At 35.3% G+C, this 144,179-nt stretch overlaps 8 protein-coding genes, 2 long non-coding RNA genes, 1 other non-coding gene and 1 pseudogene across 12 annotated transcripts; 6 read left to right on the top strand and 6 right to left on the bottom strand.

The window, feature by feature from the left end:
- Positions 1-11,681: 11,681 nt before the first annotated feature.
- LOC123718240 lies at positions 11,682-13,140 on the top strand. The gene is made up of 3 exons (XR_006754942.1): positions 11,682-11,777; positions 12,651-12,775; positions 13,113-13,140. It is a non-coding gene; the product is annotated as an uncharacterized LOC123718240 (long non-coding RNA).
- A 4,831-nt stretch (positions 13,141-17,971) lies between these two features.
- On the top strand, positions 17,972-32,607 carry LOC123718034 (transferrin-like). The gene is made up of 16 exons (XM_045674386.1): positions 17,972-18,041; positions 20,807-20,897; positions 21,216-21,355; positions 22,168-22,316; positions 22,506-22,650; positions 22,973-23,166; positions 24,023-24,165; positions 24,742-24,908; positions 25,455-25,695; positions 26,424-26,581; positions 27,934-28,073; positions 28,775-28,835; positions 30,407-30,523; positions 31,294-31,435; positions 31,928-32,040; positions 32,234-32,607. Exons 1-16 carry the CDS (start codon positions 17,981-17,983, stop codon positions 32,359-32,361), a joined length of 2,190 nt encoding a protein of 729 aa, XP_045530342.1. The 5' UTR covers positions 17,972-17,980; the 3' UTR covers positions 32,362-32,607.
- A 2,936-nt stretch (positions 32,608-35,543) lies between these two features.
- LOC123717994 lies at positions 35,544-47,086 on the bottom strand. The gene is made up of 16 exons (XM_045674328.1): positions 46,398-47,086; positions 45,507-45,688; positions 45,021-45,136; positions 44,514-44,629; positions 43,906-44,022; positions 43,329-43,448; positions 42,701-42,816; positions 41,554-41,736; positions 40,892-41,011; positions 40,462-40,599; positions 39,762-39,874; positions 39,184-39,304; positions 38,742-38,832; positions 38,409-38,485; positions 37,356-37,415; positions 35,544-36,848 (listed from the first exon to the last, which is right to left on the bottom strand). Exons 1-16 carry the CDS (start codon positions 46,636-46,638, stop codon positions 36,735-36,737), a joined length of 2,025 nt encoding a protein of 674 aa, XP_045530284.1. The 5' UTR covers positions 46,639-47,086; the 3' UTR covers positions 35,544-36,734.
- A 275-nt stretch (positions 47,087-47,361) lies between these two features.
- Positions 47,362-48,595, top strand: LOC123717995 (dioxygenase tasH-like). Its single transcript, XM_045674329.1, has one exon. It carries the CDS (start codon positions 47,594-47,596, stop codon positions 48,512-48,514), a length of 921 nt encoding a protein of 306 aa, XP_045530285.1. The 5' UTR covers positions 47,362-47,593; the 3' UTR covers positions 48,515-48,595.
- A 1,186-nt stretch (positions 48,596-49,781) lies between these two features.
- LOC123718039 (dioxygenase tasH-like) lies at positions 49,782-50,725 on the top strand. Its single transcript, XM_045674393.1, has one exon. The coding sequence runs from the start codon at positions 49,823-49,825 to the stop codon at positions 50,630-50,632; it is 810 nt and encodes a 269-aa protein (XP_045530349.1). The 5' UTR covers positions 49,782-49,822; the 3' UTR covers positions 50,633-50,725.
- A 47-nt stretch (positions 50,726-50,772) lies between these two features.
- Positions 50,773-55,751, bottom strand: LOC123718093. Its single transcript, XR_006754920.1, has 6 exons — positions 55,641-55,751; positions 55,023-55,097; positions 54,944-54,955; positions 52,724-52,861; positions 51,353-51,455; positions 50,773-51,064 (listed from the first exon to the last, which is right to left on the bottom strand). It is a non-coding gene; the product is annotated as an uncharacterized LOC123718093 (long non-coding RNA).
- Positions 55,752-57,056: 1,305 nt separating this feature from the next.
- Positions 57,057-63,216, bottom strand: LOC123718207 (tetratricopeptide repeat protein 1). 2 transcript variants are annotated; one of them, XM_045674651.1, is made up of 5 exons: positions 62,927-63,216; positions 62,482-62,709; positions 61,576-61,732; positions 57,746-57,927; positions 57,057-57,167 (listed from the first exon to the last, which is right to left on the bottom strand). In XM_045674651.1, the coding sequence occupies exons 1-5, from the start codon at positions 63,096-63,098 to the stop codon at positions 57,070-57,072; spliced, it is 837 nt and encodes a 278-aa protein (XP_045530607.1). In that variant the 5' UTR covers positions 63,099-63,216; the 3' UTR covers positions 57,057-57,069. The 2 variants fall into 2 exon arrangements, with proteins under 2 accessions (XP_045530607.1, XP_045530605.1); XM_045674649.1 differs by having other exon boundaries at positions 62,482-62,712.
- A 486-nt stretch (positions 63,217-63,702) lies between these two features.
- LOC123717965 (serine hydrolase-like protein) lies at positions 63,703-68,874 on the top strand. The gene is made up of 7 exons (XM_045674254.1): positions 63,703-63,899; positions 64,423-64,539; positions 65,043-65,195; positions 65,469-65,568; positions 65,970-66,057; positions 66,576-66,673; positions 67,699-68,874. Exons 1-7 carry the CDS (start codon positions 63,845-63,847, stop codon positions 67,991-67,993), a joined length of 906 nt encoding a protein of 301 aa, XP_045530210.1. The 5' UTR covers positions 63,703-63,844; the 3' UTR covers positions 67,994-68,874.
- Trnai-aau lies at positions 67,284-67,357 on the bottom strand. Its single transcript has one exon. It is a non-coding gene; the product is annotated as a tRNA-Ile (tRNA).
- A 1,611-nt stretch (positions 68,875-70,485) lies between the features above and the next one.
- LOC123717964 lies at positions 70,486-76,116 on the top strand. Its single transcript, XM_045674253.1, has 6 exons — positions 70,486-70,759; positions 71,013-71,093; positions 71,562-71,770; positions 72,450-72,635; positions 73,027-73,186; positions 73,679-76,116. The coding sequence occupies exons 2-6, from the start codon at positions 71,013-71,015 to the stop codon at positions 75,122-75,124; spliced, it is 2,082 nt and encodes a 693-aa protein (XP_045530209.1). The 5' UTR covers positions 70,486-70,759; the 3' UTR covers positions 75,125-76,116.
- A 7,759-nt stretch (positions 76,117-83,875) lies between these two features.
- On the bottom strand, positions 83,876-86,481 carry LOC123718120. The gene is made up of 5 exons (XM_045674514.1): positions 86,354-86,481; positions 86,171-86,239; positions 85,261-85,868; positions 84,478-84,859; positions 83,876-84,119 (listed from the first exon to the last, which is right to left on the bottom strand). The coding sequence occupies exons 2-5, from the start codon at positions 86,229-86,231 to the stop codon at positions 83,884-83,886; spliced, it is 1,287 nt and encodes a 428-aa protein (XP_045530470.1). The 5' UTR covers positions 86,232-86,239; positions 86,354-86,481; the 3' UTR covers positions 83,876-83,883.
- A 16,920-nt stretch (positions 86,482-103,401) lies between these two features.
- Positions 103,402-103,998, bottom strand: LOC123718190 (annotated as a pseudogene).
- Between the last annotated feature and the right edge of the window lie 40,181 nt (positions 103,999-144,179).

Genomic DNA, 144,179 nt, shown 5'->3' on the forward strand with positions numbered 1-144,179 from the left:
TCAAGTTTTTCCTTCACATATTAATGTATAGATATAGCCAGCGGACTGAAATCTGTATTTAAATGTATATGTAAAATGTCAGGAGTATCTGTATAGTATATGTAGTGTATGTATTGCAAGCTGCACTAGACAACTGAATATAGGACAGGGTGAGACCTAAAAACCTAACAATACTAAACCCTACAGATGTACGCTAACACCTGCGCACGGCCTAAGATAACAGACCGAGCCCTACGTGTAGGATCTAAGTATCAAGGTGGTGGGGGTTATCTCAAAGCTACTACCACGATAATAAAGGGCTTTGAGAGGAAGCGAGAAATCAATAAGAAAAACACTTTTTGAACGGATATACATGCTGTTCTTAATGTGTAAAAGCTATGGTTAACAAAAGACGATACTAAAGACAGAACAATGTTCAAATCTGATCTATTATAAAACAATATCTTAAATATTACTTACACCTATTCACACATACATAATATAATTCTTGTGACATGTTGGTGTATCGTATCTTCAGCTGTTTGGAATTGAAAAATTTGGAACTCCCACATGAACCGTGTCAGTTCAATATTAAAATGTAATCTAAACAGATATTTTTAGATAACATTAATTTTGTATAATATAATAGTGCTTTAATGAAAGTTCCACACGAATAGAGATTAACACGACTATTGCATTATGAAACATTAATATTGACACGCACTATGAGTGAAACATACATTTGTGTGATGTTTTTGTGGTGGGTAATTGGTGCCTATAGCTTAAATTATATTGTTTACTGTAATTTAAAAGGATTAAAAGGAGGTAATTAAGGAAATATTAAGGAGAGTGGCACAGTGAAGACGGGAATGACGGGATTTGGAGGTGGACTTTGTCAAACAAATAATATAAGTGTTAAAGTATTATTATTAGAAAATTTCTTGTAATTTAGGTAAACAATTCTTTCATTGTTTGTCACAAATGTAACTTACCAAATGAAATAACATTGGCATGAACTAAACTATATTTTAATAAGTGTTTTTATCTGATATGAAAATTAACAGAAAACATAGTCGTACTAAAAGAATCGTTAAAAAACTAATAAAATGCGGGAGACATTTCTGTCTACTCACAAGTGTACATGGGCTGAATCATGTGGCCATGCCGCATCGTCATTGGTGTGAGCGGTAAGATTTGCTTTTTAATATTCTTTGGAACTAAATGTACGATAACTACAAACGTTTGGGGCCTAGGATTTCTGTATCAGTGCCGTGATAATTTTAAGTTAGTAGGTGATCAGCCTTCTGTGACACATGCCATCGATATTGGATCTCTACGAAAGCCCATTGATGCACGACCTCAAGGATGAGTCTGAGCCGATACAGCTCTTAAAAAAATGCATAAAACTAAGGCTAAACTTAATCTGAAAATAAAATAATCCTAAAATAAATGCAAAATGTTCCGGAAGAACCAACGATCTCTGTGGCACCTTGCAACTTTAATAATGGCAGCATTTCTTTGCGATACTTATATGTAGAGAGAAAGGACCATCTCTGGGATGACCAACTGTCTTTCAGACGCTAATCAAAGCATCGATTAGCGCCTGGTGTAAGGAGACGGCTATGGCAAATTTGGCGTTTTGTATGGGAGGAACAAAAAGTCGAATATTTTTAAATATAATATAATTAATTAATCAAAGTATGAACCATTGTTTTCTATGCATTATTTCCATCTCATAGGTAGTTCATTGATCCCTTTACTAAAAAAAAACAGTCGGACGGGTATCAATAAAATCTGTGAAGGCGATTTGGGCTGCCCCATCAGAGTTATTTTTTTTTCCCTTGCAAGTTGTCCAAATTTCGAAAAAAAATGGTAATCTGTTTGGAGCATGGGATGGCAAAAGTGCATAGAAAACAATAGTTCATACTTTGATTAATTAAATATATTATATTTAAAAATATTCGACTTTTTGTTCCTCCCATACAAAACGCCAATTTCATATGTAAGGACCTAATAATTAGTATAGTAATATATAAACAAGTAAGTATTGGTATTGGGAAAATCAACTGGCAGCCGATCACGTTTTCATGTATATTTTTAGTTTGATTCAAATGATTAACGCTGTTCCTTTCTTTTAATATACTATGTTACTTAAGAAGAGTTATTAGTCCTTGGCCATTCTTTCGATTGGTAACATAAAAATAGGTATATTTTTTTTATATTTAAGTCAGTTCGATTCTCAGACAAGGCAAGTAATTTTAAGAAAGTCTTCGAATGCAGAATGACTAACTTTTAAAAATATCTTAAAGTCAGTTCAGTAAAACACTTAACAACTATCTACGATGTTTCAGGTACTTTCCCTTCATGTCCCATAACTTTGGGACGCCCTGTATATATTAAACTAACAAAAATTAGTCATTTTTTTAATCGGTAATAAAAGTCTAACTTTTAGATTATCTTGACATGTAATTTGCGTTCGTATATCAGCAATCTCTCTTCAATCGGCAGCTCATTTCTGAGCGTCTTGCTCAGCAAGGAAGCATCTGGACTATCTGGTTGGTGAACAGCCACGTGGTCTTTTGCCAGTTTCTCATCGTCACATTATACCGCTGTCGGCGTATTATGGCATTATCAGCAAGAAGCATAATAAAATTACTGTAGAAACATGTATCATGACGAATCACTTATTATTTGATATTTTCAGTTTGCTTTGGACCGCTATAACTATAGGCGCAGTGTGGGCAGCTTTAAGCGTTTCCCTCGGGCAATTGCAACGTTATAATGACAACCCCACGGTGGTGACACTGGAAAAGGATTACCGAGGATGGCAATACAGCTTACCAGCCATCACTCTTTGCCCTGGGGTAATATATTCGTACTCGGATATGACTAAGAATACATTAAATAAAGTTTTCTTAACGTAGTTACTTTCTTTAGATTACGTACTGATTTATGACCAATTACAGATTTTTACTGTAAAATTTTGTACATGGTACAGTTTTCTTTAATATTGTGGCTGCGTGAGGGAATGTTATAATTATGAGGTTAGGGGCTCATGTGTGTGTCAGTCTGTGAACTATTCAACTCTTCTAATATGTAATTGTTTAGCTTGTTCGTCTGTAATTTTTGAAGGGTAACTTCTTTGGGCATATGTCACGAACATGTGCAGCGTTTTTATCGAAGAAAAGGGAGAGAGAGATTGACACCGATTGAGAGAGAGTGAGAAAGGGAGAACGAGAAAAAATATACGCTATTAGTTGATGTATTACGTTTAGTAGTTACATATTAGAACTTTAGATGGCCATTCTGTCGCATTACGTCTTGGTATATATTTATATTATCATTAGCACGTATACAGTGTGTAAATAGGGTGGATATAGATATACAAATAACATTCCCTTATAATCTATAGCCAAGGACACATATGATTCAATGTATAACTTTAGTTAACGAATGACCTTTTTTATTGCCCGTTGAGTATACTAACAAAAGTTCTATTATCTGTTAGATAGTTAGTTATTTTTTTATCAACTTAAATTTGGATTTATTACGATTAAAAAACTTCAAAAACTGCTCAGAATCATCAATTCGTTGTTGTTTACGTCGATTGTGAGCTCGTGCGGCGCCCACTTTAAACACAGCTTTCGCATATCGCAAATGTTTTTGTAAATAAATAAAAATCCCTGAGTTTGCGTCTTCAAATCACACCAATGGAATTTACTCTCTCGTGAGGAAACCTGCATCTCTGCTCTTGTCTTGTCAACCCAAAGATTTTGTTTCTAAGGCCAATTGTAGTGCCATTGGTTTATTAGGTTGGATACCTTAGTAGGCTAATAGAAAATAATAAAAAAATATTGAAAAGATTGTCACCAAAATTAACAGTCTAATTCTTTAAACTCCTACTCATAACATTGAATCATATCATTCTACTGTTATTGTGCAAAGCCCTGCTTTGGAACTCCTTACCTCCTGAAATCAAACGACCTGTCTTTAAATTTATTTAACAATTTTCTTTTTAACATATCTCTTCCGCTATTAGCAACTTATATATATAATTTAAGGCTATTAAGATTAGCTTTAATTTTTAAAGCTGTATTATCATGAATAGTATTGTCAATTTGCTTTCCCGCCCGTTGTGTAAAAAAATCAGGCACATAAGGCTGTTCGCGTTATGTCTCTTTATTTTCGGTAGCTCATGTCTGAACATCGTGGTCAGCAAGGAGACATCCGGAGTGGACAATCTGTTTGCACCGGTTTAGGTCCAGCTCCATTTCCATTCAGTCATTCTGGTTGGCGTCTCTTTTGTCTTCTGTGTTACCAACCATCATCAGTTTCTCCGTGTTTTCTTCGCCTCTGCCCATCCACCTTATAGACTATAACGTCACTCGATTGTTTTACAATCTTATTATATATTAAAATTCAACAAATTTGTAGTTAATATAGATAATACAAAACTCGCAACTTAACTGAACTCCAGCTTCCGATTCGCAAATTCGTTCAATTTGGAAGTTAATTTATAATTTTCATTTTCAGAATCGAACTGATCCAATAAAAATGATAAAAGCAATTAAAAAACGATGGAATCTGTGTCCAGGTGACGAAAGATATACCTATTATGCTAACTTCGTTTTAGCCGTGGCCAATTCGGACCTGTTCCATCTCCAGGACTATGACAAGTACAAAGATGATGATAGTCTTGATGTAGACCTTTTTGGATTGGCTGTTGAGGTAATTAAGTACATATTCGGCTGTACCAAGGTCCTGAAGGAAGAAGAGAGAGGGCATTGCGAGCGCCCAGCTACGGGAGTTCATGTTTTAGGTGAAAGTTATGCACATGTGCAAGTGCTGTATTTCGGACCCACGAACATAGTGTCAACATATTATAGAACACTAAGACAAATATTGAAGATTACTATAATATTAAATTTTTAGCCAGAATTACTATATTCATTCACTCGAACTCTTTCCTGAATTTTATTGGAAAAAAAAAAACTTTTACTAAATGTTAAATACATACAAACATTTGAAATGTTAATCTTCAGGTGATGCCAGAGTTACTGATGAAGATCTCATCATCACAGCCAGTAACCTTCCAATGGGTACCGGTGATGACAGAGAGTGGAACGTGTTATGTAACCAACTCCGTGGCAACCGCGGACTTAGCGCTTATGTTAGTATTAAAAATCATACAACACGTTGAATATTGATTATTTTTATAATCCCTGTACCCTTTTGGGTTTTTATAAATCTGTTAATTACGACTCGTCATTCTTACGAACAATATCTATATACAGTAATATATGTGTTTTACAAACATTGTATAGTTAACAATAAAGTCAAAAACAAACGCTTGGTGTCCAATCATATTATCCAACTTCTTTTTTGAAGTCAGTTAATAGTGAATGAGTTCAATCATCATCTCGCCTCTCACGGACAACACAAAAGCTGTCGCGGCAGCAGCGTAAAATATTAACGGCTTAAATATAAAAGTCTTTCCGCCAACTTTGAATATGTTTCCTTTGGAGGTTCAAGTGCACAGGGGCTGACTAAACATTTTACTAGGTGCCAATATGATATTTCGGATGACCACAGAGCTGGTGCTCTCCTCGCTCAACGAATAAGTGTACGTTACAGCGAGGAAATGCTTCCAGCGTTAAAAGTACACTGCCACAGGAACCAGACTTTTTAAATTTTAGATCTATTTATCCATTTTTAATAATTATTATTTCTATGTAGGTATAATATATAATACTGTATTTTAATGATTAATATCGATTATTTAATTAACTTTTAACTGACAAAATAACAAACGTATGAAGGTTACCAACGATGTTTCCTGTATGTCAAAAAGCATAAGATTTCTTCAAACTCTGCCCTAAGTCCCGACTGGACCTCAGCCCCAAAAAGGCGTCTGTCAGTCACAACAGGACTGATTTATAACTGTGACTCATTTTCAGAAAATTGCAAGGAAATTCAACAAATACGCCCATCACCTGTCACTACACAGATACAGTTTGTTATGTTATATTTGAAGTGACGAAAACATCATATGTGAGTAATAACTTATTCGTTATCAAAGAGACTAGAATAAAAAACAAGCCCAGTAAAATTTACGATAATAATAAACCCAGTTTATTTCGAATCATTACATATGTTAAATATACATTTTACATTTGTTATATCCCTTTTCTTTTGTTACTCATTATCCTAACTTCCTGTACCATTAATCGGAACCCCGTTATGGGTAAAGGCGTTTTCCAGCTTTCTGCTGACGCTTCTATTTCTTCTATCCACCTGTTCATGTTCCCCTCTTCTCCATACCTTGGTCCTTTCAATATCTGTCCTTAAAGTCTTTTCATGTTGCTATATGCCCGCCCATTGTCTATATGTTTTCGTTTTTTTTTGGACAAAAGAATATACTAAATAAATCCTTTGAATACTAAGGGTTCAGTCATATTAAACTAGCATGCAAATGATTATTCTCACCGGGCCCTACCGGAGACGCCAAGTTCACCAGACCTAGTTTCATCTAATAAAGTTTTTAAAGGTCCCAGACACTCCCCCACTGGCTACAGATCGTGAGCCTGATAGCCTACGTAAAAAAATCTTATTAGGTGTGCTGAAAGTGTGCTAACAACATAGAATAATCTTTGTTTTATAGAATTACATTTGATTACTAGATGCTTTCGAGAGCGAAACATCTATATGTACTATTTTTTTGCCAAAAAGCATGCTTTATTAACACACGAAATTCCTTTTTATCCATTAAAACAAACAAAAGTTCCTCCATTCAAAGTATCTTACAAACTACTTAACTTAATGCGACAGTTCTCGAATTTATGCACGTGTCTTTGAAGGTTAGGCTAGACTAAAAATCAGATTAAATTAACTTCTACTGGTAGCGACATCTGTGTGTCAGCCTACGATCTTTTCAGCGTTAAAGGGCTTGTTATCGTCAGCTAATTGACAACATGAACTGCAACTGTGTCATGACTATATCTTTCAAAACTCCACATGCACGACTCTTCATATCCATCCATGTAATGTAATTCAAGTAGTTTCTTATCTATTTTGATTGTAGTTGCTGGCAATAACACCATGAAATAAAATAAATCAGCGGTGCTACATTACAGATTACTGTATCATAATAATTTTTCAATCTATGTAGGTGATCAGCCTCATGTGCCTGACACACGCCGTCGAGTTTTTGGGTCAAAAGCAAGCCGGTTTTCTCACGAAGAACGAATGTTAAATGCGCAGATATAAAGTCCATTGGCGCACAGCCGGGCATAGAACCTACGACCTCAGAGATGAGAGACGCACTCTGAAGCCACTGGGCCAACACTGCTCTTTGCTCAGCAGTAACATCTGTGCTCCAGATCTTGAGTTATGATTTCAGTACTACATTCACTCACCATACGACGTGGCAAAGACGTCAGACAGGACCGGCAAAGTGTATCCGTCTCTAAACCGTTTCATAGAGCTGACCGTGACAGAAACTCGCACTGGTCATGGTGTAAGAGAACTGTCTTCAAGACGTAGATCCTGTCTTTATCATGATGAGAGCGAGGAAGGAAGACAGGTATATACCGGAATATTCCTTTAATGTTCAATACTTTGTATGACAAAATTTAACAATAACGAACTTTGTTCATGCCATACTATCTGTAAGGCTTTTGGTCCTCTTTCTTCGTATTTCCTGTCCTTAACGCATACATTTTCTAAACACTACGTAGGAGGAGGGGACCGTTATTCATGCTCCCGCGCAGGACAGAAGATTTGCAACCACACGCGCGACGCGGGATCACACTACAAACTTGAATGATTTACACAGAAAGAATAAAACTTTTAGTTACTGTATACTAACATAAAATTCATGTGCACTTTTTACTTTTTGTTTTTCATTTTTATTAGTTTAGTTTGTTTTTTTTGTTCAAGTTTAGTTTTGTCTTAATGTGTAAGTTTTTAACCTTCCGGATCACAGTTGCGAAAAACCAAAAATGGTTACATTGGGTTCCGCGAGCCTGGTGAGTTCTGCTTTAGATTCTGTGGATAACATCGACCCTTTTCGCACTCCTCTACTGCTTCATTTAAAAATAATTTAAAACAAGAGCTAATGTCATAATCCTTGTATCTTTCTTCTTTATTACAGCTACAGGTATGTTTGTCGTTTTACGATTTTATAAATTGTGTGGTGTCATGTTTTGTTTTGTTTTGCTTTTTTTTTATAAAATAGGGGGCAAACGGGCAGGAGGATCACCTAATGTTAAGTGATATTGCCGCCCATGGACATTCTCAATGCCAGAGGACTCACGAGTGCGTTGCCAGCCTTTTAAGAACTTGTGCGCTCTTTTCTTGAAGGACCCTAAGTCGAATTGGTTCGGAAATACTTTTCTCTGTATCACATTGTTTATTAGTGAAACTTTTTGTGGATACATGCAATGTGTTTATTTTAACTTTTTTATTGTACCTATAGATTTGTTTCCAAATAAATAAATATGTATTTTTGCACTTCTTGTCTACCTTATCTAATTTAATACGTTTTTTTTCTCTTCACACAATGTTTGCCTGGAAGAGATTGCTCGAAAGCAATAAGGCCGCCAGTTGCCCTCCATTTGATTTAATTATGTTTTATTTTTATATTATGTACAATGAAGTGTTAATAAATAAAATATAAGTTATAGTTTTAGGAGCAACCCCCTCCATTAAAATATTTTTTTCATTTCACAACCCAGGCTACAAGTGGCTTGTGTGGTGCAGCAATTGGAATGGTCCTTCCATCATATTTGGGGTCGCCGTTAGCCTTTTGGTCCTTTCTATGACGTGACTCATTTTGTCCATATTGATCATCTAGCCATATAATCTCCCAAGGGTAATTTTCCATTATATAAGTCACCATGAGCCGGTTTGATCTGTAGGTCACATAGACCGTTAGAGACTCTTAGTGCAGACCCTAATTAAAGATTTAAGTTGGCGCCTGGTAGCACCGGTGACGCCAGAGCTGGTGCTTTCCTCAACGAATAAGTATCTCAAAGCATTGAGAGTACACTGCCACAGGGACCATAATTTTAAAATTTGTTTTTATTTTCTATTTATTAATTTCTAATGAGTTTGTAGTTTAGGTAAAACGTATTTGCCATGTTTTTCATTAATGTTGTGTTATATTCACTTCTATATAAAATAAAGTATGTTTTCCAGGTGTATAGTACACAAATGTGTCGTCTGTCGTGTCGCAGCCGCCTCGCATTGGAACTGTGTGGTTGTCGGCCATTTTACTATTTTTACGAAGGTAAAAATTAACGCCTGCAAATTTTTCATAGGCAATGTGTATTTTTATAGTTTATTTTATTTATGTTCATCCAAATGTTTCGTTGGTAATTTTTTTATCTAAGATCAGTTTGATATTCTTTTCCTTCAGTGCTTCAGCTATTTTACTCGTTAACAAACTTAAATAGAACCTTTACGAGAAATATATAAACAAACAATTATTTAATGAAGCGCTTACCTTTTCAATTATTCGCGATTTTAACGGATTAAACAGTACTTATCCCGAGGTAGATATATTAATCAGTGGGCTGAGCGGTTTCAAAGAAAAGAATTGGTGCCTATATCGAACCTAATGCGCTATTTTGTTGGTAATATTTTTTTCTGCGTATCAAACATTTTCTGGTATTTTTATTTACCTAAATTATCACATATTTTGGATTTTGTAACTAATACCGTAGATTTAGTACTATGTATGATGTGGTAAACTTTAATAATTGCAATTTATTCCAGACAAACGAAAATCTTAAAGTCACACAGAGTTCTTATAAAGATTTATTGAAATTTTCACAACGTAATTTATTGATTTTAGTTGAGGTGGCGGCCTGTTTTTGGAGAAGGATCTTTAGAATTTAGTAGTTGAATTTATTAAGTACTTTTAGCTACTGTTCCTGTTGCGTCTATAACTGTCTGTGATTGTCTCCTTTGGGTATTCCACAAACGTGTGAGTTCCTTTTTAAGAGGATACTATCATAATGATAAAAATCACCTCGACGTCTGCCGTTCCACAACCCAGCATTATTCAAGGTAGTTTTTGCCACGCACCACCGCTACCAGCTGCCCACAGAAGTGTTTCCGAACCAATTCGACTTAGGGTCCTTCAAGTAAGGAGTGTAGCAAGGAGCGCAACGCACTCGCGAGTCCTTAGGCATTGAGATTGTCCATGGTGGTATCACTTAGTTCTGTATAAACAAGCCAGAATACGATCATCAGGGTATGACGCAGTGATTTGTAAGCGCAGATTTGTAGATATCGCTACATGATGATATTGAGGAAGTTAAGAAAATTCCACAACTTGAAAGATATTCTTGAAACAAACTGCAACAAGGAAGGATATTTTAAAATATCACGAAAATGATTCATAGCATAGCGATAAAAAAAATTAAGACATATTTTGAATAAGTTTAAATTCAGTATTGTCGACAGCTGGTCCGTTCTGCAACCCCGCGGGAATGTGGTGTTTGTCGAAGTACAGCAAGAGACTGGCTAACTTCGGAGGCATCAAATGCAACTGCCAGGCCTCCTGCCTCCACGCCGAGTTCAAGGAGAAATTCGTGGAGGATAAGATATGGTATGACATCTCTATTTTACGGGTAATTGAGGTTTTTATTTCAGATACCTTTTCACTTAAACACTTTCTTATGTTTCACCTCCAAAACCCGCCGTTTCGGTCTGCACAGTGTTACTCTCCGCCATATATCAGCTGTTTCCATAACCTGGTCTAATCCTAATCCTTCTAAATTCTCCTCCTCTTTTTTGGTTATTTTGCCTTAGGAACCAAATTTAGTACTTTCCTGTTCCATTTTTCTGGTCCTCTTGCCATGTGCCTGCCAGCTGTAACTAGTATTTTTATTTTATTAGTAGTTTACCAAAAAATTTAATGTATTTTGAAAATGATAGCTATGTTACATATATACAGCCTTATGTATTATTATTAAGCCTTTATTGCTGATACCCAGTATGATATATTAACACTTATTTAAGTTACATAAAAAACCTTAATTCTAATACATAAATAAAACTTTTTGGGTAATGAGCGTGTCCTGTGACACATGGGCCTCTTCCAGCTGCTTCCAATCTTTTCTGATGTTAGCTTTTCTTGTCCAAGTTGTACCTCCTGTTCTCTTTATATCGTCTGCCCATCTCTTGTTCTGTCTTCCTCTTTTCCTTTTTCCATCGCGTGGTTGCCATTCTGTAATTATTTTTGTCCATTTCAACCTGCTATCTCTCAGCATGTGCCCGGTCATCCGGCCGCGGCAGCGCCATTACAATTTCCTTATTTTCTTTCCTGTCCTGTACTTTGGTCGCCGATCTCATCTTCTGCTCTTCTTCGATGTCTAAGTGTTACACCCATCGTGCATCTTTCCATTCCTCTTTGGCATGTTCTCAACTTTAGAAGATGTTTCTGGGATAACGCAGTATTATGTATGATGTGTTACGTTTTCGTCAGTCGTCAGAGTCAGTCAAAGTCGAAACAGAAAAAAGGAAAAAATGTCTTTAGTCGAGCACTTTTTCGAGATGACAAAAAAACCAATTGAGCATCTAATATTTCTATTAATATATTGATACAAGCGGTTTTCGAATGCACCATGAAAACCTTGTATTATTCTGGAAAAATAAATTAAAAAAAAATATTTTTGGTCATTTTAGGGGCAAAGGGCCGTTTCAAGACAGAGGTGCCTTAAGACTATCAGTTGAGGCTCCAAGGACGCGCTACACACGCGAAATTGTCTTTCACTTCGAAGATTTAGTTGGTATGTCTTGGTTTTTTTTGCAAACGATATTTAGATTATAGTTTTACACGCGTAGTTGACTTTTTGGGACGGTTTCCTCACGATGTTTTTTTTTTCAACGAACGAAAGAGGATTAAATGTGATCACAGAAAGTCCAGTAACATTCCAAGTCTATAATTTTTACAGGTTGACATAATATGCATGAATGATGAGCTCTTTAAATAAACTGGTGGCGGTACCATAATTTCCCTTAATAGACAAGTAGGTACAGCTTGCCAGCCAGCGGACTGTGAAATATGTATTTAAACTAGATTATAAATGTCTGGAGTATCTGTATAGTATGTACATATATGTAGTGTATGTATTGCATGCTTCACTAGACAAATCAATATATGAATATCTGAGAACCTAACAAACGCTAAGCCCTACAGATGTACGCTAACACCTCCGCCAAGCGGACGAAGATAACAGACGGAGGCCTACGTTTAGGATCAAAGTTTCAAGGTGGTGGGATTATCTCAAAGCTATCGGGTATCACCACGATAATAAAGGGCTTGAAGACGTCTTCGCCACTTTGAGAGGAAGCTAGAAATGAATAAGACAGAACAATATTCAAACTGATTTATTGTTATAAAACAACATCTTAAATATTACTTACACCTATTCACGCATACATAATATTATTCTTGTCGAGTATCGTACATCTGCAGCTGCTAAAATTTGCAACAACCACGTGATGCTTGTTAGTCAGTTGTTCTGTTGTTGGTCAACGTTCATCAGAAGATAGGTGATCCTTCCGTGCCCTACGTGTTTTTAGATCTAAGGCATGCTTTCTCCACCATGTTTTCCTTCAAAATTATTTGTGATGAATTTAAAAAATTTCGTAACTTACAGTATCATTTGGAGGCGCAGCTGGCCTATTTCTTGGAGCAAGTTTCATAAGTTTCGTAGAAATTATATACTTTGCTATGGAGAAATCATTCAAGTTTTTCTCGAGGGAAGCGGAAATCCAACCAGTGGTAATCATTATTTAAATATCGTAAAACACAAGTACATAATACAGAGGGCAATATATAGTAGCTCCATCTGAGGATGAGTGAAACAGTCACACGGCAAGGAGGCTCGTTTCTGGAAGGTTTATTTTTTTTAATGAAAGAAGATATTTTACGAATTGAGCAAGCATTTCTTCGGATATCGAGGCAGTATACGAAATTGTACCCGTATTGGTAACCTTTTTTAAGGCCATCAGGTGACTCTCCCATCAATCTATTATGATTATCGAACACATGTCGAACGCTTGATCTCAGTATAGGCCTAATACTAATACTGTGATGTTAATATTTTATGTGGTTACAGACAAAACAGAAACGACCGTACCAGGAACGATTAGATGAAATAGGAATCATGCTAAAATCCCTTAATACACGGCAAATACCTTAGCTACGAAACATAACGCGAAGTGATTTTTTCATTGCTTAATGCAACCAATGATTAGATTATAATTAATGGATTAGTTCAGTTCAAAATTACACAATAAGATAATGAATAACAAAATAAAATGCCTTTTCGTTCGTTCGCAATCAACTTTCAATTCAAGTACACAAATAAAATAAAATAAATTAACTAATATGAAATAAGTTCACAAATAGACCTCTTTTTGCGTGGAACAGCAATGGCCAATTCTAGTAGGCCTTAGACTTGAGGTTGAAGGTTGGAACCCCAGCTGTGCTGTGTGCTTCCTGTGTACCATTTAACTGTCCCTCGTAATATAGAAAAACTTCGTAAGTAAATGCATATCTTAAAACTACAAAGTCGACGACGTATGTACACAGAGCTGATCTACTTGCCTATTAGAAAAATTGTTACCAAATAGATGCAGAATTTTGAGGCACAGACACATAATTTTTTGACGGGACAACGTCCTATAAATCGATGAACGCAGGATGCACGCACGAAACAGCATAACTCATTGTCCCGCTAATAATATTTGAATTAATGAGCGCAAATAAATGTACATTTATCAATAAATCTTAAATTTTATTTTACTCCTTTGTATTCATGCAAAATAGTGATAATTCAATTTTATTCATAAAAGTATGCAAACGTTCTTTTGTTATGACATTGTCACGTTAAACTTTCAACCGTAAACCGACTTTACAGACAATCTTTTTTTTTATTAATGGCTGTTTTATTTTTCAAAAGACTTTTCTACATTGACCATGTCATCTTAAGTCACGGCGTCCATACCTATCACTGTAAATAACCATAACTTTACAAAAAAACTGTTTTTGATGATAATAAAGTGACAACTGTTTTTCTTTGAAATACTTACGTTTCTGTGTATTTCAAAATTGAATAAATAAATTTTCTCCTTCGAATTTAGAACTACATTATCTTTAAGTAACAAATGCTATATTTGTGTCCAACAATAAAAAACGACTGCTTGGCCGACGGTTTAACACCTTTATTCGATTTAAATAATTATTTTATTATACACCGAATAAATACTTGTAAAAAATAGCGTTATTGTCTTTTCGTTTTCAACATTTTGGTCACAAAATCTACAATTATGATACAAAAACCTGTGGTGAAAGGTAGATGCTGTGCATCCTCGACCAGCCAAACCAACAAATTGACCCAAGGCCCCAAGGTAACTAAGGTTGGGAAAAAGAAGGATTTTAGGTATTTTTAGCGCGTTTCAATAGACGATACTACAAAGCAGATAGAACAGTAGAAGTAATAATAGGCGGCTACACAAACGAGGACGAAAACTAAGACGCAAGACCTGAAATACCAATATATCAATAATTTTATAATTGTCGTACATTTAAGAAAAGGTTGTAAATATATCATGTCACCTCATTTTTTTATCGTGTGGATGTAATAAACACACAATAATCTCAAAAGGTATGGAGGAATGTTTCTATTACGAGTGTTTTTAAAATTCGAAAACATTAAATTTACACGTTCAGACCCGTACATTCTCCATTAATAAATGATATAAATGAGTTTGTCGCCCTGAATCGGCCTCAGGATTATTATTAAACTCTTAAAATCACAGCTTGATTAAAATTGTCTAAATTAGATCATCGATATTTACGTTTTTCAATCGTTATTTGATGAGGTATCAACTCGATCTCTATTAAAATATTATTAACAACGTAACATATTAAATTAAGCCGGACGGGCGCGTCTACAGACATACATAAGAACAGAAGTAATCAATAATTTAGTTATTAAACCGATAACAAACAGAGGTTTAAGTTTAATTCCTATCTAACTGCAACTGGCGGCCATCGAATGATCTCTTTAGACAAACACTGCGAGGAAAAAACTTGATAAAGAGCGCAAAGCAAAGAAAGTCTGTCTCCTGAAAGCGCGCTTCCGCTGGATCAGCCTTTGCACGTAGGGGTGAGGTTGCTTTAAACATTTAAAGCTTGACCTTATAACTAACATAAGGGGTAATGGAGTTGTGACGCTGACAAAAAACTAACTTGGCTTGTTTAAGGGTTCTAATTAAATTAAATCTAAATGATAGATACCTCTGTAACGAATAACATTCTGTGTAGTCGAACTATTGGAGATTACCGGAGATCATATTACAATTTATGGATAAAACTAGACTCATTTTGGTTCGGTTGTATTTCCCTTCGAATTATTAACTAAAATATGCATATGTAACTTAACTTATGTAAGGTTACATTAATAGGTTAGTTTGAAATATTTATATTATTATAAATATACAATTGTTTGTATAAACCTTAAACTAAAAACACTCGCCGTACTACACATTACTTTATCAACATTTAGACATTCAACAAGATTTAGTTTCCGCACTTAGACGCCCATTCAGTCCGTTGTGTGTATAGGCCTGGCTAATAAAGCCTATTTACTTCCAGAAGCTCAGAAGTCACTTCGCAGGCCTCCCGGAGCGACCTCACTGCTTCCACTTGTTACAGCAGAAGAAGTGAGCTCTGAGACTTGATATTTACGATTCATAGATAAACGTAGGTGTAAAGTACTCAAAATTTGTTATATATTAACATACACATATAAACTAAATAGGCTGCTTAACATCTACCCGCTTACCGTCTACAATCTAAAAGCACGACTAAAGGACTGGCTCATGAACATACCCTACGCAGAGTTGGAGCTTCTTCTGAGGCCTAGTATGTAGTTACAAACATTATTCATTCACTCACTGACTCACTCACACACTCACTTATGCACTCAAGCGTGTTGATAACAGTTAAAAATAAATAACAAAAATAAATTAATAAAAGATGTAACTGAATTATATATAAATTAAATATTTTAAGGAATGTATAATAAAGTTTGTTATGAAAGAGCTGGAAACCCTGGCCCCCAAATCTTACACATTGTATTGCAATTTTACTTAAATTAATAAACACATATTAACGTCTAAATTGTCAAATAATATGTGTAAACCTTAGTCTTCCAATCATCAAAGTAATAATACTCATAGCAATCGAAATTATGAACGAAACTCGCAAATTTACAGGCCAGATTTCTAGGCACAGGCACATCCATCAAAACGGTGTCCTTTTGTTGTGTTGCATGTGTATGCACGAGTGCAAATAACTCGACTGGCGAGATTTAAAAAAAAACTTTATTTAAAAATTACACTTTTATTTATAGATTATACAAAAGTATTTAAAATTAGCTAGAGCTTAGTGCTATATAGTGATGTGAAACCTTCCTCTTATATAATCGCGAGTGCTCCTCCTGCTTATATACTGAGGATGCGACGTCTGCAGAGTAAAATACCGGTGGTCACTGGTGTCAATGCAATAATGCTTCAATGCTCCATGATACTGTAACATTCCAAGGTGTCATTACCCGAAGTTGTTTATCTTTATGACAGTATACGGGTTTCTCAAGAATAAGATCATTATTGTTTATGTTAATAGAACTCTTGTGACTTGGGTGGCATCACACACGTATGCCGGTGTCGCTCGCTAGGGCGTCCCCTCTGGCGTGGCAATTCTCAGCACGCCAGACAAGTGCCGCCGCGTCGTGTACTTTTTTAGTATTAAAATCTTTATTGTTATAATTAGGACCGATAACTTTGTCATCCTATCTAAATATATATAGGATTGGGTACAAAAAACCCCGAATGGGTATTGCCAAATGTGTTTCCTTAATTACACTAAACACTAATTGTCTTTTAAAATTGAATCTTCTATGTTTGCTAGAAAATATTATAAATACCCAAAGGCATCGTCTTAGATGATCGGTCAGTCAGTGAATGACAATTTTTTTTTTACTAGTTATAATTCGTAAACACCTGGTTCAAATTAAAAATGCCGTGTTTATACAATGCCTGCTTGGTAAATGAAAGGCTGTAAGCAGGCTTCAAATTATAACCACTGTGATGTTATAGGCAGTCAGTAGTGGTCTATACTGTTTGAAAAAAGGTATGTACGTGCTGATTCCTTACTCGACTTGGTGGGCGGATTTCCAGCACAGTGTCTTCTGCATATTAATGATAAGTAAATGCAAACACTGAAGTCAATTGCGTAATAAACCGGCCTCTGAAATCAAAAAAGTTAAGGCTTCGCACTAGGTTGTCATCTAGTACAATTTAACTCCAACAAGTCATCAGAAAAGTCCTTATGCAACCAATACTGCTTTGTAGTCATCCTCTTGATTATTTTTTTGGTTTGTGGGTATGAGATCCTTCCTTAGTACAAAAACCCCAAGGCGCTACCAACAATCGTCCTTCCCATCACGCGATAGGACGGTTCCGTCAGCCTCCACGCCCATTGTTAGTTTGTGAGCTTGGATTTAGTCAAACTCGAAAAACTTGGTCTCTAAGTTGCAGCAGAGTGTGATGGAGAGACTATTATTACCTTGGAGAATCGTCCAAAACAAGCTTTTTGCGTGACTTAATTGTTTGGTTCTTAGTTGCCGAGTCTTTCTACGTGTTCCATCACATTTGTCATGTCATTCAGAGGGACTGCAGCTGAGTTTTTATAGATATCGCGGTTTCACAACAAAGCTCTGTCAACATACATAACCACCCAACATCGGTTGAGACTCTTGCTTCTTTTCCCTTAATTAAGCTATAATAAAATATTATCAGCGATTTTTTTATCACATCAGAACATGAATGTCGATGATAAGAATCTCGCTAACGCTTTCTGGGTATATATACGTTTGCCAAGGTATCGTTCATTGTTCAACGAGCATCGTCGAGAATAATGGGGGTTAATTTCTTATTAATATTAACTGTCATCGGAGCCACATCAGCACAGTTTGCCTGTAAGTATTGCTTTTTTATAATATTTTCTTTTTTACTATCAACAAAGATTTATTTCCAACACACAAATTTACCGTATTGCCAATATTCTTAACCTACGTAGGTTAATGATTATAAAAAATTGGTCCCAGTGGCAGTGTACCATTAGTGCTGCCAGCATTTCCTCACTGTATTGCGATGCTTCATCGATGAGCAAAGAAAACACCAGTTTTGGGGTCACCCGTAATATCTACCAGGCGTCAACTTAAATATTAAATTAGCTGAGCACTTTAACCTTACGGCCCAAGAGCCTCAGTAGAGGCCCGTTACAGTAGTAAAGGGAACAAAAAATTTATTACTTTCTCCAGCTTTTCTGGTTTGAAAATTGAATTTATTGATTGTTAATATTTTCGTAAAAATTTGAAAAATGTTACGAAAGGCCGATTCAAAAGGAAAAATATTAACAGTTTTTACTCAGTTAATTAAGTGTATATGTAGGCGTGGCGTATATATTAATTTAGGTACAATTCCCCTCCCGTATATGCATAGTAGATTTTGATATATGAGTTATATTACCAAAGAATTGAAATTATGTAATCAATTGGCGTTACCTAAAAATGCCGCATCAACCACAAATAATGTTCAGAGTCGTTCGGATTAATAACTGAGTTTTAGGATCGAACTTTGAGGCAGAAACTGGAATTCCACCCGTATATACAGACTTAGAAATGACGGACATCGAGGTGTCCGTCATTTCTAAGTCTGTATTTGCTATATTTTACGGATCGATATCACTCCAAGTTTACAATGAATGAAATGAAACTGACTGAGTTGCTTGCTATGTTGTTGTGATTTTTATTGAGGATAATCGCTGTGCATATTAGTTTGACGTTCGGTCGAATTAGAAGAACTGTTTAGGTAGAATAATTACGTGTAAATAAAAATACTTACAAAAGATCTTTCCATAAATATCATATACAGGTAAAAAAACCCAATTGTTTTATATGACAAAGTGCCTTTGCTAGCATTACTGATGTAGAAGTATATACGAAAGAAAATTCGTGTTTTTCTCTCAACGTGCGCCTGACGACTCATTTATTTTATTACCTATTAGTTACTGTGTGCTGTATTAGCATGCGAAACTTATCGCTGAGGTCGTAGGTTCGATCTCCGGCTGTGCAACAATAGACTTCCTTCCGCATTTAACATTTCATCGAATTAAAACATCGTGAGGAAACCGGCTTGCCTTAGACCCAAAAAGTCGACGGCGTGCGTCAGGCACAGAAGGCTGATCACCTACTTGCCTATTAGATTGACAAAATGATCATGAAACAGATATAGAAATCTGAGGCCCAGACCTAAGTTGGTTGTAGCGCGAATGTTTTTTTATAATTATGTATGTAGATTGCACATAATTTTTGACAGAGAAAACGAATCTATGTTCTAACTAGCGCCTCCATACTCCGTCCCCAACAACAACTAGACAACTTAATATACAACTCAAGCACTTTTTAGTTCATTCGCCAATAACCAAAGCGATTTTTTACCACTCCTTACCATTTCATAGGTAGAATTTCCTATGTAAATAATTTGCTATCAATATTTGTAACACGCTCGATGCGTCAGGATTTTTAGTGATCTTTCAAGTGGTGAGTCATATCATGATATGACATGATAGCATTGACTCATAATATTTGCTAAGAATAGTAGTAAGAATTACATACAACATACAGATTTATTATTTTACCACGATCAGCCATATACAAAAATGTTATATTAATTATCACGATGTCACAATAATAAGAACAGTACGAAATCTATTTATATTATGCTTCAAAAAGAATTACCGTATAGAAATAATCCATAAAAAATTGGACAATTGGACACTTGGCACCTTTATTTTTTCTGGTTTGAAATATATATATATATATAATCTTGGGCTATGTATTTATACATATGTCGGAGAAATGTCGTCACTCCATCGATATTGGCATCGTCATTAGCAGGTTTAGTAAGCGTCATGTAGTTAAAGTGCGAGCACAAAAGACAGGAATTATCATACAATATGAAATTTAGATTTCCTTATAACACTTTGGGCTTAGATTATAACGAGCAGAGCGAACGATCTCACTTTCCATCTCAATACCCAACTCGATCCAACCTTTCATCATCATTGCTCCTCTGAATACTCAATCAGTACTGTCCTGCGTTCCCTGAAGGCTCTGCCCAAAGTCAAGATGGCGTCCACTCGAGGCATTTGCTCGGCTCTGATTGGTTGTAACAATATTCGTGCTTTTTATTTTCATTAATGATTCCACACTATGAAATAATTCAATGATAACAAAACAACCATTTTAGTGTTTTTTTTTTGTTCGTATGTTTTTATTTTAGTGTTAATTTTTTAGTATTTTAAGCAGCGATGCATGAATTCATGATAATAACTTCTTTATCGGCGTAGGAAAAAAAATTACCGTCACATTTTTCAGTTAAGCGCCATCTTTTTCTTGTCCCTACCACGGTTGATTCGAAGTGATTACGATTACGATAACTATGTTAGTAATAATTGTATTAAAATTAAAGAAATTCTTTAATAATCTTAATAGTAACAAGGTAAAATGAAATAATTGTATTATTTGTATTCATGTCTATGTATATGTCTATTTATCTAATTTAACTTCATTTAACCAATTTCTGTAAAGTTACATATCGTAGATAATTTTTCGAAAAATAAGGTCATAAAGAAGTTTCACTTCTTATGTGTGTACGCACACAATTTATTATTTTCTAGACCGAGTATGCATCCCGAATTCTGAAAAACATTTATGCCACAGCCTTGAAGTCCAATGGAGTGGGGTGAAATGCGAGCTGGTGGAGTCCAAGTGAGTCAAGGCACAATAAATCTAGATAATAACGTAATTTTGAAACAGCTAGTTGTTATAGAAACAATTATTGCAAGGAACAAACCCAGTGCCAATTCTCTTAACAGCGATTCAAAAAAAGTTTCAACGGAGCCCAAACTCGACACGCTTGACAATGTTTTTCAAATAAGTTTCATTTTCAAAATGCTGTTACACATAAGTTGTCAACTCTGAATGCCCTCGATCCGGCTGTGGAGTCGTATTTCTGTGCACCCACCATCCCTTGAACTAATGACAATAATTACTACGAATTATTCCGTAAAATGTGATAATTTTTAGAATCGACTGCGTCCTTAAACTATCTCGCGGTGAGGCTGATCTCGGTGTATTATCTGAAGAGGAGGTGGCCCTAATCCCGCAGCATGCTTCCGGTAAAGACTTCAGGATCGTGGGATCCATCAGAAACGTGTCAAGGAGCGGTAGGTTATTTATTTATTTATAAAAGCTTGTCCACGCTCGGCACTGAAAATAAAATACAATATGGTCTCTGGCAGAATGACCAGTGCTGAACACGTCTGCTCCACAGCATAATGTTGAGCCAGGGCTGAATACAACCACAAAACACACATTACATTCTTAAGACGTACCTTATTCCTGTTTTACTCAATAATTTTTTGTTATTTTTCTTTTTCTGATTATTATTATATATTATTATTTTGTGTTTCATTAGTAATAATTGCTATGATGTATAATACAATCACGTACTCATAACAAACACGAGGAGAAAAAGAATCCATTAATTAATTATAAAAACTAAAGAAAAATTTACTTCAAAGTGTGAAGTGTGAATATGGACATGGGAGACCTGGCTCGATTAGCAGAAAGTTTAATCTGGATTACGGTGAGTTTTGGCACGCGTTCTTCTGAATGAGACAAATGGGATGGAGGGAAGCCTAGGGTATATAGAGCGTACACGAAATTTCAATTTAGTTTAAAGGTTGGTGTAATCTGGCTGTAAATATCATAAATGCGAAGATATTAATATCGAAACAAGTTTATTGCAAACGATTTTACTAATTTTACAATACAGTTTAATATTACTGATTATTCACGAGTCATGTAACGCTCACAACATTTACTTTTGGGCCCGTACGAGATTTACTTTATTGAAAGATTATATAGCCATCCCGTTGTCAAACATAACAAAAATAGATTAAAATATAGACTGAGTTCGAAACTACATAATCTTTTGATTATTGACAATTGAGATTTAAGTTTTATATAATTCCAGAACCCTTCGCCTTCGAATCCGTGGCAGTGGTACCATCGAGCCACACTGGTGGACTGAAAGGTCTACGTGGAGGTCGCTACTGCCACCCAGGTCTGGATGAACGAGAATTACACTGGTCACCCAGGGTTTCAAAGTTCTTGGAGAAGAAGGTATGTTATGGCTGTAGATTGAGGCAATGCCTGAAAGTCAGATATATTATCGTTATACATTAAAAAATGAACTACCGCTACAGATGTCTTTCTGTATTTACGCGATAGGTTCTAAAACATCTGATAATTTTTCACCAATAAATAGTGAGATTACAAATTAATAATTAAATACTACATGATAACACGTAGATTGCTGAAACTGATCGCTGTCCCGATGCAAACACAGACGGAAAGACAGCAGAAGAGTTGGAGGTGGAAGCGCTCTCACAGTTCTTTAACAGCGCCTGTAGACCTGGACCCTGGAGTGCTAATAGCTCCATAGATGCGGATTTGAGTATGTATCATCATTTTTATGAGGCATATTTCTGGATCTCTTCTATTCATTTTAAACCCTTCAACCCTACGATGGCGCTACACCCTGAATCGCGCCAACACAGTATATATAATAATTCTCGACCTCCACTGGGGTCTTGGGGACAGTCTGTGGTAAGAAAGGTCAAGGATCCTCCCTTAGGTTGGACGAAACGTAACGCAATCCATTTACATCTTAAAAAGGATGGATGACAAATTCAATTGTCATCTTCTAGAAAGGTATAGAAACTTTATAATTCTGTTTACATAATATTCGTGCTCAAAGAACTTGAAAAAACTTTCAGAAAACCGCTACCAATCCCTCTGCTCACTCTGTGGTGTCAACTCGAACTGTGCCAGCTATACCAGAGACATGGGAGTAACAGTTGCCCGAGTTCGAAATGGCAATAGACACAGACAAGCATTGCAATGTCTCACAGGTGGTAATAATCCAGGAGTAGCGTACGTATCCTGGCAACACGTTCGCGAGTACTTTAATGTGAGTGAAATTTATTTTTAATCGATATAAGGCATAGAACAGTGTTGGCCAAGTGGCACCAGCGTGTAACTCTGAGGGCGTAGTCGCATGTGTATAAGATATATCATAAAAATCTCAACAGTGAATCAGGCAAATTGCACCGTTTTAGCTAACTTTATTAAAAGTTCTCAAATAATATCTGCAGCTGAGTTTCATTGTCGGACGTCCAAGTCGATGCGAAACTCTACCCGTATCACCGCGACGTCCGTTCTTCTTTAAGGCAGTTTTTGCACTACCACTATTAGTACATTATTATTATTACACTGAAGTTTTTCCGAACCGTTTCGACTCAGGATCCTTCAAGAAAAGATTATACCAATTCATAAAAGGCGCTCTGGCAATATGAGTCTCTATGGGCGGCGGTATCAATTAACATCAGATGAACTTCCTGACCGTTTGCGTAAAAAATATTCAGACGGACGAGAACTGACAAGAAACTCAAGCTTTTGATTGCTGTTTGATATACTCCTTATTGCTCAGAACTTCACCTTCAAAAAATTCAACAAATAAAATCTAAATTTTATTTTATTGATAGGCTTGCCAACGCTCGGCACATTGGTAAAATAAGCCCAAAGTACATTTTTAATGTGTACAAATATTAATCAAAACAAAAATTGTAAACTATGGATCCAGACCTAGCTCGTTTATCAGAATGCTTAATCAGAAAATCAGTGATCTTTGACCAAAACGCGTTGTACGGAAAGGAGGGATTCCTTGAATAAATGGAATAATGGGATGGATCGAGAGGGTACACAAAATTCAAATTTAGATATAATGTTTTGCAATCAATTTGATTTTTTATAGTTATATTTTCTAGCTCTGGAACCCACAAGAGGCAACATCCTATTCCCTCTTATGTCCTGACGAATCCCTTGTAGTACTGGACAGCAAAGTCTTGGCTCAGCGCGTCGCTCCTTGCTCTTTTGTTAAGCAACCATTGAGGGCCCTTATTGCACCAACGTGAGTATTCATATTATTAATACATAAGGAAAAATTTGGACGTCGATGTTTGGCTTCAATGAAGCAATTTATAGAATTCTTGACAAGACCAATATCGTAAAATTCATAATGCAACAGGCTCAAGTGCTAGTTAGTTGGTATAAATACCTGAAGATGAGTTTAAGCTGAGTGACGTTCAGATACCATAGACACCTCGTCCGTGACAACTAAGCGTTTTTTAAGTCAGTTTTTGCCGCGCACCACCACTATGTGAAACCAGCTGCCCAGTGAAGTATTTCCCAACCAATTCGACTTAGGCCCTTCAAGAAAAGAGAGTACCAATTCTTAAAAGGCCATCAACGCACTTGCGAGCCAATAACATGCAGCTATTTTGAACTCAGCCAGTGTACAAACAGATAGGTCTACCACGATAGAAATCTTATTTATTAAGCGTATCGCTCTCGCGGCGCTTCGCTAACCAAGTTACTACGTGCGTTATACGTAAAAGATTTTTTATATTTGAAGACTTAATTATTTCTTTACACTATAACGAGTAGCTTATTAGAAATTCGATTTAAATACCGTTTCTATATTCAGATACCAAGCGAAAGGAATCCAGACAAACCTACAAAAGTGGTGGAAAAATGGTGCCCCTCCTGCTGCCAATTCCTGGCAAGCGGTACTCTTTGAGGCCATTGTTGGGGGATCCAATTCGAGAGTTTCTTTCGATAAATCTCTGCCAAATTTGTCTTATTCTGCTAACTGCAAGTATTAGGATTTTCCTAACTCGGACGCTGAATTAACGTGGAAAATATTGATTAATTTATAAAAGTTTGCTCCGCACACTGATAAACAAGAAAAACAAAATCAAACACATCGTTTCATCACCGGACGTGAAGGCAGAAAACCATTCGTATCACCTCTACGTCCGTCGTTCCACGATTGGGTGTTGTTTGAGGCAGTTCCGGGCACCACCGCTATGTGGAAACAGCTGCCCACTGAAGTTAGTACAATAATGTGTTCAGGATGATGATGAGCCTCCCTATGTGTCTACAATATTTGGTTGTGCAGGTGTGGACAGTACGCCACGATGCGGAAGCGAGCTGCATATCTTGATAATATGCAAGCTTGATGGCGGTAATAGGTACTTCACCTTTACATGGGTCATTGCAATGTGTTTTTAATTTTATGATTATAATATTTAGGACTAAATTTTAAAACAATAACCAAATTAATCTAATTTGTTTTTACTGTTATTCCAATATAAACCTTTTAACATCAAAATACCCATCAATCAACATTATTTTTAGTGCGAAACATCCCACCAATCGATGCGTCTCCAAGCTGTATTCCAGCTCGTCGCTGGTGCACCATTTCTGAATCTGAACACTCCAAATGTCTCTGGGTGCAATTAGCTGCGCATACCCTGGGAATCGAACCGGCGATTTCCTGCCAACAAAGGAAATCCATCTTCGAATGCTTCGCTGCTATCAAGGATAACACTGCTGATTTTATCGCTGCACCAGCAAACTACGGATTTTTGGCCAGACAGTGAGTAAAATTTATTGACACAGATTTAAAAGAAAAACAAAAACCTTTTTAGTTCGGATCTGTATGGCCTCAAATTTCTGTAAGTGTTTCATGATCATTTGTTAATCTAATAGGCAAGTAAGTGATCAGCCTCCGGTGCCTGAACGCCGTCGACTTCTTGGACATGGCGGTTTCCTTGCGATCTTCTCCTTCACCATTCGAGCGAATGTTAAATGCGCACATAGAAAGAAATTGCATTGGTGCATAGCTAGAGATTTTATAATAGTTCCTTACATCGTAGTCAATGCTGAAAATTGAGCGTGCCCAACCCGCCATTCTTAAAATATGGTGCTTTTCTCCCTCAAGGAATACTTATCGCAATATGGCGATGAAATGCTTCCAGCGTTAAAGATACACTGCCACAGGGACCAAACTTTCAAAAATTTGTTTTTTTTTCCATTTATCAATTTCTAATTATTGTTATTATATAGGTTAAGAATATTGTAAATACTGTACAACTGTACAATTTGTGGGTTGTAGCGCTGAGGCAATATTAGATTAAATATTATTAAACACCGTGTCAAGTTAAAACAAACAGCGTTCTTGATATTTAAAGCGAAAACTAATATTTCAATCGTAAATCGTTTAGAATAATTACTGAGTTACGCTCACTACTTTAACGTTATAGGAATAATATTGAGTTCGAAGACACCTAATATATAACATTTATACATACATTTCCATATCAGATACTATGGTCTCTCACCTGTGAAGCTAGTTCAAAACTTACGCAACGATGCACGCGCTTTCTCCCGCGTCGCGACTCTTCTACAGGCTTCCAGTTCAATATCTAGCTTTGAAAACCTTCGCGGGAAAAATGCTTGCTTCCCCGAGTTCGGTGGCATCTGTAAGTATACATTTCTTCACCTGAGTCACCTGCTAACCGCCACCCATGGAGCAAACCTTAGTGAAAATAAATCAGTATATATATATAAAGCTAATTTCATACTTTATATTCCTCGATATCATTTCCGGTGGGAGTGCTGTTTTTGATGCGAGTGACCCAGACGGGGCCTTAAATGCTGTTTATAGTATTTTCAATGAGGTTATCAATAATTGGTTATGCAAGGATCACATTTTGAGCATTTAATTTACAAATCATACCCACTTAATTGACTACGGGAGTTTCATGTATGTTTTTAGTTGGATTCAAATGATTAACGCTGTTCCTTTCCTTTAAAAAGAGTTATTAGTCTTTGGCCATTCTTTCGATTGGCAACATTTTTTATTTATTTCGAGGCACTGCCAGCAATTGCGATCGCTTACCCCGCCGAGAGTGGTTATTTGGCACATGCAGCCCCAGTCTCCAACATTTTCGCATTATATATTTTACCTCTAAGGACCTTAAAAAATATAAAGTCATGGTTAAGTCAAACCATATCTCTCACTTGTTGTATCCTATCATACCCAAGACAAACAAAGTTGGATACATAACTGGGTAAAATGGGTACACTCCATACAACCTCATGTGAATCTATATTTCTTTTCTTGTGGGGCCCAAATCACAGAGTAACATTCCAAGTGGCTCCTAACAAGTGCATTATACAATGCCATTACCGCTTTTATATTAAAAAAAAACATGCACAAAATAAACCCTAAATTCCTATAAGCTTTTTTACAAATTATTTTTATATTATCCCGAAAATTAAATTCTTCGTTTAAATGACATACATAAAAGTAGGGATATTTTTTTTATATTTAAGTCAGTTCGATTCCCAGACGAGGCAAATAATTTTTAGGAAGTCTTTGAATAATGAATTATTTACTTTTAAAAATAACATAGTCTTCTTTTAGTAAAACAGCCATAACTTTGGGACGCCCTGTATAGTATCCGACTTGTTCTAGTTTGGGTCCTAACTCTCAAATCGCTAGCCGCTTCGCTTACCAACGCCGGTTTCCTGGGCTCTTCTTATTGAGATGTGTGTGGGTAGTTTTCTCGTTATCCTTTTTTTAAATTAATACAACTTCTTCTTTTTTACCTGTGATGTGCATCGCAAAGTGTTGATATTTATATTTACAGATATGTTCACGCTCTAGACGTGATACTGCGGTGTTCTGCACTCTTTTTTCTTGAAGCTCAAGATTTGCATTTTGAGTTCATTTAACTCCGTTTGTGTGGACAGACAAACTTCTTGCATATGCTTAACTACATTATCTATTTGCTCGAATTGAGTTAATAAATTTATAACGCATTTCCAGCATACGTAGCATTCATCAGAGCCGCACAAGAAAACCGTGTGATCTCTCGCTCAGAATGCGACTACGCACGTGCAGTTGGGGAGTTCTTTGGCGACGCGTGCGCACCTGGAGCTCTCAACGCGTCCGAAATCTCAACATCCGTAAGCTTTAGTCCAGATTCTAGTATGTAGATTTCTTCAACTATAACCACGTGGCAGAAGTGCCTCTATCATGAGTAAAGTAGTTGTTCGATTTCAGTTCTGCGGCTTCACCAGGATCGCTGTAACTATGCAATCCTTAGCCTTTGAAATTTACTCATTTTTTTATGAAACAAAACCTTAATAAACAGCAGTCTCATCTGATGTTAAGTGATACCGCCGTTCAACACTATGACACGATGGAAAGGTCAATTGAGGGTTAAGAGTCGCCCACTCTAGCCACTAGGCCAACACTGCTCTAGATAATTAATCGCCTGAAGATAAGAAAACCAGTCGACCACTAACCTTCCGAGCGGCTTGTTCCCATGGCGTTGGGTTAGAGATGTGAGGTCTCTTAGCATCCTCCTATACCATTTACCATGGAGAGTGTTCAGAGGAATTGTTCGTAATACCTGTACTTGAGTTTCATCATCGGACGTCGAGGCATAACACGAAATTCCACCCGTATCACATCGACGTCCGTCGTTCCACCACTGAGCGTGTCTTAAGGCAGTGTATTATATTAAAAACTTATTAACTAGTTTAAAAATATAAGAAAACAAATGAAAATAATGTTGAAGAAATTGATCACAACAAAAATATAAAAAAACAACTGTTTACTATTCAAAGTACTACTGTTCTGAACGAATTTACAATTTTTCCAGAACTACGATGTCAAGAGCCTATGTTCCTTGTGTAAGCCGTCGGATTCCGTAGCCCCAAAGGGTAAGTTGCAAAAACGCAACATTTGACAACCTTTTTAAATAAATAAATCTCTGTCCCTAAGTTCCCAGCTCTTTCATAACAAACATAATAGTTAATTCCATAACATCTTTTGTATGTTGTAAAGCTTTATCGAATTATTATGTCTGACACTAAAAGCGTAACGCTGTAACGCGTGAGTGCATCAGTGTGTGTATGTGTGCATGTGAGTTAATGAGTGTGTGGGTTGAGGAATAAGTAACTTATGTTAGTAACACGATAATCGTATACTAAACTAATACTTTTTTACTAGTACAGGGGGAAAACGGGCAGGAGGCTCCCCTAATGTTAAGTGATACCGCCGCCCATAGACACAATGCCAGAGGGCTCGCGAGTACGTTACCGACCTTTGATCTCTCTACAACCTCTTGGTTGATAATTTTGCCTGGCATTATAATAATTTATTAGGTGGTACAATAGTAAGTTCGCATATCCTGCCAAACACAATGGCGCGCAAATTTGTCTTTGAAGGAGTTTAACATTTTACATTATTAGTCTTATGAATTGGTCAATTCTTATATAATTTGTATCGTACATATCATATGAAACGTTATTAAATTTATATCAACTACAGTGTCTCACGCAAATAATCATTTATTGAATAATATCTTTTTCTTAAAGTTTGTCGATTAAGTCGATTTTGAAAGACTCGGAAAGATCTTTTAATTATTTTGGTAAATTATTATAAACCTTAGCCTTACAAAAGGTGTTTTTCCTAAACAGTTTTAGGTTAATTTTTGGCACAGCCAATTTCACCCCATGTCTACTTCTTACTTCGACTTCTACATTCGACTTAAAAATATGTCTATTTCTGTGCAAGAATAAGGATATTCCTAAACTATAAATACAGGGAAGAGATAAAATTTTGAGCTTCTTAAATAAATGTACGCAACTATCAAGACAGTTTGCTCCACAAATTGCTCTAATACATTTATTTTGAGCCTTTAATACCCCATTTACTTCGACTGAATCTCCCCAAACTATAATTCCATATCTAAGTATAGATGAACCATACGTATGATAAGCAGCCAATACCGTAACATGGCTAACAGTTTCCCTTAGTCGTTTTGACACAAAATCCATTACCAATGCATTTTCTATGAGCGCGGTTAACATCTATTCTAAAATACGGACAATTATAATGTATCAACAAACACATTATATCTAATAAAGGATTCCAGAGCTTTTATACCATTTTTTAAGCATTTCTAGTTACACTTATTATATATATTTGCTGGTAATTTGTAGGGATATGTTACATGAGTAACGTGAATAGTTTGTATTAGACTGAGATGTTTGGAATAGTTGGGTTTGCGTTGTATTCTGTGAACAAGGGGTGTGAAATAGTAAAAGCGTCAAGGCAGTAAGAAACGCATCATATTTTCATTATATTTTTGTCACTGAAGTAGTATTTTTACTTAAATTAAGTTAATCCCACGACAGAGGCAATCCTAGTGCGTTTAATTGTATATACTTGTGTTTATCTTTTAATGGAAAAAATGAATGCTTATTTGAAATAAACTACTTATATACAGGATCGAATGTCTGTTCATATGACTCCAACAACAAATACTATGGCAACGCAGGTGCAGTGGCCTGTTTAGCTGATCCAGACAGTGATGTAGCGTTCGTGGATTTGGAGAATATCGATGGTGAGTGACATTTAATCACTTGCAAGACACTTAAATAACTTTTTGAACAAACGGCGCACCTGAATAAATAAATTACGTAATAACTATTATGGTATTTACAATATTCCTCACCTGCATACTAATAATTATAATGTTTGGTTGTGTGTGAGGACGAGTGGAAAGTAAGCTAAGCTAAGTAAGCAAGCTCTGGGGTCGAATCTACCAGGCTAGCAAATAATAATAAAAAAATTTTAATTAGCGCCTGTGCACTTCAACCCAAGATTATCTACTTTATAGGGGCTCTAAAGAAAATCAAAGTTGGGGACATCATATCATTTTCCGCCTACTCTGTGACCGCGGCAGCTTTTTGTGTTTGAATTAAGTTTATTACGACAGTTATTCCGCCAGTCTGAATCTGTAAACAATAACTTGTTTGTCTCACGTGAGATTTCACCAGGTGTACTCTCTGTTAAAGCAACAGCTCATTCATGCTCCAATTGACATTAGCGACATGGTGACCCTTTTAAATGGACTTTAGAACACAAAGATAAAATCGTTACTAACTGTTCCAGAGTTAACAAAATCTTTAACTTTCTTACACACTCAACAGCTCTCACTTTCATAATCTGTTATAATAAATTGTGTGTTTAGTGTTATGTACGCTTTATTATCTTTTATCTGTGTTGCAATCCTCAATTATAATTCGTATTTCTTTTATATATCCTACTTTGTGATGTTATGTTTTATTATCTTCATGCTCTGTGAGTATTCCAGAATATAAATGTTTCTAGCTAATCTAAAAGCAGCGGGTCTTGATGCATCACAAATTCGAGTTCTTTGTCGTAACAATACCTTGGCGTTGTCGACTGGTGTTTCGGTCGACTCGAACTGTCTTCTCGCTGATGTTGTCGACTCCGAGGTTTTGTCACGAAGGTGAGTTTTCAATTTTACTTATTTTACTACAGAGTAAACGCATTCTGATTGAATCCAAAGCAATTTTTTTTTAATCTATAAAAGCTTACTGAGAATTGCTGCATTTATATTAACTTAAGTAAGCCTACAGATTGTTAAGTGCAATCCAATTGAAAAGTTCTTTTGAGTTTTTCTAATTAAATGCTAAATTTAAGATTTATATTTTCCAGCCATTTCTAGGTTGATATCGAGAATTATCAATTCAGTTTCTCCAAATATTTATCCCTTTACAAAAGAAATCTCTAATCTGTATTATTATTATTATAAACTTATAATTAATTACATCATTTTAAATTTAAAATTTTCCGACGTTTCGCGTGCTTACCAGCGTGCGTGGTCACAGTCACCGTGAAAAAAATTAATTTAAAATTATGTAAATATTTATAAGTTTATAATAATAATACATAGCTTCAATCCGTTTAAACGTGTTTTCTTAATATAATTTTGTTTCAGAAATGATCCACTGCATAACAGCTTGAACGCTCTATTGGACACACTTGACGTACACTTTGGATACTTCACGGACACTCAACTCATCAATTTGCCGATTTACTCACCGTTCGATGGTAAAAACTCTAATTAATTACTTCGATTCCGCTACAAGTCATTCATGAACAAATTAAACAAAACGGGTCTGAGTTATCTACCTAGGTGTACCCCGTAACTTTAATAGCGACTTCGGTATTCATTCGTAACTCCACCAATTAACATCATCATTATTCCAGTATTACAATAAAATTAACTAAATCTTTTGACCAGGTGTGAAGGACCTTCTATTCAAAAACACAGTAGTTGGTTTAACAGAGCCTTCTAGCAGCATAGTGAATGAAGCGGCCCGGAATTACCATGAGCTCTTCCAACATCTCGACTCCTGCGTCAGGAAATAGAGTGACTATTGTAATTGTGGCTAAAATTCTCTAAATGATTCAATAAAAGTAATTTCAGTTAAATATTTTGATGAAATGTCAGTCATACATAATCACAGTGCCCATTAAATCGTTGAAATTTGACATCTGTCAGTTCGGTATACATATATCAAATACATAGGTACAATTGAGTAAAAGTAAAGTTCACTTGAAAACCAAATGAAAACTATTTTAAGAAAACACATTTTGAACGGATTGAAGCTATGTATTATTATTATAAACTTATAATTATTTACATAATTTTAAATATTAATTTTTCCGACGTTTCGCGTGCTTTACAGCGTGCGTGGTCACGGTGCCATGTTAACAAAAGACAATACTATAAAACTGTTTTATAAGAAAAGCCACACTTACTTTTTTTTTATTTGCTTTGAAATAAATGTAGTTCAGTTTAGCAGTTTAAATCAATTTTTTCTGATTTTATATTAAAAATAAATTTTACAACATATGTTTTATTTTTATACCTGTGTAATAAACATTTTTATCCTTCAGCTTTGTTGGTTTAGTCTTAGATTTTAATACCATGCGGTCAAAAGAGCGGTTTTGGCCTAAAGGCATTAACGGGGGACTCTCAAAGTTCTGCGTTCGCTGGCGAAACTTTTCTTAGTTAACTATTTATATTTCTAATAGCTTCCGTGTAACTGTTGTGTATGTATAAAACTTTAATTTTTTGTATTCTCCAATAATACTTAATACTTAATAAAAACATCGTGAGAAAACCATGCAAGTTGAACAGTCAGAACAGTTTTTAACAGTGCAAGTACGGAAGGTCCGCGGGCTTTTCAACATGTTTCTGCTTCTGTTCCCGCTACTTTATATTCGATTTTAAGATGAACGCCTTTGAATATGTCTGGAGGCTGATCTCCTACTTAAAATTATCTATAAGTAATCAGCTACATATATCCTAATTACAAAAGAAAACACATGGACAATATACAAAGCCAAAACAGATTACATTGTTAAAATACTCGAAATAGATAACATAAAACACCTTAATAGATAAATAAAGTGCGTTCGTACAAAGTTCACATGTTAGAAGTGAAACTTCTTATTATTAGTAAGATAAAAGCCCCAATATATGATCATGTACCAGTATATGATCACTCCATGTGTTTGTATATCTATATTCACACTGTTTACACACTGTATACGTTTGTTACGTAGCCCTATACCATGGAATCTGCATTTCGCAATATATCAAGAATAACACGTCCCTAATGTTACATGGTGTCAGCGGAATTCGTATGTCGCAACTTACACGAGTTACACGAGCCTCACGTTGCATAGTGTCAGCAATTGGTGCCTCTTCGAGCCTTATTATTTCCATATGTTATGCGCATTCAATTTCCTCACTTCGGGTTGTTTAGCCGTATTTTAATTCTAGTTTGAATTGTAATTTTATTTTTAAAATAAATTAGTTTAAAACATTTGGGTTTTTTTTGAAACCTTCGGCTGTGGCCTTCGTAATTCGTGCTCATGATAATATAAATAATAACAAGACTTTAAGCGACAGAATTGTCTAATCTAAAGTTCTAATATGTAACTACTAAACGAGTACATCAACTAATAGAGTGTATTTTTTCTTGAACTTCCTTTCTCTCGATCTTTCTCACTTGCTTGCTCCCTGATCTCGCTCCGTGACTTGTTCTATGCTACGTTCACCCTTTCTCACTCTCTCTCAATCGGTCTCAATCACTCTCTCCCTATTCTTCGACAAAAACGCTGCACATCTTCGTGACGCTAATTAGTCCGGTCAATATAGACATTTGAAATAACAAAAAATTCCTAGAAAGCTGAATTTTAGTGGAGAGCTGGGGTTTACCATTACAAAGAAAGATTTAAAAATCCCCATCGATCCTTTGTGTGCTACAAAAGTTATTCGGGGTCAAAGGTCAAAAAAGGTTTTTTTTTCGAATAACTTTTGTAGCGCACAAAGGATCGATGGGAATTTTTAAATCTTTCTTTGTAATAATTTGTAATCACAATTTTTATGTCTAAATTGACCGGACTATTGTAAACAAGTTTCACTTCAAAAAGAAAACTAAAATTACATTAAATAAAAGACAACTTAAAATTTAAAAAAAATCTAAATTGTTACTACCTTCAAAAAAATCCAAGTTTTCCCGCCTCTCTAAATATTTCCTCACACACTCTTTAGTAAGGTGAAAAATGTCAACATATTCATAATTTGCGTAATAGTTAGATAAAACCTGAAAAAACAGCGAATTACGGAGATAATTCGTGTTCGTTCGATGCTCCTCGAATAATTGCGAATATATTGTCGCATAATATATTAAGCGAATGATCAGATACCTGAGGCCAAGACCTAAAGGTCGAAGCGCTACCTTTTTAAGGGTAAGAACCTAAGTATGACTACCGCGTGTCAAATACATCAAAAAAATGCTTTTAACAACTCAATTCCTTCCAATAACAAAACGCCCGTTTTGTATATAAGTTCGCAAGTATAAGAGTTCACAATATCCGTAGCGCTGCAACGCAACCACAGAATCGTAAATGACACACCTGATGTTAAGTGATAACGCCGTCAAGAACACTAAATGTCCAAGGGCTCGCGAGTGCGTTGCCGACCATTTGGTGCGCTCTTTTCTTGAAGGACCCTAAGTCGATTGGTTCGAAAATACTTTAATAATAACAGGTTGTTGAAGAGTCTTCTTAAAACTCTCTTGAGAACTCTTTAAAAAATTATAGGCCAAGGGTTAGTTGACTTTGTGTAAAATCATAAATTCAATTACGCGTAGGCGTCAGATTGTTGACAGTATTTTCTATAGTAAACTCTCAAATTCATGAACTACAGATAATAAATAGTTATCTAGACCAGAGACAACACAATGTTACTGGCAGATAAAAACCGTAATGTTCCAAATGACATATGACCTGCTTTGTAGTTGTTAATTTTTTGAAGTCTCTCACATTAACATGTATTTTTGCACTACTTGCCTATCTTATGTAATTTAATACATTTTTATTTTTTCTTTACTCACAGTGGTTGCCTGGAAGAGATCGCTGGAAAGCGATAAGGCCGCCAGTTGCCCTGCATTTGATTTAATTATGTTCAATTTTTTTTTATTTTCTGTGGTGTAACGAAGTGTTAATAAATAAATAAAAAATAATCTTAGAAATAAAATAACTTTTATTTTAAACACATTTTATTATTACATTGTCTATTTTATAACAAAATTACAACTTTTCGTGCTTTACAGCAGTTAACTATAATACCAGAACATTGCATTGATCCAGGAGGACCCCCAGGAGTCGCAGACCCGACGAGCGTCACGATAGTGTCCACGAAAATGAATAAATACAACGCAACAAAATATTTTTAATTAAAATAAGTGATCATTAATTTATTAGTTGTAAAATTAAAGTTCATTTTTGACGTGACAACGTCTAATAATAGATTCCCGTTGCGCTTGTTGTCCCGTTGCGATTATTGTCCCGTTGCGATTATTGTCCCGTTACGCTTATTGTACGCTTGCGCCGCTTGTATCTCTCTTCTGTTCGAAGACAATAATTTCATCAATGTTTTCTTATGACGTTGTCATGTTAAACTATCGTACGTAAACCGTGTTTAAAAAAATTTATTTATTAATTAATTAACTTAGTTATTTCATTTTAATTGGTGTTAAACAAAATGGTAAATTTATCAAACTTGAATATGATAGAAATGTAGGGGGTCCACCGGAACCGGAAAAAATATGGTATATGAGAAACGAAATAGATTTTAATTGATTTAAGTTTGGACATACGTTGCCGGCCTTTCCTTTTTCTATTTCTTACAACTAATAGAAAATATAAATAATAATCTAGGTAATATTTACACCTTATAACCTGTTTAATTTATTTATCAAGAACACAATTTAACTAAAACGATATTATTTATACATTTAAAAAATATTACAGATCTAAGTAGATAAACATTTATATACAATGGGTACACCAATTATTAATAATACGACGTCAGTTGTTTGTGTACGGCGACGTCAGCGTACTTGTGTGTACGTCGACGTCACAACGTACTCGTACGTCGAGGTATTCTTATGACGTAATGTTACTTTACCGTCTCCGTACATTTACAATGTATGACGTAAGAGACGGTCCAACCAACATTTAAACAAACGCAACCGCTCGCAATATCAACTAAATTCATAACTATGGGTACACCACTAACATGGCTGTCGTATTGTTACGTCATTTACGACAACGTTAGTAAGGCAAACGACGATGACGTCATTTAGCGTTGTGACGTCACCCAACGAAGCATCTCGACTCGTCCGACGTCATTTAGTGACGTGACATTCCTAGTTGTGACGTCATCATTGGTGTATAGCGTGGTGTGGTGTGAGCACAGCGCCCCCCGCCGGGAGGACTGACGTGATCACCGGAGCGGCTCCACCCACGTTGTTGACCCCACCACCGCAGAATATCACCTGTAATAACATATATTTAGTTAATAACTAATACACATTAATGATGAAATCGTCACTATAATGATAATAATTATTATTTATTTAAACAGACAATCATATCATACGACATTGTCTTAAATATTATATACGCAATACACCAACAGCTCACAAGGATAATGGTATGTATGTGGTAGGTGTAAGTAATATTTAAGATAAGTCTCACGTCAGTAAGTAGTTCGTAAGAAAGTTAGGGATACGATGTGAACAGGTAATGTTTGTACAGAAGAAATTTAAACGAAGATAGAGAAGGAGCTAAGAGAATAGGGACGAGAAGTGAATTCCATAACTGCAGAGACCTTAAAGGAATCGCCAAAATAGGAGGAGTTATGAGATGAGATTTCAAGGATTTAGTTAGCGGATCCGACAGACGTCCTGTACACACGTACACAAATTTAATCAAAATCTGTCCAGCCGTTTAGGAGTTTAATAACGAACACACGCACAAAAGATTTATATATATATATTCACCTGTGAGACTGGCGTGGCCGCTTGTCCGGGCGTGGCTAACACATATTGTTGTTGTCTGACCTGAAATTATTTAAATTCGACTTTTAAAACCATCTTGATAAATGGGCAAATACTGAAAATAGAAAATATTAATGATTAAATCAGATCATCGAGTGATTCTCCAATCATCAGCTATGAGGTGCCAAATGCGTGGGCCATACGCTCCGGAGGAATCCAAATCACATTGCCAAGCAAGCCCTCGACAACCTGACAACGAAGCATCATCATCAGCATCATCATACAACCCACGGCTTTGGAAGGTTTCAAAAATACAATATACAACAATTGAGCTGCCATGGAGTAAAATACTTGCTGATACTGCAAAGTGAGGCAAATCGTCAAGTGAAATTAAAGCTGCCGAGGAAGGATCAGACTGGTTTTCTACGCTGGATGTCCTCTTTCCCACTTTGGGGACATAGTGAGTCAAATAGATCATCAAATGCCAAAATCTTAATATGAGTCTATTTACAGTATGTCAAGAAGGTATAAGGTAAAGTCTCTGTAGTAGAAACACTGTGCCCGAATCATTCGAGTTATTGTTACAGACTTAGATATTATTTATTAATGTATTAATTTCAGTAAATAATCTTGATTTATATAACGAAAAATATTTTTATTACGTACTCGACTTGACGTTTTGATGACGTAAACGTACTTTTGTCAGATTTTTACAAGGCAAAATTATTCAAATTCCTTAAAAAAATTAAGTTTAACGATTTTTAAGTAAGTATAAGTTTAAGAATAAAATCATTTTTATTGAATTATCACTATTTTCCATGAGCACAAAGGAGTGAATCTTCGGACGCATTGGCCAATCAAGTGGAAGCGAGATATATGTAGCGCAAGTGTACTGAGCCTAACAGGACAGTAATCGTCACGGGACAGTGAGCGTATCGGGACAATCAGCGTAACAGGACAATAAGCCTTGGAGACACACGGGGCATTATTTTCAATAGCTATTTAAGGTATATTTTAAATATACTTTAAGATAAAAAATATTAGCTTCAAACTTACGGGATGTATTTGTTGATGCTGCGTCGTCCGCGTTGAATCACTCTCAACAACCACTTGTTCCATATATGTCCCACTCGCTGTAAATTTTTTTCAGTAACAACGTATGATATACATAATTTACAATTGTACGACATATACACAATATAAGCAATACATAAAAAAAATTAATTTAATAAAAAAAAAAATTATTAATTTTTTTTTTTACCATTTTTGACTTTACAATTTTTAGTATAAACTCTAGTTTGTGGTCAGAGCCATTTCTAAAAAAGCACTGGATTCAAAAGATCTTTATAAAAATATACTATTTAGTCGAACACTGATAAAAATGCTTACCTGTGGTAGTAGGTGTGTTGTTGGCACTATCGCATCCGAATAGACAATGCTGGACCGTCCAACGCGGTTCGAACGGTATATGGGTTTTCACCTAGAACAAAAAATATTATTAAAAAAAAAATCCTTTAATATTGGCTGTAGACTTATGCCTGAGGTCATAGGTTCGAACCCCGGCCAATTAGAAAAATCGGGACTACCTACCTTGTTACTGGATTTCGGCTTGTCAATTATTTATGGGACCCTGAATATTATTTAAGTTGCAGAAAATTATTTCTTTTTATTTATATTGAGGAAAAATAACGCTAATTCAAATGGTTTTGTGCTGAAAAGGATAAAATGACCATGGTGTCAAGTTCAATAGCCGAGAAGGTCACGTCCTTATAGCCGATAGCCTTTGCTCGTGGGCAAAACAACAGCTCAAAAATGAATAATTAAAAATTACCTTGAGTTCGGTCGTGAGCATGAGAATATGTCTGCACGGGAGACGAAAGACCTTGCTGAAGAGACAGGAACACTCCTGGGTCGAGGTTCCGTATTTGCAAATGGCGGCATTACTGTGGCGTCTGTGGATAATTGTATTTTTTTTATTCGATTGACATACAATGTCGATGAAATTTACAGAAATTTAATTTAAATTTTTAGTATTGTTTTAAATATGTCATGAACCTATGAGCTATAACCAATTTTTTTAAAAATAAATTGATATAAGCTGTTCCTTAGAAACATGATTGCATTGTCATTTGAAATTAACCATAACTATAGCTAGGTTAAATTAGTTTAGGGTGCATGGTCATCGTAAACTATTCAATTGCAGTGTCACTCAAAATTAATTATAAAAGTCGCCTAATTCACAAATGCATAGTTGTTTTTTTCATTTTCGAGACTGATCACTGTATACTTCCCGCAAGTCAAATCCAAAAATCGTTCTTAGCGCTGCTTATTCTGAGTGCATTAAAATACAAAAACTACTACTGAATTATAATAATCGTGTTTTAATCCGGTAGATAATGTATGGCTCACCTGCCACCCCTCTCATCCAGACACTTTTGGGCGAGCTTCGTCTGATGGCTCATCAAATTGTACGCATATTGCGTTATCGTATCCGTCGGCGATTGCTTCAATGTTTCTGTATCCTGAAATTTTTTAAAATCAATATAAATTTCGCGCTTTCCTCACTTCTTCATTTCGCTTTGTCTGTGGTTTGTTCTCGCCCTCTACTCTGTGGCATTTCGATTTACAAATATTATCTTCTATATTATTTATAGCAAATTACATTTATAAGTGAATTTTATGTATTTTTTTAAATTAACTAAAATAAACGTATGTGTGAGAATTAGACTGATCAAACATTTAAAGAAAACACTTTTTTGACGAATTTAAACGGTATAATTATAAACTTATAATTATTTTACATAATTTTAAATTTTCCCGACGTTTCGCGTGCTTTAGTCTTCAGTCAGCGTGCGAGGTCACGGTGACTGAAGACAAAAGGTGTACAAAGGAAAATTGTATTATCTGTATTTATTTACCCGGAATTGTATCAACTGAAAGATGAAGGGTTTTTGCAGAAATGACTCATCTGACTGTAGATATATGGACATCCTCGCATTTCTGGACATGTTTAATAGTTATATGATAATGAAAATTTTGAAATAAAAACTAAAAAATAAATGTTTTAAAGTGACCATGCATTATTTTTCAATGACATTTAACAACTCACCCGCAACCTATTAAGCGCGAACGTCCTCCTCTCTTCCTCCAGTTGGTTAGCGACATTAAAGAAGAGAGATACAAAATCATCTGGCTGCATGAAGCTTCGTATGAGACTGCTAAATTTACCAACGAGACGTTCTAAGCCCTGAAATATACCAATATGAATAGTTATTGCCTGCTGCATCGACCCAACACTCATGTATCCTCCATCCTTCAAGGGATATGGATCAAGCGAATGTTAAATGCGCATAGAAACTCCAATGGTCAACAGGCGGGGATCGAACACACAATCTCAGAGTTGAGAGTCGCAGGGCCACTGATAAATTTAAGTATATTTAGGGTATATGCCTATGTTCAATATTTTTCCACGGCTTTTTAAATTCGTTTTAATATTGTAATCATTAAATACAAAAAATCCAACATAATAAAAGAATTACCTTATGCAATATATTAGTGTAGTTATCCTGTTCCAGCCAAGCGTCCAATTTGGTGATGGGTTCACCGGGTCGGTTGAAGAGCTCACCGGCATTGGTGCCAATTATTCCTCGCTTTAGGACCTGGAACATTAATTTATAATGATGAGACTTGATAACTATTGAGGTTAAACTTTAACTTTAGCTTTTAGACGTCAGGCAATCGTTGCATACATTTACAAACATTTAAAAAAATATATTTATCAAAATTAGATAAATTTACATTTCCATGTCCATATGTTTACATTGTATATTTGGGACAAATGGAGTTCTCCAATTCACTTAGCCCCCAAATGACATTTGCCAGCAGCGGCCCAGAGACGACTGCTGTACTCCTTAAGCTTGATAATGGTTAAGAAGCTGTTCTGGTGTGCCGAATTGTTGGACTTTTGCCATAATACCAAGTAAATTTCCTGCATCCTGGGTATAGATGCCGGCGAACAGGATGATCAGCTATAACATAAGCTATTTCCAAAGAAACACCCCGGAAGGTTGGATTGAATCCGAAAACATAATTTATCAATTTGTTACACCAGTGTCTGGTAGTGCATAATTGTTATTTGTATTGACTCACCCATGTGTATCATAACTATTGATTAATCAAAACATTTGCGAAAACACCTCACCTGAAGCTGCGCTGGAGTGTGTTCCCCTCGCAGCAAAGCCAGGGCATATATCTTACACCTAGCCGCCACATCCTCAGCCGCCAGCTGAATCTCATCCGAAGCTGACACCAGCTTCCCAAGGGCTCTGGACGCTTGCCAGACAGAACACGACACATGGGATGATGGAAAAGCAGCGCGAACCGACTGGAATAAATGAAATACTATTTGCAGCATTATAATAATAAAAAAAATTAAAATTTATTTTTACTTTTTAATTTCATTTTTTTTCTTTCGTCACGGCATTACACCGGAGTGGCTGCACCGATATCGTTAATAATTTTTTGTTGTGTTTGTCAGGAAAAGGTTCTTGTGAAAGAAAAAAAATAAGAAAATTGCGCGAAAATTTTGAAAATTTAAGTAAACTTAACTACCATATTAAGTAATCCTGACTTTTGTTACGATAGCAATTTTTTTTTTCATTCAAACTTTTTTGATGTCTAACCTTATGGCGTTTGACATAACATTGACAGAATGCGCGCTGCAAATATCGTCAAAAAGGATGTAAGAAAAATGAATATCGTTTACAATAAATGCTTTGATATTCTACATATAAAAGAAATTCCAGTGCATTAATCTTGAAAATCCATGTGGGAATACCAACAAAACTATTTATATACGCGCCAGAAAAACAAACAAAGAAGGTTGTATATCATTAAGACGGGACAATGTCTGACGGGCTAGTTATTTATAATATTTGAAAAGATTTTAAGAATTTTTATTAAATTATTATAAAAGAATCAATACAAATTATTTAATTTTGTAAACTGGCTTTAAAAATTGAAATTAATTTTACAATTTCAAAAACCCGCCAGTCCCTGTGACTTACCACAGGGTTGTTCAAGTATTACATAACCACTATAGGGATTTGAAGGGGAGGAGGAGGTCTTTGGTTTTTTATTTGGTGATTACGTCACCAGTTATTAGGTACTTTTTTTTAATTGTCTATGCTTAATGCTCTATAATAATTGAATACGTGTATGTTCTATTATTATTGAGAGCTTTGCTGACAAGAGGGGGGGGGGGATTAATTGCAGTAAATCTGCTTACGTCATACTTGAACGGCCCTTGCTTGTCAACAAATTTAATTTTTTTTATTTAATTTTTTTACCTGTTGGTTCTTAGTAGGGTCACATACGACACACCTCACTTGCCTCCAGGCGGGATTACAGGACTTGAAAGTTTCCAACAGCCAGGTTAGGTCTTCACCAATTAATGTTGATATACCTGAAAGTCCTTTTTTGGTTACAAAAGATAAATATAGCCAAGAATCTAGAGACTATAGACCTGTACTGTATAATCTGTGCAGGTGTTCACCAAGTCGTACAGGTCTTTATATCTTACACATATTTAAGTCTTGCAGGTCTTATAGGTCTTTGGCAGTTTCAAGGATCCTCCCTTTGACTGGCATGCTGTATAATTTGCTTATTAGTATATTCCTGTCTAACTGGAAGTATGGTGAACAGTTCCTCCAATCTAAAGGAAGGATGGTGAACAGTCAAAACACTGCCTGGACCGTTTTTTTTTTGGATGGGAGCTCGGGAGTGTCTTAGCGAGCGTAACTCGACCAGAATGGTCCCGATGGACCTGACCTAACCGCCGGCTTTCATCTGATTAGCTCCGCGGGCTTTTAGGTTAGTGTCTCTAAGGTCGAGAAGGTATATATATATATGCTCAGCTGGAAATACTTCACTAGCGCGTTATACGGTATGACGTCATCGCAGTGATTTGTTACTTACCACCACTGACAATGACGGATTTGCCATTTCCATCTTCAGCCAAGAATAATGTCACATTATGCCGAATACTGGGATTCCCCGTCCCACCAACCATTGGTATTGCCGTGTTGAATTCGATTCCTGAAAATATTTAACAAACTTTATTAATTATTAAAATGTCAGCATCTCCAAACAAGCCATAGTTGTATTTTAAGAGTACATATCAGTCAGGTAACTAAGCTGGACTTAAAAAATATAGTAAATATAGAATGAATTAGTGACTTGAAGTGTAAATAAATGATGAACGAAAGAAGAATAATGGAATGAATTAGTGAGTTAATTAATTAGTGACTTAACGAATGATGAACGAAACAAGAATAATGGAATGAATTAGTGAGTGAATTAATTAGTGACTTAACGAATGATGAACGAAAGAAGAATAATGGAATGAATTAGTGAGTGAATTAATTAGTGACTTAACGAATGATGAACGAAACAAGAATAATGGAATGAATTAGTGAGTGAATTTATAAGTGAATAAACGAATGATGAACGAAACAAGAACAAAGGATGAATGAAGAATAAATGATTAACTCACCTGTCTCGATGCATAGAAATTGCGGCACCGCATTGAATGCCAATTGCATATTGGGCGTCGTGAAGTACACACATTGAATGCAACCCGATTGCGAATGGAGGAGTTTCACACCCGCATCTGTATTATTTAGTCATTCATCATAACATATAAATTTAATTTAAAAAAAAACTTCAATACAAGTCAATATTTATCTGCTATATCATATATATATATATATATCTCATAAACTACTGAACCAAATTTGATGAAACTTGGACTAAATAATTTGATTCATGTCAATATCAATAAGTTTCCAAGAAGTTTGCGGATAAACGTAAATGCATTACGAACTTTAGCACACATGCATGGAGACCTTTAGTATAGTCAAATACTACTTTCTTGAAGTCAGTTAAAATAATTTTGAATAGTGTTATTTAAAATAATAATCTAGGGTTGTGTATGTTTATCAAATTACTAGCTGTAAATTATTTTTAAATATAGGTCAAATACTCAGAGACAACATAGCAGTCTATAGTTTTGAAATTTTTGAGCTTATTCATTACATACATACATACAGACAAATAAATTTATATTAATCATATTAACATTTTTTTATCAAAATCAATTACCATAATTTAGTTGAAGCTTCCGAACAACAAAGTCATATTTCTGGTTTAACCAGCGTACTGCACCGCTGCCTGTTGCTATTAATTGTGACTCTGTTGTTATCACTTGTGAGTCTGACCTGAAAATATCATTCAATACTTTAAATATTATTTATACTAGTCCAAAACCAGTACAAGCTTTTTTGAAAAGACGAAAAAGATGTCAATGCTGAGAGTTGGTTACAAAGGCATATATATTTTTTCTTAATTTTGTAACCAAATAGTTTCAATTAGTATGCAATGACACTGGCTACTTATTATAAATACATTTTTTGAAATTGTATTTCAAAGAGATTTCATTGCTATCCTTGAACATTAGTATAACAAACAATGTTTCATTTTGATGAAGTGATTTCAACCACTAAACCCTTCATCGGTCACTTTCTTCTCTTGACCTATTTAAATGAAACAACCCCTTACAGTCAATAGTATGTGTATTTGTGTCGCAAATATCTTACTAGCAATACATACCTCTCAGCAACTTCTGGATTTTCAATAATGGCAACTTCATACTCATGGTTCTCCACTTGGTTATTGCTATTCATCTCAAACTGTTGGAATGTGTTGCTTGATTCTTCCACATGTGCCTGAAACACCAATTATTAAATTGAATACTTGAAAACAAATATTAAAAGACAGTCACCAAAAAAATAACTGTTGATAAAATCTTTGGTTTCATAATGTGGTCTCCAAACAATACTATAACCAACTTTCAATTGTTGTCCAGGTAAGATCAAATAGGAATTTTAAAAATTTGAAAGATAAGACATATTAAACAATCAAAGAAATATGTAGTCATTTTAAAAATAATTACTGTAGACATTTATTCAGCAGATCACATAATAGTTTATTAATATAATAGTTCTGTAAATATTAACTTTATGGCTCCATACATTAAAAGCTACTTTATTTTTGAACAGGTATAAAAACAGTTACCAAGATAAGAAATGTACTCACATTATTAACCTCTGCTGCATTTTGAACAAATGAGGTACCCCCTTCCTCTTCTGGCTCTCCCTTTACATCATAAATGGTCTCCGCCATAACAATACGACCAGATGAATCCACTGTCCACATTCCGCCAAAGGAGAAATTAGATGGATTTCCATTCTGCTCATACAGTATAACTGTATTTGGGCCTGAAGAATATTGATTATAAAAATAATAATTTGTTCTCCATAGATTGGATTAGAGGTTTAAAGGATAGATAGATATAAAGTCATATACTTCCTTAAATCAGATTAGCTCCATGTTACAATGTAGCAGGTTTCATAAACTACTGGTAGATTTAAGTAGTTAAGGTTAAAAATTATAGGTATATAATTATTAAGGTACAATCAATGTTTATTTAGGTTTTTTTGCTATATACTGTAATTAATAAACACTTTAAATATCAATTTCATCATACTGATATTCTAATATGTCCATAAGATGGTAAGGAGAACTGCAATTAGTTGAAAGCAACTAGTAGTTAGAGAATACCTTAGGGAAGTAATATTTTTTGCTAGGTATTTTTTATTGTTCCTAAACAATATTAAATTAAAATTTTACCATTATAATACCAAAAAGTATATATAATATAAGTGTGACATCCTATTTATTTAATGTGTGTGTATTTTAAGTGAACAAAACAAATTCAGTTAATTGGTTTTCTTATACCTCTAATCTTAAACAACCAAAAATAAAATATTGATTTTAATATCCAGTGGTATAGTTACACCAAAGACCATCATTTATTGCAATCAAATTAGGAAAATTTACTAATTAATTAAATACGAAATTGGAATAATAAATTTAGTAACAAACAGTACAGTAAAGAAATATGATATTCGAACATTAAATACATACCAAGCTGCACTGGCTCTCCCTTCATGTTGACGAAAACTGGTTGTTCAAAGTTGCCTTCTACTAACTGCCCAGTATGCACTATCTGCTGCCCTTGCTCTACAGGAACCTCCACGACCTGATTAACCACTTCTACCTTTTTATCATCTTCAGCTTTGACCAAAACTTTACTCTTCTTTTCACCCTCCACCGGCTCATCACTTTTTCTCTTGATAACAGTTTTTTTCTTATTTTTCTTGTCCATTTTAAGTTGTTCACTATTACACTGACACAAACACGATACTGTAAGTTTTTATCTAGTAAAATAAGTATTAAAGATTACGCCTCGCCCTATTTCCGTCATTGTACATTTTACTTGAGAAAAAAGCAAGTTAACTTATTTTAAAATACTATTTATTTTATTTAAAACAAAAAAACACAAAATTTCGTTGAGTCCGTTAATTACTATTTATTGTTTTGATAACGATAAAATGAGAAAATCCTGTGCGAAAAGGACAACTCACAAAGACGCCATTTGTAATTTGCCGAATAGCTTCGTGAAATCAGAGAAAGGGTCCCGAATGCGGTGGCCGCAATATTGTGTTGACAAAAGATTAAAATATGAACATTTTCTTCATACAATTTATTAACTTAATTAGACAATAGAGAAACATTTACTTCCATATGAAGTGGTAATTCATAAAACTATATTTAAGAAATCTGTCTCGTTTCATCATAACGTAAGCAACAGTTGGACAGAAAGAGACAAACGAATACTTTATTCAAAACAATTTAACGTAACATCAGTTTTTTTTAAGTAATACTCCCAATCATTATTCGCAAAAAAAACTAGCTTTACCGATTATTACAATTACATGTAACAGCAATTTTGGTTGGTATTAATCTGTTTAATCTTTTAGATAAACATCTGTATGTACATAGTCGGTAGTCAAATATTATCAATATAAAGTGTCATATGTCAATGATCAAAGCTTGTCAAAAGTGAAAACTAAATTAATTTAGTCAGCTGATTTCATACAAAAACTTAATTATTCCTTGTGGATAGTACTTATGTTTCCATAGAATTATAACATTAATTCGTAGATTGTAATATTGAAACAAAAAAATGTTTTACAACTAGTACATGATTCATCAAGAACCAAGGCCGTCGGCTCATGACGTTACATTTAATTATGAAATAAGTTGATTGAGATGACCTAATGCTTATACTTAACACGCTCACGATCCTTATCCAAGTGGTGTTTATTGTGTTTATGTCAATAATATCTATGAATATAATCCGACACTTTACAAGTGTGAAAAGAATGGTTTTTATAGCTCCGGCGCTCTTTGTGAATCATGGAGGTGGTCCACTACCATTATTAGGTGACAAGGACCATATGGGACTGACGAATTTCCTACGTGATGAAGTAAAAAAGCATGTAAATTTTAAGGATTTAAAAGCTATCATATTGGTAACAGCTCATTGGCAGGAGAAACATGTAAGTATATCATCCAGCAGCCATCATGATCTTTATTTTGATTACTATGGCTTTCCCCCAGAATCTTACGAGTACACCTACGACGCACCTGGACATCCCGAATTAGCAAAGCAGGTGTACTCAGCCCTATCGGATGCCGGGATTGAAGCAAAATTAGACTCCTCCCGAGGCTGGGATCATGGTGTATTTGTACCAATGATGTTAATGAATCCAGAAGCAAACATTCCAATAGTACAACTTTCAGTTCTATCGAATCAAGATGCGGAACAGCATTATCGACTTGGTGAGGTATTGCACAAATTTAGAAAAGATGGAATTGCTATAATAGGGTCAGGTATGTCGTATCACAATATGAGAGAATTTATGTATGGAAGGAGTGGCCACAAGGTTGTAAATGAGGACTTTGATTCCTTCTTGAATGAAGCATGTACAGCTAATAATGATAAGAGAAAAGAAATGCTAATGATTTGGGACAAACAACCAGGAGCAAGAGAAGCACATCCACCTCGTGCAGCAGAACACTTCATGCCATTGGTAGTGATTGCAGGTGCTGGTGGAAAGGCACCAGGAGAGAGGATCTTCAACTGGGATCTAAGTGATAGCTTTAGATTAAGTGGATTTATATGGAAAGATGAATAAATATTTATTTATTTTTGTATTGAGGGTCCAAAAATAGTAACATAAAATAACTATTCTTCTATTTGAAATATTTTATAAATAAACTATTATTTTATTATAAGTGAATGATTTTTATTTATCATAAATACACAATGGGCTTTTGCATCTCTCATCAATAGGGTTCTTTAAACACTAGGCAGCATATCAACAAATTTCATCTGTTACAAAAATCCTTTTAAGACTTGTGTCTTCCCCTTTTTAGGTATCACACCCCATAGTTGAGTTTATTATACCAACAATTTTCGTTACAAAAATAAATATTCCAAAAATGCTGAGTAGTGTGATGGCACCACTGATTAGATGGAATCCTTGATAACATTATTTAGGGAAAAGATCAAGATTCAATTATTGTGATGTTTTGCTAAAAACTCACTGAATAAAAGATTTTGTAAATCATCAATAGCATCAAAACAAATCAAACAATATTTTTATTTTAGTTTAATTGTCTTTGATAACACCTAGACTATAAAGAAAAATGAGAACTGTTTACACAACCTTAATAATATTAAGAGAACAAAATTAGATTTTTTGTTTGTAATGGACAAAGTCAAAGCTAACTAACGGTTTTCTCCAATATGAAGTTTCATTATAAGGAAGTAACTTGTATAAAAAAATATCCTTAATGAAAATTCCTTTTGAAATAATTCATCATTTGCAAAATATATTTATTGATGCTTAAACGAAGTTACCTGTAAGTGAAGTTCTATCATTATAATTATACGAAGAGCTTTGTCCTATATATAACTACGCAGTTCGGAACAAATTTTACTTTTTTTTCCAAATTTTCCCTCTGCCAATTTAATTTCTATGAAACTTTGTAGACAAAATGATGGTCTAATAACAGAAAGAAAAGAGCTAAATTAATATTTATTTTTGCCGAGATTTGAACCCGCTTTAAACTTAAGATTAAGATTTTTTTAATCTAAACGAAAATATTTAATTGTTATGATTGAAACGCGTTAAATAATTTTTAAATTCTAAATTCAAAACTTGAACCGGTCTTCTTGCTGAAATATTAGCCATAAGAAATATTTTGCGTAATTGTGCCGATCAAACGCGTTTAAATCAGTAAAGGGTTTTAAATTGTTATACTCGTGAAAATAAAAGAACAAAGATCGTAATAAATCGTGAGTACCAATTATTAAACAAATAGGTATATAAACATTGTTATCACTTATCATAATGTATATAATTCATGAAGCATACTAATTACTAGCAGTTCTATTATTGTATCTTAAGCAGTTAAACGCATCGTAGGTCATCTGTTAAATGGAAGCATATGCGCCATCCTTGTTTATAAACCATGGCGGAGGACCTTTGCCTGTATTAGGTGAGAAACATAACATAGAAATAGCACATTCATTGCGTAATATATCTTCTTTTGTGGATTTTAAACGTATAAAGGCAATAATATTAGTCACAGCACATCGTGAAGAGGATATTGTTACGATATCATCCGGGAAAAATATCGATTTAATTTATGATTATTCCAATTTCCCGCCAGAAAGCTATGAATTTAAATATGCAGCGGTCGGTGACCCCATTTTGGCGGGAAGACTGCACAGAGCATTAAAAAACGCGAATATACCATCGAGTTTGGATGAAAAAAGAGGCTGGGACCATGGAGTGTTCATACCAATGATGCTAATTAACCCAAAAGCTGATATACCCATCGTCCAAGTGTCCGTTTTAAAAAATCAAAATGCCCGTGATCATTTCAACGTTGGAAAAGTGTTATATGAATTCAGGAAGGAAGGGATCGCTATTATTGGTTCGGGGATGTCGTACCACAATATGAAAGAATTCAAAAAGGCAGGACAGCTGTACAACGATGAAGTTGTTGTTAATGAGGAGTTTGACAAATTCCTTAATGATATTTGCTTGGGTGTGTTGAGCCCGGAAGCCATTTTTGATTGGGATAAGACACCGCAAGGGTACGAATGTCATCCTTTAGGAGAAGCAGATCATTTGATGCCTTTGATCGTATGTTTGGGTGCGGCTGGAAATAATACTGGGAAAAATATATTTTCGTCAGTGTTTTATAATAAATTTAAGCTATGTTCGTTTATTTGGAACTAATTTTAAAAACAAAAAAATGGATTGTATTTTGAACAAAAATAAAATGATAATTTTTGTATTTTTAGATCTCGGAATCATTTTGATTACCTTATGGACCACATCAATTATTTTTACTAGTTGTAAATAAAACAAATTTTTATTCTTTTTATAAAATAAAAATGAAAAATATTATTTATAAAAAATAAATTAAACATAACTGAACAATAATACTGAGATAACAATTTATTTCATACTGCAAAAATACTATAACGATTGTAAAACAAAACGCCCATGGGTGCCACTATTAAAACGAAAGATGAAACGTTTCCTTTGATTTTCATTCATCAAACGGGAAGACGGATCACGTGTAAATTGGACTAAAGAAGCTTTGAGTCATTACTAATATGACCAACCACTCAGAGCTTCTTTAATCTAGTCCCAATTTACTCCAACCTGAAAGATTAAAAAAAACGTTACAATTTAATTTAAATATATTCACATAAAACAAACAGAATAATACATAATTAAAAAACGAAGCTAGCCAGATTAATTAAAAACTAAAAAATGGCATAGACTATAGAATTCGCCGGCCAACCAAATAACCAAAGTTAAATATTTGTACACAGAGATTCAGTGTAATGAAACGTGATGTTCTATTGTAATTTGAATATTTGGCCTATAATTTGTATCGCAATTCAAATATATAAGATTAGATACTGGAGTCGTAAGCTTTACTCTTACCACAAGAATTTAAGAAGTCGACCTCTTCCTTAGGCGGTATCTTCGATCACAACGTTTGCATCTTTTAAATCTCCCCGAGCGGGATCGGCATCTCCAATTGTACCTGAAAAATATATTTTTTTTTTAAATGTTATATGTCTCTCGACAACAGAGGTATTTATCGTAGATAAGTATTTTTTTTATCTCTATGTGGTTTTACTCTCAATCTGTGAGATAAACAAATTGTTCAAAAGCTGGAGATCGAGACAAGAAGACTAGCTTGATAATATTTCCGTTTAGAGCTACGCCCATTCTCCAGAGTTGCGTCAGGGTCCTGCACTCCAGGACGGATCTACAGTATATAACCCACTTGATAGACTTCCTCGTCCTAGGCTAGAACTTTCTGGTAAATTCAATCACTGACCGAGCCGTCTTCCATTCGGGTAGGACACTTCATCCTTTGCGCTTGAATGCCCTGAGTTTCCAGCTCGTTCCGTTATGAAATTGAGATTGACTTGTGTGAAAAGCGAGCTTATATACTGGGCAAAAATAATTTTATTTGTAATTTAAAAATGGTATTCCATGATTGACATACTGCCGTTCGTAATATAAACATAATATATTCCATATCTTCTTCCACCTACAGATTCACCCATGTTGAGACCTCTTTAAACGTCACTTTATTTTCATTTTATATAAATCAATTATACAAATTAAACTTCCTCATAACACTAGGTGAGCTAGCTACCGCGATCGAGTAATGTTTAAAGAACAGGGGATAATTAGGCAGGCTTATCTGACGTTAAGAGAAAGCGTATGGACTCCCAATGCTAGACCGCTCGCCAGTGCGTTGTCGTTTTAAGAATTGATACGCTCTTCTTTATTTGAAATAATTCAAGAACAGCTTTTTCCACATAGTGGAGGTGCGCGTCAAAACCGACTTAAAAACCCTCAGTTGTGGAACGAGAGACAAGGAGATACGGGCGTATTTATCACAGAATTACGACATTTCTAGTGCTTTACAGAGAGAGTTTTTATAGCTTCATATATGCATTAAAAAAAAAACACTCCTAGTGTTAGCCAGTGAACCTATGATTCTCATTCCTCATCATACACTGATGTAATCCGCAAATCCGCAAAGTGCATGACTTATCCTCATGATGCACTTCGCGGATTTAATATTCGATCATACGAAAATATCGTGAGGAAACCGGGCGGACTCAAATATCAACTGCGTCTCAGAAGCCTGACTGAAAAATTGTAGAAGAAGCGTTGTAGCGATGATTGATTTTTCCTTCATAAAATAAATGTCTGGATCCTGGATAATATTTTCAAATAATAAAAACATCTTTAATGTATCATTACAACGTTTGTAACCGCTATATTTCTTACCGTCCCCGGCTTCGGCAAGAACGTGATCTGCGCCGTCGCGACCGTGATCTTCGTCGACAACGACTTTTTGGTCGTATTGAATAACGGCGATCACCACACCGACATCGTTTAAACCGGCCCGACTTTGACCGGCAGCGTCTATAACAGAATAATCTTTATTTTTAAAAGTAGTAATATATAGGAGAGACGCTAGTCCCCTCACAAAGAAACCTGTTGTGATGACGACTTTTCACAGAAATAATAAATATAATAACAAAAATAAATGTGTAGCGACACTTATAATCTACGACGAAAATCACCGTGATGACATCATACCCTAAAACGCGCTTGCGATGTATTCCCGCTAATAATATATACAACTTCTGGACACGCACGATTCTGTACAATTTATATTAAGCCTAGAACCCAACTAACAAACTAAACCAAATACATATTGGAGTGTCAAGCGTGGCTTAACTGAAATCTCAAAAAATATAATAACCTGTACAACAAAAACTTTAGCGGGGTTTCTAATCTATATTAGGGTGTATTTGAAGTTGATTCTAGGGAGAATTTTTAGGAGAAGTTGGCAACATCCTGGCCTTACGGCCAGTTATTGGTCTTGAGGTTAAGGAGACTGGTCGAGGATTTAAGTTTATAAAAAGGGCACAACAGTCTTTCTCCACTAATGTATAGTAATTAAGATTTTTCAAAACTGAATATGAATCTAACATTTTCACGTAAGAGTTGTGACTAATGCTATACCACAGTTTATTTAATCTATAAGGAAATAATAGACAAATATAGGATATAGATAAATAGAGAAACGTTATTGCTTCCAAGATTTTTAGGGGAGTGTCGTTTGCTTCACAGATTAAAAATGTAAGAATTGTAAACATAACAAAAACAGAAACAGAAACTTATACGTAATACCAACACAGAAATTAATACATGAAGACAATTTTTTTTTTATGGCGAATGAATGAAAGCACGAAGAAGATAAATTATGGAAATATAACTTCTACATAAACCAAACGAAAATTATTTTTCCTACATTACTCATTTAAACGTTACTACTATTTTTTTGTAAATTCTTCTACAACACAAAAAAATAATTATTATATTTCGCTTTAAGCCGAAAATGAACCCACTCAATTACAGTAAACCGCGTAGAAATCGCGCTATACTAGTAATATAGTCATTCATCAAACCGTGTTGAATAATTCAGAAACTAGGAGCAAATTTAATAAAGTTTTTTAGTTTAATTTTATAACAACACAACTGAAACAGGAGCAAATGTACGCACAACTAATTATCGACTTGACAAACGATTATAAATTTCACACTACAGAAATATAACTGTTGAGAAAATACGAAACGCGTTATAAGGGTATCCCGTTGTATGGGTTTACTGTACTATTAAACAGCTTCTGTACCAACTTCATGCAGGTGATAAGCCTTTTTAACGCCGGTTTCCTGACGACACTGTACGAGCGATTGTTAGGGCACATCTAGCAATCGATCGACAAAAGATAAAGTCCATAGGGGCACAGCCGGTGATCGAACCTACGACCGCAGGGATGTGAGTCACACGCTGAAGCCACAAGTGTCAGGTACACAGTTACGTCAAAACGTAAAATATTTCCTAAACTTAGACAAACAATACTAAAAATATAAATGTTTTGCTGACTAACCCTTTGTTATATTTGAGTTTTCAAATTTAGATGCAGGTAGGGAGCACCTAAGTGTTCCAACTCGGGTTCTTAGTATCTAGAGGTTATGTGTAGGCCAAGGTTGTTTGCGATACCAAAGGCCAAAATCAGTCTGTTGCACAGATCCCCGTTAACAAAGACGTTGCCCACTCAATGCTGTATCCGACACTATCGACATCTTAATATGTTCGGAGAGTAAGTTGACAATAGCGGTATTGTGTATATTATGTATATTTTAACATTGTTTTTTATTTTATTTATTTTTCTCAACATTATCGTATTGGTTTAGTAATAGGAGCGTATGTATTTGTTGTGAATAAATAAATTAAAACAATTTTGTTTGATAAAAAGCGTTACAATATATGCCAAATGGTAGCGTTTTCCAGATGACAGACTATTTGACAGTTTTAAAATTGTTGACTGTCACAAATGACATCGACATGTAGTATCTAACGGTATTCACACTTTGACATTCCAGACAACTAGAAATCTTACTCATTTGTAGTTTCTACCTTATAATCCAACTTACGTTTTGCGCATCCTGAAAGAGGTAAACTCATTAAATTAAATATATTTCTAATAGTAATTAAAGTTTACAGACATCATACTTTCGCCTAGGAGTACACTTCCCCATTTTTGACTTCAATAGAACCCGAAAGAGGTTTGACAATTTAATTGCAAATCTGAAAGAACAAATTATTATTTACGTTTATATATCACATAACAACAAGAGAAGCTGGGATATTAAAATTTTATAATATTTACTTTCTAAGAGTAAAAGATAAACTTTTACGCGCCAAAAGTTACGTGAAGTTTGCTAAAAGTATTCACAGACTATAAAATAATAAACGCGCGAAAGAACTCCTCCGTCAACGAAAATTATAAAACAATATGAAAGAATTTAGAACTTAGAGCACACTTAACCAAGTTTAGATAAAGATAAATCTTTACTACGATAGCGCGATAAACGAACCAAAACATATTCATTTCGATTTTTATAAATCAGCGCAAAACGAGATCTCTGGTGGAGTTTTGCCTGTTCAAACATAAGTACTGAGTGCTAATTAATTTTTTTGAGCGCTGTCTATCAGCGAAAGCGGAAAGTTCGTCAGGTCCACTTGAAATCTCGATTTATAGAATTTTATTTTCCCTACATACTTCATTTTTCAACTGATTATATAAGGATAAAATAAACTACATAGAGATAAAAAAATTGGCTTACTTACCTTGCTTTGTCCGAATAATCTTGAAATCACTAACAGAGAATTTTAAAAATAAAAAATAAATGTAAAAAATTACCAAATGCTATTCATCGAAGACATGATGTTAAATTCTTTTTTCAAATACTCTGTCAAAGTCTCATTAATCTGTCATAGATATTTTGTATAAAAAAGGTTGTATAATGTATAGCACATTTTGAACTTACTTAACTCTGTAAACTCGGCAGAGTTAAATTTAAAACAACCTCCTGATCTTGTACCTACTTTCAGTCCCTGTTGGATTTATTTTATTATTTTAGTAATAGTTATATATAAAGTTATAAAACTATAGGACATAGCTCTATTATAGTTGACACAGCGTACCATATGGGGATGTTAATTGGTATTTAACAATTTGAAAATAATCTATAGTCCATGTTCATCAGTTACAATTTAGTATACAAATAGTGAAAGAATATAAAAAAAGTCGTTTACGCTAACGCTAGACCCTCCCCTTAGAGCTTGAACATTATCACAAATTATTACACAGACACTGTATAAAAACGAATCCGTTAATATTACTAGAACTATTATATAAACTAGCCGACTCAGCGAAAGTTTTCTTTTGCAATATAAATTATAAAACGTTGACTTCAGTAGGAACTCATAAATCATAAATCTCTCACCCTTAAGCAGCGTTCGTAAGAAACGATTTCGTTCGACCGTTCTCTTGAAAATACGACCACAGAGTCTTTACATTTGAATATAGGCTATCACACGTAGCTTTCTAGTGGTAGAATGGTTTTCAAAATTGGTTCAGTAAATCCAGAGATTATAACCTCAAAAAAAGTTATACGTACACACTACTGCATATAGACTGTATATGTATATCGTATATATTGTTACAATAATTATTATTATTGTAACAATTAACAAACAAATTTATTGTGAAACAGTCATTATTGATACTTATAATTTACGATTTTAGTAATATCTTGAAATAACTAGCTAAGATTCTTGAGTTTACTAATATATTGAAGCCAATTAAAATTTACTAATGTTATGTCCAATACTTTTGTAACGTACTTCAGTTACCATCGACCAATTGTCACAGTAATACCGTCCTCAGAGGCAACATCGAATATAACTATTACCGAAGTCACTGATTAAACGAATTAAGTAGTCACGATTTGAAATAAAATCGTAATATTTTTGTATTTAATGAAAATAAATATTTATTCAATAAAAAGATTAATATCTGGAAAAAAATCGTAATATTTTATTTTATCATTATGACATATTTAGTTCCTATCACAATATGTTCTTTTCTGCATATAACTTTTACAAAATAATGTCGATGTTTCACATCTGCCAGGCGTCCCGTGAACGCTCACATTTTTTTTATTTTACTACTGTGGTCGTATTTATAAATAAAACACCTCATACAATATACAATTTATTGCTTAAAATTAATTTTATATCCTTTAGATTCGGGATCCTGCTCTAGCTTGAAGTTTTCCGTGGATAAGCCGAAAGGTCGCAATATCATATTACCTGTGAACAAAGTTAATATTATCTATCTAGATATTTACTATATATATATAAAATAATGGATTTTAAGGAACTTTTTGACGCGTACCACACTTGTGTTGAACTATTTGATGAACCAATTCGACTTAAGGTCTTTCATGAAAAGAGAATCTTTAAATCGAATTCATAAAACCGACCATGCACTTTTTATCGGTAGGTTAGGTTAGGTTAGGTTAGGTATTATCTAACATCAGATGAGCCTACTATCAGTTTGCCCTCAGTGTGATGAATGGTTTTTTATAAAATAATTTACTTTTTCAGGAAGTTTTTTATCGGACAGAATGAAAACGAACAGGCACCTAGAACAGCCCCTACTCTGCAACTTCCAATATCAATTTGTAATAAGGAACCAACAGACCGCGTTTCCAGTAGTGAAATTTTGTTTCGCGCCATTCCAGGATTTGCAGCACTACGGAAACTTGCATATAAAAGCGTCTAGATCGGAAACACTGTCGCTATTGTAAGTTACAGCCGCAGCAAGTGCGTTGCCAGCCTTTAAACACAGACGAACCCGCTAACTTCACCGCGTATCGCATACTCACCCAAGTCCTTTAGTTTTCCCATCACCTCTGTTTTCAATTCCTCATTCCTCTTTTCTATCTTGGGCGGTAATCGAACCAACGCGCTTTTAGCATTCGCATTTGATGGTTCCAATTCTAACACCTTCTTGTAATCCTCCAGACTTTCGTCAAATTTGTCCGTGGCTTCATATGATATGGCTCGTCTAAAATATAGTAGAAACACTTCAATAAGCCATTTGCTGTAAACTATAATATATATTTACGATTGTAGTTTGAAAGAAAACACGTTTTTATCGGATTGAAGCTATGTAATATTATAAACTTATAATTATTTTACATAATTTTAATTTTTTCCGACGTTTCGCATTAAATTATTTAAAGCCCCAAGACAAACAATCCGTGAAAATAGAGGATACCGAGAGTAATTTCTTCAAAAACCCTTTCATCTTTTAGTCGATATCAACTCCGGGGAAATAAATACAGATAACACAACATTCTCTACAGCTGTGATACTTTTGACATTCAACACCTTTTGTCTTCAGACTGAAGACGCTGTAAAGCTCTCGAAACGTCGGAAAATTTTTAAATTATGTAAAATAATTATAAGTTTATAATATAATTAATACATAGCTTCCATCCGGTAAAAAGTGTTTTCTTTCAATGTGTAAAAGCTATGTTAACAAAAGACAATACTATGATTGTAGCTTTCCAACTCTAGTCTGTGTCATACTTGTGTATGGGGGAAAACGAAGACAGACGCGCCAAAATACGCGCGAAATGACTCGTTATGTCAATACTACCGGCGCCATTTTGAATTGAAATGTCAGACTAACATTGTCAGTTTACTTGGTGCGTACAATAAATAATTTTACTATCTACCAACATCTTAATATATAATAATATATAATCCTTGCATTATTAATAACAATGGCAAAGTTCTGATTGCTAGGTACCTTAAAAGATATTATATATATATGTCGCAATAAAGTAGTTAAATCACAGAGTTAATTGAATCTCTAGACAGTTAATTAAATGTCGATATTCAATCAAGTCGCTAAAGTTCCGTCAGGGAAGTGAGTGAACAAAACGTTTAACGAGTTTCCTAAACGTTCGTAGCCAGCAAGACTAACTTAACCTAACCATTTACAATAAAGCAAAACACGGAATTTCCCAGTTCTCAGTTCTTCATGATCATACCTAAATAACAATAACAAATGAAATAATCATGGTGGAGTCTTGTTCTACCATCTTGTTTTACATTGTTAATCAACAAGCTGGCTTTCGGTCAGGCAGATAGTTAAAATTTCGACTCTGCTTTATTTAAATCAAAATACTAGCGACTTGATTGAATATCGACATTTAATTAACTGTCTAGAGATTCAATTAACTCTCTGATTTAACTACTTTACTGGGACATATATACTAGCTGACCCGGCAAACGTCGTTTTGCCATGTATATTATTTCCAGGAAATATTTTTTTTGTTTAATAAAAATAACCTATTTACTATATCTAAAATAGGGGTTGATCGTAGAGGGTCGACAATTAAGGGTTGTATGTATTTTTGTATAAAAAATAAAAATATTGTTTTTGCTGTGGACACTCCTTATCTCTTAGGGGTTTGAACGATAGATAGTAGCCGATTCTCAGACTTACTGATTATGCATAAAAAATCACAAGCAGCGGTCGATCCGTTTCGGAGGAGTATGGGAACGAACATTGTGACACGAGAATTATATATATATAACAGTAAGAAAACCTATAATATCAGTTCCTAAGTTTGTGTCACTTATTATTATTATTTAAGCCTAGAACTTTATTTTCTAGATTCTAGTATACATTTATGGAGACATTTCTATAAATTTCATTCAGTTAGCCTGCATGACTTCACGTTATCACAGTTAATTTTTACTGGTAATACTGATATGCATGACAGCAAAGCTCGTATCGGCGATATATGAGGAACATGTTGACGTATTTCCTGTAAAGCATATATAGCTGATCCCTAGGCTATGGCCTCCGCATGAAGCTTCCTACCATAGCCTAATGACTTCCTACATAGCCACGATGAAGTGGGAGTACACACATGACTTTGACAAGGCTATAAACCATACGCAAAAGCATCAAGGAGGAGGTGGTACCCTTAGGAGGTCCCGTCTAATCCTAACGAAGCTGGAAGATCAGAGAGAGTGGAGGAAGTTGTGCGGCGCCACTAACAAGACCTTTAGAAATGAAGAGTGCGACTGAAGAGGGAAAAAAAACCTCATACACCGGGCAAAACGGAGTTGAACACCGCGCGCCGGTTCAATCTCGGAAAAAGCTAATTTCAGCCGAGCTACGCTCGTCAAAACCGCCCGAGCTGAGCTGTCAAGGCCCTTGAGGCTTGAAGGCCCTAATAAAATCTAAAGATCTAAATATACATTTACTACCAGTTCGCAAATCAAAGGCCGAAACTGACAAGAAACTCCACCATCCTATTTGGTTTGGTTCCCAGGTTTATACAACTCGGGACTCCACACAAACTCTGAATATAGCAGTTAACTACATTATGTAGCCGTTTCCATTCTGGGACACGTATGTAAGGTAGAGACGCGAAGACCACTTAAAGAACACTTTTAGCCAAAAACAATAATATTAGCGTCACGTTATGCGGCGTTTTTGACGAAGAAGAAGGGAGAAAGTGGTTGAGAGAGAGTGAGAGAGAATGAGAAAAGGCGAACGTAGCATGAAACAAATAGCCATGGAGCGAGAGTAGAACGACAATAGATGATATTTTTACAAGATATTTAGATAGACTTATATTGCATAGTTTACTTATCATAATGGTTTAGTCACAACAATACCAATAGAAAAATGTCGAATAATGTAAATATCGAAGAAATAGCTTTAAAAAAATAATTATAATATTGTTACGAAGACGGGCCGACTGCAACGTTTCTAGATTTTTCCACTTCTTAGAGAACTTTTCAGCAGGCTGTAATATGATTTCTGACCGTTTCAGGAGAGGGTCAATCACATATTAGAAAATTATAATTTCCATAATGTTACCCTAGTTTTCAGGAAACCTTTTTTCAGTCAGTTTCAGAACATGTGTAGTCGAGTGGTGCAGTTTTCAGGAGACCCGTTTTCAGGCGTTTTCAGGCCTAGTTATACCCCTTTGATGAAGGAATATTCTAGACCGAACTTTCTAGGTGTGAGACAAGGACGAAATGATACGCGAGAGAGAGAGAGAGAGAAGATCAGAACTTTCTCGAAACCAGACTGAGCACTCTAGAAGCGATAAAGTGCGAATAAAGTGATTACAAGTGATAAAGTACTGTGTGTAGTGTGCATAAGTGAAGTAATAAGTGATTGTTTATGTGTGCTATAAGTGCATTTCTGCAATTAATTTGTGCTCATAAATTTTTCAAGAAATAAATCCACGGCATTTCCTATCCGATCCCCTAGCTCGTAACAATATGTATTAAGTTTCGCCATTTTTAATATATTAATCAATTAAATTCCTAACAAACCTTCCTTTATCCCTCCCTCTAAGTCTCAGAAATCTAAAGTTTTAGTTGTATTTGTATAAATATGAAGAAAACTTAAAAAGAGGTTTCACTTCTGATATGACAGGTGCACTTTTTTTTTAATATCTCTTTCCGGCGTGTGGAAATGTTTGGGGGTGATAACACTACCCCTCCTCCACCCCACACTCGCAACCTGTATTTTTAAATTTTTACCTATACTATGACCAGCTCCATACAATAATACAAACTGTTCTTTTAATAAATAAATACAAAGATGAAAACAGTGATAAAGAAAATCTAAATATAGAAATCTAAATCAAGACTTGTAACACAATTAACTTACCTTAAATATGCCTTCAAGTAATTTTCTTTTAACTCAATCGCTTTGGTACAGTCTTTTATTGCCTTTTTGTGATTTTCCATTTTCATTTTGGCCGCACTCCTATTACAGTACAATATTCCACGTGTTTCTGGGAACTTTAATGGACAAATCCGTAAACCTGAAAAATATAAAATTGGGTAGAAAAAAAGGGCCATTCGACAAAATTTTAAAATTCAGGTATGTATGCACATTACAATTTAAAATATACATTCATTATTATAAGAACCAACCAAACATACAGAAATATTATTTTTCAATCCGAAACAGTCCTACCAAATGAAACTTCAAGGTATTATTTACTGGTAATGTCATCATTGATTCGATTTATCTGTGGACTTTCTGAGTTGTGTGACTTATTAATTATTATTAACAAGTATTTAATTAACATAATTACATTAATTTTACCCACTAATGCTTTACAAAGCAATATAGAACTCAATAGAACTTTATTCTGTCAAATAACCTTTATAATACCATGATACACTGTATTTGAAGTCCACACATAATATGTTGGATTATTTCATTAAGAGCCTGTATAACATCTTTTAACTTAGGCTTTCAAGACAACGATTTTTTTTTACTAACTTTAATGTCCATGTGAAGAGTTATTCTTACATTCTTCATAAATTTAATGGTATCAATATTTCGATTATTTACTTATATAGACACCATTGATCATGACTAAAGCTTAGAATGGAATACAATAGTTTAGTTATTAACAAGCAATGTTTATCACCTGTAAAAACTAAAATAACTTACTTCGAAATGCTATGACTATAGTTTAACATTACATAGACTACGATTTGTATGTATCTCTTGCCCCGAACAATGCATTACACTTAGAACAAAAGTATCTCACAAATTTACCTTCAGTATATTTCTCTATACTCCTGTCATAGTCTCCAACTTTGTAAGCATCATTGCCCACAACCTTCAGCTCTTCAGCAATAACTCTCCGCTCTTCCTTTTGGTCATCTGTAAGATCCATTTCTGCATCTTTTAACGAGAGTTCATCAACATCTGTGTCACTGTCTTCATCTTCACTTTGAATGTTTTTAGAATTTTCAGGCTCATCTAATGGAATATCTGTGAAATCTGCTGAAGAGAAGTTTTATATTTAGACATTTTTTAAGATTAAGGATATTATGTTGGTGCTGTCTTTGTTTTCCTGGACTAAAGGACTTTTATTCCGTGAAAAACCAATTTTTGAAAACATCACTAGCAACTTTTGTTTAGGTAGATAGATAGCACTTTTAAAAATTAATTGCCCAACACAATGAGTCTGTTTTTTGTGTGAAAGCGTTTCTTTTACCTTCATTAGTTTCATTTCTGTCACCTTTTGCATTATGATCATCGTTTTTAATTTCTGGATTTATAATATTATTATCGTCAACATCATTAGGTCGTAGCGAAAAATCTAAATTCTTTGTTAAATCTTCAATCACTTCTTCATTTGATAAGTCGCTTTTTAACCTTTCAGACATTGCAAATAAAAACGTGTAATTAATTTAAAAGTACTGATTTTTATTAAAATATTTTTCTTTTCAAATTCAAATAAAATCACAATACAAATTTAAGTTTAATCACAAATTTTTATGATGATATTATGAGCAATATTTTTTTTTTTATAAAAGCACAGACTAATGTGACCATAGACAATTCATGATATGTAAATCATTAATCAATTGTCAAAATAATTATACAAATACATATTTCTTAATCTGTTACTTCTGTTACCGCTACATAGACTATAGGGATGTTAGGTCGATTCGATTTTGTAATCGTAATGTAATTTATCGTAAGCAATCACAAAATCTAATTTATTTGCCAATTATAATATTAATACATGATGAAAAAATGTTCTCACTATTTATAAAAGGCCGAATTCTTCAAGGACCTTAATACGAATTCGTTCGAAAAAAATTCGTCCGTATTTGTTATTTAAATTTATATGCCTAAAGCCTTCAACCGACTATACAAATATAGTGATTCATGTTTTATTGGATATATACCGATCCACTTCAAATCTGACCGGAAACCGATAAACCTTTGAATTGAATGGTCTCAACTCTACAGTCTACACAGCATACTACTTTAGTTTGCTATCTGTAGCATACAAGTTTTTCAATTTTTTATTGTGTATTATAATTTAAATGATAAATTTTACTAAATAATAGAGTATTACAATATATAATGAAAACGTACATATTAATAATTTGAAACGAATATTATGGCATTGTTGGAAAAAGAATGGTTTATTGAATCTCCGTGGGGAAGAATAAGCAGTAAGTACACGTATAATATTTCAGTTTATCATTTTATTTTCCTGGTACAAAGTCCATAAAGTTACATTTATTTTAATATTTTATCGCACACTAAGTATATATAATATAAACTCTAATCTGGTGCGCTTTTATTCATATTTGTACTTAAGTAAAATGCAAAATTTTATTTTTAAGAAAATGTTTCGCATTCACATGATTTAGGTGTCCTATATGTACGAGATTAAACGCCAAAAACATATTTAATTTTGATCGTTTCGAACATTTCGTTTCTGTATCACCCTAAGAACGGCTTTCCACTTCTAATCATCTGTATGGCTTATTAGGAAACAGATACAGAAATTTACTGTCGAGATCAAAGGTGATAGGGCCATTGGTAGCTAAGAATAAAATATTTCTACATCTATTTCAATGTTAATTTAATTAAGCCAAGGAGGAGCACCTAGATGCTCTGTGACCCAAAACCTATATAGTGATTTAAACACAAATCTATGGAATCTGCATATAAAACACACTATTTTTTCAGTTATTGCATGGGGAAATTGCTATGATCCACCTGTACTGTTGTGCCATGGTACAATGGACTCTGCTGCATGTTTTAGGCCACTCATCAGACTGTTACCACAGAAGTTTTATTATATAGGTAAATAATATTTTTTATGGTGTTTCCGTATAGTAAACACCTATCACTTCAATCAACAATCATTTTAAAAAAGGTAATAGCAAATGTCAGACAAAGAATTAAGGAATATCATTTTTTAAAGAAACAAAACTACATTTATTGTTTTTGTAAATATGCTTGCAAATAAAAATCTAACTAGATAAAATTCAAATTGGAAAACATATATGTATATTATAGGAGCAAACTAGCCTATAGCAGCTATTTCAGCCCAGTAACCTAACCTATTTTGTGTGTGTGATGACAACTTGGAAGGTACTTCTAGTTGGTTATGGCATTAAAAAAGCCTAACAAGTAAATTTTCTGCATCTCTCATGGCTTGTATTGACATTTTAAGGGGTCTGTGAGCTTATTTAGAATAAATTCAAGTACAACTATCACAAGTCATTAAAGAATACAATATACAAATACAGATATAATATATATATATATATATAGATAATAGTGTAGATTTATATATCTTCCAGCTATAGAGTTGCCAGGTAATGGCAAATCGGACCCATTCCCACGGGGCATGGTACTAACACTATATGACTTTGTGTATGCTGTTCATGTTGTAGTGAACCACTTCAGATGGGAAAAATTTATTAGTATAGCTCATTCATTTGGTACATCTGTTGGTAAGTTTACAGAAGTAATTAAAGGAAATTCATATACCTATCAACATTATTTACCTAGTTCCCTTGTGTTGCCTCCAGATATCCGTGGATACTCTATCTCAAGAACCACTGATCGGAATTTAATTATAATTGATTCTTTAGCAGAATATGTATCACTTATTAACTTTTAACTTTTTTCTTAGTTTGCTAATGATTAAATTTATTGTGTTAGTCGAGGTCAGCGTGGACTACAAAGATGACAATATGTTGACATATAAAACCATTTTCTTTCAGTGAAAATATACAACTTATGTTATCCTGGCAAATTAACAAAGATTATAGAATTCGATCCAGCATTACATAGGATGGTGACCCCGGGAGATTTTCACAGCTGGTAACAAAATTCACTGACTATATTAGACTTTAGTTATGGGGTTTTACTAATATTTAGAAACAACTGGAACAATTTGAAATTTCTTTGTCAATATTTCTGGATCCCAGAGTTTTTATGGGATTGAGTTTCAAATTGTTACTTAGGTATTTCTTTTATAAAAACTGACATGCGGAAATCAAACTTAGTGGTAAGTATGACTTCCGTATGTCACGTCCGCGTGTCACCTTTGGTATTTTAGCGTATGCCAATTATAATTAACTTGTTGTCTTGACTCCGAATTCTACCTGGAGATCCATGTTCAATTCCTAAGCCACGATCTCGTCTTGAGCCCTTGAGATTAAGTTTTAAATTAATTAATTATAGGGTAGTGCGTGTGGTTTTTTTTAATTGACTTTTTTTAGGTATCAAATAACATTTGGTGATTTCTTTAAAAACTTTGACGAATATAACATCGATATTGAAAAAACTGAGAAGGTGTCTAAGGATGAGGTAGGTATTTTGGGTAAAATTTAACTATGGCTTCCGTCTGTCAAAATCCTTTACATTTTCACACTAAGTTTCGACACTCCATCTCATCTTAATGTTTCTCTATGGTTTTATTTTGAATCATACATAACTTTGTTTTGGGTGTCAACTGGCTTTAGTTATTTAAAAAATGTGCTTATAACTAACTAACCTTTATAAAATTAAGAGTTATAATTATTGGAGGGTTTTTAAATATAAGTGACACTTCAATAGAAGTAGTCATTGGACATTATCGGAAGCGAGAATGTTATATTACAATTTATGAGTGTAGGAAAAACTAAAGGGCTCATTTTGGCTTCGAGTGTACTACGAATGCTAACATTTGGTTTGCGCTTTTCATGAAATTATTAACTAAAATATATTTATATGTAACTTAAATAATATTAGGTTACATAACTGGTCTGCTTTAAATTTTATTATTAAATTCGAAATTGACGGATCACTAAAATATTAATTAAAAAAAGGATTATATAAAATTTTAGGCAGTTCAGAATTCCATGAAACGCCGACATTTGTCAGAGGAATGTGCTAAAGAGACTTTAGAGAGAATTTCTATACCGGCTGGTGATGGATTCGTGAGGTAAGTGTTTAATATGTGATAATTTACATATACATTAATACAAAATAATAAAATACATTAAAAACTTGTGATTTAATATTTGTATACTGTTTTGTAAGTGAAGGTTCAAACTACCAAATCAATATTTTTGGCGCCAAAATTTAAATATGGCATGGAATATAGAAATTACGCGACAAAAATGGCAATAAATCCTTTTTTTCTTTTCGTTTTTTATCGTTTTTAAAGAGCAATGTAGTACTATTATTTTTTATCTAAATCTAATTAGACATTGAACATGTGAATTAGTGATAAGACGTAAATAAGACTTGGCTTAAAGGTCTCGTTACCAGGCCATAAAATTATTTAAAAAAAATTTAGACATTGGTTGGATTAATTTTAAGTATAAAAACGATACTATGATGACATTCGTAATTCAAATGTGAGGATGCGTATAAAATACATTATGAGCGAATTCTGGCTCTAGAGGCAGATTTTGTTTACGAATTATTTATTGTTTTTTTTTAGTGGAAACAAGATTGGTAAATAAATGTTTATTATATAGTGTATTTAAATTACAATTATGAAAATTAATTAAAATCAAATAATTCAATTAAAAATAATAAAAATGTCGTGGCCCATGAGGGGATCGAACCCGCGACCTTCGCGTTATTAGCACGACGCTCTAACCAACTGAGCTAATGGGCCTTCGATTGGTATTATGAAATTTTGTAACGTAACTATTTAATTTTCATGTTTCTTCGTTCCTCATATTTATATACCTATAGATATATTTTAAACATTCCAATACTTTTCGTTCGGGTTAAAAAGTGTGTGAGAATAAAAATAAATCAGTGGCGCTACAACCTTATTAGGTCTTGGCCTCAGATTTATAGATCTGTTTCATGTTTATTTGTCAATCTTATAGGTAAGGGAGCGTTCAAGTATTACGTCACGCAATTTTTGAAGATTCTTAATGTACATTGACAAGTAAGAGGGGAAAGTAAACATCGTAAAACGTCAAAATCTGCTATTCCTATATTTTTCAGATACACCTACGATCGTCGGTTGAAAATTTTACAAACGCCACCATACACGCCCGAACACTACAAGGATGTTTTGACAAGTGTCAAAACTCCGACTTTGTCTATTATAGCTCAAGACACGATCGACTTAGGATTCTATAAACTGACGCCATTTTTGCTGGACGAAATGGCGTATCCGAACCGCAATTGTCGGATTAAAATTGTAAAGGGTTCGCATGATGTGCATTATAATAATCCGGAATGTGTTGCAGATTATGTTGCTGAGTTTTTGATGGGTGGGTTTAAAGCTAAATTATAGTTACGAGTAAATATATTTTTTTAATATTTTTATTAAGCTCTGAGCTTGCTTTTACCTAATTAAAGGCAATTTAACATTAAAGCAACTTTAAAAATATGTTATTGTTTCTGTGTCAGCCACACTAGGGTTGCAACTTTTTTTAGTAATTAAAGTAAAAAAGTACAGGTACAGAAAAGAACAATTTATGTAAAAATATATTATTGCTTTTTGCAGTTTGTATAAAATTACTGTCTTGACTAAACAATTGCACAGCATCTTATTCATAATCTTATTTATATGTATTTAAACATCGATTCCGTGCCAATCGATAAATTCCGTTTAGCAAAAAATTTACGACTAAAGATGAATATCTTACGAATTAAAGTGTTTTCGTATACTCAAAAAGTATAGAGAACAATGTCCTAAAATAATGTATTATAAAGTACTGGTGGCGACTGGCAACCCAGTCAAAACAGTTGTGAGTTGAGGCTTCAACAAAATTGGTCCTCGAATTTCTGAAGGAGACGTGTATAATTTAGGTACCCATTTGAAGTTGGTATAATTTTTATTGCTAAGTGAACTATATATGTATTTGTGATTTACTTTAGGGATTTGGAGTAAACTAAATAGCTTTGTAGTTTAAACAATGACACCTGGGACCATATTTAGAGTATTACAGCATTGTATTTATAAAACTCTTTGAAAAATAATTTACTGTGTAATAAAGACTTGCTTGATAGGAAAATCAATGTGTCAGAGGTGATCACTGTGATATAATAGTGATGAATGAAGGATTATCCTTTGTATTTGATATATTATTTTGTATAAGCAATGTTATGTTATGTAAATTGCATTTATTTTCTTATTATAGCTGTTGGTGAAATAGAAATATATCTTAATGTTGTTTTTTTTTGGTTTCACAATTTTTTTTAATATGACTACTGGAGTTCAATATGACTTAGATGCGCACTAGTTTTAAAATAACAGTTCATGCAAGAACAGGATAAGTATGGAAAATCCGGCCACAAATATCTTATTAAAATCCTTAAACAGCTGCTACAAGGACCATTTCATAGCCATATTTTAAAAGACCTTCAAATTTCATTTATAATATTATAAAGAGGAACAATTGTTTGTACTGAATAAAATCAAAAATAACTAGAATTATTTATTCATTAGCGCTACATTAATTGAAATAATATAGGCTATAATCATTTTATAAATAAATGTCCAGCTGGGCAGTGTTTTTCATCAATTGACAAGGTTTATATTAGCACAAGTTTCTATTCATATGCATTAAACCACCATTCTATGTGAAACTTTGTAAGTCATTTTGCTTAAGTTTCAACTGGGTGCTGCAGGTATCTTTGTGCCAATTGAAAGTATACCATCAACTCGATATTAAAACATTCAATGACTACTGTTAAGATTTATAGAGGTATATCATACAAATATTTTTATAATAACATAACAAGAATGTCTACTCTTAGACTTATTTTGTCAAATCAATAACATAAACCTCATCTCAAATAAAATTCTTTCTTTGTACCAAAAGAAGGTATCATTTGAGCCCAACCACACATTATCATCAACTCACTCACCATACTGTGACCTGCAAGAAAATTAACCACCAATTGGTCTTCAACAGTGGTAATATATGTCATTTGTGGTGTACCAGGCACAAGGGACTTAAAACCATTAATACTGGATTCATTCCAAATATCCCCGTTTGGTGCTTTACAGGCATCTAATCTACATGGAATTGCAAATGGAGGGAATTTTAAATCACAGGCCCATATTAATTCAGAACTAATTGCACTGTCTGTGGTCCCAACATCTATTGCCTCAATCATATATTTTTTCCCTCCCAATACTTGAACAGGAGCTAAAATTTTTCCTCTTGTTAGTTTTCTATCAAATTTTTCAGACTCATACAAAACTACAGTCCCCACATCTAATGAATCTGGCACTATAAGTTTATTTCGTGGAATATTGTTGAGTTCATTAACAAATCTTGTATTTTCTTCTAATCTTATAAAAAAATTACTAGGTGATTCTATGTGACAAACATGTACAAAACATTTTGCCATTTTTCTGCTATTAAATATTGGAACAACTGCTTTTCGCATAGCCTCAGGTAAATAAATCATAGATTGTTCCATTTTACACTTTGAAAATAAAATCTGTAAAATATATAGTGACTATAGACATTATTACCATACAAAACCAATATTTTTTTTAAAATTATAACGTCATGACAATTACCTATGTTTTGTTACTATATGTTTTTAGTGAATAATAATTAAGCTATTCATGTTTTATACACAAAACATATGACACATGTAATATGAAAACCATTCCTAATCAAAAGCTCTGAAAAGATTGAAACTTAACAGTTTATTTACGATATTTACCATCTTAATAAACAAATATTGCAGTCACTAAAAACTGACAACAGAAGTTTGAAATTTGAATACTCTAGTAAATATAGTAATAGCTGCTGAGTAGCAGCAGTCAGCACCAGTTGTCAGTAAATTCTAATTGGTGTAAATATGTCTTACTTAAGTATTGAGTGTCAAAATGGAATGTCAAAAATCAGCTGATCCTTACGCGTTGTTTAGATTTTTAGCTAACTGTCAATTTGCGATGTCTTTAGCTGTGTCTCAAAGGAATTCTTAAATATTCATAAAATAATTGTGTTTAATTAAATACAAATATGTAAATACCGGATATGCATTTATAAGCGCTACAGTACTTCGTAGATAAGGCTAAAACAATTACTTTAAGGTGTGTATTTAATAAAGAACAATAATAAATCGTTTGTGAGGTTATTTGATACGTAATTATAACTTTATAATGTAACAATAAATATTGTTTATGTATTTTTATTTATCAGTATTCATAGTATACTATTGTAGAATAACTAAAAAAATTAAGATCAAAATATGGCTACCAAAAGTCAGGGTATATTTTTTACCAATGCCGTCGCATCTAAAATATATTTGTGAAACGGAAATAATATTTTATAAATGTGTTTCAGATGGCGTTATTTAGAAAGCAGGATTTCTCACCTCCAATTTTATCAAAGAAATGGATAGCAATTAAGTTTAGGCCAAACATGGTAATAACTATTTAAGTTGAAATATATATTGATTAATTTCTAATGCCTATAGGTAATAACGGATTTGTATTTGTTTAATTGAATATCCTAATTCATCAATCAATACTGTACTAATTAAAGTGGTGCTAAAAAATTAATAATTAATCACCAAATTAATTTATGTTATAAGAAATGGTTAAAATAGTAAAATCAATGTCTTATGCATGTCAGTAAACTGCAGAAAACATATCACAGTATAATAAATGCCTTAATAGTGAGGTTCGAAAATACTTTTTCCAGAACGATAAAACAGTTTCACTAATAATGTAACACAGGACCATCATGTTTGTAAATAATGAGTGCTTCGAATAAACTGTCTCAAGTGCAAATCTGGTCTTTCAACACTGTTGCTTGACATTTGACTGTGACAAGATTGTGATAAATCAATTTTCATTTAGGCCTTAAAAATCTTATTTCTGTTAATTCTAGCTCATATACAGTCATGACAATATAATCACAATACTGGAAAGTGGTTTGCTATTCCGGGAGGATAGTATAGAAGTGGAGCAAGAAGCCCCCTGTTCAGAAATAGCCTGGGGCCATGCAGGGGGAGCGGCAGGTGGTTGGCTTACGAAAGGGGAGCGGAATGGTGCCTTGATAGCTATTGCTGCATGTGTAATGCTGGCACCACCAAGAAAGTATGCCCTTTTTTACTATACCTACACCGCCATTTATAGCAGTTACACTTTGGGAATTCGTTGTATGTTTATTTTTTTATTTATGTTTAATTTAAATAACTATTTTATTCATTAAATTAATAAGACTAAAAAGAAATTAATCAACAAAATATTCAAAATACTGTTTTCAAGATACAAGTTAATTGTGTATAGAAAGAAACAACATTGATCCAAATGCACTTCGGGGTTGAGTCACTTGAGGATAATATTTTTGTTTGTAATTGTTTAATGGGGCTGTTAAAGTATTACGTAACCAGATTTACTGCAATTTATCCCATTGCACAAGCAAAGCTCTCGAAAATAATAGTACATTAAATATATTATTTTTGGAGGACTCCTCGAAAGTTTTTTTTTTCACGTATAGACAATGTGTGGTTAATATGTGTAAAGAAGTAAATAGTGTTGACGTAACCACCAAATCAGAAAATCGAAGACAATCCTTATCATATTAATCTCAAGTCATATTCTCATCTTGAGTGCTGTATATTTCCTCGTACTAAGCCTAAGCGCGACTGTCACATTCTTTATTACCGTCGAACACTAAGTGACGTGTGTCAGTCGTTTTGGACTTTGACATATGGGAGTCATAGTTCGTCAAAGCCCTGTAGAATTTTATTATACATTATAATTCTCTGTATAGTTTCAACAAAATGACTCTCGCGAAGTTGGCGTCCCTTGCGCTAATTCCGGTCGCGATCCGTGCGACGCATCGGTCGCATTGTCGCGGCACTTTGCGACAATTGGTCGCGGTGATGCGCGACTATATGTCGCTGGTGCGTCGCGCGACAGCTTGTTGCCGGGAGTATGCCGCGTTACATGCTCAGTTGTAAGTATCTTTCGTCTTAACATTGTTATGATATATATCATAATTCTGCGTTTTTAGGGTAGGTTTTGTCAGCAAAGGCTTGTCTCAATAAATAAATCAGTAGCTATAGTAGAATAAATAAATCTGTATCTGTTTCATGATATATCAAACTAATAGGCGAGTAGGTGATCGACCTTCTGGGCCTGACACGCCGTCGACTTTTTGGATCTAAGGCAAGTTGGTTTACTCACTATGTTTTCAAAGTTAAATACGCACATAGAAAGTCCGATAGTGCACAGTCGAACCTACGATCTGACGGATGAGGGTCGCATGCAAAACTGCTTAAAGGTGTATATGTAATTCCGATCTTAATAGCTCAATAGAATTTGAAAAAAAGAATTATCCAATTTAGGGGTTCTGTCACCTCAGCAATAGAGTCAACCCACGCGATGCTCTACCAGCAGCAAAGGGAGCTTCTGTTGCTAATGTCACGCGCATCGTCCGCGTTGCTAGGCAACGTGCCATGGTTGCGCGGCGATGTCGCCGTGGAGTGCGACACAGAGAATTTAATGGTAACCAAGCATTTTTTGTTGAAGCGTGTCATAAGTTTAACTTAGTACTAATATATGTTTATTAAAATACATCTAAAAGTTATGTTATAAATGTAACCGTTCCGCCTTGTTTGCGGCAGCACTGATTCGACCCTTTAGATATGAATAGCGTTTGTCAAACGTCAAATAGTTAAGAACGTTTATATCTATGTCTGTGTTGTTCGTATACATATATAACTCGAGTGATCTGCCTCCTATCTTCAAACAATTATCAATATAATTTTTTTTTAACCAAACATTTTTCACATGAAGTCGGGTCTTCAAAAACCGTAATCTTATCTTAAATCACTTAATGTCAGATCTTTCTGTCAACTGTCAGCAGTCAGTTCAAGTCGTAGTGTCTCGCTGACTTCAACTGCCCTCAAAAACTCAAAATGACACTCAAGAAAAGCTCTCGTTAAACAAGTTTTTATTATATTTTGTGTGTTTTTAATTGGCTTTCCTCGTTTCCAGAAACTCCACCACGCCTTTCTAGTTGTGCAATCCACTCTACTAAAATATATAGCGCTGGCGCATCATATCCCTTCACAAGCACTAAAACTATACAAAAATCACAATGAAAGAATATACTGGATTCACAATGTGCTTATAGAGAATCTAACGCGAGAATTCAAAGACAATTTTGAATCACTAGAGCGAATGTATCGTCTTTTAAAAAACTACGGTACCAAAGACAATGTGTTAAAAAAGCCAGGTTCAGCGATTAAAGAAACTTGGTTCTATTCAGAAATACATACAGATGTGGCAAGAACTAGCTTAGAACTAAAATTAGCGCTCAATAAATGTAATGACCTAGATATGTTCCTAGACTCGTGCGCATCGAACAAACAAGATTTAGATTTAGATGCATTAAACAAAGATATCGACAGTATTATAGGTGATGTAACAAAGTGTTTAAGAACAGTTCAAAGTTCACAGATTAGATTAAAAAAGCTACAAAATAATTTCAAAGAAGAGCATACAGTGGAGGAGGACGAAGAACATGTAGAAGAGGCAATTTTTAAAATAGAAGACAAAGAACCAGAGATAAGAGATGAAGTATTTTACTTAGTCAGAACTGATGACGATGACGCGCTACCGCCAGTCGCTGATTTTGTAACTGGTCCAGGAAAGAAAGAGAAAGAGACAACGAAAATAGTTCTAAATGAACTAAAAAGAAAACTAGTCGGAAGAGAAGATTTAATGCGAGAAAGAGAAAGACAGGCTCTAGCTAAAACAATGCCACAGCTTCGAAATGTACCAGAATTTCCAAGGCAGATTGATATATTACAATTCGTTGACCGCAAAGGTTTTTTATCCAAAATAAAGCGAGTGGAACGAAAGAAATTGAAACTAAAAAAAACAAAAAATAAAAAGAGAAAACAAAAATATAGATTAATAATCTCGCGGTATACAAATGAAAGTGAAATACTGAATTTTTATGAAGCGAATGCGAAACTTAATATCAAAAGCAGATTGTTAACAATTCATAAAGATAAAAAAGGTTTTATAATAACGAAATGGGTTAAAAAAGAAATCAAAGATGACAATTCTAGTATTCTGTCTGACTTAAGTGACGTAGAATCGGAAACGGGAAATGCAAGTGTCACCCTAGCTAATTACAAAGTCAACAAACAAGATTTAAACATATCGTCATCTGACAGTGATTTTGATTTAGACAATAATCAACTACTAAATGACATAAGGAGATATAGAGCTGTCAGAAAAAAGAACTTTCCCGCGAAAAGGGCATCCATAGATATGGACGAGAGTATGAAACCCATAGAGTACAGATTCGGGACGGGGATGGCAATGGCGTCCGTTCTACAGAAAAATAATGCCAGAGTTGTGATGGCGGAAGAAGTTTTTGTTGGAAATGGTGAAGTTTCAGATGATAGTGGTCATGATGACGATGCGTGATAAAATATAGCAACTTCTTTGGTCTTGGATTTCTACGATCGCTCATTATTTATTCAGACCGAGAAATTTCCATTTCAGATGTTTCGTAATTTTTTTTATAAAATTTTAATTAATTTTAAATTTATTTTATGGCTTTTTAAATTGTACTAGTCATTATAATTAATGAATGCGTCACACTTGAAGAATAAAAACAGTTGGGCAAAGCACAGAACATATGATATATGTCAATGGAGAAGACAATATGTAATAATTAAATAAAAACGTGATTAAAAAGTAGAAGATGGTCTATTCTCTATTATTAAGCGATTCTAACCGACCTTTGGCTTGAAGGTCTCCTAGATCTAGAATATTGTTCTTAACAATTCCACAAGTATGTTTTTTATCAAGTGGTGACATATATTGTCTATGTATTTATATATATTGTCCATGGAAAATAGATTGTCTTCTAAAGTCTATTCTCTATGAAATAATATTTTATCCAATTTAGAAAACCGATAGTTAACGATTCACTTACTCCTTTGGCTCTGCTACTCAAAAAGTGTCTTGGCCTCCGAAATGAGAATCAAACAGCGCTCCTTGTTCTGTGACACCTCGCGCCGATTGCTGGCTTTCAGCTGCAGTCCTCCTCCACTTTATCCAGCAATGTGCCCATGCGCAGGTGCCCCAGTCAACTTAGTCGAGAGACCTTGGTATTTAAGTTTACAAACATTTTATATTGAATTATTAAGATAGTCTACTCTCGTCGGTTAAATGACTCCTGATTTTATGATTATATAAACTTGATAAACGCAGATCATTATAATGTTATATGTCCACGTGTCGCAATATTTGTTAATGTATATTTATTAATTATCTTCCAAATACTACTAATTATGTCGAGAGATTATTGTAATGTATAATTAATAAATATTTAAAATGGTATAAGTTTTTCTTTATCTTATATTAAATATGGCATCGTATTGTTGTGATCAAAATACATAAAATGGTTTCTAGGATCTAGTTTTATTTCTCAAGCAACCTTTCCTCTCCGTCAAATTAAAAATACGACTAAATGTTAATTATTAAGACAGCGAGACTAATCAAGTTTATAATGAAACTCTGCGCATTGACATGACGACTTATTCAATGTGTGTGGTGTCATGGTGTCAATGTCACCAGATGTCAATCAATCTTCAATTAGTCTTTCATTACATTCTCCAATACGTTTCACAGTCCAAAGTATTTATTAAGAATAAATCACTTATAGAACACGCTACTGCGACGTGTATTTACATTTATCAAGTTATACGAGATAGTAAAACAAAACATTAAATCTTCAGCGTGCGACTCTCATCTCTGAGGTCGTAGGTTCGATCTCCGGCTGTTCACCAATGGACTGTCTGTCTATGTGTATATTTAAGTCGAACTTTAAAGGAAAACGTTTTCTTTCACATCATTAGACCTAAAAAGTCTGCAGCTAGTATAAGGCAAAGTAGGCTGATCAATTGTTTGCCTATTAGATTGACAAATGACCATGAAATAGATATAGAAATCTGAGGCCCAGACCTAAAAATGTTGTAGTTAGTTAATACTTAGTTATTTATAGAAACGTTCTGATATAAAACCTTTTGTCGCCTCACTCGGCGCACATTAAAAAAAAGTTTACTCGGCAGTGGCGGGCTTTCCTTAAGACTGCCCATGTAGGCAAAATTTTTAATGCATAAGTGTAGGACGTTTCGTCTGGTGCTCTACGAAGGTTTCCACAAGAAAGTTTCTAAAGAGTCAGCGTTTTACTTACAACTGAGCAGTTACATTTCAAAAATGCATAAGAGCAAATACTCATTTAATATAATTTGACATAAATTCCAAGAACAAGGTCGTTATAAAAATATTCCTTAATGATTTATTAATTGAATCTTTTATAGTTAGTGTCATAATGAACTTAGTGAAGAACGCAGTTATGGTTGCGAAGATTATGTAAGTAACTTTTTCAATTTCTAATATCCTCTATGGATTATGTCTCTATGAAACCAAAGAGAGAGAGAGAGAAAACCAGATGATAACTGAAATAAAAAATCTGAGCCGTCACGGGACGCCTGGCAGATGTGAAACATCGACATTATTTTGTAAAAGTAATATGCAGAAAAGAACATATTGTGATAGGAACTAAATATGTCATAATGATAAAATAAAATATTACGATTTTTTTCCAGATATCGATGACTATTTATTGAATAAACATTTATTTTCATTAAATACAAATTAAAAATATTATAGATACAGACACACGTCGCCACACCGTACACACTACTGCATATAGACTGTATATATATACTGTTGTATTACATCTTCAATTGTAGAAATTAGAAATTTAGAACAACCACGTGAGAGCAGTGTCAGCAGTTGGTCAATGTTCAAGTGAAATCTAAACAAAATCCATATTAATAAAAGTAATGTATGTACGTTTATAACGAATAAACTTAAAAAACGACTGGAATTAAATATAAGTCAATTGGTTCGGAAACACTTCAGTGGGCAGCTTATTACACATAGTGTTTCATGATATTTTTGTAATGAGTAAGCGGAGCTGACTTAAAATATTTGGGTCTAAGATCGATCTCCTCGCAATACCTCGTATTCGTATACGAAGAATTCATCAACGCAGTAAATAAAACACTATCATTTTCATACTAAGACTTTTATCACTGAAATTTGACAAATGTCAAAGAGGCTCTAATCGAAGGAATTATTTTTGATTTCTCTTGGTACATCGAAAGTAATATTTGTCAGGTGAAAAGTTTTGGGTACGCTTTTTCAACTTCGGGAAATATACGAATATTCTTATTATTTTTTTATTAATATTCATTGTAATATAAAAGCACAATCCTAGGCTTGAGACACGCACGCTGAACCCGCTAGGCCAACACTGCTCACTGAGAGACTCACGCTATATTTATTTCTAAAAGATTTAATAAAATGGAACGGCTGGCCGAACATGTTTCCCCGGGATGTTTTCCTTCATACCACGTCATAGATAAATCAATAGGTCAATAGTTTATCTATACTATTTATACTATCTTAGACGTAAATTTGATTCTATGAAAGCAATAGAAAATTAAGAATTATTCCATAAAACACAATTCTGTTTTAACACGTGACCATAAGTTGAGAATAATGCATAACTAATAAAAAAACAAACATAAGAAATCAATAATAACCAGCTAAAGAATTAAAAAAAAATAACTATCGCCTATATGCTCTTTTTTATTGTCTATGGATCTTTTGTTACGCCACAGTCAATAAAAAAGATCCGTTAACGTATGCAATTCATTAAAAAAATGTTAAAGAATGTTTTTACTTTTTGACCCAACTAAAATAAAATAATTAACGTCGATCTAACTAAAACGGTGATTTGAAATTAAATACAAATAAAGCTTTTTACAAATCGGACGAATATCTAAATAACCTAATCCTTGGGATTGATTTGCTCCAGTTCAAACAATTTGAATGACTTAAAACTTGGCGATTAAAATGAGTGGCGGAGAGTTTCTTGCCCGCTCTACGTCCTTGAATTTTTTATGTTAACATTCATAAGTGTACTTGTCACCAATAAGTGTGTTTGTATATCGAGTTATTTTGTGTTTGAGTTTGATTGACAAGTATAATCACGGGCATAAAATCAGTCATGATGAATCAATAGTGTTTGAATACTGCCTGTGTCAATGAAGATTGCTGGGTCACAATGTCAAATACTTGCCCGTTGGACTATCTTACGACGACCTTTACAAATAACTATTATTAAGACATACTGTTGTAAATTAATGTATTGAATCCTCTATAACTTCTTTATCATTGGACGTCGAGGCAGAATATGAAATTCCACCTGTACCACCTTGACGTCCACAGCTATATAGGAAGCTGGTTCCAGGCTCAGTGTAGTATTTCCGAGGCAATTCGACTTAGGGTTCTTCAAAAAAGACCGTACCAATACTTAAAAGACACTTAACTCAATATCACTTAATATTAGGTGAGTCTCTTGTCTGTTTGAAGCCTATTAAATAAAAAGAAAAAGTTTGTCGGCCCATATTTCTGTTTAGGTATAAAAAGATAGTAGAACAAAATTGATAAAAATTTAGGAGTAAAAATAGAGGAAATTTACGTGTGTGAAAAATATCTTTACAAATAGGTAAAGTTTGTGAGTGTGTACCCTTGAATTAACTGAAACTATTTTAGAAATTATTTTATAGAAAGCCACGTTATTTGGCTATATTAACTTAGAAAATGAAAAGATTTTCGCGTATTAATATATGCAAAGTCAGACGAAAACTAATAGAGTAAGAATTGTAGACGTGCATATTGATAATGGGATGGGTCACAGTGCTAATGAAGGTCACGAAAACGCATCAACCCGCGTGCGCAGTTTGCTAAGTATCGAACGGGTCGCATTGCGTGCACATTCCAACTGTCAGTGGTCAGTGACATTTATTGCCCGACGACTCATTTTTAAAAGCGTTGATTTATGCATTTTATAAAATAATCGCTATTATTAAGTCGACTTTAAATTATAAGTAACTTTTAATTATTCTTTCAGTATTTCGATATTGCTGCTAATCTGTATACATCTGTCAAAACAAATGCCACAGATGCAAACCACAACACAGACGAACGTTACCAAATCGGGAAATGGTATGTCAATGTTTTTTTGTTTATATAGCGAAGTAGTAACTGGCGGGTTAATATGTAAAGCAAAAGAAGAAACAAAGCGCGCTCGTCTGGTAATTGGTGAAAACGTCTATATGACGCTAGCAACCAACCAATTGTAAGGCGTCATCTTACTTTTTGTTTTACATTCAAACCCTTTCGAGCCGATAAACTTCCTATCTTTCTTCCATTATAAAAAGGGTTAGAAAACCAGTAACAATAGATAAAGGGAATATAGTCACTTCACACAGTATTTTATCACTTGTCTTTACGATTCGCACTTTTATCTTGACGTTGTCATACGGCGTTCTAAAATGTTCAGTCTGGCTTCGAGAAGGTTTCCATCTTCCCTCTGTTTCCCGTATCATTCCATCCTTGTCTCACACCTAGAAAGTTCACTATACGGTCAACCAGGCTGCACAAAATAAATATGGAAATTGTATTCGTTTTTACAACAAACTCCCAAGCTAACTTAGAGAATTATCACTGAATAAATTCAAAACTCACGTTACACGTAAATTATGCAATAAAGCTTTTTATAAATTTGACGAATATTTAAGTGATCCTAATCCTTAACTGAAGCAAATCAATAGAGTTGCTCCAGTTTAAACAAATTGAATGACTCAAAACTTAGCGATTAAAAAGAGAGCAGTCCTTCTCGCCGGATCTACGCCCTTGACTTGCAAACTGGTAGTAAATGTAAATTTAGAATCAATTTAACACCTTTTCTGTTGACGTAAGTAAGTACACTTACGTCAACAGAAAAGGTAAGGAAGAAAGAAAGGAAACCAAGTGGTTACCTATATGAATAAAGTTATTTTGACTTTGAGTTTGAGTCCTAAATACAAGTTTCTGAAAACTGTATCACTCGACTACGCTTGCTTAGACTGCCTGGCAAAATGTTTCAGACTCCTGTAAACGAGAGTAGCTATATACAAATTACAATATTCTTGTAGTGATAGATCCTTTCTTGTAACGGTTATAAATCGTCTCTAACTTGTGGAAAAAAAAACACATTACTGGCCCAAGACAATAACGAGTGAACCAAGAGTAATATCTGCTTGGTTAATCATATTTTTTCCATAAATAAATAATTATTTTCGTATATTCTAGTGCCAAAGTACTATTGTGCAATTTGGCAATATTGAGCAATATTATTATGCCATAGACGCTGTTGATTTTATATGACAATTTCATAATACTTTTCTCTTAAACGTTCACAAGGTTTTAATAATAAATTAATATTCTAGGTACAGAGGGACTTTCGTGCATAACTGGCAAGGAAGACAATGGCATCTGCATAAAACGAAACTTCTGTGACTATGGTACACCTGCCATAGACTTTACTCTATATTCTAAACATGGATATAAAAGGTATTTCTTATCTATTCAAATGTGTTAGTTCGTTCCCTTTAAACAAGCATGAAAAATGATTTAAATTTAGAATGTGGAGATACATAAATCACTAGAGATCGATCATGAACATTGTATGAAAACGTTACTGGCTGTTAACAAATTCTCCGCGCTACGAAATTAAAAAAGTTTATGTTAAAGTAAATGAGCCTTTCTACCGTTATTGCTAATATCTATAACTCTAATATGTCCCACAAAGTAGACAGCTAATAATAGTTTTCCTTAAAAAAATATATAATTTACATTACCTATTTAAGATAAATCAATATACAAATATTTTAATAATTCATTTCTCATTCAAAAATATAAATCAAAATCATCAAAAACCCCAATGTATGTAAACGTACGATTCAAAATCCGTTCTTTCATATTTTTATAAATTAAAGATACCGGAATTTTACACTCAATTTACTTTTGCATCGTCGACGATTAAGCAGTATGCATTAATCAATAAAAATTATCTATACTATTAAAAAAAACATTTAAAGCTTGTCTCAGAAATAGGGTCCCTAAACAAATTTCCCTTTTTGTTATAAATTTTAAGCGCGTTTAAGCAGACTTATACGAATTTATTCTAGTTATTGTTCTAGCAACTCGTTACGCGCCAGCATTTTGGTCTTTGGATAAACAATCACTTTTTGAAGGTCAAACGTCTAGAGACGTTCGAAATTTATTCCAGCATTTATAACTCTTGTTTCCTGGAAAATAGAGTAATTACCGTTTTCTCAATTTAATTGCACAAAATCAAATGATACATTATTAAAAACAGTTCAATTATGTGTGTTAAAAAAAATATTCTTTACTAATTATTTTGTTACTGTTAAAGTAACAAAAAAAATATAAGGTTCCTGACTCCTGTTTATATGTGACAGTATGAGATAATGACATTCACTCAGGCAGAAAAAATGAAAGTTTATAGAGAAAGGTTAAAGCAAAAGTCAATGAAATTAGAAGAAAGAAGAATTTATAAATAATAAAATATAAATATAAAAAGATAACAAAAATTAATGAAACAGAAAATACAAAGACAAAGGTGGAGAGAAAAAAAAATCTCTTAAAGGAAATATCTAGTAGCGGGAGCACAACTTCAGCAGCTGATCTGAGAAGTCATCTGGGTCACACATCATTTCCATATTTTGGATGTTTCTAACTTGACTTTAATATTGAACACTATTTTTAATTTATCTATGACTAGCAATGATAGCAACTATAGATATATTTTTGGTATCATTAAAGTGTTATACTACTCAGTTTTTTTAGTTTTTAATTAAATACTTCCTTCCTGATTATAAGATTCACACATATATTCATAATTTTATCAATATACAGATTTTACTTTACAATCAATACATAATATCTAATACAATTTTAAATTCGTAACATCATTTACGTAGAATGTTACTACACTACTAAATAATTATTTTAACCAGTCCAGGAGTTTTTAGCTTGATTATTATAAACTGGTAAAATTAAAAATAACAATTCAAACTGCAAAACTTTACTTCTATAATATCAGAGATATTTATTTGTAAAACTTCAACGTCCTAAAACATCTCTATACACAACATTTGACGTAGTTTTGTTTTATGGTAGCAAAATAATTTCATGTTTTGGATACAATTGCCAATGGGTAAAACATTATTTTTCTAGATTTTAAAACGTTCTGTAATACTGTACCACGTTTCCACAGCGCACGTGATGACAGATTTTTGATGGATGATAATTTTTTCACACCTTGGGTTATATGATTGCCTTTTTATTATGCGTATAATGCATCCCAATTTATTGAAAATAAATATTTTTCCAAAAATGATACACTATACGGAACTTTACAGAAATTGGTTAAATAAAGTTAAATTAGATAAAGTTTAACAAAAGGTTTTTATTATCATAGATATGAATACAAATAATACAATTATTTCATTTTACCTTATTACTACTAAGATTATTACATTTATTCATTTCATTTATTGTAATAACTTACTATCATTGTTATCTTTATTATATATTTTTGTTATTAATGGCTTCTTTTCGAATCAACCGTGGTAGGGACGAGAAAAAGATGGCGCGTAACAGAAAAATGTGACGGATTTTTTTTAAAACGCTGTTACAGAAGTTTAACTTCAATAAATGTATGATTTTATGAGTTGATGAGGTAGGTACTGTTCTTCTTCAAACCTTAAGGTGAAATCTTCGACCAGTCTAATCACAGACTGGCCCAAAGGCCCCAGTGACTTGTATATATCATTGGGAATAACTTATTAGTGCGACTTTGAAGGTATGACGTCATCGCAGTGTTTTGTAGCCAAATATTATAAATGTCGCTTATATTCGATAGAGGTGTTAAAAAGTAGTGTCCATCTACAGCGACACTAAACTTTAGTGACGTGCTTTTAATGTCTCTCCATAGAAGTAAAAAAACCTCTGGCTTTAGAAATAGTGGTTTACTTTTGCTCCCTTGACAAATAATCTACTGATATTTTTGTCTTATTTCCTTAATGCTAACATAAAAAAATACACTGCTTTTGGGGCTACCAAAACCACAGTTTATGAACCACTGGAGTTGCTTCATTGTGTGTGTGTATGTACACTGTGTTCATTTATCAACATTATATTTATGATACATGACAATATACACTATTGAAAAAAAAAACTTCATATTTCAACTAATCTTTATTTTTCCTCTTAGGACATTTATGGGCCCACCACTGACTTGCTAATTGCAGCATCGGAAATGTCATATTGCAACAAGTGCAGATCCAGTCAGGTTCGGTACAGTGGTCCTCAAAATGATTTCTCAGGTCTGATACTAAGTTGGGACCTGTAAATGTCATTTTGCACATCCCACATTCCACTTTGATAGAATCATTATTCAGTTTAACTGGTCTTTTTATTAGATCCCCTGAAAAAATCCATCAGACATTTTAAAACATAAAAATGAGAGAAAGGAAAAGAGGCTATTTTTTATATGCTTTTAGTGTCCAAGAATGTTGTAGCCAAGATTAAATCGGGAATCCCATGTTACATATATCTTCTCGATCATAGGCAATAGGGTCTTCAGGTCAATCTGTGGTAAGGCTGGTCAAGGACCCTTAAGTTGGAGGATGTGCGTAACTTCCTCCACCAGTAACAGGGAAAAAAGTACATACATATTATATGCATAACCATCAAAAAACAAACTTTGTATAAGAAAACATGAATACATACATAGCTGTAAGTTCATATTAAATACTAAGGTCTGGTCAGTTTAAAATACATACCAATAGAGATTTTATACATAGGAAATATCTTCTCTTCCAACTGCAAATCCCTTTGAGGATCCTTCACAGTTTCTTCGTGATCCTTGTATAAATATCTAACATATGCACATGTATTCATATATCTCTTATAAACTGCATCACAATACAGAATTTGAGGCAATAATAAATTATCTTTTTTAATAAATTCTAATATTTCCTGCGATTCTTTATCTGGATGCGTGTTTCCTATTACATTCATCAACGCCATTAATACATTTCTGTCTACTAGTTTGCTTTTTTTATTGATTTTTAAATACAAGTCTTGGTTAAGGATTATTTTTTCAGTTTTGTTATTACAAGGCAACATTTTGTTGATTAGGCAATGTTTCAATTCATGTTTTGTCTGAAATAAATTAATTCTATTAATAATCTATAATAATCAATTAATTAATCAGTGTTTTAAATTACACAGCAATATTTTCAATATTGTTGGTTGTAATACTGTTGATTTCATAACATATAATATCTTATAAACACTGGCATTTCTTATATTTAAAAATAAACCAAATGCATCAGATACAAAAATGCACATGTCCATTGCTAATAATGCAGTAGTACACAAATTAAAAAAGGGACTTGACTATGGATGTTATCCAATATTTTATTACACTTCCACGTAATAGTTAAATAATTTACATAGAATAAAGTTTATTGCACAGCCATGATTCTAAAGCATGACCTCAATCTTACATGTTACAAGCCCAAAGCCAATAGGCCATTACTGCTCCTCAAATTAGGTCTTACCTCACGTTTATATAATAACCGAGTCATATTTGCATGTTTATATGTAATTTCAATGTTAATTGTCCACCAGTTCAGTATAGTTTCTATTTTCCTAATTCCTGGAACAACTATTGTTGACTTCTGCCTATTTACATTAAACACTGAATGTAATGATGAATTCCTTAAAATTAAACTATTTAATTGACTTCGTGTTGCATCTATTTCCATTACAACTGCTTGGTGTGGTTCTTTGACTTCACTCATTACTTTTTGAGTATTCTTTAGTCTCAACACTTCTTCTCTGGCCATTGGTTCAGAGATATCTAAAGCATATTGCAAATGTGCTTTAAGATGTTTGTATTTTGACTGTAACATACCATCTAAACTAGCCAAATTGTTTGCCTTTTTTGCCTCATTAACTATACTGTCAAATTCTTCCCATAATGGCCAGTCTTTAAGGTATTTTTTTAATAATGTTATGTAGATATCAACTTGTAAGTTATGTAATTTATATACATCAATGTCAAATTCAACTTTAAGTAGATTTAAGATTTGGTTGTTTGTTAAAATGGTGTGCTGCTTACAGTCATTGTACATAAGCTTTTTAAATAGCTTTTTAATGGGGCTGTCTGAAATAGAACATCATTTATTATTAACAGGTACTGACAGTTAATGTTAACCTGGCACAAAATAATTTAACAAACAACAGAGTGTAATAAATATAAGCAAGTGGTCTAGAAACTTGCTTTCCAATGAATTCTGACTCTGACCTGCAGCTTAGAAACTCTGTACATGCTAATTCATAGATTTTTACTGAATCTCCGATCTGGCAGATAATATACAAAGGAAGTTTCCAGTAAAGTAAATCATTATTTAAATATGATGAGTTTATTTTCTAAAATACTTGAGTTGCCTATCATCTTAAACATACCATCATCTTCGTCCGATGTGATGGCAACTATTGAAGCATCATTTGACGAATCGTCAGCCATTGTTCTTTCTGGAATAAATAATTACTACTAAGATACAAATGAACTGCTTATCGAATTTAGAAATGAAAAAGGAATCAATAATTTTATGACATTTTTTCTTTTATTTAAAAAGGTTCTCTAACCTTGGCATGATTTTTGTTACCAAATACTACTAACTTGAAATAATATTATTATTGTTCCTCGAATATTTATAACCGATTTTCGAACTATTTACACAACTCCACAAGTTTATACACAAATCAGTGATGCCAACTTGCGGGTTTTCCCCCCAAATTTAACGGGAATAAAGATGTCTTGGGGGTTTTTTAGGTGAGATTTTTATTTAGTTTATTCAAGACATTCTTCTCTTAACAAAACGCACAGTTCTATAAAATTTTCTATTAACCAATAAACTAAACAATAAATTATAGGTATTCGAATTTTTTAATGCTTGTATTTATTGCAACCGCGTGTATAACAAAAAACTTTAGGGTTAATGATTACTAGGGGTATATGAAATTGCTTAACTTAACTTAGCAAAGGCAGTCCATACATACGTATGGCAGTTTTAGCTGACTTTAGTTTATTTGATCAATCTGGTATATTGTGTTTTGATAAAGCCTTTGCAGTTTGCTAGGTTAAGTAAAATTAGCAATTTCATATACCCCTAATATTCGTTAACCCTAAAGTTTTTGTTGTACACTCGGCTGCATTAATTGCTATGCATTAAAAAAAACATTCAAGTAGCATTAAATAGTTGTTATTTTCTTTGTTACAGTGTGTGCTCGAAAGAGGAAGTTTGCTGTCCGCAGCTCTCAATAATTCAAAATACGGAACCGGACCAGCCAGACGATTCTAGTTTTAGTGATGAGGATGATGACGATATAATTTAGAGTCCCAAAATCTAAATAATTGAACGAATTTTTTTTAAATTATTTTTAAATTGTAGTTGTTTACTAACACAATACACTGTAAAAAAATGTAAAATAAACTGTTCCTAAACACGTTGTGTTTTCATTGGGTTTAGCCTCATGTTGTAAAGTCGTACATGTGTCAATTTCTTTTAAACTTGTTATTTATGATAATTCAATTGTATATAATTTGTTAGATTAAAATTAAACAAATAATTCAAATCAATTTAAAAAAAAGAATATAATATTATCCACTCTTTAATTTATATAAGATATTGAATTGAATTTTAGTCGAGGGTTACAGCTTTATTTCCTACTTATGTTATAAAATATTATGGCAATAGTTTTAAATTTCTGCTAGTTTCAAGTAATATATTTAATATAAAAAAAAACTTAATATAAATCTATAAGTTGTTTAGATGAAGGTAATCTATGTTTTGTCTATTGTCTATACTCTATCGTCTATAACTCTATAGTATATAGCATTCGCCATTCGCCCCATTTGAAATTTTCAATTATTAACAAACGCAATCGATTGTTCAACTTGAAAATTCAAACATTAGTTATTCTGGGATTTGCTTATTGTACTTTAAATTCTTGAAGTAATTTAGAATGTATTTTATAACTTAACGTTATAATAAAAATAAATTAAAGAATTTCATTGGTGTGAATAAGGAAAGGTTATTTCGTGACAAAATTAAACTAACAACGAAAACGAAAACAGATTCAAAGTTAATTAAGTGGTACGGATTCAAAGAATTTAGATATGTAACTTGAAATTTGGAGTCTCTGATGTCACCTGGCCTACTATTTTTGTCAATTTCGGTAATTTCAGTCTTCCACGATGTCTTCACGTGTTACTTTTTTTACTTTGTTTACGAAGAATTTGCCCTGTAGTTTGTTTGAGGTACGAACAAAATATAACTGTACCTCACGATTTCCCTCGTAATAATTCGGACATAACATAATAGTAGTTGTAGTCCATTAGTCAATCAAATTTCTCGCAATGTCTTGTCTTGTTACAAAGCGTCATGCAGTTATTTATTACACTTGCAGGTTAACTTTTGTTAAACATTCTTCAGGTGTTGTCGAAATAATTTTGACATTACCTGCAGTGTTGCTGAGATAATTTCCTTCTGTCTTTTTAAAAGTCTGGTTTATCGTTTAATACCAGTTTATTATTATACCGTTTGGAGGCCCATAATGAAGTCTTTGACAATTGAGTCGGGTAGAACTTATGTTAATATTTATTCTGTGTGACTTTATTCGGGTTGGACAAAAAGTCTCTTACATTATAAACATTATTCAGGATGACATCAAGTTAATGATTCTTGATTGCTTGCTTTTTGGTAATTTTTTTGCATTTCCTCTTGAATATGTTCCTTAAGTCTCAGATATATAGGGCAAGTTGTTTGGGCTATCTATATATATAGTATTTTGGTGTTCATTTAGCTGCCACATAGTAAATTTATTGCCTGCAATTCCATACTGTTCCTTCACCCCACTGAAAAATATTTCTGTTAGTGTATTATTTTGTTGATTGTCTTGTGTTGACCACTAGTGGGTGTGTGCTAGCTGAGAGATTATAAACTGTCATTGGACCTATTGAGAAGACCAAATTCTGTAAATTACACTGAAATGAGATAATAATTAAAATGCTCAATTGCAAAACAGAAACTGAAAACCCCTTGCTCCCCTACAGTTATAGATCCATCTCCTTTTGGCTCTAATCTCGCACAAACATGTGAATGTCTTTCTCGCATGCAAATTCTCCTGAGAAAGTTCACTATAATGTTGCATTACCAAAGGGTAGATTTAAAGAAATGCGTTATCAACCTGAACATGCCTAACTGCTCAAAAACAGTCAGAAAAAATTATTAGTCTCCTGAAAATGATGGTAACTTTGTGTACACAACAAATTACAATTTTCTGTGATGTTTTTTATAGAACAGGGAGCATAGAGATATGTGATCAGATACTTCAGTCCATATTTGAGGGGTATAAAAGCAAAGTTGCTTCAGTCACAAAACATGCAAACTGAGTAGATATTTGAAGTTTTTCACTGTGGTTTAGAGCATGTGTTAATTTGAACGATTCGTTTACTGTTACACGTATAATAACTGGTATTAGAAATATATATAACATGAATCAACCAAATTGACACCAGAGTCGCAAAAAATTAAAAATATCCTGGGGCTAATGTGTCTTTGCATTTTAACTGTGGGTTTGCTTTTAATCGATTTGGATCGAAGCGAGTTTGCACCTCACTATTTCCTGTTGTCAGCTGTCAAAATCAACTATGGTGTTGGGTACTGATGGCAAATAAAAAACGTTTTACAAAAGTATGTATTTATTGTAATACAAGGAATCAACTACACAATGCCAAAGTCCCTTTTTGAACTGACTTCCATGGTCATATTACAGAGGAAGGTATTTTATATGTACATGAACCAAGATTTTAAAAGGGCGTTTACATTAACACAAAATATGAAATTTTTATAGGCGGAGGCCAACAGTAACTTATATTACGATTGTTTATGATTATTATTATTATTATGATTGATTGAAAGACGACTATTTTCCTATATCGTAATATTAGATTCAGCTGTTGGTGGATCACATAAAGGCTCGTCTTCTTGATCTGCATCAGCATTTACAGAATTTAAAACGTTTTTGTAATATATTAGTTCACTATTGCTTTCCCACTGCGACCCATAATGTTTCTCCAATATCTTTCTCTCGACATTGATTTTTTCTCTTTTAATGGGCACATTGTTTTTTGGCACTGGTAGTGGAAGAACATCTTTAAAAGATTTACCTCTTTTCAAAATAGAATTGAATTGTGTAAAGTCTAATGTATAATGGGATTCTCCTTTGACTTTGTTTTTATTACCATATCTTTTAATAAAAAAACGCTTACTTTGAGCAAATTGAAAATGCAATTGACCAGGTGGCTTAACAATGTCATGTAAAGCCTTTTTTCCAGTCATAATCCATTTCCATTTTTATAACTGTTCCATAATGACTGAATATATCATGATACTCATTTGGCTGCACAATTACTTCCTTTCGTTTCCACTCCCTTTCAATGTTCCCAAACACTCGATCGGCTGGTAAAAATGAATGTCCAGGTACTGGGAAAACAAGTTCAATGTCGTTTATATGACCTGGAGCGTTGCATAACCACACACAGCACATTCCAATGAAAATGGAATTTTTATTTTGGGCTCCGCATCCATCAGCCACAAGTCGTACAGTTTTAATATTTCCGAACCAATTCGACTTAGGGTCCTTCAAGAAAAGAGCGTACCAATTCTTGAAAGGCCGGCAACGCACTTGCGAGCCTTCTGGCAATATGAGTGTCCATGGGCGGCGGTATCGCTTCACATCAGGTGAGCCTCTTGCCCGTTTGCCTGCTATTACATAAAAATAAAAATAAAAATAAAATATCCTCCATGTTTTATGTTTAATGCATTCAACCGATGATAAACTGAAGAAGCAATTTCATTCGCTCCTTTCTTGTATTCATTTTCATTCCATGTGTACAAACTGACCGTATCTTTATTCAGTTTTTTTCCTTTAACTATTGCAAAATTATAAATATAGATTGTCGACTGTAGTATGTTATTTGATCTGGTATTTTAGGTAAAACCTGGTTTTTCTGGCAGTCGAAGGACAGTGTCAACATTCCATGTTGTCTTTCATTCAAAAGTTCGTAATTTTTTTTAGATTTGCGTTTGTGGATAGTCTTTTCATGTATTTGGTTTCCTCGGCTTGATTTTTTCATTTTTAATTCGTTCATCCAATTCCGTACACTTTGAACACACATGGGTTCTTGAATTGCCAAATCCAATATTGTATTGTGTGTTAAAAATCCTGCGAAAATAGCACTGCTTCACTTTATTCTGTTTGATTATGAAAATGTTAAAAAAACTAAAAAAAAAATTTAAAATGAAGCTCATAATTTTTTGATGAGAATAGCATCATTCACAATAAATATTAATAATCAGATAAAAACAAAAAACTCATTAGGTAGGGATGGACTGGAAGAATGTTATCTTCCATAACAATGTGATTAATACCGCAAATCGCAAAAATATCGGACCCTGTTCACACGCGACTTGCTATGAAAACTAACCGATTCGCCATCTTTAAAATTTTGAAATGCTTTCTTCTGATTGGCCAATTGTGACTGAAGCGGATTTGCTCGTGACACATTTTGGATAGAAGTGGTTTTGCATTTGACTGCTACTTTTGAAGTCATTTTTGTATTGGACCGAGACGACTGACTTTGCTTTTATACCCCTCATTTGTAACTACATTTTGTAGTTTGATAATTTGTTGATTCGGGAAAAGACAAAGATGACCAGACTTAAATCTAATTATAATTAATGCTATGTGAATAATTGTATCCTCTTGGATCTTTCCATTCCCCTTAGGGCCAGTTTGAAGAATAACATATTGAAAGAAAACAATTTTTAACTGGATTAAAGCTAGTTGTAGTATTATAAACTTATAATTATTTTACATAATTTTAAATTAATATTTTCCGACGTTTCGTCTGCTTTACAGCGTGCGTTGTCACGGTGACATTACTTAATTAAAAATACTACTGTGTACTGTAAGAATAACATATCCTATAAATTGTAGTATTGCTCTGAAGAACGTATAAAGCTGCTTAGATATAATTATTCATTTCTGTCATTAATAATTCATTTTCATTATCAAGTCCATTATTTACGTTGTTAACTTTAGTTTTATTGCAATTCGGATTTAACAAAGAACTTATTTCCCACAGAATTCATCGTTAAATGTCGTTTAATATGTACGATGAAGACAACATTAAAGACATTTCAATAATAAGTACCTCCATGCATGAAACTTGTCTCTCAGCCAGAATTGCGAAGTTGTTTCGTGAATTTTCCAGCTGTGTGCTGAAGCTTCGACGATCTGAAAATTTATTGAAACCAATATACTTACATGTTGCCATATTTTGTAACAAACAAGTTACGATTTTGTGATACTAACTAGGTCTTGTGACTCTCGAGGCTCTTCCTTGTTGATTAAGGCCACTCGGGCCAGGTTCTGCCAATGCATCTGCTGGAGATGGTGTTATTGCTGGAAGAGGTGGCGGTGGTGGTGGCAATGCAGCATATCTATTTTCTTCAGGTATTGAAGAGCCTTCCTCCTTCCCGCCATCAAAGTTTTCGAGAACTTCTATTTAAAAAAAAACACAAAAGTCAAATGAGCGATATGACACCCAATTTTTGATTCATTAATTAATAATTCATGGCAACTTCAAAAACGATTACATACTAGTGTATAGTCTGGCTAATGAAAGTTGATACTGAAAAAGCGCGGCAAATTTAAAAAATATCAGCATGGCAGCCCTAAAGTAAAAAGGAAAGTTGGAACAACCCACTGTGATACTTTGACATTCATTTTTATTTTACTAGTGGATGCTTGCAATTTTGTCCGCGTTGTGACGAGATTAAAAGTAGCTTATATCACTTGTTAACTCTTTATTAACTCCATACCAAACATCACAAGGATACGTCACTCCATTGTGGCGTATTAAAGGAACAAACAGGCTATCAAACACTATCATGAGTATCAATATTATCATGAGTTTAAATATTTGTAAATCTATGTGAGTATGTATCAAAGAAAACAACACCATATATTTTTATACTGTTTTTTAATCACTATAATCAAAATCTGAATCTAAAAATTCAACATGGAGTGAATCGTCAGAATCACTGGAGTCGCTGCTGTCTCTTAAATTAATGATGAATCTTTCTAAATTATTTTCAGTTATATGGTCTCTTCTTTTGTATTTGTCTTCCACATGAATGACATGGTCTGTCATTTTTTTCCAATCATCTGCTGTAATACTATCAAAAGATTGTTTTTTGAGATCCTCGAACTCTTTTGGAGTTCCGCTTACATTTTTGCTTCCCACGTTTCTTTTTGCTAGACTCCATATGAGTTCTATAGCATTTAGGTCACAATGATATGGAGGAAGTCTTAGCACTTCATGTCCGTTTTGGCTTAAAAGTTCATCAGCTTCATAAATAGGTTCTGGTGTGTTCTGTTTTACTAAGCAGAGCAACTCTGGTTTTGAATTGTATGTTTCAAATGAAATACCATTCAATGTAAGCCAATTCTGTATCTCTAACTTTCGATGTTGAGATGTGGGCGCTTTATTTATTATGACAGAATGGTATGATGCATTGTCCATTACAATTACACTTGGTTCATTTAAATTGGGAATAAGGTTTTCTTGAAGCCATTTGTTGAAGTTTGTGGAATTCATGTCATGGTGGTAGTCGGCCATTTTAGATTTGGTGCTAAATACTAAAAATGAGTTTGGAATAGGGCCTTTCTCTGATCCTGCATGCACAATAATATATCGTTTTCCTGACGATATATTTTCAATTATTCCACTTGTTGATGGACCTTGCCAACATTTTTTAGGTTTATAGGTTTTGTGGACATAGGTTTCATCTAAGTAGATTATTGGCTTACCTTCTGCACGTTTCGATGCAATGGTACGCAAAAAGCGATGTCTAATTCATTCCATGCAGCTATGTCATATCGTTCAATTAATAATGAACATTAATTTTTTTTTCTTAAATTCATAACCGTTGGCTAATAATATGCGACGGAGAGTTTCACGACATCCACCAAATTCTATACTTTCTTTTAACTCTACCAACAAAGATCTTAATGTTGGTACTTCCTCACACAGTAAAATTTGTTTACTTTATTACGAATAACATCCATATCGAAACTATCTAAGTTCGACACTTTTGAAGGGTGAGGTCGTTTTTTACCTGGAGTCCTCCAGACCCCTTCGTTCACCGCACCTTCTTTTTTAATTCTCTTCAATGTAATAACACTTACATCTGTAAAAAGAATAAAATAAAATGTCAATTATCGTCAGTCTCATAAATAAGAAATAATAGAAAATACACAAGTATTACAAAACTAGTCCAAGATTAACGTTGTGTGAAAACTCACCGGTGAGTGAAGATAGTTCTTCTAAGTACTGGTTCTGCGATTTCATCATATCTTTTTGATCTAAATCTGTCACCTTTTCAATTGCTTGTTTAACTTCAGCAGTTCGCAGCAATCTTTCGGAAAACAGCCGAAAATTAATTTCTTTAAAATAAAATTGCCAAAGACCAACTTAAGGCTTAGTGTTGCTCTTGAAATGATCCAACACGTACATACGATACTTATTTTCGATGAATACAATTTTAGCACACGTGCGATTTTTTAAAACTAATTTTATAAAATGTTTGAAATAAGTTTGTTTTAAAAATGCCTTTTTGGAATTAATTGTTCCTAAGTACTTTCTGCTTAAATTACCCCAATTTGTAGGGTAAATATCCGATGGTAGGAACACTTTAGTGTTGTCATAAAAAAAGATAGCAAAAAAAACCAGTATCTACTTTCGTTAGCCAGACTTTAATCAAGAGCACCGGCCTCGACGTAGTCTCGCAAAGTTAAGATCCATCCATCCTGCCATCTTCATCGAGTATGCTCTCGTCTCCTTCTGCCAGTAGCTCCATGGCGCTTAACTAAAATAGTTTTTATAGAAACAAAAGACTTTCCAAAATAATTTTTATGATTTTCTATATTTTGGTTCATCAGTGCAAAACCAATATTACCTGTTCTTCGGGAAAGGCATTCCATTCCTTCCACGTAATCGAAGCCCATAATGGGTATAATTTTTTCCTCTCGTTCGGTCAGCTTCATTCGAGGGCCACCAATATTGTCCTCGAACGATTGGCTCGAATTGTCGGTATACTCATAGCGAGTTACAGAATCGCCCTACTGTAGACAAATGATTCGCACTTTGTTTTTTAAAAAATAATAATAATAATAATTTAGAAAAATATGTCAGATCATTATCGGGCCGGGCCGAGAATTTCAATGTGAGTTTATTGTATTTTCATGCTATTTCTTTTATGATTTAACATTATGATTTATTAATAATGTTACAGTTAAGTTATATTTTAAGTAAGGTAGGTGGCCCAAATAAGGCCTACCTTAATTTCTTAATTCCTATCTGAATAATCGCTGCTTGTCATGTCCCATATCGCAGGACGATTCTCTATTTCGTCTATAAATAATTCCGTGTTAAAAGGTTCGGTTTCCATTTCGGACGATTTCTAGATGACCCGATGAACCCTAAAATACGTCCATTCGCATTGAAAGCGCGCGCTCAACTGAACGGAAGTATGGAAAACCATTAATCTCAAAGCGCGCGTTGACGCGCGCTGACAACAGTCCAGCGCTAGCGCATCGTTCAACGCGCGTATTATTTAAACGCGCGTCAGCACGTGTACGGCCTGAATAAGTTGTTATGTAGTTGTAAACGCTCGTTATCAAAACGCGCGTTGAGCGCTTGTCATCTGAACAGGCTCTAACGCAGAAGTGCGAGCGCTCGGGAATTGCCCGATACCACAATGGGGGACAACTATTGAGTGCCACTAGCGTTTTAGGAAAACGAATTCACAATATTACATATATTTGATGTTGATAGGTGATTTACTAAATTGTATGACCTTTTAAGCAATAAATACTTGTATATGAAATTTTACAACAACAATTTTTTAACCTGGCTCTTATGACTATCGATGCCACGAATATTCGGCTACTATTGTGTATTCAGATTATTGGTATCCACCAAAAATACCTATAATTTATTTATTTATAAATAATTTATTGGTATTTGATATTCGGCCGAATAGTACTTATTATTCTCTGCTTGTACAATTATGTACCTTTTTTCAGATGAAATATTTTCAATAGCACCACTTGCCACGATTTTTTGAGCTTGTAGTTTTTATGGACATAAGTTTCATCTAAATAAATTATTGGCTTTCTTTCTGCACGTTTCAACGATATAGATCTTAAATAGTAATGCCTCCAGGCAGATATGTCATTGCGCTCAATTAACAAAAGACGTTCTTCTTTTGTTTTTCTTAAATTCTATCAAATATAAATAAAAATGAGTAATTGCATGAAGTATCAAGACAATAAATCATTGAAAGAAAACAATTTTTTAAACCGGATTAAAGCTATTTATATTATTATAAACTTATAAATATTTACATAATTTTTAATTTAAATTTTTCCGATGTTAACCAAAGACAATACTATGTACAATAGATCATACTAACCTAAGAAATTCAACACCACACGTAAAGAATCTTGTTTTTGGTAGAATTCAGCTTCTTTTTCTTCTTTCTTGGAATTTGGATATCATGCAAAACAATATTTCTCAAACTACACTTTTAATAGTTTTACTCGTATCTAAACACGTAAAATAATAAATAAGACCAAAATAAACCAAAACGAATGTTTGACAACAGCCATATTGAGAAATTGACAAAGACATTCTGTGTTGCCATCCGAAAGTTCGCTTTTTTCTTTAGCCAGACTATCTATCCTAAATCACTTTTGAGTATTTTCCTTGATGTTGTTTTACTTCCTGTATAATTAATCGGTACTAATACTAGTGTACGAAGCATTTTTTATGGCACGGTTTATATTTTGAATCAATAACTTAGAACTCTTTCTCCTTAACGAAATAATTGTCAACTTTAATAATCATTTCACGAACACGACTGTAAATACATAACTTTCTTCCTCATTTTAATAGGATAAGTATGATGACAAAACTAAACAACAAAATAAAACAATAACGAAAATCAAAAACGCGCACGGTACTGACGTCTGACAGTGACAGTTCGACTACGTCACTAAGATCGCCGCCAGTCGCAATATCAACGTGCGGGACTTATACGTGGCATTGCAATAAAATATTTCAGCTTAACCCTTTGTTTCATGATATATTATGAAATAAAATAATATAGATTACCTCTAGGTAATGGGAAAAATAATTAAAAAAATATTTGACTTTTGAAATATTTTTTTTCTTATTAAAAATCCTCTGATGTAAATTTACATCACTATGCAGCATGAACTGATAAGCTTAGTACAAAATAAAAATAATAAGGTAAATAGTAATATATCTCGTAACATTTTTGTGGACTTTCTTTTGACCTTCTTTTTTATTTTCTCTATCTGCAAATAAGTCCTTAGTAATGATCCGACCTTTATGGTTAATTGCTTTCCGCCTAGGTTTTTGTTTAATCACAGCAGAGTTCGGTGTTGTTACAGTTTTCGAAATTGAGAATCCTTTTTGAGTTTTAGTCTTTCCAACGGAACTTCGTCTTCTGAATTATAATCACTTATTTCAGAGGGTTGCGCTTGTCTTATTGCATCAAATGTTAATTTTTTTTTCGTAGGACTGCCTTGTTCTTGTTGGTTTGTTAATGGGTCTCTGTTTTCATCTTCGGATGAACTATTTAAATATGAAAGCGACTGACATTGAACAGATTGATTCATAATAAATGCTTCATCAGTAAGGGAAACATCTGACTCAGAACTGTAAATTACTGGTCGTTTTATTGTTGCATCAAGTCTGCATGGTTCACCCAATATTTCCACTTTTTGAGTATCAGAATCTGTTGAACTATAATCGACTAATTGGGTGTTCTTACTGTCCTTCAATTTTGAATTCATAGGACATGGTGAAATAATATTTTGATTCAGCAAAGAAGGAGAACATGCAGTAGGCTCATCATAAATGTACTGTCGGAATCTTAATCAATTTTTGATGTGGGGCTTATATTTATTTCAGAAGGACCAGTAATTGGTGACTTATGTCCCATGGAAATATTATCTGGTGGTCTTTCGGTCAGCACGGATAGCGCACCTGCTTCAGCTGCAATTGCATCCGAATTATATGGATAGAGTCCTGTAGCCCGGAAACCATTCACTATATTTTCGTGCCTCATACATTTCGACCAGACTTTGCTAAAATCGGCATTAAAACGTGCTTAGTCAATTTTTTATCGGGATATTGATATAAAAGTGACAAAGTCTCCTCATTCCAATAGTGTTCGTAAGACTTCATACTTTTGTCTAGCGGCTGGAGGTAGTGCGTCGTATTTGATGGTAAGCAATATGAGCAAACGTTTTCTTCATCAGCTGCTTCAACAATGCCATAATCTAGGTGACAAGAGGCACTATCAAACACTAGCAAAGACTTATAGGGAGTGTGATGAAGTAAATTAGTTATAATTAGAAAATCCGAGTGCACAAAAATAGAAAGTTTATTGAACACGTCACAGAAGTATAAACAAGGAGTAAAAAAATTGTAGAAGAATGGCACAGCAAAAGAAATAAAATTAAGCGGAGTGAAATGTTCTCAACGCAAATAATAAAATTACCAAAATTTATATCAGCTATCAAATACGGAGTGCGAAAGCGGTCTGGTCGCCGCGGGCCGACTCAGGTAGTCGCGATGAGTAGGTAGTTGTGATGAGTACTTAAGTTAGGTGAATGGTGTGTGTTCGTGGTATTGTCTGGGTCACACAGTATGAAGGCCGGCTCAATGCGGTCTATCGATACGGTCACCTGTTTACCATGTACCAAGATTTTGAAAACCTTGTCACCTCGTTGGATGACCTTGTGGGGACCAGAGTATGCTGGCTTCAAAGCACCACCAACAGTGCAATCCCTGAGAAACACGTGAGAAGACGTGGCAAGGTCCTTGAAAATAAAGGTGTATTGTTTGCTGTTGTGCCTGGCTGTTGGTGATGGTTGAAGGTTCCGAACCATGTTCCTAAGGCTAGACAAGTAATCAGCATGCATCAACTGTGACATGAGCCTCAGGGTCGAAGAATTCGCCTGGAAGGCGCATAGGCTGGCCGTATACAAGTTCGGCGGCTGAAGCCCGTACGTCTTCTTTATAGGCGCTGCGGACCCATCAGCACTAGTGGAATCTCTTCGATCAAAGGTCCAAATTAAAGCCATATTTTATGTTCTCATTGTTATATTTCCAACTCAATCCAACTCATTTCCAAATCAATTATTATTAATGAAGTCGGTGCCAATTAAGACATAACGCTTTGAAACAGGTATACGACACGACTTCAAACTTCCGAACGGAAAAAATTGGACAACTTGTACGTTAAATAACTAACGTTTGCCGGTTCCTTTACTTCTGCCGTGCTTACTTTTTTCTCGGCGTAAAGAAGCCAAAATAATTGTAATTTTTTCAAGGCAGTTGCTAGCTCGACCCAAGCATCGTTTTACAAAACTTGATTGTAATGTTGAGGAAGCTTTGAGTCCACAAAATGCTTTATTTCTATAGTTTGAAATCAAATGTAGACACTTATCATTGTCTCAAGACATTATCAACACTCACAACACTAAATGCTCGCTAATATTTTCTAGTATTTTTCTGTGATGTAACATTCCCAAAAATGCTCATTACAAGTGATTGTTCAAGTTTATCAGCACCTTAAGAACACTGACTTGTTGAAGGTACTTCAAGGCCTTGTCATTGTGCATTAAAGTAGCCTTATATTTTTTATAACTAGTATTGTCTCCTTTGGCGTCTCCTCGAATCTTACTCACTAGTGACAACAGAAATGACTTGTCTTCATCAAGAAGAGGTAAAGGTTGCTGTTTATCGTTTAAACGCATTGTTAATGCTTCAATCAAAACATTATCGCTGTCAATTTGTCGTTTTCGTTGTCTTTTGTTAACATGGTCTTCAGATTGCTTGAGCTGCTGTTGCTGGCGGACACATATGAGTTTCAATTTCCGATGTGTCCGCCAGCATTTCAAAGATTGAAGCGTTCTGACCTGTCTGCGGTCACATCATGCAAAAATAGTAGTTGTTCATAATATGTATACTGTTTTGGTGTGGACACTGCAGATTCGTTTTTTTCATCAAGTTATTCATCAATATCGGGTGAAATCGTCCCTCAAAGTATTCCATGTAGACTGCACATCTATTTCTAAAATAAAATACAATCCACACAAATAAATAAACCCTTTTCGTTTGTTCAGATTATCTAGACACAGTTTAGTACTAGGGCGTTCAATATATAGTGAGCTTACCAATGAATACACACGATTTTTGTCAAAAGTACTATTCATTCTTCAACATAATCTCCTTTTAGCTCGATACACTGACACGATTTTCCAGAATATGCATCTGTTTCACATTCGACCTCTTCATTCGTCGCAAATCTCTGTCCCTGGAGCCATCTTTTCAATTTTGAAAACAGATAATAGGTCGCTTAGGGCTAAGTCTGGGACATACGGGTGTGGGGAAGCGATTCGAAGCGTAGATCGTGCAATTGGCCATGGTTTTGATTTATTTGTGAGCTGGTGCATTGTCTTGCTAAAAGATGCATTTTTTTTGCGATTTTGTTTTTCAATCGATCCAGTAATGCACAGTAATAGTCGCTGTTGATTGTTTTTCCTTTTTCCAAATAGCCTGAAGTTAAACTTGCCCGCCAGATCATAAAAACAGCTTGCTTATTTCATAACCCCACATGTATGAGTCCAACATTTTTTTCATTACAGCCTCTCAAACCTTCGGAAACCTGGCTAAAATTTTTTCCAATGTTGTCTTCGTTATTTATTGCCATTTTTCTTGCAGTTTATTCCACAAGTCTTCCTGAGATGTGGACCAACGTTTTCGCACCTGTCTATCCAGCTGATACCACAATAGTTTCATAGGGTTTAAGTCTTTGCAGGCCATATCATAATTTTCAACACCTGTTGTTGTTCTTTTCGTTTTAAAAAGTCCTTGCATAGTCTTGACGTGTGCTTCGAACCATTATCCTGTTTAAAATATAAATCCCGGACCAATTAAATGGGTTCCACAAGACAGTGCACTATCCTCCAACATCTTTAAGTATCCTTCTTTTTTTTAAATTTTAAAATTTAATTAAAAGAAGTGAGTAAAATACAATACGTCGTATGCTTAATACGAAATTTTTAAAAGCCCTAATTGTTCTGATGGCAAAACCTCTGCGCTTTCAATAAAAGTTTTTTATTATATCTTTTGTTGGCGGCGTGGCCCCAGATTGATTCCCCGTAAGTTATAAACGGCTCAATTACCATTTTATACATTAATTTGATGTTTTCTGGGTGTGATCCCCATGTGGGTCGTGTGAGTTTATTAAATATGTGTGTCGCTTTTGTAGTGATGTGTTCAATGTGCTGTTTATATGTTAACTTATTGTCTAAGATGATACCCAGGTATTTTAGTTTCGTGGTATGTGTTTATTAGGTCTGTAGGAGGTGTACCGTTATAGTTTGAGTTTGTGTGTATTTTGTGGTGTAGGCTGATGCATTTTGTTTTCAAGTGTTCGAGTCTTCCGCTCCACCAGTCTGCATAGTTCTCTCAGCATTCTCATAATTTTCCTGGTTATTCTTCAAAACGTGGATCTCGTCTCAGCGAAAATCAAGTATTACTCTTTTCTCTCTTTGCTACGCCAATCTGCAGAGTAGCGGACCGCAAACACGCATACTCGTCCCACGAAAGTAAACTATCTCATCCAAAGAAAGTAGCGAACTATCGGCCGTATCCTCGCTGTACGCGTCTCCCCTCGTTCGTTGGCGCTCGATCAGAGTATCTCGCAGAACGTGTAACCAGCCCCTGACGTGATTCCAACAATAATGATGAAAATGCCCGTATCGACATTCAGCATCTCGATAGATGACGGACGGCGGGCTTGACGGAAGTCATCGCAGTAGCTACGCCCGTCGTTGACCACGGCACGCACAGGAGGTGTGCCTATAGTCCGAGTAGATATTCATATGAACGTGAATTTTTATAAAGTTTTCTAGCTCTGAGACACTGGTGAAGTTCTTCGGAGAAGAGATACCACCGAAGACAGACGCCAGGCACTCGACATTTATCAGAATTTCATCTTGACGTCTTCTTCTTCTTCAAGTTGTATTCAATCTTGATTCGTTTGCCATTGATAAAAGTTGTTTCAATTTTGTGAGTAGATTTTTGCCACAATTACGTTCGGACGACGCGGGGACATTCGTCCTCTCGAGGCCACAGCGAGCTGACGAAATTTCGGAAATCGGCAAAAGACAGATACTCGGACAGGTGAAGTATCGTATCGTCCGGTAGAAATTTTTTTTCAGACGTCAACACCGGTGGCAGTCGTTGGCCTCCACCCCGCGATATTTTCCACTTACGTGAATTATTCATTGTGCTTGGGCCGACTTGTTTGCAAGTTGTCGCACAAAATACGCGTGTTCGCACAACCACCACTTACAATTTACTCAATCAGTGTCTTATTTTATACCCGATCGCTATCAACAAATGTAAACACTGGAACATGTCCGTGACGCATGCACGGTGCAGCAAAACCTGTTGCGAGCCGTGATGACATTTCCTCTCATCTCTGCTACAATCATCTTTTTTAATATTCTGCGGCGAGACTGTGTCATGTTAAAAAAGAAAGAGTCAAAGAAAAAAAAACTCTTACAAAACTTACCTATTCATAAATTTGCTATTAGACGCGGTAACTGGTCTGCCTTGTCTCTGAAAATCACCTGTAATATATGTTCATCCTAAATTTTATTCTATATTGTACGAAAAATACTATTGAATGAATTATATGTCTGGGCCGAAACCTTGACCGGTCGTGATATGAGTGTCAATAAAAATAATTAGCTTGGTTAGGCCAGTAGAAACGACTTATGACCCGGAATTAGATAATGCCCGATACCCTCTTTCAAATTTTCAATGGTCATTGATAACTCGTTTACACTCAAACAAATAAACTAGTATCGCATATTAATCAAGCGGTAAAATATTTATATAGCTTTAGGAAATGGGGAAGGCAACTGTCAAAGTAGCGCTGTCGTAGTTTGTACCCATAACAAAGCATAAGGTATATGGAAACCGTGCAAAAAAATTCTTTTTATCAACAATGCCGCGTTGCAGTGTACCCAATAGTTCGGAAATGGGAAACCATAAATTTGATGAGAAGTCTTTCCTTTGAAATATATCTCTGGCATACTTTCTCTTAAGTGACAAATTGTATAGAAAATACTCGCAGTTAGTCTTCTTTTCTGTTGAAGATGCCACTCTTCTGATACTGTCTGGTAGTGGCCTCTTGAATATTTTTTATATCAGCCTCTGTGATGTTAACTAATTTTAATTCTTATAATAAGTTTTTTTAAGCATCTATATTACAATAATTATGGTCTACCTCAATAGCATAGGGATTTGCTGGCTCGTAACATTGCTTCATTGGCATTGTTGAATTTGGAAAAGCCAGCACTAGATTTCTAACTTTGTAGTTATAGCTTTCTCTGTCTATATTTTCCACAGGGTATGGTGCAAATAGTAATCGTTTGTCTGCACGTTTTCAGGGTAGCTTAGCCGCTTTAACTGGTGTACCAGTGTATTTTCTACTGGGACAATTCCATTTTTGGAGTTGTTGAGTGCAGACTTCATTCAATATGATGCATTTTTGGCGTACCATATTTAAACTGCATATAGAAGCACAGCAATATGTTTGCAAGTTGCATTGACTCCACTTCCAGCTGGGCTTTCACAATGTGACTCTTCAGGTGGTCCTTCTTTATTTAGCTTTATATTTACTTCATATTGAAGATTTTTCATGGTTTTCTTACAAAAACCTTTAATGTAGTAACTGTCTTCAGTCCAAGATGATCTGACCACAGTCAAAAATCTGGATTCATACAGATGAAGAGCCTGGTCCAATTTTTTTGTTGTGAAATTAAGATACTGCCTGATCAATGTAGTGTTGAGTGGAGGTATTACTGTTCACATATTTGAAGGTGGTGGTAGGTGGTATTTCCATTGAAATTTCTTCAGTATCAGACCAGTCTTCAGTTTCTAACCTTTCAACCAGGTCCACTTTTTTGCCTCGTAAGGAGGCACCACGCTTCTTTAGCTCTTCTTTGAGCTCTGGTAATCGCCAATCGTGCACGTTTATCCGGGTTCAGAAGCCAAAATCGTCGTTCCAAAGGTAAAACAATATCCATAGCACGTAGCAGTTCGAAGCCGAGGTCGTTGTTGTACAGGGTCTAACAGTATCCCAAATGCGTAAAATAGTCCAGAGACAAGTTAGAAAGGCCGAGGTTATTAGAAAAGTAACTAGAAACGATGAAAACAAAGCAGAAAACAACGTAAACACTTTGACAAGTAGTGACAAAGGGTCGCATCTACGGCCGCTCCATCTACGATAAACTTTGCGCGGCCGGCCCCATTGGGAGCGATCGTACGATGTCGCGATGCGTTTTTCATCTCACGATCAAAGTGGTAGTGCGATGACCTAACAGGTGTCCTAATAGATCGCGCGATGTCCATCGTGTGATGCCGTCGTTCGATGGCTGGCACTCGCCACTTTAACGATGGCTCTGTACAGAGATGCACAGTATTTGCTGTCGGGCAATATTGCTTTAAAAATTGCAAATGACATTAAAAAAGGAAACGTAGACAACATAAAATACTTTATAGATCCAGGAATCTGCGCGGTGAATTTTTCAACCTTTATTTGGATGTACGAAATAACGAAGAAGACTTTTACGATTATTTGTCCATGTCAAAAGAAACATTTGACTACATCTGTAATGGAATACGTAGCGATTGTAATCATAGAGTGACCAACTTTAAAAAAACCCATAAGTGTGGAAGAAAGATTGGTATTAACACTTAGGTAAGTTTTTTATTATTATTATGTGTGCGTTACGTACAGTCAGCCGCAGCTGAACCTATCCAATTTCCTCCAATTTGTAAGTCCCTGTTGAAAGACCATTTAAATTAAAGAGAATCATTTTATGTATTTATTATATTTATTTATTACTTTTTATATTCCTTTTATATAGGTAGTAATTATGTCGGTTTAATGTGCAACATAGCACATAAAACACTTCTTAAGTCAGCAAAATTACGTAGAATTATAAAATTCTTGTTCATGCCGTTTTAAACTACTGGATTATAAGATTTAATAAGAATCATATTCAACATTAAATTATTCGTAGAATTGTTGTGTGTTTGTCGGTGGTGCCATGGATGGATGTGAGGATGCCTGCACAGGTGAAGATATGATTGACATTGACATAGTAGGCGAAGAGTTTGAAGGGGGTGATGGCATAGCTACAGAAATTTCGTCTGTTATTGTATTCTGTAATTTACTTTTTAATCTTAATTTTTGTACTGGATTCTAATATTTAAAATATGGAGCTAGCGATTTCAAAAAAAGTAAATCTTCATCCTCAACTTCTTTTTTTTTCTCCTTAAACGCTTTAATTTTATCTTCTTCGATTTGGATCATTCGACGCTGATATTCGGTTAAAGATTGATTTTCTTTACGTTTTCTTTTTTGGGATCCAGTTTGTATTCCACTATCCAAAGCTTCAGTTGACATACCACTCGTGTTCTGTGTAATTGTACTGCGCGCACTGGTAGACAGTGGTTCGTCATCAGAAGAGACAACAGCCTCGGATCTATTAAACATTGCAGTAGAATTCTCTTCATCAGGCAACTGAAGATTCTGCTCTGATCTTGAAGTGGATGGTAGGCTGGCATCACTATCGTTATTTCCAGTTTCTTGATGAACACTATTACCTTCGGTTAGTCGAGGCATTGAAACATCCTTTAAAACAACATATGTTGGTAATAGGGTCCACTTTCCTGGGTAATATTGGTCATTTGGGCTTCCTGGATCTCCAGAGCGAGGCTTACGAACTTTTTTCAATTCTTTTAGAAAGACGTCCCTTAAGTGCAAGTGCAATTTGCATCTAACATTGGACAGTAGTGAATCTGCGTCTGTCTCTTATTGGACAGTGGTGAATCTGCATCTATGGGAAAGGACAGTAGCGCGTTTGCTTCTAGGCATTCTCAGGGTAGATAATGTACAGTCAACAAAACAATACAGATTATATTAGGAAACATTTTTATTAAATCAAATCGTAAATTAAATATGTAAATCCGAATCAGGCATTACAACTTCACATTCTTCCTCTTCATACTCTTCGCTTACATTGGTTTCATTTTCTGCTCGCACCATAACCTGTTTGTAGAAATCTAAATCATCCCTAGATGTCCAATCTTCGCCACAATGTTTTTTCAATAGCACGTCAACATCTTTTATTTTTAGTTTTATTAAAAAACGAGCAAAAAAATCACGTTACGTATGGGAGCCCCCTTAAATATTTCATTTATTGTTTCTTTAGTAATTGTTGTAAAAATTTCAACTGTCTAACTATTAAGGTCATAGCACACTTACACGACTCTGCTCTAACTCCGCTCCCACCCAACACAAACCTATACTAAGACGACTGCTCGCAGTCCACGCGGTGGCAGCTAGCAGGCACCCAGCAGTCCACGCGGCGACAGCTAGCAGACAGGCACTAGTCCACCCACCGACCGCTCTCGCTTTTCGCGATTGACATTAGACTCAGTTTGCGATCGGTTTCCATTGAAGTAACTCGTATTTTTTACTATGTCCCGATTCACAACGCGCGATTATTGCCGCGATTTATAACAGACGAAGATTTTGGGTGCATAGAATGCTGAAAACAAGACATGCAGAAGGAGAATTTTGGCAGATCCAGAGATACCTGTTAGATGACGAAGAAAAATTATATGTTTACTTTAATATGAAAAAGACATCACAAAGAAGAATACGAAATTCAGACAAGCAATAACACCAAAAGAAAAATTTGCTGTCACGTCACGTTAAGGTAAGTGAAAGAGAAACTTTTCTTGTAAATTTGAACATATTTATTGAAAAAATAAAATAGTAACAATCAGTCTCTTATTTCCATAAATTATCGATCACAATATTACCTCAAAATTAATAAACATTTTTCTGAGTAGCATTAGGCAATTCACTGTTCAATATCGGTTCTTCTAAAACTGGAGGATTTTTGCCTGACAGCTCTGCATTGCCGGTATCGGATTAGAGTAGGTATCGGTAGAGTCGGATTAGAGCCGAAGATTCTGGATTACGGGTGCTATAGCCGGAAGGGCCTGCATTATAGAGGTTATAATATGAAGATCCTGGATTGCAGGTACTATAGCTGGAAGGGCCTGCATTATGGAGGTTATAATCTGAAGATCTTGGATTGCAGGTACTATAGCCGGAAGGGCCTGCATTATGGAGGTTATAATCTGAAGATCCTGGATTGCAGGTACTATAGTCAGAAGGGCCTGCATTACGGATGTTATAATCCGAAAATCCTATATTGTGGGTGTTCTGACTCGAAGGTCCTGTATTGTGAGTGTTATCAGTATTGTGTCGTGAAGAACCAGCATAGAAATTGGTTTGTTCCTTGATTTCTTGTAATTCAAATTCAGACACCATGTTGAATATTCTAGACTTCAGAACAGATTGGATGTAACGATTTAATTAAAATTAAAAAAAACATGTCGATCTCATCATCCTTATTGGTCTCTTTTTCTTTAAGTAAATATTGTAAAAGTTGAGCTGATGCTGGAGTACATTCTTGAGTCCCTTTGAATCGCTTTCTTTTAGGTATTTTTACTAGTTAGGTAGGTGATTGGCTCAAATGGACAGTGTCACTTTTGCTCCTTATTGGTTTAGGACAGTAGCGATTTTGCTTCATTCTTCGGTTTTCAGTCGGCATTTTATATGGGACGGTGGGAACATTGCTTCTAAGCTGTTAAGTGTACTAACTAGATTGGTTTTTACAAGGGCCAGAAGATGGCGTGCATAGTTTAGTTTTCCTCAAAAATGGACAGTGGCACTTTTGCATTTAGACCCCCTCAAATGGAGGTACGATTTACGATTACGATTCAAATTATATCTAACTATACTAAGTAGATATATAGTCAAGGTATGTGTGTGTGTCATTATACAATTCTGGTTGTGATTAAAACTAAGCTCAAATTACTATCTACTTACTTGTTTTATTTACGTTCCTCGCAATTATATCCCATGCTCTTTCACTTTTCAACCTGTTTTTATAGTCTTCACTCTGTTTATTCCAAACAACAGGATGTAAACGTACTTGGTTAATTAAATCTTCTTCGAATGTATGTAACAGAATATCCAAACGCTTTACACAAACAATGAAAACACAAAATGGCCTCCGGCCGCAAGCGAGCTAAGGCCCGAGTGCTGTGTGTCACTCCAGGTGTTGGCCCTTGCCCCTCTCGTCCCGCGCCCCTCGCGGGACATCGCGTAGTAACCGATTAGGACACTCAAAAGAGATCTGTTGCTTTGATTACATGATCGCACGATCAAACGCATCGTACGATCGTTATTAAAGCATTTCATGTGCTCGCACGATTACTGGCGAGGTTTAAATAGGACACTCTGATGAAATCTGTATGTTTGAACTCATCGCACGACGAGACCGCATCGTGTCATCGTGCGATCTTCGCCAATTAGGACAACGCCTGATTCGTTAGCCATTGATAAAAGTTGTTTCAATTTTGTGAGTAGATTTTTGCCACAATTTCGTTCGGACGACGCGGGGACATTCGTCCTCTAGAGGCCACAGCGAGCTGACGAAATTTCGGAAATCGGAAAAAGACATATACTCGGACAGGTATCGTATCGTCCGGTAGAAAAAAATTCTCAGACATCAACACCGGTGGCAGTCGTTCGCCTCCACCCCGCGATATTTTCCACTTACGTGAATTATTCATTGTGCTTGGGCCGACTTGTTTGCAAGTTGTCGCACAAAATACGCGTGCTCGCACAACCACCACTTACAATTTACTCAATCAGTGTCTTATTTTATACCCGATCGCTATCAACAAATGTCGACTGGAACATGTCCGTGACGCATGCACGGTGCAGCAAAACATGTTGCGAGCCGTGATGACATTCCCTCTCATCTGTGCTACAATCTTCTTTTTAATACTCTGCGGCGAGACTGTGCCATGTTAACAAAGAAAACAAAACTCGCCATTACCGACACCAATCGGATTCCCGAGCGCTTATTCCCGAATACTTAGCATTTGGTGAGCGTTATGCCGACTACATAAGGTTCAAATACGAGAGTATGCTCGCCCGCGCTCCGTGGTATTATGTATGGTTACCGGGTTGTAGGTATCTATTATTAATACGCGAAGCAAAAACTTTGTAACGAAAATATTACTTAATGAAATATGTAGGTACTTATTTTAAAATAATTATGGTCGAATTTCGACCAATGGGCGACCAACTAGTGTACTTAATTATAAGAATTCGATGGGTACTTACACTAGGTGTATGGCTGTTGACAGTTGGTACCGATGCATTCTTGTCACTAAGAAATGATAACGCCTTATAAGCAAACCATTTCGGCAATTGAACATGATCCCGTCCAGATCCACTCCTTTTAAATTCTTCATATTTGCGTTTTTCTCGAAAATAATGGCTGGATAAATTCTTCAGTTTTCTCTCAATTTCTGATAGCAATATCCCTAATAGCATCATTTCTTTTGTTGCGATTCTTGCTTTGGGTTCCACAATAGTTCATTTTCTTGATACTTTTCTATTAATAAAAGTACTGCACTATCATCCCAGTTAAATTCTGTCATTTCGTTATTTGTATGAAATGAACAACACTACCACTCCGTATCAGAGCCGCAAGCAAACTGCCGCCGGCAAACTAAAGCCGCGCGTGCCGCAGGTAAAGAATGCATGTGCCGCCGGCATGTGTGGATGCGCCATAAAACGCTAAAATTTTCTCGTATTTTTCTGTGGTGTAACATTCCCAAAAATGATCATTACAAGTGATTGTTCAAGTTTATCAGCACCTTAAGAACACTGACTTGTTGAAGGTACTTCAAGGCCTTGTCATTGTGCATTAAAGTAGCCCTATATTTTTTATAACTTGTATTGTCTCCTTTGGCGTCTCCTCGAATCTTACTCACTAGTGACAACAGAAATGACTTGTCTTCATCAAGAAGAGATGAAGGTTGCTGTTTATCGCTTAAACGCATTGTTAATGCTTCAATCAAAACATTATCGCTGTCAATTTGTCGTTTTCGTTGTCTTTTGTTAACATGGTCTTCAGATTGCTTGAGCTGCTGTTGCTGGCGGACACATCTGAGTTTAAATTTCCGATGTGTCCGCCAGCATTTCAAAGATTGAAGCGTTCTGACCTGTCTGCGGTCACATCTTGCAAAAATAGTATTTGTTCATAATATGTATACTGTTTTGGTGTGGACACTGCAGATTAGTTTTTTCATTAAGTTATTCATCAGTATCGGGTGACTGCACATCTATTTCTAAAATAAAATACAATCCACACGAATAAATAAACCCTTTTCGTTTGTTCAGATTATCTAGACACAGTTTAGTACTAGGGCGTTCAATATATAGTGAGCTTAACAATGAATACACACGATTTTTGTCAAAAGTACTATTCATTCTTCAACATAATCTCCTTTTAGCTCGATACACTTACACGATTTTCCAGAATATGCAGCAGTTTCACATAGAACGGTTACGATCAAAAAAAAAATTTTTTTTTTCAACAACTTGATGTTTTCCACTTGTTGGTTGCTGGACACTTTGACAAGCGACGTTTGCTCTGGATATGCGCAAAATCGCAAAGACTCGTCGATGTTGCTCGAGCGTTTGCATCGTTCCTCAGCATTCTCATAATTTTCCTGATTATTCTTCAAAACGTGGATCTCTTTGCTACGCCAGCCAACCTGCAGAGTAGCGAACCACGAACACGCATACTCGTCCCACGAAAATAAACTATCTCATCCAAAGAATGTAGCCAACTATCAGCCGTATCCTCGCTGTACGCGAGTCAAAATATCTCAGCTTGTGAGATATTTAAAAAAAACTTTATTTAAAAATTACACTTTATTTATAAATTATACAAAAGTATTTAAAATTAACTAGAACTTAATGCTGTAGTGTATGTAGTGACGTGAATGAATCTCTCTCGTAGTTATTGTTGCACCCTCCCTCGCGAGGGGGGTGTTTTGTCTTGTTCGGGGCGTATGCCCCCTTCAAGTGGTGTATATGTTCGCGCCCTGCTGATACAGGGCGGTACGGGGGCGGGCAAATAGCCCTTGGTACTGGGCTGCAGGCGCGCGGGGAGACTCAGTCTCTACCCGCTGCGCGCAGCCGATGGGGTCGTGTATGAGTGGTGGTATCGGGCAGCTTGCGCGGCTCGCGGTCAAGCACCGCCGGGTGGGACCCCCGGTTGACCCGGGGGAGGCCCAGTGAGGCGACCAGCGGTCGAAGCCGCGTTTGCTGCCCTGGTGTCGTCGGAACCCGCGGAGAAGAGCTCACGCGGGTACTTGTATTGGTCGGGCGGCCTGGAGTGCCACGGCGCGATGTTATGGAGGTGAGGATGTTGAGAGGCGTCTGCTCGATCAAACATCCTCATCGCGAGCCGTGCGACGAACTCGTCGATCGACTCCATCCGCAAGTCTCGCGCTATGGTGGCGTTCCTCACGTAGCGTGGTGCATGTACAGCGCACCGTAAGACGGTGTTTTGTACGGTGCGCAGTCTTCGGCGGTTGGTCTCCTTGGCATAGGAGAACCACGCCGGTGCCGCGTACGTGAGGTGAGGGCGCACATACAATTTATGTAGCGCGAGCTTGGTGCGGAGAGGTAGGTTGCCTGTGATCAGTGGGCGAAGCGTATGCGCCGCCCACTTGGCTCTCCCTACAGCCCTGGAGATGTGGGGCGTCATGGGCAGACCCCGGTCTATGGTGACCCCTAGATAGGTGACCGGCGTCTTCCACGGCACGTCTCGATCCAGGAAGCGTAGGGGTGGTGGCAACCTACCCCGGCCGAAGACAATGGCCTGAGTCTTGTCCGGGTTGGCGGCGAGTCTCCACTTGTCCAGCCACTCTGGCAGGAGGTCCAGAGTGCGTTGGAGTTTTTGGGCAGCGTGCGAGGCCCTCAGCGATGACGCCACGTACGCCGTGTCGTCGGCGTAGAGGGCGAGTGTGCACCCCTCGGGGCACGGAACGTCGTCGGTGTACGTGGTCTAGCATAACGGCGGCGGCCCCCTCCTTTTTGTTGAGCGGGGGTGAGGTCGGGGGTGCGGCGCAGAATGATGAGAAAAATGCAGCCCGGTCTGCCCCTTCTGGCACGTATAGGCTGAGCGTGCTCCGGCTCAAACCCTAAGTCGCGCAGCTCCGACAAGATGGCCTCGGGCTCCGTGTCCGCCGGAATGCCTCGTAGCGCCACCTTCAGCTGCCGCTCTGCTGGTAGGGAGTATGAGAAGTAGACGACTTTGACGCCGCTACTCTCTAACTCCCCTAGGTACCGCTGCACCAAACGGTACTCCTCCTCATCTTGGGGTAAGATTTTTAACCCCTGCCCGAATGCGCGCGCATTGATTGTGCGCCCAAGCCGCCGCTTCATCTCCCTGACGTGCGTTGTCCAGTCAGGGAGAGACTCGATGACAAACGGCGGATACTTGGGCTTTGGAGGCGCGGGGGGTAGGGGTGCAAGGGGGGGCCGGCGGGCTACTGCCGGCGAGGCGGTCGTTGCGGCGTAAGAGGCCGCTGCGTTATCGGTGTTATTAATTATATTAATATTCGCCGCATCTTGCGGCGTCGGAAGAGCCGTCGCAAGGGCCGCGCGGGGCGCGGGGGGTGCGGGGGGCGCCGCGGTAGGCGCCGTGTCCGTGTGCATGTCCGTTAGGCGCCGGCGGCGCGGGTCTCGCTGCGAGAGCGGCGCCGGTTGCACTTGTGTAATTGGTGTCATGAACTTGACACCAGGTGGCGTGGTCTGCGCACAGACACGCTTGGGTGCCGACCCGGCGGCGTCCTCATCGGAGTCGCGCGGCGGCGGGCGGCGTAATTGTACGCGTCTTGCCTCGGCAAGCGCGTCATGTTCGTCACTCGAGAGTGGCGAAGTCATTAGGCCTTCACTTAGAAGGCGCCTGCGGGTCTGCGCTAGGTACTCGCACATAGCGCGTGCGAGCCCGTCTGTAGCGAACCGGCCTATGATTGTTTGCGCAACAAAAAGCGCATCCAACTCATAGCCGGCGCGAGGTGAGACGGGCTGCGATGGCCGCAGGTCGCCTTCTAAATAGGCCAACAGCTCTTCGGGGTCGTGCCCATGAGCGTGGCTATCGCCCTCGGCACGATGAATATCAACACCGGTACTTACAGTTGCTATTCGGTGCGTAGCTAAGTCCGGTGGCGCCATCGATGTCGAGGGGTGAGGTCGGTGCGGGGTAGTCGCATAGGTACTCTCGTCGTCCGTATACCGCGACGAGAGCTGCGACTGTTCACCACCACTTTGTTCGATAAAAACTGCACTTTCACTGCCACTTTCACTATGTACCGCGAGGGGGGCTCGAGCGCCAGCCGGGCGCGAGTCACCAGTGACCTCGGGGTCTGCGTGAATTGGTGTGGAATTGTCTGAAAAGTCCGTAGTAGTAAACACTGCGGGGGCGGGGTTGTGGGGGGCCGGTTCGACAGGGTGTCGAACGGCAGTATACCGCGACGAGAGCTGTTTACTAAAAACAATTTTTCGCCCGGTTTTACCACTCAAAGACCGGTTACGCGACGAACTTGTTTGCGGCGACGACGACGACGGCGGCGGCGGTAACGCGGCTCGACCGCGAGAGCGGGAGCGTACGTTGGCACGCGGGCCGGACGCATCGCGACGCGGTTTTCGCTCCATAGCTGGAGCCGGAGTCTGCCAGGCACAGCCTGAACACCTCAGCTCGGTCCGCACATGCGCATCCTCCGGTGAGACCCGCTGGTGGGAGGCCGGACTAGGCGCAGCGCTTTCTCTGCTTCGGCGTCGGCGTAAGTTGGTGCAAGGCGGATCCTCAGCGGCGATTGCTTGAGTTTTTAATAATAAAAACTACGGCAATACAGTACTTAGAGAGGCTCGAGTGCACTGTAAAGGCAGAAGACCGTACGTGAATGAATCTCTGTCGCGAGTCTCCTGCTTATATACTGAAGATGCGACGTCTGCGGGGGAAGATGCCGGTGGTCACTGGTGTCATTTACAGAATGTGCTGATGTTCCATTATACTTAATGACTTATTGTTGCATTTCAAGGTGTCATTACTCGAAGTTGTTTATCTTTATGAGAGGTATCAGGATTCTCAAGAATAAGTCCTGGGTTTCCAAACCTTGGATCTGAGAATTTTAACAAAAATTATAACAGCAATTATTATCGTTATAATACTAATCCAACTATATTGAATTATTTCGGGTTGTCTGTGTTCACTGAAAGAATCTATGGTTCTTAATTGTTTCAATTTAGATTTTATCTTTGTAGCGTCATACGTAATGTCTATTTCTGATGCAGTTTCTATAATTGGAGTATCAATATTTACAATTATTATTTTATCCTTTGATTCTGTAGTCTTGAACATTTTAATACCAGAGACATTTAGTTCACAATTTTCTCCATATAAAATGTCCGATCCTCTTGTCCATATAGTTTCTTGGTAATTATTACAATTTGCACTTACTTCTGTGGTTTTATTAAAAAAACATGTAGATAGCTTTTGGTGAAATCTGAAATACTTCCTGAACTGGACATCTTATTGGAACAGCTTGACACTTGTCACTTTCCTTCTTGTTTAATATTTCCGATTCACAGGTGTTCATCTTTATTAGACTTCCTTTGCATATTAGAAAATCCAAATTACGACAGTCTTCTACTTCGTAGATTTCTTCTTCATTATATGCTAAAGTAACCTTTTGCATTATAGGATAGGTACAGGAACGATAATTTTGGATAATAGGCACAATTTTTCTCGACTTATAAATTTGAACTTTAACTAACGGTATATTAATAGCAAAATCTATAAAATTCGACTATTTACTGTAATGAAAGATTCTATATCATTTATATTGTTAGACAACATTACTTCTTTTGGTATATTCTTTATAGTATCTTGTAAAATATGAGATTGTAAAATGCTATAATGAAACATATTATGTTCTGCAAACGTAATCGCAGTACTAAGTCTCTCGGATACATCTTGTAAAGTTTGAGCCTGTAATAATAAAGAAATTGCTACTTTTTGTTGTATTTTTGAATTAAATACTCCTTGAAATTGTTGATTAATTTGCTGTTGAATCAAGGTAATATTAGCAATTTGTTTATTATACTCTTCTAGCGTATCATCAGTTACAGATATTTGCTTATTGTATGCTACTCGTAATGTTTCTAAATCTTTTTGAATATTATCTAAATCATTTTGATCTAGATTACCTGTAATAGATTTGATTACAGATCCCAATCCATTAATTAACCCTCGCTTAACACGATTATTACTTTGTATATTTAAATGTTTACAAATTTCTTTGACATGTTCTAAAATAATGTTAATCCTTTGATATATATGTTTAACTTCCTCAGATTTAAATCTAGTGAGAGTATTTTTCATAGAATTTTCAATACTGTCCAAGTTACATCTTATAGGTTTAATATCTAATTTATGAATAATTGCCCACCGTCCTTCTAGTAATCGAGTTGGTTTGGATTCTATTAAAATTACATTTTCCGAAGGATTTAACTTTCTAAACTTGAATGCTGTGACGAAGAAGATGAGTCTGGAACAATATTTAGTTCTTCGACATGATATGATCGACCATTATTTAATTTATACTTATTGTGAGGTTCTATATTAACTATAGTAAACGGACCTAAAAATCTAGGTTTAGTTTAATGTCGATCTGCCATACTATTTTTTAAATAAGCTACGGTTTTTGATTGTGAGGTCACCAGTGACCTCGGGGTCTGCGTGAATTGGTGTGGAATTGTCTGAAAAGTCCGTAGTAGTAAACACTGCGGGGGCGGGGTTGTGGGGGGCCGGTTCGACAGGGTGTCGAACGGCAGTATACCGCGACGAGAGCTGTTTACTAAAAACAATTTTTCGCCCGGTTTTACCACTCAAAGACCGGTTACGCGACGAACTTGTTTGCGGCGACGACGACGACGGCGGCGGCGGTAACGCGGCTCGACCGCGAGAGCGGGAGCGTACGTTGGCACGCGGGCCGGACGCATCGCGACGCGGTTTTCGCTCCATAGCTGGAGCCGGAGTCTGCCAGGCACAGCCTGAACACCTCAGCTCGGTCCGCACATGCGCATCCTCCGGTGAGACCCGCTGGTGGGAGGCCGGACTAGGCGCAGCGCTTTCTCTGCTTCGGCGTCGGCGTAAGTTGGTGCAAGGCGGATCCTCAGCGGCGATTGCTTGAGTTTTTAATAATAAAAACTACGGCAATACAGTACTTAGAGAGGCTCGAGTGCACTGTAAAGGCAGAAGACCGTACGTGAATGAATCTCTGTCGCGAGTCTCCTGCTTATATACTGAAGATGCGACGTCTGCGGGGGAAGATGCCGGTGGTCACTGGTGTCATTTACAGAATGTGCTGATGTTCCATTATACTTAATGACTTATTGTTGCATTTCAAGGTGTCATTACTCGAAGTTGTTTATCTTTATGAGAGGTATCAGGATTCTCAAGAATAAGTCCTGGGTTTCCAAACCTTGGATCTGAGAATTTTAACAAAAATTATAACAGCAATTATTATCGTTATAATACTAATCCAACTATATTGAATTATTTCGGGTTGTCTGTGTTCACTGAAAGAATCTATGGTTCTTAATTGTTTCAATTTAGATTTTATCTTTGTAGCGTCATACGTAATGTCTATTTCTGATGCAGTTTCTATAATTGGAGTATCAATATTTACAATTATTATTTTATCCTTTGATTCTGTAGTCTTGAACATTTTAATACCAGAGACATTTAGTTCACAATTTTCTCCATATAAAATGTCCGATCCTCTTGTCCATATAGTTTCTTGGTAATTATTACAATTTGCACTTACTTCTGTGGTTTTATTAAAAAAACATGTAGATAGCTTTTGGTGAAATCTGAAATACTTCCTGAACTGGACATCTTATTGGAACAGCTTGACACTTGTCACTTTCCTTCTTGTTTAATATTTCCGATTCACAGGTGTTCATCTTTATTAGACTTCCTTTGCATATTAGAAAATCCAAATTACGACAGTCTTCTACTTCGTAGATTTCTTCTTCATTATATGCTAAAGTAACCTTTTGCATTATAGGATAGGTACAGGAACGATAATTTTGGATAATAGGTACAATTTTTCTCGACTTATAAATTTGAACTTTAACTAACGGTATATTAATAGCAAAATCTATAAAATTCGACTATTTACTGTAATGAAAGATTCTATATCATTTATATTGTTAGACAACATTACTTCTTTTGGTATATTCTTTATAGTATCTTGTAAAATATGAGATTGTAAAATGCTATAATGAAACATATTATGTTCTGCAAACGTAATCGCAGTACTAAGTCTCTCGGATACATCTTGTAAAGTTTGAGCCTGTAATAATAAAGAAATTGCTACTTTTTGTTGTATTTTTGAATTAAATACTCCTTGAAATTGTTGATTAATTTGCTGTTGAATCAAGGTAATATTAGCAATTTGTTTATTATACTCTTCTAGCGTATCATCAGTTACAGATATTTGCTTATTGTATGCTACTCGTAATGTTTCTAAATCTTTTTGAATATTATCTAAATCATTTTGATCTAGATTACCTGTAATAGATTTGATTACAGATCCCAATCCATTAATTAACCCTCGCTTAACACGATTATTACTTTGTATATTTAAATGTTTACAAATTTCTTTGACATGTTCTAAAATAATGTTAATCCTTTGATATATATGTTTAACTTCCTCAGATTTAAATCTAGTGAGAGTATTTTTCATAGAATTTTCAATACTGTCCAAGTTACATCTTATAGGTTTAATATCTAATTTATGAATAATTGCCCACCGTCCTTCTAGTAATCGAGTTGGTTTGGATTCTATTAAAATTACATTTTCCGAAGGATTTAACTTTCTAAACTTGAATGCTGTGACGAAGAAGATGAGTCTGGAACAATATTTAGTTCTTCGACATGATATGATCGACCATTATTTAATTTATACTTATTGTGAGGTTCTATATTAACTATAGTAAACGGACCTAAAAATCTAGGTTTAGTTTAATGTCGATCTGCCATACTATTTTTTAAATAAGCTACGGTTTTTGATTTTTTTATTTATTTTTTCATTTTTAACCTTTTTTCCTTGTTGTCATGGACATGGTCAACTCATGGGCATTTTTAGTTAAATTCTTTGAAAAATCTCGCTGTTGAGTTGTATAATTCTGTATAATCACTTTGAGATTATCGAAACTACGTAATTTTGCCTTTCTTCCAAAATGAACTTCAAATGGCGTCATATTTATGGAACTATGCACTGTGTAAGATAAGAGTGCGTTATTAAATATTTTTTTTGGTTTTTATCAAGATCTGATTCCCTTTGTAATCGATATAATTCTTGTATCGTATTATGTAGTCTCTCTACATCCGAGTTGGATTTATGATGTTGAGCTGTGGTAGTGTGATCTATAATGTTATATGTTTTAAAAAGTTCTTGTATAATAATACTACAAAATGATTGTTCACCATCATGAATTATTTTATTAATGCAAAAATTTCGGCTATCGTATCGTAAACTCTACTCTTTTCAGAAGGCTTAATAATAGCGTACTTTGAAAATTTATCTATTACGGTGAGGTACAGGTACCATTGCCCTTCTAAAGACATGAAATCAATGTACCATATATCCATAGGCTCATATGGAGTCTCGGTATCTAAAGATAAAGACACATTAGGATGTCTGTTATATTTTTCTTTTTTACATGTTTCACAATTTAAAATAAATTTATTTATTTGTTTACACATATTTTCCCAATAATACTTATCTCGTAGTTGTTTATACACACTTTCTATACCAGCATGCCTATTTTCAAACAAGTGATATTCTTTAATCAATATTAATTGTTCCTCCCTATTATCTATTTCAATTAAATTTCTTGTATACTAGCTAGTAACTAGCTTAAATTTACTGTGATCAAAATATTTTCTATAAACTTCTGTTACTTTCTGATATAATTCTTCATTAGGTATAATAAAAGCATATTTATCTTTACTTAAACATTCTAAGACTTCTTGACGTCTTCTTCTTCTTCAAGTTGTATTCAATCTTGATTCGTTTGCCATTGATAAAAGTTGTTTCAATTTTGTGAGTAGATTTTTGCCACAATTACGTTCGGACGACGCGGGGACATTCGTCCTCTCGAGGCCACAGCGAGCTGACGAAATTTCGGAAATCGGCAAAAGACAGATACTCGGACAGGTGAAGTATCGTATCGTCCGGTAGAAAAATTTTCTCAGACGTCAACACCGGTGGCAGTCGCGTATATGGAATTTATACCTTCACACAACGCTCTATAGTGTTGAGTTCGAGTATACCATAAACATATGTAAGGCCGTGTTGAAGATTTTAAAATATACCCGACTGCAACATTCGTTTTGGGTATAGTTTAAAAATATTTACCGTCATGTTAAGGATTTCAAAATATACCCGACCGCAACGTTCGTTTGGGGTAGGTATTAGATAAAGGGACATTTATTTTATAGGCTAGGAATTGAGGTAAATTATACGAGAACAAAACTGGAAATAAATGTTTATTAATTACTATAAAAATAATCATAAAATTAAAAAAAGAATTTAGCGCGCATTATGGACATTCATTTTAACATTCTGTCCTAAGTTATGTTTTCGTTTAGTTCTGCGTTCTGTGTTAGACGGCCGCCCAGCTTGAATCCTAGACTTGGTCTTTCCTATTCCTCTGTCTTTACGTCTACTCAGTGCTGTGCTTTGAACATTAATTTTCCTTGGTACACGCCTTGTTATTATTTGACGTAAAATGAAGTTTTGTCCTTGTTCTGATGTATTGATTTTTTTAATCATATTTGTGAATTTTCCTAGTGCTCTTAGATTGTGGACAGTGGGGTTTGATTCAAATAAATTTGTGAAGCGTTGTACTTCAGTCTTAAACTCTGCAAGTGCATTTTTATATTGGTGCGGAAATTCTACAGCAACCTGTTGATTGTAAGACGAAGAATTGTCCACATTCGGTATCGGCTCTTGTGTATCAGAGGAAGAGCAGTGCGGTCCTATCGAGTCCAAATCATTGTTTGGTGTTTGATCCAAATCTACCATATTCATGTAGAAATTTTCATTTATTTCATTCCCCGTCGCGATTCTTGCTAGTGACATTCTATCTTGAATAGACAGCCGAGGAGAATTGGGAAATATAACTCCAAAGTTTTGTTCAATGCTACACAGGTGCTTGCAGAATCTTCCACATTTTCCAGCGTCACAGTCGCAAACGGCTAAATCGGCTCTCACAGTGTAAAAAGTATTTGGGCTTGTCTCGGATTCCACACTGTACTCATTATCGTTGACTTTAGATATATTTTTAATATTTCGAGCAGTCTTCATTAAAATTGCATATATGGAATCCTTGGTTTTTCGCGTGTTAGCGTAAGAAACGATGCGCCGCAGAAAATAATTTTCAAAAATGGACGTAATGAATTATACTAATGCGCAAGCATTAAATGCTTTACAGTTCTGGAGTATCACGTCTTTAAGAATGCGTATAGATGCTTCTGTAATGTTGTTAGTGTTGTTTCCTCGCGTAAGTAAATCCAACCTATCAGAGACACACCATTCAAGCCGGCGTTTCCATAAGTTACTCAGATGATTTAACAGAGCTGGCATCGTCTTAACATAATCATCACCTATCAATTCGTCATGGATCAGTTACAAAAAGAATATTTCGAAATCGTGTCATGATTGACTGTCTTTTCATTATGTCAACCTTGTGATCTGCAACGCAAAGCCAACGCCAAAAGGCTTGGCAAACATGGAATGCGCATAATAGTAATCGAGCATTTGGACAAATTGTTCTCAAAGCATTTCGTTCGGCAGTAGAATCGTCCGTCATAACAATACCAGGCTCAAATTTTTTACCCACCTCGTTCTTTTCTACAGCTTCTTTAATAGCGGCAAAAACCAGCGTGTAATTGGACTCATTTTGCTCAGTGTGTATAGCACATGCCAATGGAAGACCACCGATTTTGTGAGATGGAAAAACTAGAGTAATCGCAGAACTAGTCTGGTCACACGATGATGTTGTGTCTACAAAAATCATATTCTCATATGCAGTAGACAGAAAGACTCGTTTCATAATAGGAGTAATTATCACGATAATCCTGGGATTTTCTTTCAACAGTATCGAGTAACCTTTATTATTTAAACTCTCAATTTTCCCTTGTATGATTTCGGGGAGATTGCATTCATAACGGTGACCATACTTTTCAGTACGCCATTTATTGTACATGTAGTACACATGATTTTCGGAGGGATTTATTTGAGAATTCGATAACATCTCTATTCCATTTAGATCAGTATCTTGAAACGAGTCCAGTATGTTCAATTCGTTGTAATTTATTGCTGCGCAAGGTGTCATTCCACTATCAAAATATTTCTTAAAAGTTTCTTCGGTTTGTTGGCTGCATTTTAGTAAATTCAAGGCTTCGGCAACGTAGACGCGATGAGAGTGTTCAAAAACTATGGTCACTAACACATTATACCCTTCCGACAACAGTTTGTAGTTTCGAATAGTGTCCTTGTTAACTTTTTTGATAACAAAGTCTATTTTAGCCTTACAGTTTTGTCTACGAGACGACTTCTCAGATTTTTTATTGAACGATGAATGTTGACATGTATAGGTTTTTCGATACAAGAAGCGCTTCAATGAAGGATATGACTTTCGAACTATCCAGTTAGTGTTCGTAAAATTTGATATTTTTTGAACAAATTTGTCGATAAACTTAACATATCGTTCTTGTTCTTCATTTTGATCAGTCTTCAGTCTAAATTGCATGGAGTACTTTTCCTCCGATTCAAAATCCAGATTCTCAATAAGTCCACAATGTTCGGTTATAAAACCCTTTAAACTGGCTTTATCTATCATTATTCGTACCTACTTTTTACGCTAAAAGGATCACAAACTATATAGTTATCACTTTATAATAATCTTCGCAACGTACTATGCACTTCTGACCATTTTTTAAATTAAAAATACTTGAAATCACAATCTTCGATCACAATTTAAACAGTACTGACTCGCACGTGGTCACAAAATGATGCAACAAACAAAATATTGCGTCAGCAAATAGGGCGAAAAGGATAGAACGATTGAAATAGTAACGTGCCAAAAGAGTACCGAACGATTGCTTCGTTGCGGTCGGGTATGTTTTAAAATGCTTACCGGGGCGTATACTAAATCTGAATGTATACCCGATATCAACACGCGCCAGTGACGTCACAAAAGCTAGGTAAAGGTACGCTTTATTGAAATGATTTTTGTTTACTGGATTTGAAAATATACCCGACGGCAACGCGGTCTCTGACGTCATGAGCGTTGTGTGAAGGTATAAATTCCATATACGCGTGGCAGTCGTTCGCCTCCACCCCGCGATATTTTCCACTTACGGTAATTATTCATTGTGCTTGGGCCGACTTGTTTGCAAGTTGTCGTGCCAAATGCGCGTGCTCGCGCAACCACCACTTACAATTTACTCAATAAGTGTCTTATTTTATACCCGATCACTATCAACAAATGTAAACACTGGAACATGTCCGTGACGTATGTACGGTGCAGCAAAAGAGGTTGCGAGCCATGATGTCATTCCCACTGATCTCTGCTACAATCATCTTTTTAATACTCTGCGGCGAGACTGTGCCATGTTAACAAAGAAAAGAAAACTTACAAAACCCGCCATTACCGATTCATAAATTTGCTATTAGACGCGGGAACTCGTCTGCCTTGTCTCTGAAAATCACCTAGAATAATATATGTTCATCCTAAATTTTATTCTATATTGTACGAAAAATACTGTAGAATGAATAATGTCTGGGACGAAACCTTGACCGGCCTTATGACCCGGAATTGGATAATGCCCGATACCCTCTTTCAAGTTTTCAATGGTCATTGATAAGCCGTTTACACTCAAACAAACAAACAAGTTTTGCATATTAATCAAGCGGTAAAATATTTATATAGCTTTACGCGACCATGTTATTGTCACCGCAGTCCCGTCTTTCGCCTCCTGTCTTACTAGAATGTGATGGCCGCCCCACCGGAATTATAAATAACAAATAATCGTATTTCATCGATACTACAATTAAACAAAAGACTGTATATATATATATATTTGTCAAGTATTTGTACATATTAAACTTTATGTTTGAAACAGTTTGCTTTGAACACGCTGATTGCCGTTGGTACTGTTGCTATTTATCGTCGCTGCTTTCATAAATGCCTGTGTCAATTTCTAGAGCAGTTTTGAGCAAGTGTTCCGAAGTTGTGCGTTTGCCCGTTTGAAAGTATCCACAGAAAAACACTTTTTGAACGGATTGAAGCTATGTATTATTGTTAAAAACTTATAATTATTTACATAATTTTAAATTTTTTCCGACGTTTCGCGTGCTTTTCAGCGTGAGTGGTCACGGTGACTGAAGACAAAAGGTGTTGAATTTCAAAAGTATCACAGCTGCAGAGAAAGTTGTGTTATCTGTATTTATTGCCCCGAAGTTGATATCGACTAAAAGATGACGGGTTTTTGCAAAAATGACTCACGGTGTCCTCTGTTTTCGCGGATTGCTTGTCTTGGGGTTTTAATTTGGATATTATTGGATCCCAGGTGTTTAATAATTTTAGGCCGTCTTCTCTATTGAAATCTTGGTAAGAATCTTTTTTCTTTCGCAAATACTTTCGGTTGGTCAAAGCGTATGTAATGATTAGGCCTATCTAGTGTGTGTTTACAGACGGCTGATTTTGTGTGTCGTCTATGTCTTATGTCCGCAATGTGCTCTTTGAGTCTGCTGGACTTATTGCGCTTTGGCTCTCTGGAACAAACATTTACCGACAGAAAGCAGTTGTGAAGGGTGGTGGTGGGTGTGGGTTGCCTTCTTGTGTATTGTGTGACCTAGTGTGCTATCTGCTTTTATTTATTAATTAAGGAAACAAAACAGGTACATCTCTAAAAGTATAAACAAAAAAAAAAACAAAATATGACAGCAGAATGTTATTTAAGTAGACATACATACAATACAATACAAAGTTTATAAATCAGGAGAAAGACAAACATACTGGTTAGGCATAATAAAGAAGAAAGATACAAGGTTTAGGACTTTAATAGTTCTTTTAACCTATTCTTAAATGAAGCAGTAGAGGAGTGCGAAAAAAGATCGATATTAGTAGCAGATTCCAAAGTAGAACACATCCTGTGAAGAGGCTTGCGGAACCCATTGTCGGTGCGAGCGTAGAGGTCTGGCAGGAACATTGAATGTTATGAGTTGAAGATTTGAACAAGTTAGTTCATGTACGCATATTTTTCTTATAGTGACACAATCTATCAAACTACGCCTACTCAAAGAAAGTAAATTATATTTTTTTTAAAGTTCGTTGCATTTAGCCCTACCACCGATCATGCGACAATTTAAAATACGTAAAAATTTCTTTTTTACAGCCTGTTTCTTTTGGACAAGCGTATTCCAACTGAGACTGCACAAGCGTCTTATAGAGGTGAATATATGTGGTTTTGTCTTTGAAACCCAACATACGGTAGGCTTTATTAATAATCAAGCCTATGTGTTTATCTAGGGATAATTTGGAGTCTAGAAGGACCCCAAGATCCCATACAGAGCCCACACGTTCAAGGGAATGGTTTCCAAGGGTGAAGTTGGCCGTGATGGTTTTATGTATTTTCCTTGTAAACAGGATATGCTGACATTTACTGTATTTTAAGAATAATTTGTTTATTTTGCAGTAGTCATCTAGCCTATCGAGATCTTCCTGAATAAGTTCCACTTTGCGTGTAATTAAAATAACCAAAAAGGGCAGACAGTTGTTGTTCTCTTGTTCAACAGTAAATTTGATGTTGTTGTGTATTGAATTTAAATGTGCTAGAAATGCAGATATTTTGTCATTCGGGAGTACTACAAATGTCTCATCGACATCTCTTGTACAGTCGAGGTTGAGTCGAGGCATTGGCCAGAGCTCTCTCCTCAAAGTGCTTCATGAAGATGTCAGCGACAATAGGTGACACCGGAGAATCCATGGCTACTCCATCAACCTGCACATAGAACTCATCTTTCCACATTAAGTATCCTGATGTGAGACAGTGTTTTACAATATCTACGTAATCTGGTGACATGTTCTGTTCTCTAAGTCTTTTTGCAATTATATCTATCTCGTTTAGTGGTAAGTTTGTAAATATGACTCAATGTCAAAACTCACCGTGGTTTCACTGTGGAGTAATTTGAGATCTCTCAATGTTTCCACAGCACAGAGTCCTTAATTTAAGCGCTAGAAGACGAAGACGTGAGTAGAGAGACGCCATAGTGTTGCTTGAACAATGTCCCTTTCATTGCCATCGGTCCAGATGCAAAGTCTTCAAAGTTTAGAAATTTGCTCAAGTACAGAATAATGTCCAAAGTTAGATAAATTAGTTCCATCCGCTCCATTTTTCTTTTCTTTCTCAATTTACTTGTCAATCGGTCGCCTTTGCAAAGCAAAATGTGTATACTTGGTTCGACAAAAATAAACACACAAAGTCCTGTGAATCTATCAAGGTTTCTGTGAAGCGCATTAGACCTGCATTTCCGGTGTTCTCTTACCTCACTTTTTATCCTACGTACACCGTCGTCTGTCATTTCCTAGTGTTTGGCTTACGGAAAAAAAATAAAAAATATGCTAAATAAATTTATTGGGAATAGGCATAACATGCATCTGATGTTATACTGAATCGTGGGTTACTTGGACATCGGTGCATGGCCTGCTGCTTCAATCAAGCAAGTCGTTATTCGTGGTTAGTGTCTCGGAAATGAATTGTCTTGGTTCAGAAATTTCAAGTAACCTCTGGTGGTGTGCTCGTCGAAAAATCTATTATCTTCCGGAGGCATGAGCACTGAATTAAAAAAACACATGAGCCAATGGCTTACGTGTTGCCAGCAGTAATGATGAAAATGTTGAAACTCACACGTATCCAGGGAAGACTTCGCAAACTTTCCAGCATTGTAGGGCTTTAAGATAACAGGAACAAGAGGAGTACCAACGCTCCGTGCACATGTTTTTGGTAGGCGGACTCGGCCAAATACAGGTAGCAAAGAGTCGATGTTTACGGGAACGCGCCCTGTCTTTTTTCTCCAAGGATCGCAGTTGTATTCCACGATCAATGGTTTACCATTTATAAATGTAGTTATAGTGCGATGCGTAGTGAGTTGCCACAATTTTGATCCGATACCCTCGGATACGTTCATCTCCGGCCAAAGCGACTGAATAAAATTGCGATTATCAACAAAGTCGAAAAACCGAGCCATGTATATGTATATATCGTCCGGTAATTAAATATTATCTGATGTCAATACTGGCAGCAGTGGCGAGGCACGTGGCAAGACTGTACGCTGTGCCGAAGCCAAAGTCATTCTCCGTTTGACTCCATGGTGATTTTGCGTGCAAACAACTGTATTCCTGTGTCTTTGTCGCAGTCGTCCAGACTGCACGAGAAACCGAAGACGTACTGAGTTCCGTACTTACGTTCGACGAGTTGAGTACTGATACTTGTAACTCAAGATGTGACCCGTACGTTGGTGTACTTCCGAGTGTAAATGGTTTGTCAAAATTTTTCGTCTCCTTGCGTACTCGCACAACCAATCCGTAAAAGTATGCTTGTTTTAGTGTTGTCTAATTTGTTTTTTTAATCCTCTCCACTAGCTCTCATTGCGCTGCGTGTGTGGGACACATATCTGGTGCCATATATTTCTCAGTTGGGTCGCTATGATTAGCTCTTTTATAAATATAATAATCAATGTGAGTGATGGAGCCTTCCTGGACATGTTTTTTTATGAGTGGCACCAATATGTCCGCAGACCTTTTATTATCAAGACACACCTCAAGCCGCAGATCGTCATTGCCATCTTCAATCTTGCCAATCACCCAATATCATTCAATGTGTCTCCTACGGTTATACAGTAGAATCCCGATTATCCGGATCAAATAAAACCAGGGTTATTCAGTTTAATCGAAAATCGGGATAACCGATTGCAAACAATATTTAAATTCGTATTTTTTTGTATATTCCGTATATGGAATAAACAAAAATAAAAGACAACCTTTTAGTTGAACGCTATCAAAGAAAATGAAGGAATAACAGACCCTATCTTGCAAACAAATGAGAGCGGCAGTACACCGTCGGAGGCGTGAATAAACTAGTCGTAACATGTCTCGTTGCGCCGTCAAAACATTTTTAAATTGATAATTAGAGCCGATATGATCGGATAATTTCCATTTTCCAAATTTAGATTCATCTATTTGAACAACTTTATTAGGTCCTCCTCCTATCTTCCCTTGGGCCCTTTGATTTTCTAGTTCATAAATGGATATTGTTTCCCGGAAGTAACTGAACCAGTTCTGTCAGAAACTATTAGGCCGTCATCATCACAGGCTAGCTCCTTCGTCGTTTGCTGATAAGATAGTCCCTGACTAAATACATAGATGATTTGAAATATTAAAGTGAGTGAATATTAAAGTGATTAAAGCTCCGCAAACTGAACACTCAGTTCGTGTGTACCCGATTTGGAGAAGATTTTTCTGTATTTCCACATGGATCTGAATAAAAATAGGTATTATAAAGAGATTTTAACTGCTGCTTTTTGGGGCTGGTTCTCCACAAATAAAAATATATACAAATTGCATTGTCAAGGCAAAAAAGGACAAATTTTTCAGCTATAAAATTTATTTTAGCCAATAGTGCATAGTAGTATCTTGTTGTTGAGGTTTGAGGACTGTTTTCATGAATAAATTATATTTATCTTTTAAAAATTGAAGTAGCTTCAAATATTTTTCTGATGCAAAATTGACATTAAAATCTCCACTTAAAATCATAGGTATTATATCATTATTGTTACCGAGTAAAGAGCCCACTCCTCCACTTGTGCACTTACGGCCAAAACTAATATTCAATCTAAATCCAATTTTAGCCTACTTAGATCGACAATTCAATCCATTTCTACTACAAAAGCATGGCAATATTCATAGCATAGATTGAGTTACCAATCTATTTTTTCAACCAATCCTTCAGAGGACCGATCAGAGATTGAAGATTGCCCTCTGTATGAAAATTAGTGTTTACACATGCCAATAACCTATATGTCTATTTTGGCAGTTGCTCAGATTGGCCAATTCAATTCCGGATAGCTATCGGAGAAATTTGTAGGTTTATGGCTTATGGATCGGTATTACGATCATCCAACTTTATATTCATTAGTAAAATGTGTTCATTTTCGTCGTGCTCCAGTTCTCGTGATAGTGATTTGGAAGTTTTAATGCAATTACCCGATTGGGATAGTGAAGTTGTTGGTGGTATATCATCTGCAATTGGTATGTTTTTATACACCAACAGAGTACAGAAAAATTACGTGAAATTGCTGCCATTGATTGCACTCATTTACGAATTCAATCATCATGTAAGTAATTTATATATTATTTAACATTGTACATTATAGTATGAAGTTGTAATAATAATAAGCAGCATTATTTTCATTTAGGTGACGTAATTGGTGAATAATATCGTAATTGAAAAGGATATTTCTCTTTAAATGTACAGGCTGTGTGTGATGCAGAAATAAAATTTATTAATGTTGTGCCCCATGGCTTGGTGCCGCTCATGATGCAACAACTTTTGTAAACTCAGTTCTACAAGTTAATTCAAATTGATTGATAAGAAGGTAGAACTTGATTAATGTGCCAACTAAATTAATAGGTATATTTGTTTATAGCTTAATATCATACAGGTCTACTGAGAAATCGCTGGATGGTTGTTAATAGTGCTTACTCAAATATATCATATTTATTAACACCTTTTCTCTGGCTGACCAGAGATATGATGAAGTACACATTAAGAATAGGAATACTATAGAGAGGTAAATATATAGTATAATTTAGAGTATTAATAACTATACTATGTCAAAAAGTTGCAAGATATGTGACCCAAACGAAACATGATGTAAGGTTAAAATATTTGTCTTTTTCAGAACATTTGGAGTATGGATGTGTCGCTTTAACATTGCATTTATCACTAGCTAAAGTTCAAGCTATTATTATTACCACAGCTGTTATGCAAAATATTTGTAAGGATTATAATTTGTAGATATACCGGCAGAAGTTTTAGTTCCAACACTTGGTACAATTTCAAGTCAAGAAGTTAATGAAGGAAATCAAGACATAACTGAAAGAACAAGCCTTATTCATTATTATGTTTGGAAAATTAATATAATTCTAGCAGAAACAAACATGTTGTATTTAAATGTCCTTTTGTACATATAAAATAAGAGAAGAAACTCAGTTAAAATTTTAATAAGTTATGTAGTTAATCTACCTATAAAATTAAATTATTATTTATTATAACCATGTAATGTAATGAAATATTACTAAAAAATTAATAAAAACAACATAATATAAAATTTATTTCATTACATTCTTATATATTACTAATATGTAAACCAAAACTTATAAAATAGTAAACAATACTATGCTAATTAATAATAATATTCTCTACAACCAATTACTTCCTTAACTTTTCTTTTTTTTAATTAAAACATTTCTAACTAAGACTAGTTTTTCATTAGTTCTAAGTTCTTTATTTCTTAGTATTAAATGTTTCTTTTTAAAATTTACATTTATTAAATTAGTCTATTAATTTTTGTTTAGGCATATAATATTCTGCTATTGCTATATTTCATTCTTTTTTCCTTTGCTACTTCTCTTACGAGCATTCTTCTTTAAATTCTTTCATTTTAGACGAAGTTGCTGCGGCAATATTCTGGGACCAGTGGTAGCGGTGGCGTTTAGTCGCTGCGCCAAGCAAATCCACTCATCGTTTTTTCATTTATAGCTATTGGCGTTGGTGGCTTTCTTATTAATTGTTTTACTTTCTTGTATTAGGTTAAGTTAAAACTTGCATTGCTCCTTAGACAGAGGTCGACCTTTTACCTAATAAAATACATTTATATAACATTAATATGACAAAACACTCAAAGGCGGGAAATCAGCGTCATGCAAATAAAATAAACCAAATACTTACGGTTTCAACATGCATTACGACAGAGATTATAGTTGTATAATTTATAATATTATGTTAATTTGTACTTAAGCAAACCGCACTTACATTTAGATTTTAGAAAATAGCGGGCGCAAAGATTCATGAAGCCATGTGTTGACACTTGTCAGTTGTCACAAAAATGAAAAGTTCCGTTCCTTACTAAAATCATATTACCACAAAAAACATAAATTATCATATTTAATAATATAAATAGAGACCTTTAACGTTTATATCAGTAGCTATAACCAAAAATATTTGTTACTATAGATACATAGTCGTACTTATTTTCTTTTATTGCAAAAACAACAACCTTTTCGTATGCTTGAACAAACATATTGCATTTAACGAAACGCGGTCGAGAGGGTAGGATCACGCAAAAGATGACGTGCAATCTAACAATCGGGTAGCAAATGTGTTATATTGGCATGCAGATTGGAGATAGATCTTTAGATATGAATCAATCCAAGATTAGATTTAGACTTAGATTGAGAATACATTATTAATTTTGGGCGTTAGACTCAATCGGTCGATTGTGCGTAAAGTCCTGGCTAACTAACTAAGCCAGCCTAACTCCTTCCAAAAGCACAGAAGCCTCCTGGGCACTTCGCAGGCTTCACGGAGCGACCTCACTGTTCCGAGGATTTCTGCACGTTGTTTAGCCACAGCCTTGCATACCAGGACTACGTGGTTGACTGATACCTCTGCACAGGGCGCTGTACGTCGCGCCTGGGACAAAAAGATGTTTGTTAAGGAGACACTGGCCTGTAATTGTCCCTATCATTGTTTTTAGATTGATTCTATTTAAGGTAAGAAGTTGTTTTGTAAGTTGCCGGTTGATCTTTGGCGAACCCAGGCTCGCACCTGCGAGAAGGGCAAGGGAAGGAGCGGATACGGGCCAGCAGGCCTCATTTCCGAACCTCTCCTCGCAAGCTCGTCGGCAGCATCATTGCCAATAGATCCACTGTGTCCCTTAATCCACTGCAGGGTAACTCTAAATGTTGTGTATATCGTTTAATATAACTGGAAATTTAATGTTGATTGAGATTGTATTTGGTGAATTTTTGTGAATTGGAAATAAAGCAGATAATAGTGCCGACTTAAAACAGGCGTCAAATTGATTTAAATTCATATCCAAATGTAATTTTTTTTTCAGACTCCACCCACTTTCCTTTCTCTCGAATGAGTTTATATAGTTGATTAAAGATTACGCGAGAGTTGTTTTTAATCATCGCCAATACAAACAATAAAATTCATTGATTAGAAATCAAAAGTGTTGTTTATCTTTTTTGTCTTCTGAACAAAGTGGTTGCCTGGAAGAGATCGCTCGTAAGCGATAAGGCCGCCAGTTGCCCTCCTTTTGATTTAATTATGTTAATTTTTATTTTTATTTTGTAGTGTAACGAAGTGTAAATAAATAAATAAATAAAGTCACCATATCAAATAAAATTGTGTGATCTTCTATAGATTTATTTATTATTGTAAATATTGTATCTTTGACTGACGTAAGAACTAAATCTGGTGTCTCGAACTGTAAATCATTTTGATTTTCCGAAGTTACTCTAAAGGTAATTCTTTTATCGAACGCAGTACAATTATTTTAACATTGGGTTTTATTGAATGTTGTTCTTTATCCACATTATTTTTGTGTGCATTGCTCCTTACATGACTTGTGAATTATTTTTTGGAAACATTTGTATTACAAATACAGCAACATTTCGTGTTAGAAATATTACCTTCATTCGATGTTGATGGCTCTCGTGAAGACTGTGACAGAACCATATTAGATCCAGATTTTATTCTTTTGATGTCAGCAGAGTTAATATCAACATCTGCTTCCCTTTTAGTTCCGCGACCCATATTTGATTAACCCTATCGATTTATTTTATTTAATTGTTAGAAATGCGAATAGAGAAATTAAAAAAATAATAATAATATGTCTAAATACTCACAGTTTCCCATCGAATACATCACATATAACTGTCATGCTTTGATCATAAAATGAGTGATTTAAATCATTTCTTTCTATTTCATCACAAACACTGAAAAGTTCAATTTTAACAATGGATACGCTTCAAATTTATGATCCATTTCATAAAAGAAACACTTGAAACACTTAAGATATTCGTTTCGGAACTATTTTTTGTAACACATTAAGGTAAATAATGCGCAAAGGTCTTCATGAAAAAGGACAATCATTAACTCGGTACAATCGCATTATGAAACTAAGTGAACCTCATTTTTAAAACTGTAATATTTTACACTATCTTTCTCGGATATCCCGTTTGTTATATTATATACATTATACTTTATCTGAAGATCAATGTTGGCATCGTTTTTCATGTAATATTTAACCCGAAGATCTGAATTTTTCCAATGTACCAGACACTCACAGACCAGGATTTCTTTCAACTTTTATATACTATATAATTCATTTTAAAGTATATCGTCCATTCCATCATCTTTGTCTGTTGATATATATGAAATGCTTCCCTCCTTCCCTGCACGGCCAGCAGTTGAAGAAAGTTTAGTTTTTTCTTTTTCCGATCATGTTCTTCAAGAAAAACGTCATCTAAACGATGGTCTTATTTTTATTTTCTGTTATGTTTGAAACCTCTTCTTCATCAGATAAATCATAATAATCATAGGGCCTGAAACAATCATTTTTGAGGTTGTATGTAGACTGAAATGCAACATAAAAAAATGAAAGTGTGTTTAAAAAAACAAAAAGGGATTATTAAAGAATGTACTGAAACCAAATTTAAAACATATAAATAACTTAACTTCACTTATGTCGAACTTAGAGCGCAATACTAAATCTTCCTACAAGTATTGGGACATTGAGGTTTTTAGCAGCTGGAGAAGATTCTTACGTTAGTCTGAAGTAAATTTTCAGAGTTTCCAAACAGTCAATAACAAAAACTATTCCTGAGGTTTGTGAAGCAATCATCGAGGTTTTGAATAATTATGTAAAAGTAAGTGAAATTATACATAAAAACAAACTAAACTTTTTATTTCAAACTTAGATAATGCTTAAGAATACATAAAAGTTAAATAATGTAATTAAAATGGTGGTAATTGTGTGTGTGGTGGCATCTATTGTTGTAGATAGGGTTTGGTGTAAAGTGATATAAGTCATCATCGTACTGAATAAAGATTGTAATTTATTATAAAATTCCTGATTCCTATTACCATAAGTTTGTAAGGAAATCTCATTGTACAGGGCCGTCTCAACCCTCTGGTCTGAAAAGTTGTTAATCAACGCTTCCCGAATGCCACCCCAGCTTTCTAGGATGCCATTACTATTTAGAAGGCAAGCGGCTGGTCCAATAATTTTATTTAAAATACCGTTAATTAGAGATAGATTTTTCTGTCAATAACAGAGGAGTTCTGGATGTACCTAATAATAGCCCGGTACACAAACATTTTACTAATACCAAGCATATGGAGAGTTTTAAAAATTGCATTTGGCTCCAAACCTACTTTGTGTAATGCAATTACAGCGATTCGGTCACCACAGTCAATTTTAATATCGCAAAATATTGTACAATGTATCGCCGCCAAAATTTGAAAACATAATTAACAATGATATAAATTGACAGATTCAATTAATTCAAATGTAATATTTTGTTAATTTTCTATTTTAACAGTATTTATGGCCAGACTAAGTAATTAGGAGGCAGAGGGGGTGGGAGAATGTGGAAAGAGGGAGATGGAATCTCTCATTGAATTGAAGAAGTTATCGAAGAGGAGTCCATGCGGAGTTAGTGGTGAGGGGGACATCGGATTGTTATAGGATGAAGCTTTTATGCTAGGACCATCCATAGAACTAGCATAGCTCTGAGTACATCTGAGTCTAGTCATATTCTTGATAAGATCCTGTGTCGGCTTAAAATATCATTCTCCATATATCTTTTTTACGTGCGCCAGAGTTACTGGATTATATTTTCTCAATTCGTTGGTTATGTGTGTGGTCCCCATGTGGGTCGTGTGAATAGTGTGAGTTTAATAATATGTGTGTCGCTTTTGTAGCGATGTGTTCAATGTCTTAACTTATTGTCTAAGATGATACCCAGGTATATAATTTTGTGTGTAAATGTTAGTGGAGTGTTGTTGAATAAAATTATGCAGCTTTGCGGCGGTTTGTTAAAGGCTATGGCTTGAGTCTTGTCGAGGCCGAACTGGAGTTTGACTCCGTCGCCCCATTCTTTTATTATGTTAAGTGTGTGATTTGTTTTGTGTTCGAGTGTTTTTGTGTCTGTGGTGATGAGGATGACGTCGACAGCGAAAGCTTGGGACGTGGCACCCTGTTGTGTGGTGCCTCTGGTCCGAGCAGATATTCATATGAACGTGAATTTTTAGAAAGTTTTCTAGCTCTGAGACACTGGTGAAGTTCTTCGGGACCGTAGGAGAGATACCACCGAAGACGGACGCCAGGCACTCGACCTTCATCAGAATTTCATCTTGAATCGTTTGCCATTGATGAAAGTTGGTTCAATTTTGTGAGTAAATTTTTGACACAATTTCGGCCGGCGGCCAGGTATGAGTGGATGCGCCTTAATAAACGTTGGTTCAGGTGCAATAACAAAAGGCGACGCGGATGTATAAGATCCCTTTTTTTCTGTACTTACGGCTAAATATTTGCTTATTGTAATGACTTTAATTTGCACCGAGTAAGAAATGGATTTTTTTTAGACAAAGGCAGAACGACAAAATAATATTATGCAAATATCCGTTTCTACGGATGTAAGGGGTTGTAAAAATATAAAATTTAACTTTTTATAGCGAGGTTTATACGGACAAACTAATTGTGAATGCAGATATCAGGGGGTTAGGGAAGCTGGTGTACTTTAGATAACTATCTAGTAGATATGAGGAGGAGTTGCGGGTGCAAGGAGCATGTGATAGTCGGGTTAATCGATGTCAAAGAGGGTGAGATGGTAGCTGTAACATCTTTTTTTTTTTTCTCCTAGTAGGCCTACATTCCCCGGCTACTTTATCACCGGGGCGATGACTAAGCTAAACATTCTTTCTTATCTTTCATTCATCTCTAAATGAAACAATGGGGTTTTTTATTCGTATAAATTTGTTTTTAGGGGGCTGGGGGTTGATGCTATTTGATACATTCTTTCTCCCAGCCTCCTATTTACACTAGTCTGCGTCCTAAAATTAATAATTATTATAGTGTTTACAAAGTTATATACAATATTGATTAGAACATATGTTTTTTAATATATATTTACATTTTATATTTATTAGTCTACAGACGGGAGTCCGGTTTTTATTTTCCGCATTAACATTAAATTAGAGTTAGAAGTAGAATTAGAATTATATAAAGTCAAACTTAAAGCTATTCTTAAAATTAAATGTACATTTCGGATCAGGGTTAAGTTACATATTGTTGAATGCTTTTAAGTTTAAGTTTATTAATTATATATTTAATGAATTTTTCGAATAAATTTGCTGATATGCTTGTGGAGATGATTTCAGGTATGTTGTATGGGTCTACATTAACGAATTCGCATGTATCTTCATGTGTTCTTCTCTGTTAGGAGAATCTGGGGCATTCACGAAATATTATGTATATTATGTATTAACATATATGAAATATTTTACGTAGAAAATAAACCTCCAATTAACTTTAAATTCGGTATACAACCACAATCAAGAATACAGACGAAATAATTCACAACCACAGTTTAAGTTTGGTATTCCATCACCCCAATTTGGATATAATTCAAATTTGGAATCCCACAAAATAACCAACCAAAACATAAATATGAGAACGACGTATCGATGCGAACGGCGCCTCAATATAAGCCAAATTTCGCAACACCAAGAACGTCAAATAATTTATTTTACACAAATTACATGAACAATGATACAAAATACAAACGTTATTATACACACGAATCCAATTAACAATCCGCCCGCGCGGCCTATTGCCAGTGCTCGTACTGTTGACATGTCCGTAAATTACTTGAATAAAGTTTTGAGTTATTGGAGTTTATTGTTTTGAATTATCTTCGCTATGGAATATACAAATACCAATGAAGTAAATGACGTCATTTACTACGTCATTAGTCTTAAAGTTAAGATGAATAAACAAAACAAGAAATGTTGACATTCGTAAAAAAACAAAACCTTATACACGCTCTAAGGCTTAAATGGAAATGGGCAGGTCATATTGCTAGAGCGCGAGGTAAAAGATGGACACTAGAAATAACAAAATGGACTGGACCTACTGGAAAGAGATGTATAGGACAACAAAAGAAAAGATGGACCGATGACATTATAGAACTAGCGGGAAAAAACTGGATGTTGCTCAAGACAAAGAGAAGTGGAAAAATATGCAGGAGGCTTCTTCTAGTTTTTACTAGACCACTGAACAAGAATTGTAACTTAATTTTTTTTAAACTTATACACAACTAATACTAATATTAAGGACTGTAAACGAAGCACTTGTTGTATGGATTAATCTTCTAAAACAACATCGGGGAATAGTTTGAATGACGTCATGAAATGCGGTCCGAACCTTCAGCAGGATTTGCAATCTTTGATTATTGGATGGAGACAATATCAATTTGCCTTTACAGCAGATATTGAGAAAATGTTTAGACAGATCTGGATTCATCCAGATGATCAAAAGGAATCATCAAAGATTACCAATTAACAACGGTCATTTACGGAACCAAAGCGGCTCCATTCTTGGCTATGATGACTCTCAAACAACTCGCGTGTGACGAGCAAAATAACTATCAGAACAGCTCGTTCCTAGAGGTGCTACAGAGTTCATTTTATATGGATGACGTTGTACATGGATGTCACTCAGTGGCGGAAGCTAAGCAATTACAAAATGATCTTATCAAGTTACTAAGTTCGGGTGGTAAGATGTTTTTACTTTCCAGTCCCGTATAGAACCAGGTAAAGTCGCAAGGGTCACAAAAAGAACCCTTTTATCAAATATCTCCAAGTTATTTGACCCTGTTGGATGGCTTTCTCCATTATCAAAGAAACTTAAAATAATGTTTCAACAGGTATGGTCCGCAAATATCAAATGGGATGACCCTATTCCTGATTATCTAAATGTGGAATGGACAAAAATCAGAGAGGACATTGTCAATATTCAAGATATTAAGTTACCCAGATGGATACAGACGCAAAAATCGGAATCGATTGAATTACATGGATTTAGTGACTCTTCTTTGAATGCCTATGTATGTGTCATATACTGTCGTATCAATAAGTGTGGAAAATCTTCCGTAGTCCTATTAGTTGGTAAAACGAGACTTGTACCCAAAAACAAGAGTGTTACTTTGCCAAGACTAGAGCTCAGTGGAGCGCTACTTCTATCAAAGCTGATGGCTAAGGTCATAAATTGTCTTCGAGGTCATGTTATCAGAACATATGGCTGGGTTGACTCCACAGTAGTACTGGGTTGGCTCAATGGTGACCCAGCTAGGTGGAAGACGTTTGTTTCCAAAAGGGTAAAGCAGATAACAGAAGTCATGCCTTATGCCACAGATAATACATTGGATAGTATGGGGACTTCAGAAAATACTCAAGATTCTGATATATTAATGCAGCAAGTTTTTTCAAACACTCAACACAGTGAGCAGATTGACCGTGGTGTTGATTCAGCATCATCACAAAAACCTTGGTTGGAAAAGAGAAAAAGAAGGGCCCCGAAGACAAATCCAGAAAGTTCTCCATTTGAAAAATAATTATTAACTTCATTAGGTAACCAAACCCCAGATCTTGCCACTGACGACCTGGCTTTTTTCGCTTCTTTGGGTCCAATTTTAAAAAGTTTTGATGTAGGACAACAGCTGGAGTTTAGATCGAGAGTGCTATGCCATGGATATTCGAAATTACAACAGATCAAATAGCTCAAATAGCTCTTACTCCAACGACACGAGAAGATATGCATCATCATACAATTTTCAGACTCCAGCTTACCCAGAGTACGAAACCAACAATGCGAATCCTGGTTACGCTGGTTAACAAACAGCGAGACTTACTGATGAATAAATAATTAAATGTGTTCAATTACTTATTATAATTTAATTTTTCTATTGTATCTGTGATAAAATATGTTGTTCTCTTACTTTACTATAATTAAACATAATGATAAACGAGTAAATATGTTTTTTTCTTACCTTAAAGTCACCATTAGTCGTTCAATCGGTGGTATAGGTACACGTCGTAAGCTGCAATGGACCAGTTTATCCTGTATTTTTGCCATTAATTCGTCGAAAGTTCTAGTTGACATTCGAAAGTAATTAAATAATTTACTTTCGTCAACCCTCAAACTGCCATATAACAAGACAAAGTCTCTCTGCTCAATTAATGGATGAACATAGTCTTCGTCGCCGCCGGTTTTAATTTTTTTGGGATAGATAATACAATGCAGCAATAATTAATACACTCTGCATTTTGTTCGTCGTCTGTACAGTAAGGCGGTCAGTACGATACTAAAAACGAGCCACGCTGAGCCTCAGCGCTGACAAATAACGCGCTGAGCTATGAGCGCTGACGGTGAGCGTGAGACTAAAATCAGCCTAAGAGCGCGCTATGCGTCCACGCTTGCAGCGAACATGCAATGAAAGGCGGAATTATACATTGCATGTTACGTTTCACCAGTCTGTACCCACCTTAAGAGCGAAAGTATTTGTTGAAAAAGTTAAAGAAGAAAAAAGAAACGCTAAAAACCTTCTCGTATGACTGTCAAAAAAATCTTAACCTGCTAAAAGTGCCCGATCAGGTAGCATATTACTTAAGAAATGTGTATTACAAATACATATGTGACCATTCCTGGTCCCGCACTTGCTAATTCCGAACCGTCTTCTTGCTGCCATAAACAAATTATGCCTGGGTTTGGTCAGAAACTCGGTTAAGGTGATACCGGTCTTGGCCAACCAAATTTTGTCCTTGTCACAATGTAGTACATAGCATAATTAGTTCTGGGCGAGGCTTACCATCGCGCCTTATGCCCATTCTGTGACACCCGACTTAAATTAGCTTCGCTCATGTTTGGGCATTTGAGTATCACGGATAGCATATTTGCAATTATCCCAGGGTTCTCATACTTTGTTTCATTAATGCCATGTAACAACAAACGCATTTCCTGCTCCTCTTGCACCTTAAAAAGAATTTAAATTTGGGCGCTGCTGGAACACATCCATTTTGGAGGAAACCATTTCTGACATATCTATCAATGATTTTTTTTGTTCTTCCATAATAGTTAAAATTAGATGAATATTTGGAAAGAATACTACAAAAAGATTTCTTGAGTGATCCTAAAAGAATTTTCAAAGGGGACGAAAGTGGTTTTGCGAATTGGATAAAACTAAAGAAATCGAGAACGAAAACGATCAGGCTAACTCAGATTAAACTGTACAGGTTCAAACAGTATCAGCCCTAATACATTCACTACCAAATCCATTAGCTGAGACTTGCACATCAAAAATAACCATTAGGAATAGAAATCTAGTATCTGCTCAACTTGACGTGATATATCCAGACAATTCAACTTTCGATACCAACCAAAACGATACCTTTCCTGACTTGTCCCTTTCGACGTCACATCTTTCTGGCAGATACCTCGACGTCAGCTCTCTCGTGTCCTTAGACGAATTTTTAATTCTACCAAACATCGCCCACTATATCTAGTGTTGAAAAAAAAACGCAATGGAGAATTAACACAAAAGAAAACCTCTGATCCATTTAAAAACCACCTGATGCTGCCTGAAATCACTAACAAAGCAAGAAAAGATAATAAAAGAACTCTAGCAGCCATATCTTCTGCTGCATGGAGAAAGTATTATGAAAATAAAGAGCCGATGAAAAATGAAAACGAAAGTTAGAAAGAATAGAAAAACAGAAACTTTAAAACATTCTCAAACGGTTCGTAAAACTGCTCCGAAACCAAAAAGGTAATACATCCTCTTCAAAAAGTCACAAAGGAAACGAAATAATATGACAATTGTTTTGTTGCTACAATATAGCCAAGAACTCATTATTAATCAAGGCTGATCTTCAGCTTACTTACATTCCTTCTGACTTAAGGGTGTAATTAACAGAACAGATTATTGTTGAATTTGGAAGGTGGAATTACTATTAACTTACTACATAGGTACATAATTTGTTTTTAAATTGAAAGTTCTATTAATGCTTAGAAGAATAATTACATAGGTGTTTTAAAAAATATCACTCTTGATTCCTTTTCGAAGCTGGTGGACGCAAAGTGGTCTAGCCTGTGGACGCAAATTAGACGCCATGGCACTGGCCCTTCCTGTCAACTCAGTTCATCCAAGTAGCTTGCAGGTGACACTCGTGTTGTTTAGATAAGTGCAATACTTTCGTCATTATAAACCTACTGTATGTCGAAGTGACGTATGGTTAACACACACATAACACTTTATTTTTATTAAAATAATTAATCGTGATATCCGACATAATTTCAGTTGCCTGTGACTCAGCATCTACTTCTGCAGTAACCACTCAAGAGAATGTTAAGCACAACATGAAAAGATCATCAAAAAGGCATTCAGAATATGCTGCTATAATGCTGGACCATGGTTATTGCAAGAAAAGATCTTCAAAAGGTTGGTGATATCATATTTTAGTCTTTATAGTGAGTTGCGAACATTTGAGTTCGATTAAGGAGTAATGCGTTAAGTTAATCTAAGTTAACTTTATTAAACTTTTGCAACAGGGAATTGTGTTGTTTGTACCGACATCGTATGCACATTTTTATAATTTTAAAAGGCCATAACAAAACCACATAATGGCGTCACATACACGACTCACAGATGCAGAAATCTAAAAAATATTACATGAACAAAGTGATGAAAACTGTCAGGGGTCGAATGGTGAATCCGAAGATAATGTTCAAAGTGATGTCGAGGCCTGTGAATTGAGTACCCCACCAACACCCTATGGATACTGAAAGCATTCCTGAAACCCTATGAAATTATCCTTCAATTGTGCCAAATAATATGGTTATGCCACAGCGTCAAAACCTCACAGGCAAAATCAATCATCGTTGGACAGCTACCAAAGGTAGAACCAGGGACATCTAGAAGACCTACTCGAATGAACAAAGGCCTTTACCAACCTTTGGAATGCTTCAGTATATTTATAACCAACGTTGTAACCAACATCCACCGATAGAACTCTTTTAGGCATTTAACGGCCGCTATGAAAGACAACCATTTGACCATGGATGAGCTGTTTAATCGTATTCAGGAAACAGATATGGTGCTGCTATGAGGAGAGATAGATTTGATTTTCTGATAAGGTGTTTGCGGGCAGAACAAAGTCTATTCCAATTAGAAATATTTGAGAGATCTTTAAAAACCATTGTCGGTCAAACTACATCCCTGGACCGTACGTGACGAACCATTGACGAACAGCTTCTAGGTTTTAGAGGTCGGTGCCTCTTCCGTATGTACACCCCGAACAAACCCAATAAGTACCTTTTGAAAATTGTAATGATATGCGACAGTGCCACACGTTACATGATTGACGCTATGCCATATTTGGGTAAATGCACTCGGACCAATGGATTGCTACTTCGCGAATTTTACGAGAGGAAACTAACAAAGTCAATCCACGGAAGAAATAGAAATGTAACCTGCGAAATTTTACTGAAAAATTTTACGCACACCAAAATAAAAAAGATCAAGATGCAATGATTTTAAAATTTTGTTCTATTGTACCAGCTAAAATAAATGCGATGTATAAAGGAAGGAAGTACACGATTAAGTAATGCGTTAACAAGAAAAAAGTACCAATTTGCAAAAACTTTTTCATGAAAATTTTTAGAGTGACAAAACACAGAATCGCATATATTGTTACGAAGACGGTCGACTGCAATGTTTCCAGATTTTTCCACTACTTAGAGAACTTTTTTTCAGTCGGTTTCAGAATATGTGTAGTCGAGTGGTGCCGTTTTCAGGCGTTTTCAGGCCTAGGTATACCCCTCTGATGAAGGAATATTCTAGGTGTGAGACAAGGACGAAATAATACGGGAGAGAGAGAGAAGATCAGAACTTTCTCGAAACTAGACTGAGCACTCTAGAACGCCGTACGACAAGGCCGGAGTAACGTGCGAAAGAGACAAAGAGTGTGGACGTTCTAGAATTGTAATTGCAATCGCTACTCAGTAGCAAGCCCGCCTAGAGAGTTCTTGAATATTGTTTAGAATTAATCCCAGGGATATATAAGCGAGCCGAAACGCGACTAGTCACCTTTAGTTTCGAATGCGATAACAAGAGAGAAACACCGAAGCGATAAAATGCGAATAAAGTGAATACAAGTGATAAAGTACTGTGTGTAGTGTGCATAAGTGAAGTAATAAGTGATTGTTTTTGTGTGCTATAAGTGCATCTCTGCAATTAATTTGTGCCCATAAATTCCTCATTGATTTTTCAAGAAATAAACCCTTGAATAAATCCACGGCATTTTCTATCCGATCCCCTAGCTCGTAACAATATCATGTATCGATTTTATTACGCCGGAGACGTATCAATTACCGAAAAAAGAGGAGGCAATCATAAAGAAAGAAAATATGCTGCGCAGAAACAGTCAGTTCATAACTTTATCCAAAAATTAAAATGTGTAGAAAGTCACTATTGCCGAAAGACTAAAACAGCAGATACCTTCTGCCTGGTGTGAAAGATTCCTATTTTCGCCGAATCTTCAACACTCACTATAATCTTGGATTTGGTACTCCGAAAACTGATGTATGTTCAAAATGTTTAGAACTCAATGAAAAAATTAAGATCGAAACTGATCCAAACAAGAAAAACGAATTAATAATTGAAAAAAGAGTTCACTCGTTGCGCGCAAAGGCTTTTTTCGAAAAATTAAAGGAAAAAGAAGATGGCTTGAAAGTCCCAGACCGGATTTGCTATTATAGCCGTCAATTATTTTTCAGCAATCAAAGATGGCTATTTGTAAATGATTAGAATCAAGGACGGCCATCTGTCACATGGTTGGTAACAAAATCAAAAACATTCTATGAGATTCACTACCAAATCCGGCTATCTGAAATAAATATTAGTAATTTTTAGCTAAACTAGTAACTTTTCAAATAAGTTAAATTTTGATCAAATCGCTAGTTTTGCTATATATTGTTGATTTGATGGGATATGCCCACAAATTTGAGGTATATTCTGGACAAGAGAATACAGAAAAGCTCACAGATGAACCAGATCTTGGTGCAACAGGAAATGTTGTAGTTTGTTTACTTCGAGGAGTGCCAAGAAAGCAAAACCATATCATATACTTTGATAATTTTTATACATCTTTGCCATTGGTAGTTTTTTAGCTAAATCAGGCATTCACACAGTGGGAACTATGCAACAAAACAGGATTCCAAATAATAAACTTCCAGAGAAGAAAAACTTGTTCAAGTGTGGCCAAGACCATACGGCTTATCAGTGCTATTCTAGAGGAAGAACCATACTGTTGTTTATGCCAAGCTTATAATTTGATCCCCAAAAAACGATTAAAGAAACTATGGCCCAACATCATCTTCCTTTTTCTCACTTCCCCATTCCTTGAGTCATGATTTGTTAATTATTGCTGCTACTGTCAATAATTTTCTTATGCTGGAGCATTGCCTGTAACTAAAGTCAATAGATATGACAGGACAATAAAAGGAAAAATTGATATTACTTGCCCGTTTATTGTCCAAGAGTACAATAAACATATGGGAGGAGTAGATCTCATGGATAGCTTTTTGGGCAGAAATCATATAACAATAAGGTCCTAAAAGTGGTACTTGCGTATATTTTATCATTTATTTGATCTAGCTATTATAAACTCTTGGATTATTTATAAAAAAATGCTCAAGAAAGAGGTGAACCCAAAAAGAGTCTACTTACAATGGGCCAATTCAGAAATGAATTGGCCTTTGTGCTATGCAACAGAGGACCCACGAAAGACGCTAAAAGAGGTCGTCCTAGTACCAGTTCACTAAAAGAGGAATTACTATCAAAAAAAAGAAAAGGTTCTCCAGCACCACCACCTCCAAAAGACATAAGAAAAGATGGTGCTGAACATTGGCCAACAGTAGGTGGGT

Source organism: Pieris brassicae, chromosome 14 (genome assembly GCF_905147105.1).
Source record: "Pieris brassicae chromosome 14, ilPieBrab1.1, whole genome shotgun sequence".
In the NCBI taxonomy this organism is placed as follows: Eukaryota; Metazoa; Arthropoda; class Insecta; order Lepidoptera; family Pieridae; genus Pieris; species Pieris brassicae.

Bases quoted from the DNA above. Each gene is read 5' to 3' on its own strand.
- LOC123718034 (XM_045674386.1), top strand. From the start codon at position 17,981: ATGGGGGTTAATTTCTTATTAATATTAACTGTCATCGGAGCCACATCA. The intron at 18,042-20,806 runs GTAAGTATTGCT...ATTATTTTCTAG, and splicing joins CACATCAGCACAGTTTGCCT to ACCGAGTATGCATCCCGAAT. The intron at 28,836-30,406 runs GTAAGTTGCAAA...ACTTATATACAG, and splicing joins GGATTCCGTAGCCCCAAAGG to GATCGAATGTCTGTTCATAT.
- LOC123717994 (XM_045674328.1), bottom strand. From the start codon at position 46,638: ATGGACAAGAAAAATAAGAAAAAAACTGTTATCAAGAGAAAAAGTGAT. The intron at 45,689-46,397 runs GTATGTATTTAA...AATATTCTTCAG, and splicing joins GGGAGAGCCAGTGCAGCTTG to GCCCAAATACAGTTATACTG. The intron at 41,737-42,700 runs GTAAAAAAATTA...CATTTATTCCAG, and splicing joins ACCCTACTAAGAACCAACAG to TCGGTTCGCGCTGCTTTTCC.
- LOC123717995 (XM_045674329.1), top strand. From the start codon at position 47,594: ATGCTTATACTTAACACGCTCACGATCCTTATCCAAGTGGTGTTTATT.
- LOC123718039 (XM_045674393.1), top strand. From the start codon at position 49,823: ATGGAAGCATATGCGCCATCCTTGTTTATAAACCATGGCGGAGGACCT.
- LOC123718207 (XM_045674649.1), bottom strand. From the start codon at position 63,098: ATGTCTGAAAGGTTAAAAAGCGACTTATCAAATGAAGAAGTGATTGAA. The intron at 61,733-62,481 runs GTAAATTTGTGA...TATATTTTTCAG, and splicing joins TATAGAGAAATATACTGAAG to GTTTACGGATTTGTCCATTA. The intron at 57,928-61,575 runs GTAAGTTAATTG...ACTATATTTTAG, and splicing joins TACTTGAAGGCATATTTAAG to ACGAGCCATATCATATGAAG.
- LOC123717965 (XM_045674254.1), top strand. From the start codon at position 63,845: ATGGCATTGTTGGAAAAAGAATGGTTTATTGAATCTCCGTGGGGAAGA. The intron at 65,196-65,468 runs GTAAGTTTACAG...ATTTTCTTTCAG, and splicing joins TTCATTTGGTACATCTGTTG to TGAAAATATACAACTTATGT. The intron at 66,058-66,575 runs GTAGGTATTTTG...ATAAAATTTTAG, and splicing joins AGAAGGTGTCTAAGGATGAG to GCAGTTCAGAATTCCATGAA.
- LOC123717964 (XM_045674253.1), top strand. From the start codon at position 71,013: ATGGCGTTATTTAGAAAGCAGGATTTCTCACCTCCAATTTTATCAAAG. The intron at 71,094-71,561 runs GTAATAACTATT...TGTTAATTCTAG, and splicing joins TTAAGTTTAGGCCAAACATG to CTCATATACAGTCATGACAA. The intron at 71,771-72,449 runs GTATGCCCTTTT...TTCTCTGTATAG, and splicing joins ATGCTGGCACCACCAAGAAA to TTTCAACAAAATGACTCTCG.
- LOC123718120 (XM_045674514.1), bottom strand. From the start codon at position 86,231: ATGGCTGACGATTCGTCAAATGATGCTTCAATAGTTGCCATCACATCG. The intron at 85,869-86,170 runs GTATGTTTAAGA...GTTCTATTTCAG, and splicing joins CACATCGGACGAAGATGATG to ACAGCCCCATTAAAAAGCTA. The intron at 84,860-85,260 runs GTAAGACCTAAT...AATTTATTTCAG, and splicing joins GGTTATTATATAAACGTGAG to ACAAAACATGAATTGAAACA.